At 45.1% G+C, this 144179-nt stretch overlaps 1 protein-coding gene across 2 annotated transcripts; it reads right to left on the bottom strand.

Moving 5' to 3' along the window:
- Positions 1–42366: 42366 nt before the first annotated feature.
- Positions 42367–93617, bottom strand: PKM (pyruvate kinase M1/2). 2 transcript variants are annotated; one of them, XM_069222275.1, is made up of 11 exons: positions 93233–93617; positions 79366–79541; positions 79150–79241; positions 75955–76086; positions 75691–75877; positions 73682–73952; positions 71751–71901; positions 71150–71302; positions 64545–64711; positions 44731–44912; positions 42367–43452 (listed from the first exon to the last, which is right to left on the bottom strand). In XM_069222275.1, exons 2-11 carry the CDS (start codon positions 79520–79522, stop codon positions 43346–43348), a joined length of 1599 nt encoding a protein of 532 aa, XP_069078376.1. In that variant the 5' UTR covers positions 79523–79541; positions 93233–93617; the 3' UTR covers positions 42367–43345. The 2 variants fall into 2 exon arrangements, with proteins under 2 accessions (XP_069078376.1, XP_069078377.1); XM_069222276.1 differs by lacking the exon at positions 64545–64711 and adding an exon at positions 65185–65351 and having other exon boundaries at positions 93233–93437.
- Between the last annotated feature and the right edge of the window lie 50562 nt (positions 93618–144179).

Here is a 144179-nt window from a genome sequence, read left to right as displayed (position 1 = left end):
GTTAGCACCTGCGCTGGCCCTAAATGTAGCTGCCAATGCATTGAGGGGTGTGATTGTTTATATGTGGAAAGGTGTCCCTTCCTGCACATAAACAATCACTAATAGAGGTTTGGCACTAAGTGCCAAAGTGTCATTTTGAAATTAATTGTTTTGTTCAGGAATGAATACCTTTCTGCACATAAACAATCATTTCTGGCATTTTGATCTTTCTATGCGTGCTGCAGAATGCAACACGCATAGAAAAAGCAAAAAAAGAAGAGGAATAAAAGTATTCCTCCTTGTTGCCTGTGATTTTGGTGCTGCCTCAAATTTACAAAATCTTGTAAATCTGAGGCAGCGTCAAAATGCAATGAGTGTTGCTGTGGCACACCCACAGCAACACCCATTGCTTGCCCCTCTAACGCAGAAAACTGAGTCTGAGGATCCCATATTTACAAGGAGGCATAACTCCATAAAAAGTGGCATTACACGGATATATATGGATATCTACCGACAGACAGGTATAGATGGTGCACAGATATGATTAGGCTAGATCGATGTACACTTAGAAAACGAGAGAGATCAATACATGGAATAAGTGGAAAGTTCACATGCACACTGGAAAGCCTCTGCATCATTATGCCTTTTTCGAAAACATATTTTTGTGTGGAGTTTACAATCTGGGGGCTCCCAAGACTGATTGAGAACTTTCCTGCTCTCTTGCCTTCCCACTTTATGCCCTGCTTAAAGTAAACACTCACATATACATATCTAGGGGTAAACTCAGGTGACCCCAATACGTCTGGGCATAATACAAACTCTATATAAAGAGGACGTGGTGGGAACAAATTGTGTGTAACAATTCTCCAAAGTGAACACACAAATTGATCATTTAATAGACCAAAAATTGTCATAAAATTCAGAAATTTTATTTTACAATATTCCGGGTAAGGGTCGTTGTCTCTGTTTGCTTACATATCCTGGGCTTATAAACTGTTACCATAACATACATCAAAATATATGACTAACAATAATGTTTACAGCACAATCAGTACTATTTCCTAAGCCACGAGAAGAGAACACACCCATGACTTGTGGTATCACCTTTAACCCTAAAGCAAATAGGGTCAGAAACATTAATGAAAAAAACTGGAAAATTCTGGCAGATTTAAATATTCGAAAACCATTGTTTTCATTCAAGAAGGGGCCGAATTTGCGTGACAAGTTAGTGCGAGCAGCTTGGCCAGTTGAAAAAAACAGAACGACCCTCAGGAAATGCTACAACTGCCACCAGTGACAAGGCATTTCAAGTGCAATAACTGTACAACATGCCAGTTCACTAGAGATACTAAAACCCTCTCATTGAATGGTAAGGTCCATCAACAGACATGTTTCTCAAATTGCAACACAAGGAATGTAATTTACTGTATATAATGTCCAAGTGAGTTGGTCTATGTAGGACACACCGCAGAACCAGTAAACGTAAGAGTCCTCCAACAAAGATCAAGAATAAAATGCGGAATGACACGGGCCCCCAGTGGACCATTATAAATCTTTAAATCACTCAATAGGTGAGATGTTCTGATTGGTCCTCTTAGTGGCACAAAGACATGAAAGAGGTGGCTCACTACAAACATTTTTTAACAGGGCAGACGATAGGCTGACAGAACGATTTGGCAAAGCATCAAAAGTGTTGAATGACTTGGACGAGGTATGGTCACAACTTTAAAGAGATTAGGGTATGTGGAATACTGTAGCATACTGAATCAATAGTATTGGTGGTGACTGAATACCAATGACATTTTCCTTTATAATGGAATTAATGTTTTTGTAATGGATGGTGGGTGATATCTGTGAATGTAATGCACGGTTGGTGGCGTTCGTATGTCTATTGTGATACTAATGCAGCTTGGCTGACTGACATAGATATTTTATTTTATACATTTGGTGTTTAATTTTTATTTAAACATTTTTGCTCTTGGGTTGGTTTGAGAACTTTGTTAGTTTAAAAGTGTCAATAGATGTGAAAAGAATGGATAATCCCAATAAGGTTGAGAACATTTCTAAATTTGTTTTGATGTAATGAGGTTTCTGACGCATCACAGATGATTGTTAGTAGACATGCACTCTGTGATGATGACTGTGCTGATGTACTGTGACATCCAGTGTGTACCCGTGATTAGCTTTTGAACAGTGTTAGGCCCACCTGAGGTCCTCTTTGTAGAATGCATTCATATGGCCTGGGAGGAGTTTTTTTTATATATTTCTTGGCAAGGTGGGTGTCTGTATCATTCTTAGGCTTGCACTCCCCATTTGAGATTTAGGACCTGTTTATTAACGGTTACAGACACATGCAAGTTCTTTAAATAAGTGAGTTTTCCCTTTAAAGATGGCCACCAATTTTGCCCTTTTCCTACATAAGACAAGTGGAGCATTGTTAGTCCCTTTTTGAGGACTAATGCCACACGTTAGTGTAGGCGTTTTCCTGTACAAAGGCAGCAGGACTGAAAAGAGACGCGCAAGCCACCACAACAGACTCTGGTAGACAAGCGCAAGGCACCTCCCGCCTACATAGTGGGAATTAGAGTGTCCCTGCTAGAGTGCTTCAGCAGCTCGCTCCTGCAGGCAGGACTAAAGAAGAAGCTGATATTCTTTGGCAGGGCCGGAGGTTTCGGATTATGCGTCTCCTTCTTTGCTAATAAAAGTAGCCTTTAATGAAAAACTACATCGCCCAACAATCTCTGATGACATCATGTCCCATGCACCAATGACAGTCTCTGCCACATATATTTCCTCCAGCACCATCTTCGTCCTCTTTCTCTGCTGCTGCAAGATAAATGTTTTTTCTATTTAATTAGTGCCATTACAAAAACTGTTTATTTTCTTGGTTATGGGAGTTCAAACGCGCTTATTTGCTTTACCCTCACCCGACGGAGGTGCCTGGAGGCAAGGAGACCTCAGCACACCTACACACACCACTATAAAACACACACCCACATTACCTACAACCCTTTATGACTCAGGAAAATTGACAACTGAGGGAGAGACACACCAAGAGCACCCACAGAACCAGAGCCACAGAACACCATCACCCATACACCATCCACGCACTTCACAGCACACACCCCAACACGTCACCCCACACACACCACTCACACTACACCCATGGCACCACAAAGACACCCCAGATTCTCTGAGGAGGAGCTAAGGGTCATGGTGGAGGAAATCATCTGGGTAGAGCCACAGCTATTCGGATTACAGGTGCAGCAGACATCCATTGCCAGGATTGGACGATCGTGCACAGGGTCAACGGCATGGGACAGCATCCAAGAACAAGGGATGACATCAGGAAGCGGTGGAATGACCTACGGGGGAATGTGTTCCGTGGTAGCAAGACACCAGATAGCAGTACAGAGGACTGGTGGTGGACCCCCACCTACTCCCCCACAACTAACAACATGGGAGGAGCAAGTCTTGGCAATACTACATCCTGAGGGCCTGGCAGGAGTAGCAGGAGAACTGGACTCTGGTGAGTCAACTCTCCATTAATACCACCCCCCTACCTGCATGACATCACAAACCCCCCCTCAACCCCACCCTCACTCCCATCACTCTACCACCTCCCACACACCCCACCATCACAACCCACCCCTCCCACAACCAAGCCCTGCATGCAACACCAATGCATGGACACCCATCACCAAAGCATGCACACTTGAGACAATCACCTAGCCCACCAAATCACCACTCACACAAGCCTGAGCTGCCAGGGCAATAACAACGATACAGGGCAACACACCCATGCACAAGATGTCACACGCAGAAACAATAACATTGCATTTACATCCCCACAGGTCCCCCACACAACATCACCGGAGAGGCGGTGCCAGCAACATCCAGATCCCCCCCCCCCCCCCAGAAGAGGCCCACAGTGATGACAGCAGCTCTGCATGCCTGGATCAGGATGACCAACGTGGCCCATCAGGGTCCTCCAGACAGTCGGTTACCCAGGCACAGTCCCATACCACCACAGAGCCTCCCCCCTCAGGAAATACCACCAAAGCACGCACCCAGTGGGCCCATCCCTCTCTCCCCAGGACAAGTCAATCAGCAGTGTGTCCACCACTACAGGGACCCCAGGCAACCCCACAAACACAGGGCGATCAGGGACCTGGGGTCAGTGGCAGTGGGCACAAGGTTCAGGGGACAGAGGCACAGGACAACAGGGAAACTGGGAGGACTGCTGTGCGACACGGGGAGGACAGGCCCAGGGAACCGACTCTCCACAAGGCACTCACCTGGGAGCATACCACCATTCCCAGGAGATGATGGGCCAGATACCGGACAAGTTGCAGGAGACCCAGCAGCTGCAGGAGGGACAGTGCCTGGGGATCAGGGAGGACCTGAGGGACATCCACACCACCCTGGTCACTATTGCAGGGGTGCTGGCAGACATGGCCATCACCATGAGGGAGGCAGTGGAATACCACAGCGCCCCTGACACTAGGCACACCGATGAACAGCCTTCCACCTCCACTGACTCTAGTGGATGGCAGGGCATTTGCAACAAACAAATGCATTCCTGGAGGGCATTCACTCTGGCATTGCAGCCCAACAGAGATCAATCCAGGCTCTGGCCTCCTACCTGATGGCAGCCATTGTTCCTGTCTCTAGCCTCCCCCCTCCAACTTCCTCTGCCCAGTACCAGTCCCATTCCCCTCAACCCCAGCCTATCCCAAGCACACATTCAGACCAGCATGCACCCAAGACAACACACAGGATTGGCTGAGGCAAACAAGCACCACACATCATCCCACAGGCACTCACACAAATACCATCCAGATGCAGACACACCAACATCCACTGCCTCCACTGTGTCCCCCTCCTCCTCGTCCACCTCCCTCCCAGTAGCGTCTCCACTCACACCTGCATGCACTACATCCTCATCCACTACCTCCATCACCAGCACGCCTATCACTACACACCCCTCACTGGCAGTCACCACTCCCACATCCACGTACACGTCCCCTGTGTCCTCTCCCATTGTGTCTGTGCCCCCCTCCTCCCAAAGTACACAAACACAAGCACTCAGACACCCAACAGCCATCCACCTCACAACAGCATCCAGCCTATGCACCTGCACCCAAACACAGCAGACACCTCCAAAAACCACTCCCTCTTCCTCCACTCCCAAACCTTCACCCTCTTCCCGCCCCAGTGTCCCTAAGAAGCTTTTCCTCTCCGCTGTTGGCCTCTTCCCTCCCCCTCCCCCCAGTCCTTTATGTCGGGCCAGGGTGGTCAGAACCCAGGCTAGCACCTCAGCCACCCAGTCAATGGCCACAGTAGTGTCGGCAGCTACCGCAGGTGTGAGAGGCTCCAAGGAACAACCCATCAGCACTGGCAGTGTGCCTGCACCAGCTGCCAAGGGGAAGGGCAAGGATGCACCACCAGCTGCCAAGGGGAAGGGCAAGGAGGTACCACCAGCTGCCAGGGGAAAGGGCAAAGAGGCACCACCAGCTGCCAAGGGGAAGGGCAAGGAGCCACCACCAGTTGCCAAGGGGAAGGGCAAAGGGCCTGCACCTGCAGGCAGGAAGGACAGGAGACCTGGTGTTGGGACTGATTCTGAGTCCCCACCACCAACCATGGCAGTTCAGCCGTCCGAGAATGCAGGGGAAGGGCTGGAGCCTCCCCTCACCACTGGCATCCCCAACATCAGCACCACCACCAGCATCACTGCCTGCAGCAGTAGCAGCCCCAGTGGGCAGCAGTCCAAGGCTGCAGGGGATGGGCTGGAGCTTCCCCCCACCACTGCTAGCACCGCCGTTGCCACCACTGAGCAGCCGTCACCGCCGGCGGGCAGTGTGTACCCTCCTCCATGGACTGTAATGCATCCTGACCCCTTCAAATCCTGTGGGTCTGACACCCAGGTGAGAGACTGTGACCTTGCACTCCCAAAGATCTGTATCGCAGGGAACAAAGGCCCCTCCAGGACCAGTGGAAGAAGGCATCCACTCACCCCATCCTTGCCAGGATGAAGCACAATGGGCACAAAGCCCCCTCCAGAACCAGTGGAAGAAGGCATCCACTCACCCCATCCTTGCCAGGATGAAGCACACTGGGCACAAAGCCCCATCCAGAACAAGTGGGCAGACCACCCACTAGAGAGACTGTAGCTGTGCACTCCCCAGGACCAAACAGTGGGCAAACCACCCACTTGAGTGACTGTGGCTTTGCACTCCCCAGGACCAAGCAGTGGGCAAACCACCCACTTGAGAGACTGTGGCTTTGCACTCCCCAGGACAAAGTAATGGGCATGTTGGCCCCTCCAGGACTAGTGGTGTTGTACCATCTTCCGGCTGAGGTGCCCCCCCCCATTCCCGTCCCCCTGAGGTGCCTGTGTATTTTTGACCTGATGCCCCTGCAGTGTTCTCTCCATGTTGATGCAGGAGTCAAGTGGGGCCTTGGCCTATGTGATGTGGCCCTGTGGTCCACTCTTTTTCCTCCCCCCTCCCTTGTGTGCTAGGCGGCAGTACTCACTGTGGTCATCTTCGCCGGCGTTAGTATTTATGGTGAAGAAGGAGGTAGACCAGCATGGGAACACCTGCAACTCGGGCTCCATGGCGGCATGGTCGTTCCCTGAGTGTCCAGAGGAAAGTCGTTTCCCTTCTGTGTTCTTTTTCTGCTGTGCTTTTGATGTCATTGGTACCGCCCGCAAAAGGTGGCGGATAGGTATGTCATATTACTGTGGGCGGTACATTGTCTTCCGCCTTGCTGTTGGTGGTTACCGCTGTGGTGCTTATTGCTACTGCCGTGGCAGTCGGTGTGTCAAAGTGTCTGTCTGTGTGAGCGGTATCCGCCGTGGTCATAATTCCATATTTTTACTGCCGGCCTGTTGGCGGTGTTACCGCCACTTTATCACCGACCGCCAGGGTTGTAATGAGGTCCTTAAAGTTTCCTTTTCTTTATCCGACTTCAAAGTGAGAGGATTTATGCAACAATCTTGCTGGATACTGGGGTTAGGAAAGAGTTTTTCTATCACATGACAGCATTTAAATAAACTTCAGAATATATCAGAATTAGGGGTACAAATGAAGCACATTTTTGTTAATTATGAACTGTGCTGGAAACAAATACCTTTATATGATTAAAACAAATTATTGCATTAGGTGATGCAACTTCCACATCATCGTCTGTGCACAGTATAGTTTGAATTGAAAAACTGTATGTTGGTGCAAACATAATGGTCATTTCAATCAAAAAATGTATTGTCTGTAATGGCAGTGTGTTACCACACCATGCATACTCCACTCTGAACCATTCCACCCCACTGCACCCCACTCTTACACTACTCCATGCCACTGCACTGTACTCTTCTCCATTCTGAACCACTCCACATTTTGCCACCGCACTCTATGCTACTTCACACGTACCTCTCTACTCACCTCTGTTCCACTCTACTCTATGCCAATGCACTTTACGCCTCTCTACACCACTGTGCTCTGCGCCTCTGCATGCTATACCACTCCAGTCTAGGCAACACCAATCTAGTCCGCACAACTCAACTCTGTACTACTATACCACTGCACTATGCACCACTATACTCTATGCCCCTGCTCTCTGTGCCACTCTACTCCACTCTGCAACACTACGATGTACTCCACTGCACTCTAAGCTAATACACTCTATGCTAGTGCACTTTACTGTGTAACACTCAACTCTATGCCCCTGCACTCTACATCAGTACACTGTACGCCACTCTAATTTACTCTGTGACACGGCACTCTAAAGCACTTTACTCTATGCCATCACAATATAGGCCACTCTACGCAACTCCACTCTACCCTGCAACTTTCCACTCTAAGCCACTTCAGTCTACTGTCAAACAATCTACTTTACGCCACTGCACTCTGTGCCATTGCATTCTATGCCACTGCATTCTACCCTGGACCTCTCCACTCTATGCAACTGCACTCTATTCCGAAACTATCTATTCCACACCATTGTACTCTATGCCACTCTGACCACTGCAGTCCAGTTCAATGTACTCTACACCACTGCACGCTGACACTCCACTCTACCCTGCACCTCTCCACTCTAAGCCACTTCAGTCTACTGTGAAACAATCTACTTTACGCCACTGCACACTGTACCATTGCATTCTATGCCACTGCACTCTACCCTGCACCTCACCACTCTATGCAACTGCACTCTACTCTGAAACAATCTATTCCACGCCACTGTACTCAATGCCACTTGACCACTGCACTCCAATTCACTGTACTATACACCACTGCATGCTGACACTCTGCTCTGCAACACTGCATTGGCCGCCACTATACTCTACACCACTCTACTCTACACCACTCTACTCTGTACTACTACATTCTGCACCCATACACTCTATTCGACTGCACTCTATGCCACTCTACTCTGACCCATGCCACTCTATGCCAGTGCACTCTAAACAACTGCACTGTATGCCACTGCCCTTTACTCTGCACCACTGTTCTCTGTACCACTCTACACCTCTGCATTGACTCTAATCTGCAACACTGCACGCCACACCACTCTACTCTGTACTACTATGCCACTGCACTATGCATCACTTCACTCCGCGCCACTGCACTCTACTCTACACTGCACCACTCTACAATACTCCACTCTGCACCATTCTACGCCACTGCACTCTATGCCACAAATCTACTCAGCACTCTGACACTGCACCACTCTGCATTACTGCACTCTCTGCCACTCTACCCCACTGCACTCTATGCTACTCTACCCCATGCCACTGCACCCTACTCTGCACCACTGTACTCTACGCCACTGCTCTGTGCCACTCTACATCACTGCACTGACACTCTAATCTGCAGCACTGCACTCTCCACCACTGTACTGTACACCAATCTACTCTGTACTACTGCATTCTATGCCACTGCACTCTATGCCACTCTACTCTGCATTACTCCACTCAAATGCACTCTACAGCACTATACTCCACAAAGCACCACTCGACGCCACTGCACTCTGCCATGCGAGTACCCTGCACTCTCTGCCACTGCACCACTCTATGCCACTGCACTCTCTGACACTCTATTGTATGAACTCTACTCTGTCCCACGCCACTCCATGCCACTGCACTATAGGCCAATGCACTCTAAACAACTGCTCTGCACCACTGGGCTCTACACCACTGCTCCTGTGCCCCTCTGCTCCACACCACTATGCCACTAACTTTTAGCCATGCTGAACAGCAGCCACGCTGGTGTAGAACATGGCTAAAACACATTGGCAAAGCCAATAACTCTTGCGTAGACAAGATCTATTGGCTTTGCCAATGTTTGTTAGTACTGTGAGGTACTGAGGTCCCTAAAAAGAACTGTGAATGTGTAAGTCCTTATTTTAAGCATGCATTTGATGCCTCATCAGGGGTAGTAAGTGCTATATAAATACAATTACATCATAATATAGGCTGCTACATAATAGGTAAATACATTTTTTATAACACTCCATTAAAACCACACATTCCACAGCTCATCTTGTAACACCAATAAAGTACGTCACTAAAAGATAATATCTTTGCCATCAGAAAGATTCAAGTGACTCATTTGAATAAAGTCAATGCAGGTTCTCAAGCCCCTTTGCATTTGCAGATTTCCCCAGGTGCCCACATTTGCATTTCTTTACGGAAGAAGATACCCTGGCAAGAAGGCCTTTTCTTATCTGTCTGCCCCTCCCTCCCTCCCTCAGAGCACAGGAGACACCCTGCCTTCCAATCCAGCTGGGGAAACTGATCTGCCCGTAATTTCGCCCTGCCGTCAGTTGTCCTTTAGGTGAAAGGCTAAAATTACGGACAAATGCGGTCCATTAAGCCTTTCATCACGGACAACAGACGGCAGGGCGAAATTACGGGCAGTCCATGAAAATTACAGACAGGTGGCCACCCTATTTGTCCTATGGGGCTCTTCTTCCTGTCATCCTACAGTGACTCTGTAGATGGGAACATGTTTTGCCTCCTTTAAGCGGCCTATTTCTCATATTGGTTGCCCTCCCCAAACCCTACTGCCTGTCAGTTTATCAGACAGTGAGTTGGTGCCATTCTCAAACAACAGCATGGCAGAATGTGACCTACCTAAAAACCTTCCTCTGCCCCAAGACGATGAGGATCTTCTTCTGGCTGGTGACATCGTCCACAGGATGCATCAGTCACCCAGTCAGTGAATAGAGCGTTAGTAGTTACATTACAGTCCATTGCCCACTAATTAAAGAGGTATGCCCTATCTGTAGCCACATACAGCCCCGAACCCAATGTCACGCAACCTCCCCGATAGGCCAAGGAATACCCACAATCCTCTTGTTGGCCTCACACATCAGCCATGTTCCGTATATCCCAGTCCTTGACATCAGACCAGGCCTATTTGGTGCCCAAAGCATCCACTAGCACCTTCCCAAAGACTTCTTTGCCCCCAGACAATGACACAGGGGCATCTTGCACCAGCAATTCAGACTCAGATGACAATTCATACTGAGCCCCTAAACAAAGTCGAAACAATAAACGCAACTTGTCCTCCTCCCTTTCAGGCACCCTATCAGCTCAAGACTCCACACTGGACTTTGATCCTGACATCTACAGCCACACTCCTCTGAATGGTCACCCCTTTCGTCAGTCTCAGACTATGCAAATGACAGACTGCACAAGGCATTCAATAAAGAGGTCAGTAATAGACTCCGCTCTGAGTGCCCACACCCAGACATTCCACACAAGGTTGCAGAACCTCAGGAGCTTGACGCAAATCTGGCCACCTTCCTCAGACAGTCCTCCAAGGACCCCAAGAAAAGGATCAACAGGTCCTGGAAGGCCTGTCAAGACAAACTCCTTGACTTATGCAAAATCCTCAACATGGCTGTCATGGCAAAACAATCGAACACCCCTGTCAACCCAGACACTTAGGCAGAGAGGGACCGATACACTCTATGCCTACTATGCAATGCTAATTGCACGTGATCAGTGCTCATGCACATAGACCCTAAACTGACCAACGCAGAGCCCGGTCCCTTGGCATTTGATATTTGACGATGAATTCGTCATAGACCTTGGAAAAAGTTGTCCACACATTTATGGCCTAGAGTTCCATCCCAAAAGCACTAAATCAACACCCTATTACCAAGGCTGGCCATTATAGAGGGCGACCGTCTGGCCATTTTAACTCTTGCAGCCCCAATCCTTCCACCTCAACCAGAGGTTGTGGGTATACGACCCAGAACAGAGACATCTTCTCCCCTTTGCCAGAGCACGAGGTGGCTAAATTCGTTACAACAGAGGCTCCTTCCAAACTCAGTCCGGTTGCAAACATTCAGGGTAAGATTGGTTTCACCAAAGTCTGTGGGTTCTGAAAACAATAATGGAGTTCAGACTAGAATTCTTTGGGCTTCCCCTCCAAAACTTTCCTCCATCTCATCTCCATTTTTCCTAAACAGATCAGTCCTTTATTCAACAAGAGATAGACCAGCTCCTATCAAAAGAGGCAATCTGCCTTTGTCTACCAGACACCTCGGGTTTCTAAAGCAATATCGTTGTAGTAACAAAGAATGGAGGAGGTTCGCGTCTAGGTATAAACTTGAAAGAATTCAATGGTTGGATTCTCTACCACTACTTCAGAATGGAGGGTACCCACCTGAGGGATATCCTTCGAGAAAGGGACTGGATGGTCCATTTAGACCTGAAGAATACTGATCTCTCAATCCAGATTAGGAAACCACACCAGAAACTTCTCCAGTTCAGATGAGAGGGCTAGTGGTTCCACTTCAAGGTCCTTCTCTTCAGACTCTCTTCAGCCCCATGGTGTTTTACCAAGGTCATGTGCCCGGACTGTTTGTCTGATTATTTACTTAGACAACATTCTAATCATGGCCCAAGAGATACAACTCCTCCTGATCCACCTGGATTGGACTATCCAGCTTTTACAGGATATATCTTTCATCATCAATGGAAAACAAATCATCCCTTTCTCCCTCCTGCTGCACAGAATTTCTGGCATTCCAAATCAACTCCTTTTCCTCCCTTCTATCTCTTCCCTCTCAGACTATCAGAAGCTAAAAGCATTCCAGAAAGAGATCAAATCCGTCCTTCACAAGGAACAATTCTCTCTGAGAACATTGGCCAGGATAGTGGGCCTCCTCGATCCAAGCGATTTTCCTGGCCCCGCTACACCACAGGGTCCTACAATGCTTGACGATACAACACCTCCAAAGGGGCATGAGATACTGAGATCTCTTCTCGCTCAACCCAGATACCAAAGCTGAACTCCAGTGGTGGTTAGACCACGTCAGCTAGGAATGGCAGAGCCATTTTCGGCTCTCAGTCGGACATTGTTCTGGAATTAGACCCCAGTCGGTGGTGTTAGGGCGCCAGGTCCGGTGAAGTTTCTACCAGGGCAAATGACCTCAAGAGGAATCCCATTGGCCCATCAATTGCTTTGAACTCTTAGCTGTTTTTTTCGCAGTTAAAACTCTGGCTCCCCTCTCCGAGAGTTGTGTTCTGCTAAAGATGGACAACATCTTGGTGGTCCACTATATAAACAAATTAGGGGGGTAACTAATTCTCAAATCCTGACTGAGATTGCCAAAGATTTCTGTCACTATTACATTTAACACCGCATCTCGGTGACAGCGGAAAGTTTTCCGGGCCAATGCAACGTGTTTGCGAATTGGAACTTGAGATAGCTCAGGGATTCCAGCGAGTGGAAGATCAACTACTCTGTTTTTTCTAAGCACTTCAAGATCGATGGGGTCAATGCCACACAAACCTGTTTGCATCACGCCTGTCCCACCATTTGACTCAGTTTTTCTCCTTGAGACTGGATCTGCTGGCCATTGCCACAAACACCTTCCTTCAACATTGGAAATGCCATCACCATTATGCTTTCCCTCCATTTCTTTTGATCCCGAAGGTCACAGCGCAAACCTTCTGTCAAAAAGCAGAACTGATCTTGGTCACACCACTGTGGAAAGCTCAGCCTTGGTCCCCTATTCTACTGGAGGTAACACAGGATTTTCTAGTCTTAATCCCCTCATTTCCGGATCTTCTGACAAATCCGATGGGTCGCAATCATCCCCTTCTCCAACAGGGTAACATTCAACTCATGGCTTGGCGCATTTCTGGACACAAAACATTTCAGAACAGGTTGTTACATTCATCACCGTATCCTGGTCCATATCTGCTCAAATGATTTGCCTCAGCTTGGTGAAAATGGTTGGGTTGGTGCGACTCAGGTATGGATCCCCTAAGGGCACCCATTACAAAAATGGCCTTCAGTGGCCTTGGATATTGTTCAGTCAACAATTACCACACTGCTATTTCTGCAGGTCATAATTTTCTTGAAGGTAAGCCGGTTGCTGAATACCCACTAGCAAGTAGGGTCATGAAAGTTATGTCTCTATCCAATCCCCCTCTTCCAAAGTATTCAGCTCTGTAGGATGTTAACACTGATCACGATGGTCATGTAAATCTGACTTAGCTAGGAAACCGCTTTCTGCCAAATGGACCCTTTTACTGAGCCCAGTGTTGTGCGGGAGGGTGTCAGACATCAAATCCCTTCTGTATTTTCTCCCCAGAAGGGGTGACCTTTTCCATATCTAAACTCATGAAAACCTTTGCCAAACAAACCACTTACCCTAGATTTCCTGAAAACCCGAAGCTTTGGATTTTTCATTGCCTGAAGGAATATGAAGATCATACTAGAAACTTTCATCACTCCCACATGGGTCAACTCTTAATTGACCTCCAGAAACCTTTCCACCCATACCCTTCCACTACATTGTCTGGTGAAATGGATTTTTCAGAGGCAAGTATAGACACTTCTAACTTCAGTGCATATTCAGTGAGAGGAGCTATGGCATCCGAGTTGTTCAATCTGGGTTCCCATCTTCAAGACAATGAGGGCAGCAGATTGGTCTGCCGATTCTACATTTAAAACGTTTTACTACAAACTGATTCTAGATGTATCTTCCTTAGTCCTACAACAGCTTTGAACAAGCATAATTTGAAGCCTCCAGTCCTGCCATAGAATAAAAGAAAAGAAAATTCTAGCTATCACATCAAGACTTTTCAAATATATTAAGGACACGGAGGGGAGTATTATCCCACCCGACATCCATCAATATAATTCATTATATATTTATATGCTATAACAAATGCGACTTGTATTGCTGATGTTTTTCCCTCCTAGCTATGTAGGCGATAGCTATAATGATCTATGTTATAGAGTTCTGGGTGTTATGAGGACTTACACTCGTAAAGGGGAGTTGAGAGGAAACAGGAGAGCCTAGACTCATCCTCCCCCAAGATCCGATGCACAAAACAAAAAAAAACAAAAAAACTAACAGGAACCAGGCCCAAATCAAAGCAAAGCTAACTCTCCAAAAAGGAAATTGTTATAATTTGACTATGTTGATATTTGCAAATAAGAGTTAAGGGGGTGGTGGGGGGGGGGGGGTTATAAAAGACTAGAAATACCTGCCTACTGGGAGAATCTATGTTTTAATACTTACTCCAATGGAAGTATGATTAAAAGTGGAGTAAGTTGAATGGATATGGTTTAGCTATGAACCTGCCTTTCAAAAGGAGGTCTACATGTTTCAACCCTACCCCTAGGCTTTTCATCAGGACCTGTAGCAGCTCCCTAGTGCCACTCCATAAGCAAAAAAACAATAGTGCCAATACACATCTAATGTGCACAAAAAGATAATACTACACCCATTTGTATCATTGAATCAGTAAATTTACATTACACATAATGATTATAGGTATCATGGATCCGGGGTTGGGGAGGGGCTTTTAATCTCATGTACTCCAAAGCTCCACTCGCACCTCTAAACCTGCTCTTGTTCCAGCCCAGACTCCAAATGTTACCTATTTGGAAAGTTACCGTTACCTTTGATTTGGGGCAGATTCCCATTAGGTTTTTTGTTATGAGGACTTGTCTATCTTATTGCAGAATATGATCAGAAGAATGGACGACAGAAGTTGGATCTTTCTTCTCGCTCTCCAGTTCTTTACATGGTTGACCCTTGAATGAGTGTTGTTATGTCCGGTCCGCTGAGTCAAGTGGCGATTGTCCAACAGATGAGACATAACCAGTTACGTGAGAAGATTCATGGAATACATCTTGACGTCAGGCACAGAAAGAAGATGAAGATGGCACTGCAGGATGGAGAAAGATATGTATATATGCGACAGGGACAGTCATTGGCGTAAGTTTAATTTTATTGGCAGCTGTGTGTTTTGACAATAAACAGCAAAGAAAAAGCATAATCCTCTCCTCCATGTCCTTAACAGATATGAACATTTTTGACACAATAGGTAGGATTTTTTTTTTTATAGTGTTATCTGGATGTTAGACACCCTCCCCTTTTCAACGTGAGAGGGAAGGCGATTCTCTGGGTGGATTTATGCACCAGTCTAATTTTTGCAATAGATTTGGTTATTTGGAGTCAATTACTTCTTATCTTTCTCTTGTAGAAAGAGCTTTATTGGATTTTTAATACACATGAGTCAGTTTAATCTTGACCTTTTGCCAGTAATTTCCATGAGTCCTTTCCAACTTCCTTTGGTTTCAATATGGTCCCTCAATCTCCTTCTTTAGGCATTGAGTTAGGAGAGGCCAGGTGTCCCACAAAAAGGGTTTTCTACACAAGAGTAAAGGTACCTGTAGCTTACTGCTGCATGGGAGATGACCCATCAGTCATTCTTTTCAGTTAAGGCAGGCACAAGGTGATTGGGCACTGTGGAAGACACTGCACACACGGTGGTCTTTTGTGATATTGGTTTGCACCAGTTTTGGGGCACTGACGCCTTGTTTGGCTACACACTGGGAATAACGGTAACACCTAGGTGCATACAAGATATATGTAATACCAAACATATACTGAAATTAATATTTTTAATTGTTAGGTCCACTTCACCTTTCCCAAAGTCCTGAGGAGGCCCAGAAGCAATAGTAGCCGAAATGTGTCAACAATATATGTTTGGAGGAGTCAGCCAAGTTATAAATCACATGATTTATTACATGGACATATATAAATAGAGCGATGCACTTCATTATGTGAAGCTTTCCTATGACTACCTTCTGAGTGAACTGTACAAGGAATAAGGATTACAGCAACATCACTAAATGGGGAAAGGGGATTTAAAATAATGATGATTTTGATGAAAATATTACTGTTAGTTCTATGTTTTGGTGTATGTTATGGTGAACTGTTGCTAAGCCCGGGATCTGTGAGCAAACAGAGACCAAACATTTAGAAATTTGTGACAATTTTTGGTCTATAAAGTGATCAATTAAAGTTTTCACTTTGGAACATTTTTATACACAATTTGTCCCTAACACGTCCTCTTAATATAGAGTTTAAAGTAAACACTGAAGCGTAAATATAAAAAAAAAAAAGTGATGGATGAATTAATTTCAGCCACTGTTATCTACTCTGGGCCACACCACATTCCATTATTTTGCAAACCATGCCACCTTAGTTTGGATTCAGCCATATAAAAGTTAGTGTCGACCCTGCTCCAAAAGGAGCACTCCAGCCCAAACTGCCAGACCAAGTCCTCCCTGAACCAGAACACAAGCAACCCAAGATCAGTTTCACCCCGAATGGGCCTCACCATTCAGGTGCAGCTGGTTTCAGTGTCATCTCTGCTTTTCTGCTGTTAGTTTCAAATGAAATATTAGCTATTTTGCAGCACACAACTAGCAACTGTCCGGTCTTTTTGTATCCTTGAAGACTGCACACCTTAATCTCACCAAAACTTGTCTGGCAATCGTTAAGTATTCAGGAGCCATGTTTCTAGGTAACTGTCCTGGCTCTGGATGCGATAGCTCCTCAACCCATCTTGATTATTAAAACATTTACCAGTCTGGTAAACTTTTGACAAGTCATTATGTGGGAGATCCATGTCTGTATGCCTATATTGGGAAGAGGAAGAGAGAGATATATATATATATATATATATATATATATATATATATATACACACACACATAGACACAAAATGTCACTTACCCAGTGTACATCTGTTCACATGCTATGCATAGCTCTTCCGCCATCTAGTGTTGGGCTCGGAATGTTACAAGTTGCTTTTCTTCAAAGAAGTCTTTTCGGAGTCACAGGATGTCGTAAGAGCTACGCATAGCATGTGTATCTGCAGCTACACATGCCATCGAACATATATATATATATATATATATATATATATATATATGGAAAATGTCACTTACCCAGTGTACATCTGTTCGTGGCATGTTCCACTGCAGATTCACATGCCATGCATATACTTCTGCCATCTAGTGTTGGCCTCAGAGTGTTACAAGTTGTTTTTCTTCGAAGAAGTGTTTGAGTCACGGAATCGAGTGACTCCTCCTCTTTGGTTCCACTGCGTATGGGTATCGACTCCATGTTAGATTGTTTTCCCGCAGAGGGTACGGTAGGAGTGATAGAGTATAGAGGAAAAAGATGTCCATGCTAATGGAATGTTAAATATAAATATATATCTCTACATATGTACAAATGTTGTTAACTTAAACGACTACAGGCTGCCGGGGAGGTGGGAGGGTGCATGTGAATCTGCAGCAGAACATGCCATGAACAGTCGAACACTGGGTAAGTGACATTTTCCGTTCGATGGCATGTGTAGCTACAGATACACATGCTGTGCATAGACTACAAAGCAGTTAGACCTCCCATAAAAGCGGTGGTTAGCCTGTAGGAGTTGAAGTTGTTTGAAATAATTTTCTGAGTACAGCTTGACCTACTGTGCCTTGCTGTGTTGCTAAAAACATCTACACAATAGTGTTTAGTAAATGTATGTGGTGTTGACCAAGTAGCTGCTTTACATATTTCAGCCATTGGTATGTTTCCCAAAAAAATAAAAAAGCCATTGTAACACCTTTCTTTCTTGTGGAATGTGCTTTAGGAGTAACTAATAATTGTCTTTTTAACGTAGCAGGTTTGGATGCATCTTACTAATCCTGGTTTTGAAATGGGGTTACCTCTATGAGGTTTTTGAAAGGCTACAAACAGCTGTTTAGTTTTTCCGAATTGTTTTGTTCTATCTATATAGTACATTAGTGTTCTTTTGATGTCCAATGTATGTAGAGCTCTTTCTGCCATAGAATCTGGCTGTGGGAAGAAGGCTGGCAGTTCCACCGTTTGATTGGTATGAAAAGGTGATACTACTTTTGGAAGAAATTTGGGGTTAGTTCATAGTACAACTTTATGTATGTGTACTTGTATGAACGGTTCTTCAATAGTGAAAGCTTGAATTTCACGGACTCTTCGCAATGATGTAATTGCGACTAGGAAGGCAACCTTCCATGTTAAGAATTGCATTTGACATGAGTGCATAGGTTCAAATAGTGGGCCCATAAGTCGTGTAAGCACTATGTTTAAAATCCAAGAAGGAACTGGAGGTGTCCTGGGTGGAATCATGCATTTTAAGCCTTCCATGAAGGCTTAAATTACAGGAACTCTAAAGAAAGAGCTGTGCTGTATATTTTGTAAATATGCTGAAATTGCAATAAGATGTATTTTTATGGAAGAATGCTAAATTTGATTTTTGTAAATGAAGTAAATAGCATACAATATCTTGTATTGCTGCTGTAAGAGGGGCAATCTGTTTAGATTGACAGTAATATACAAATATTTTCCATTTGCTAGAATAGCACTGTCTAGTAGTGAGTTTTCTTGCTTGCTTAATAATGTCCATACATTCTGATGGTAGTTGTAAACAGCCAAACTCTATGACCTCAGGAGCCAAATCGCCAGATTGAGTGTTTTGGGATTTGGGTGTGTTGGGATTTGTTTTGTGTCAACAGGTCTGGTCTGTTTGGGAGTTTGGAGTGTGGCAGTACTAATAGGTCTAATAATGTTGTGTACCACGGTTGACGGGCCCACGTTGGTGCTATGAGTCTCATATTGAGTGTGTTTTGACGCAATTGGTTGACTACAAATGGAATGAGTGGGAGAGGGGGGGAAAAGCATAAGCAAAAATCCCTGACCAATTGATCCATAGAGCATTGCCCTTGGATGGGGGATGGGGGTGTCTGGATGCAAAGTTTCGGCATTTTGCATTTTCGCTTGTGGCAAACAGATCTAGGTTTGGTGTTCCCCATTGTTGAAAGTATCTTTGAAGTACTTGAGGGTGAATCTCCCAATCGTGTGTTTGTTGATGATTTCTGCTGAGAACATCTGCGAGTTGGTTGTGTATCCATGGAATGTATTGTGCTACCAGGTGAATTTGGTTGTGTATTGCCCATTTCCAAATTGTTTGAGCTAGGAGGGAGAGTTAGGACAAATGTGTCCCTCCTTGCTTGTTTAGGTAATACATGGTGGTCTGTTTTTATCAGGACATTCTTCTGAGTGAGAAAAGGCTGAAAAGCTTTGAGTGCTAGGAAGACAGCTAACAACTCTAAGTGATTTATGTGTAGCTGTTTGTGTTGGGCATCCCATTGTCCTTGGATGTTGTGATTGTTGAGGTGAGCTCCCCAGCCAATCATTGATGCATCTGTTGTAATTATGGTCTGAGGCACAGGGTGTTGAAACGGATACCCTTTGTTTAGATTCGTGGAATTCCACCACTGAAGGGACATGTATTTTTGGCGGTCTATCAACACTAGATCTTGAAGTTGACTGTGTGCCTGTGACCAGTGTCGTGCAAGGCACTGTTGTAAGGGCTGCATGTTTTGTCTTGCATGTGGAACTATTGCAATACATGATGCCATCATTCCTAACATTTTCATGACAAATCTGACAGTGTACTGTTGACCTGTCTGTATCTGTGTGATTATATTTTGGAATGCTTGTATTCTTTGCGTATTTGGATTTGATATCGCTTTTTGAGTACTAAGTGTTGCACCTAAATACTGATGTATTTGCACAGGTTGTAGTTGTGACTTTTGCAAATTTGAGAACCCTAGCGTGTGCAGGGGTTTGTATTACATAATGTGCATGGTTTTGACACTGCATATAACTGTTTGATTTTATTAGCCAATCGTCGAGATATGGAAAAACATGTATATGTTGTCTTCTTAGATAGGCTCAACTACTGCTAGGCACTTTGTGAATACCCTTGGAACTGTTGTTATTCCGAAGGGTAACACTTTGCATTGATAGTGCTTTCCTTGAATGACAAACCTGATATATTTTCTGTGCGCTGGATGGATTGGTATGGAAAATGTCACTTACCTAGTGTACATCTGTTCGTGGCATTAGTCGCTGCAGATTCACATGCTGTGCACATCCCGCCATCTAGTGTTGGGCACGGAGTGTTACAAGTTGTTTTTCTTAGAAGAAGTCTTTTCGAGTCACGAGATCGAGGGACTCCTCCCATTTCGGCTCCATTGAGCATGGGCGTCGACTCCATCTTAGATTGTTTTCCCCGCAAAGGGTGAGGTAGGAGTTGTGTATTATAATAATAGTGCCCATGCAATGGAGTGAATACGTATGTACATAATGTAGTTTAAAGTTATATATTTTCAAATTTACAAATGTTGAAGATCAACTTCTAAACGGCTACAGGCTCCCGGGGAGGCGGGTGGGCGCATGTGAATCTGCAGCGACTAATGCCACGAACAGATGTACACTGGGTAAGTGACATTTTCCGTTCGATGGCATGTGTAGCTGCAGATACACATGCTGTGCATAGACTAGTAAGCAGTTATCTCCCCAAAAGCGGTGGTTCAGCCTGAAGGAGTTGAAGTTGTTTGAAACAATGTTCGTAGTACTGCTTGACCTACTGTGGCTTGTTGTGCTGTTAACACAGCCACACAGTAGTGTTTGGTAAATGTATGAGGTGTAGACCATATAGCTGCCTTACATATTTCGGTCATTGGAATATTTCCTAGAAAGGCCATGGTAGCACCTTTCTTTCTAGTTGAGTGTGCCTTTGGTGTAATAGGCAGTTCTCTTTTTGCTTTAAGATAACAGGTTTGAATGCACTTAACTATCCATCTAGCAATGCCTTGTTTAAAAATTGGATTTCCTGTATGAGGTTTTTGGAAAGCAATAAATAATTGTTTTGTTTTTCTAATTAGTTTTGTTCTGTCAATGTAGTACATTAACGCTCTTTTGATGTCTAATGTATGTAGTGCTCTTTCAGCTACAGAATCTGACTGTGGAAAGAACACTGGTAGTTCTACTGTTTGGTTCAAGTGGAACGGTGATATGACTTTTGGTAAGAATTTAGGATTTGTTCGTAAGACTACTTTATGCCTGTGTATCTGAATAAATGGTTCTTGTATGGTAAATGCTTGTATCTCACTTACTCTTCTTAGAGATGTGATACCAATTAGGAATGCAACCTTCCATGTTAAGTATTGCATTTCACATGAGTGCATAGGTTCGAAGGGTGGACCCATGAGGCGAGTTAAGACAATGTTGAGGTTCCACGAAGGAACTGGTGGTGTTCTTGGTGGTATAATTCTCTTTAGGCCTTCCATAAATGCTTTAATGACTGGTATCCTAAATAATGAAGCTGAGTGTGTAATTTGCAGATAAGCTGAAATTGCGGTAAAATGTATTTTAATGGATGAAAAAGCTAGCTTTGACTTTTGCAAATGTAGTAAGTAGCTTACAATGTCTTTAGCAGATGCGTGTAATGGCTGGATTTGATTATTGTGGCAATAATAAACAAATCTTTTCCACTTATTTGCATAGCAATGTCTAGTGGTTGGTTTCCGAGCTTGTTTTATGACCTCCATACATTCCTGTGTAAGGTCTAAGTGTCCGAATTCTAAGATTTCAGGAGCCAAATTGCTAGATTCAGCGATGCTGGATTTGGGTGTCTGATCTGTTGTTTGTGTTGAGTTAACAGATCTGGTTTGTTTGGTAGTTTGACATGAGGCACTACCGAGAGGTCTAGTAGTGTTGTGTACCAAGGTTGTCTTGCCCAAGTTGGTGCTATTAGTATGAGTTTGAGTTTGTTTTGACTCAATTTGTTTACTAGATATGGAAGGAGTGGGAGAGGGGGAAAAGCGTATGCAAATATCCCTGACCAACTCATCCATAACACATTGACCTGAGACTGATCTTGTGGGTATCTGGATGCGAAGTTTTGGCATTTTGCGTTTTCTTTTGTTGCAAATAGGTCTATTTGTGGTGTTCCCCATCTTTGGAAGTAAGTGTTTAGTATTTCAGGGGGAATCTCCCATTCGTGGATCTGTTGATGATCCCGAGAAAGATTGTCTGCTAACCGATTCTGAATCCCTGGAATAAACTGTGCTATTAGGCGAATGTGGTTGTGAATCGCACAATACCATATTTTTTGTGCTAGAAGACACAACTGAGTTGAGTGTGTTCCTCCTTGTTTGTTGAGATAATACATCGTTGTCATGTTGTCTGTTTTGACAAGGATGTGTTTTTGGCTTATTATGGGGTGAAATGCTTTTAGCGCTAGAAATACTGCCAGTAGTTCTAAGTGATTTATGTGAAGTTGTCTTTGCTGAGTGTCCCATTGACCCTGGATGCTGTGTTGATTGAGATGAGCTCCCCATCCTATCATGGAGGCATCCGTAGTTATTACGTATTGAGGCACTGGGTCTTGGAAAGGCCGCCCTTGGTTTAAGTTTATGTTGCTCCACCATAGAAGCGAGTTGTATGTTTGGCGGTCTATCAACACTAGATCTAGAAGTTGACCCTGTGCCTGTGACCATTGTGATGCTAGGCACTGTTGTAAGGGCTGCATGTACAATCTGGCGTTTTGGACAATGGCTATGCATGAGGACATCATGCCTAGTAGTTTCATTACCATCTTGACCTGTATTCTTTGTTCTGGATACATGACCTGTATTACCTTGTGAAAAGCTTGTACCCTTTGTGGACTTGGAGTGGCAACCCCTTTTGTTGTGTCGATTATCGCCCCTAAATATTGCTGTGTTTGGCACGGTGAATGTGCGACTTTGTGTAGTTGATTGAGAAACCTAGTTTGTGGAGTGTCTCGATAACATACTTTGCGTGTTGGTTTTGATTAGCCAATCGTCTAGGTATGGGAACACGTGTATTTGCTGTCTTCTGATATGCACAGCTACCACTGCCAGGCATTTTGTAAAAACTCTTGGCGCAGTTGTTATCCCAAATGGCAACACCTTGAATTGGTAATGTACCCCTTGGAATACAAACCTTAGGTACTTTCTGTGTGAAGGATGTATCGGTATATGGAAGTATGCATCCTTTAGGTCTAGTGTTGTCATGTAGTCTTGCTGTTTGAGCAATGGGATTACATCCTGTAATGTCACCATGTGAAAGTGATCTGATTTGATGTAGGTGTTTAACGTTGTGAGATCTAATATAGGTCTTAGGGTTTTGTCCTTTTTGGGTATGAGAAAGTACAGAGAGTAAACTCCTGTTCCTTTCTGATGAACTGGTACTGATTCTATTGCTTCTTTTTGTAACAACGCTTGTACTTCCCAGTTGTAGAAGGTCTATGTGTTGTTTTGACATATTGTGGGTTTTCGGTGGGACATTTGGAGGGAAATTGAGAAATTCTATGCAATAATCATGCTGAATAATTGCTAATACCCAAGTATCTGTTGTTATTTCCTCCCATTGTTTGTAGAACTTGGTTAGTCTCCCCCCCACAGGTGTTACGTGTTGGGGATTTGTGACGTGTAAGTCACTGTTTGTTTTGTGGAGTTTTGGGACTTTGGAACTTTCCTCTACTTTTTTTGGAACTGTCCCCCTCTATATTGTCCCCGAAAACTTCCCCGCTGATATTGGCTCTGATAAATGGGCCTTGTTTGTGAGGTTGTGGGTTCTGTGCTTTGCCCTCGAAACCCCCCTCTAAACTGTGTTTTTCGAAATGTGCCTCTGCTCTGTGGGGAGTAGAGTGCACCCATGGCTTTGGCCGTATCAGTGTCTTTCTTAAGTTTTTCGATAGCAGTGTCCACCTCCGGCCCAAACAACTGCTGTCCGTTAAATGGCATATTCAGCACAGCTTGCTGTATTTCTGGTTTAAATCCTGATGTACGCAGCCATGCATGTCTTCTTATTGTCACTGCTGTGTTGACAGTTCTAGCAGCTGTGTCTGCTGCATCCATTGCTGACCGTATCGGATTGTTGGAGATACTCTGTCCTTCTTCTACTACTTGCTGTCCTCTCTTCTGGAACTCCTTGGGCAAATGTTCTATAAAGTGTTGCATTTCGTCCCAATGAGCCCTATCGTATCTGGCCAACAAAGCTTGTGAGTTTGCAATACGCCACTGGTTTGCTGCTTGTGCCGCCACCCTTTTCCCTGCTGCGTCGAATTTTCGACTTTCTTTATCTGGAGGTGGTGCATCTCCTGAAGTATGTGAGTTCGCTCTCTTGCGAGCTGCCCCTACTACAACTGAGTCCGGTGTTAGCTGTTGTGTGAAGTACACGGGGTCTGTTGGTGGCGGTTTATATTTTTTCTCCACTCATGGAGTAATGGCCCTTCCTGTTACAGGCTCCTCAAACACTTGTTTGGAGTGTTTTAGCATTCCAGGTAGCATGGGGAGACTCTGGTACTGGCTGTGTGTGGACGACAGTGTATTAAATAGAAAGTCGTCTTCAATGGGCTCTGCATGCAGGCTGACATTATGAAATGCCGCTGCCCTCGACACCACCTGTGCGTAGGCTGTACTATCTTCTGGTGGCGACGGCCTAGCTGGATAACAGTCAGGACTATTATCTGACACTGGCGCATCATGAAGATCCCACCCGTCTGGGTCATCTTGACTCATCCCTGTATGAGTCGGGGATTGCATCATAGGTGGAGTGGCTACTGGTGATGGTTGTGGCGAGCGTTGTGGAGACTGTGGTGGGCTTACTTGTTTAGCCACCTTTGCCTATGGCTGCTTGTCTTTCTCCTGGAAGGCAAGTTTGCGTTTCATTCTAATAGGAGGGAGAGTGCTGATCTTCCCCATTTCTTTTTGGATGTGGAGCCTTCTTTGGGTGTAGTCTGGCTCCATTGTCTCCAAATCCTGTCCAAATCTATGTATTTTCATTTGTGAGGACAGTCCTTGTTCCTCTGTGTAGGAACCTGATTTCAGTTCCGAGGCCGGATGTTTCGGTATCGAAACTTTTTCGGCTACTTTTTTCGGTTCCGACGAAACCTTTTTTATTTTCGGCGTCGTTGTCTCTCGGTGCCGACTCATTCCGGTGCCGCTGTCTCGGTGCCGAACTTGTTCGGAGCCGCTATCTCGGGCCCGAGATTGCTGTGTGGCGGTATCTCGACCGGAGTCGGATGACTTCGACACCAGCGTGCCCTTTTTAGGTGCTGATGTTCGGTCATCTATTTTTCGGGTTAAGCCATGGCCTGTTGGCGGTGGCGTCCCCTGGGCTTTTGTGGCCTTCTCGTGAGTTTTATGTTTCGACGTCTTACTCACGGTTTTCGGCGTTTCTTCAGGATCGAGCTCGTCCGAGTCCGATTCCTGTATGGAGAAGGTTTCTTCTTCTTCCTCGAAACGCCCTCGTCCTGTCGGCGCCGACGCCATCTGCAGTCTTCTTGCTCTTCGGTCTCTTAGTGTCTTCCTGGACCGAAACGCTCGACAGGCTTCACAAGTATCTTCCTTGTGTTCTGGTGACAAAAACAAGTTACAGACCAGATGCTGATCTGTATATGGATACTTGTTATGGCATTTTGGGCAGAAGCGGAATGGGGTCCGTTCCATCAGCCTTGAAGAGACACGTGGCCGGGCCGACCAGGCCCCGACGGGGGAATCGAAAAAAAAACCCCGAAGGGCCTCCGGAGCTCTTCAAAAGTCGGTGTCGATCTGTTATAGCTAACCCGATACCGAACGCAAACAATACCGAAAATTTTTCCGAGATTCTAACTAACTTTCCGACCCGAAACCCGGAGCGAAAAGGAACACGTCCGAACCCGATGTCGGAAAAAAAACAATCTAAGATGGAGTCGACGCCCATGCGCAATGGAGCCGAAATGGGAGGAGTCCCTCGATCTCATGACTCGAAAAGACTTCTTCTAAGAAAAACAACTTGTAACACTCCAAGCCCAACACTAGATGGCGGGATGTGCACAGCATGTGTATCTGCAGCTACACATGCCATCGAACATGAAAATACGCATCCTTGAGGTCTAATGTTGCCATGAAATTGTGTTTTTGAAGTAGTGGGATAACATTCTGGAGAGTTACCATGTGAAAGTGTTCTGACAGGATGTAAATATGGAGGGTCCTGAGATCTAATATTGGTCTTAGGGTGCCATCCTATTTGGGAATCAGAAAGTATAGTGAGTAAACTCCTGTCCCTATTTGATTTTGTGGCACGGGCTCTATTGCTTGTTTGAGTAATAGAGATTTGACTTCTTCCTGTGTTCTGTGGATAACTTGTGTGGGTTTGGTAGAATGATTGGGGGAGTTTGCATCAATTCTAGACAATAACCATTGCGGATAATTGATAGTACCCAATTGTCTGTGGTAATGTTTTGCCAATTGGTGTGGAACTTTTGTAGTCTTCCTCCCACAGGGGAGGTGTTGAGTGGAAGGGGATGAAACAAGTCACTGTTTAGTGTGCTGTGAGGTTAGTTTAGATGTTTGATATTTCCCTCTAGTTCTGGGGTACGGTCCTCGATATGTGCCCTTAAAACCATCTTGTTGGTAGGCTGGTTTTGCCAGCGATGTGGATGGTTCTGCTGCTTGAGCTCTAAATTGAGGTTTCCGAAAGGATCCCCTGTATGGTATGGTGTATAGTGCCCCCATAGCTTTTGCGGTGTCTAAATCCTTACGCAATTTTTCAATTGCAATGTCCACTCCTGGGCCAAAAAGTTGTTTTTTATTAAACGGCATATTCAACACAGCTTGTTGGATTTCAGGTTTGGAACCCGAGGACCTGACCCATGCATGCCTCATTGTTACAGCAGTGTTGACACTTCTGGCCGCTGTGTCTAGGGAAGACCGAATATGACTATTTGTGATGGCTTGCCCTTCCTCCACTATATGCTGTGCCCTTTTTTGATGTTCCTTGGGGCGATGTTGAATTATGCCTTGCATCTCATCCCAATGGGCCCCGTCTTATCTAGCCAACAACGCCTGTGAGTTGGCTATCCTCCATTGATTGGCTGCCTGGGATGCCACTCTCTTCCTTGCAGCATCAAATTTCCTACTCTCTTTGTCTGGTGGGGGTGCATCACCTGATGACTGAGTTTGCCCCTTTTTCTGGCAGCGCTTACTACCGAGTCTGGAGGGAGCTGTTGAGTTATGTAGACAGGATCAGAGGGAGGTGGGTTGTATTTCTCTATCCTGGGAGTAATTATCCTTGCTTTAACTGGCTTGCTAAATATTTGATCAGAGTGTTTTAGCACGCTGGGGAGCATAGGGACAGACTGGTATGTTGAGTGTGTGGAATGAGTGTATTAAACAAAAAAATCATTCAACGGTTCAGTGTGCATGGTGACACTATGGTATGCTGCAGCCCTAGCTAAAAAAAAACTTGATTGTATCCTGTACTATCCTCAGGTGGTGAAGGCTTAGCGGGTTAGCAGTCTGGGTCGTTGTCGGGAATGGGAATCTGGATCATAAAGATCCCATGGGTCTACATTGTCTTGTTGCAAGTCAAACTAATGTGATGCTGACTGCATTGATGTAGGACTGGTAGGAGGAGAGTTGCAGGTTTGGCGAGTGAGGAGGAGAAAATTGAGGAGGTGGTGTTGATCCCTCCTTTGGCTTTGGATCTTTAGCTGGAGGCTGTGAAGTGTCCAATTCCTGCTGAAAGGCTAATTTCTTCTTCGTTTTGAGAGGAGGTGCTGTGAGGATTCTGCCAATTTTCTTTGTGGATATGAATACTGGCTCGCCTTTCGTCCATTACTTCAAGTATGGACTGTGCTTGAGGGTCCTCTTCAGAGGTTTTGTGGCTTTCTTTGAGCGTCTTAGAAAGTCCATGCTCCTCAGTGTAATCTGCTCTTTTCGGCTCCAAAGCCGCCTTTTTTGGTATAGAAAAAGATGGTGAAGTGGATGCTCTCGGCTCCAAAAGGGATTTCCTAATTTTTCGACTCCGAAAAACAGTGTTTGCTCAAGTCGGATACAGAGCTTTTTTGTTGACTCTGATGGCTTCAGAGGAGTGGCCTTTTTCAGTGCCCAACTGGCAGTTTGGTCACCAGGTGTCTTCTTTCAGGTCACGCCATGGCCTTCCGGCAGTGGCGTACCCAAGGCCTTATATTTCGGCCTTTGTGATGGTACAGGGGCAGGCGTACTCACGTGTTGTCCTGCTGTGACCGGTCTGTCTTCCTCAGATTCCTGGTCGGAGTCGGAACCTCGAACGGAGACTGCCGTCTGCATGATCTCTTCCTCTTCGACATAGAGCTGTTTGTAGCTTTTGGACTCCATCTTGAGCCTTCGTGCTCTTCTGTCTTGAAGTGTCTTTTTAGATCGGAAGGACTTGCAATGTTCTTCCTGAGGATCTGGGGAAAGGCAAATATTACAGACGAGGTGTTGGTCTGTATCAGGGAATTTGGCATGCCACCGAAGACCGAATCGGAATGGAGTCCGATCCATGAGGCTTCCACACGGTCGGCCCGACCAGGCAGAAGTGCCCAAAAGGGCTAGTAGAGATGTCTTTTCCGACAGTACCGATGTGTCGATAGAAGATGTAAACCTGATCGATACAATACCAATGAAAATAAAGCGTTTTCAAAGTTTTCCGAATTGAACTATCGGAGCGAAAGGAAACACGTCCGAACCCGACAGCGGAAAGAAAAACAATCTAACATTCGAGTCACAAGATCGAGGGAGTCCTCCCCTTTCGGCTCCATTGTGCATGGGCGTCGACTCCATGTTAGATTGTTTTCCCCGCAGAGGGTGAGGCAGGAGTTGCGTATATAGTAATAGTGCCCATGCAATGGAGGGAGTATGTATGTACATAATGTGTCTAAAAGTGATATATATATATATATATACATATATATATATATTTACAAATGTACAAGTTTATTGTTATCAACTTATAACGGCTACAGGCTCCCGGGGAGGTGGGAGGGCTCATGTGAATCTGCAGCGTCTCATGCCACGAACAGATGTACACTGGGTAAGTGACAGTTTCCGTTCAATGGCATGTGTAGCTGCAGATACACATGCTGTGCATAGACTAGTAAGCAGTTATCTCCCCAAAAGCGGTGGTCTAGCCTGTAGGAGTTGAAGTTGTTTGAAATAATGTTCGTAATACTGCCTGTCCTACTGTGGCTTGTTGTGTTGTTAACACATCCACACAGTAATGTTTAGTTAATGTATGAGGCGTAGACCATGTGGCTGCCTTACAGATTTCGGTCATTGGTATATTTCCTAGAAAGGCCATGGTGGCGCCTTTCTTTCTAGTGGAGTGTGCCTTTGGTGTAATAGGCAGTTCTCTCTTTGCTTTAACATAACAGGTTTGAATACACTTAACTATCCATCTGGCAATGCCTTGTTTGGATATTGGATTTCCTGCGTGAGGTTTTTGAAAAGCTACAAACAATTGTTTTGCTAAATTGTTTGGTTCTATCAATGTAATACATTAGTGCTCTTTTTATGTCTAATGTATGTAATGCTCTTTCAGCTACAGAGTCTGGTTCTGGAAAAAAATACTGGGAGTTCCACTGTTTGATTCAAGTGGAACAGTGATATAACTTTTGGTAAAAATTTGGGATTTGTGCGTAGAACCACTTTATGTTTGTGTATTTGTATAAAGGGTTCCTGTATGGTAAAGGCTTGTATTTCACTTACTCTTCTAAAAGATGTGATAGCTATTAGGAAGGCTACTTTCCATGTTAAGTATTGCATCTCACAAGAGTGCATGGGTTCAAATGGTGGACCCATGAGTCGTGTTAATACAATATTGAGGTTCCACGAAGGAACTGGTGGTGTTCTTAGGGGAATGATCCTTTTTAGACCCTCCATAAATGCTTTTATGACTGGGATTCTAAATAGTGATGTTGAATGTGTAATTTGCAGATAGGCAGAAATTGCTGTGAGATGTATTTTAATGGATGAAAAAGCTAACAGACTTTTGTAAGTGTAGTAAGTAGCTTACAATGTTTTTCGTGGACGCGTGTAATGGTTGAATTTGATTATTATGACAGTAATAAACAAATTGTTTCTATTTATCTGCATAGCAATGTCTTGTAGTAGGTTTCCTAGCCTGTTTGATGACCTCCATACATTCTTGTGTAAGGTCTAGATGTCCAAATTCTAAGACTTCAGGAGCCAGATTGCTAGATTGAGCGATGCTGGATTCGGGTGTCTGATCTGTTGTTTGTGTTAACAGATCTGGTCTGTTTGGTAGCTTGATATGAGGCACTACTGACAGGTCTAGTAGTGTTGTGTACCATGGTTGGCATGCCCAAGTTGGTGCTACTAGGATTAGTTTGAGTTTGTTTTGACTCAATTTGTTTACTAGATACGGAAGGAGTGGGAGAGGGGGGAAAAGCGTAAGCAAATATCCCTGACCAACTCATCCATAACGCATTGCCCTTGGAGTGAGGGTGTGGGTACCTGGATGCGAAGTTTTGGCATTTTGCGTTTTTTGTTGGGAATAGGTCTATTTGCGGTGTTCCCCAGTTTTGGAAGTAGGTTTGTAGTATCTGGGGATGAATTTCCCATTCGTGGATCTGTTGGTGATCTCGACTGAGATTGTCGGCTAACTGGTTTTGAATTCCTGGGGTGTATTGCGCTATTATGCGAATGTGATTGTGAATCACCCAATGCCAAATCTTTTGTGCTAAGAGACACAGCTGTGATGAGTGTGTCCCTCCTTGTTTGTTTAGGTAATACATTGTTGTCATGTTGTCTGTTTTGACAAGAATGTGTTTGTGGGCTATTAGTGGTTGAAATGCTTTCAATGCTAGAAACACTGCTAGTAGTTCTAGTTGATTTATATGAAGTTGTTTTTGCTGAGTGTCCCATTGTCCCTGGATGCTGTGTTGGTTGAGGTGTGCTCCACACCCTACCATGGAAGCATCTGTTGTGACCACGTATTGAGGCACGGTCTTGGAAAGGCCGCCCTTGGTTTAAATTTATAGGATTCCACCATTGAAGCGAGGTGTATGTTTGGCGGTCTATCAACACTAGATCTTGAAGTTGACCCTGTGCTTGTGTTCATTGTGTCGCTAGGCACTGCTGTAAGGGCCGCATGTGTAATCTTGCGTTTGGGACAATGGCTATGCATGAAGACATCATGCCTAGAAGTTTCATCACTAATTTTATTTGGTATTGTTGGTTTGGGTGCATGCTTTGTATTACATTTTGGAATGCTTGTACCCTTTGTGGACTTGGAGTGGCAATCCCTTTTTTTTGTGTTGATTGACGCTCCTAAGTATTGTTGTATTTGACACGGTTGTAAGTGTGATTTTAGGTAGTTTATTGAGAACCCTAGTTTGTGAAGTGTTTCTATGACGTATTTTGTGTGTTATTAACCAATCGTCTAGATACGGGAATACGTGTATGTGCTGTCTTCTGACATGTGCGGCTACTACTGCAAGGCATTTTGTAAATACCCTTCGTGCGGTTATCGCAAATGGTAACACTTTGAATTGGTAGTGTACTCCTTGGATTACAAACCTTAAGTATTTCCTGTGTGAAGGATGTATGGGTATATGGAAGTAAGCATCCTTGAGATCTAATGTTGACATGTAGTCTTGTTGTTTGAGCAAGGGGATCATGTCTTGAAGTGTTACCATGTGAAAGTGATCTGATGTAAAGATTTAGTGATCTGAGATGGGTCTCAGAGTTTTGTCCTTTTTTGGTATTAGAAAATACAGGGAGTAGACACCTGTTCCTTTCTGATGTTTGGGTACCAGTTCTATTGCCTCTTTCTGTAACAATGCTTGGACTTCTAGTTGTAATAGATCCAAATGCTGTTTGGACATGTGTGTTCTTGGAGGCACATTTAGTGGTAATTGTAGGAATTCTATGCAATAACCATGTTGGATAATGGCTATGACCCACGAGTCTGTAGTTATTTTTTCCCAATTTTTGTAATAATCTGTGAGTCTTTCTCTCCCCCCACCCCCCGGGTTTTATGTGTTGGGGATTTGTGACATTGAAGTCACTGTTTAGTTTGTGGGGTCTTTGGGATTTCCCTCTGGTTTTAGGGAACTGTCCACCTCTATATTGTCCCCGAAAGCCTCCTCTTTGATACTGGCCCTGGTATGTGGGTCTGGCCTGTGAGGTTGAGGGTTCTGTGCTTTGGACTCAAAACCCCCCCTCTAAAGTGTGGCTTCCTAAAGGTGCCTCTGCTCTGTGGGGAGTAGAGCACGCCCATAGCTTTGGCAGTGTCAGTGTCCTTCTTTACCTTCTCTATAGCTGTATCCACCTCTGGCCCAAACAACTGTTGTCCATTAAAAGGCATATTAAGCACAGCCAGCTGGTTCTCTGGCTTAAATCCGGAGGTGCGTAGCCATGCATGTCTCCGAATAGTGACCGCTGTGTTTACAGTTCTGGCAGCTGTGTCCGGTGCGTCCATCGCCAATCGTATCGAGTTGTTGGAGACACTTTGGCCCTCCTCCACCACTTGCTGTGCCTGCTTTTGAAACTCCTTGGGAAGATGTTCAATAAAATGCTGCATTTCATCCCAATGAGCCCTGTCATATCTTGCCAATAAAGCCTGTGAATTGGCAATGCGCCATTGATTAGCTGCCTGTGCTGCAACCCCTTTCCCCGCTGCAGCAAACTTTCGACTTTCGTTGTCGGGTGGTGATGAATACCCAGAAGTCTCTGAGTTTGCCCTTTTGCAGGCTGAGTCTACTACCACTGAGTCAGGTGTTAGTTGTTGCGTGATGTACACAGGGTCCGTAGGGGGAGGCTTCTACTTTTTTTTTCCACCCTAGGTGTAATGGCTCTGCATTCAACGGGGTCTTGAAACACTTGTTTTGCATGTTTTAACAACCCTGGTAACATCAGCAGACTGGTACTAGCTGTGTGTTGATGACAAAGTATTGCATAAAAGGTAATCATCAATAGGTTCAGCATGCAGTGCTACATTGTGAAAAGTAGCTGCTCTGGACACCACCTGCATGTAAGCAGTACTGTCTTCTGGTGGTGAGGGTCTTGCCGGGTAGCAATCTGGACTATTGTCAGATACTGGTGCATCGTATAAATCCCATGCATCTGGGTCATCCTGGCTCATCCCTGTGTGCATTGCAGATTGCATCATTGGGGGTGTTGCAATTGGTGACAGTCAATGGTTGTGGCGAAAAATGTGGTGGAGTCCTCTTTAGCCACTTTTGCTTTTGGCTGTTTATCTGTTTCTTGGAAAGCAAGTTTCCTTTTCATTTTAGCAGGGGGAAAAGTTTTTATTTTCCGTGTCTTTCTGAATATGGAGCCTTCTTTGTGTATAGTCTGGCTCTCCCAGCTCTAATTCTTGTCCAAATTTATGGCCTTGAAGTTATGATTAAAGGCCTTGTTCTTCAGAATAGGAGCTCTGTTTCAGCTCCGATGCTGGGTGTTTCGGCACCGAAACTTTTTCCGCAGTCTTTTTTGGCTCCGAAGCCACCTTTTTCGGTTTCAGGGTGCCGACTTTTTGCCGGAACCAGTATCTCGGTGTCGAGTATACTTTGTGCCGGTATCTCAACCGGAGTCGGATGTCTTCAACACGTGTGTGCCCTTTTTCGGTGCCGATGGTTGGTCACCGTGCTTACAGGTTAAGCCGTGGCCTAACGGCGGTGGCGTTCCCTGGGCTTTCATTATTTTGGTGTGAGTTTTGGCCGGGGCAGTTTTACTCACGGTTTTCGCCGGCTGTTCACTTTCGGCCTCGTCTGAATCCGGAATGGAGAAAGTCTCCTCTTCTTCGACGTCGTGGTGTCCTGACGGCGTTGACGCCATTTGAAGCCTTCGAGCTCTCCGGTCCCGTAGCGTCTTTTTCGACCGAAATGCCCAACAGGCCTCGCAGGTATCCTCTTTGTGTTCGGGGGAACAAACACAAATTACAGACCAAATGCTGGTCTGTGTAAGGATACTTATTGTGGCATTTGGGGCAGAAGTGGAATGAGGGCCGTTCCATGAGCCTTGAAGACTCACACGGTCAGGCCGACCAGGCCCCGCCGGGGAATTGAAGCCTCGAAGGGCTACCGGAGCTCTTCTTTTATTCGGTGTTGATCTGTTATAACTAACCCGATACCGAATGCAAACAATACCGTCGAGTTTTCTGAGATTTAACTAACTTTCCGAACCGAAACACGGAGCGAAGAGGAACAGGTCCAAACCAGATGGCGGAAAGAAAACAATCTAACATGGAGTCGACGCCCATGCGCAATGGAGCCGAAAGGGGAGGAATCCCTCGATCTCGTGACGTGAAGACTTCTTCGAAGAACAAATTGTAACACTCCGAGCCCAACACTAGATGGCAGGATATGCACAGCATGTGTATCTGCAGCTATACATGCCATCGAATATGAATATATGGAAAATGTCACTTACCCAGTGTACATCTGTTCGTGGCATTAGTCGCTGCAGGTTCACATGCTGTGCACATCCCGCCATCTGGTGTTGGGCTTGGAGTGTTACAAGTTGTTTTTCTTTGAAGAAGTCTTTTCGAGTCACGAGACCGAGGGACTCCTCCCATTTCGACTCCATTGCGCATGGGCGTCGACTCCATCTTAGATTGTTTTCCCCACAGAGGGTGAGGTAGGAGTTGTGTATGCTAGTAATAGTGCCCATGCAATGGAGTGAATGCGTATGTACATAATGAAGTTTAAAGTAATATATTTACAAATGTACAAATGTTTAAGATCTACTTCTAAACGGCTACAGGCTCCCGGTGAGGCGGGTGGGCGCATGTGAATCTGCAGCGACTAATGCCACGAACAGATGTACACTGGGTAAGTGACATTTTCAGTTCGATGGCATGTGTAGCTGCAGATACACATGCTGTGCATAGACTAGTAAGCAGTTATCTCCCCAAAAGCGGTGGTTCAGCCTGTAGTAGTTGAAGTAGTTTGAAATAATGTTTTTAGTACAGCTTGACCTACTGTTGCGCAGTTAACACATCTACACAGTAGTGCTTGGTAAATGTAGGAGGCGTAGACCATGTTGCTGCCTTACATATTTCGTTCATTGGAATATTTCCTAGAAAGGCCATGGTAGCACCTTTCTTTCTGGTTGAGTGTGCCTTTGGTGTAATAGGCAGTTCTCTTTTAGCTTTAAGATAGCAGGTTTGAATGCACTTAACTATCCATCTGGCAATGCCTGGTTTTGAAATTGGATTTCCTGTATGAGGTTTTTGAAAGGCAATAAATAGTTGTTTTGTCTTTCGAATTAGTTTTGTTCTGTCAATGTAGTACATTAGTGCTCTTTTGATATCTAATGTATGTAGTGCTCTTTCAGCTACAGAATCTGGCTGTGGGAAGAACACTGGTAATTCTACTGTTTGATTCAAGTGGAACGGTGAGATTACTTTTGGTAAAAATTTAGGATTTGTCCGTAGAACAACTTTATTTTTGTGTATTTGAATAAATGGTTCTTGAATGGTAAATGCTTGAATTTCACTCACTCTTCTTAGAGATGTGATGGCAATTAAAAATGCAACTTTCCACGTTAAGTATTGCATTTCACAAGAGTGCATGGGCTCAAAAGGTGGACCCATGAGTCGTGTTAAGACAATGTTGAGGTTCCATGAAGGAACTGGTGGTGTTCTTGGTGGTATAATTCTCTTTAGGCCTTCCATAAACGCTTTTATGACTGGTATCCTAAATAATGAAGTTGAGTGCGTAATTTGCAGGTAAGCTGAAATTGCAGTAAGATGTATTTTAATGGAAGAGAAAGCTAGTTTTGATTTTTGCAAATGTAGTAAGTATCCTACTATATCTTTTGCAGATGCATGTAAAGGTTGAATTTGATTATTATGGCAGTAATAAACAAATCTTTTCCACTTATTTGCATAGCAGTGTCTAGTGGTAGGTTTTCTAGCTTGTTTTATGACCTCCATACATTCCTGTGTGAGGTCTAAGTGCCCGAATTCTAGGATTTCAGGAGCCAAATTGCTAGATTCAGCGATGCTGGATTTGGATGTCGGATCTGTTGTTTGTGTTGTGTTAACAGATCTGGTCTGTTTGGTAGTTTGACATGAGGTACTACTGAAAGGTCTAGTAGGGTTGTGTACCAAGGTTGCCTTGCCCATGTTGGTGCTATTAGTATGAATGAGTTTGTTTTGACTCAACTTGTTTACTAGATATGGAAGAAGTGGGAGAGAGGGAAAAGCGTACGCAAATATCCCTGACCAGTTCATCCATAGTGCATTGCCCTGAGACTGATGTTGTGGGTACCTGGATGCGAAGTTTTGGCATTTTGAGTTTTCTTTTGTTGCAAATAGATCTATTTGTGGCGTTCCCCAAATTCGGAAGTAAGTGTTCAGTATTTGGGGGTGAATTTCCCATTTGTGGATCTGTTGGTGATCCCGAGAGAGATTGTCTGCTAACTGATTCTGAATCCCTGGAATAAATTGTGCTATTAGGCGAATGTGGTTGTGAATCGCCCAATGCCATATTTTTTGTGTCAGGAGACACAACTGTGTCGAGTGTGTTCCTCCCTGTTTGTTTAGGTAATACATTGTTGTCATGTTGTCTGTCTTGACAAGAGTGTATTTGTGGGCTATTATGGGTTGAAATGCTTTCAGCGCTAGAAACACCGCTAACAGTTCTAAGTGATTTATATGAAACTGCATTTGCTGAATGTCCCATTGTCCTTGGATGCTGTGCTGATTGAGGTGTGCTCCCCACCCTGTCATGGATGCATCTGTCATTATTACATATTGTGGCACTGGGTCTTGAAAAGGCCACCCTTGGTTTAAATTTATACTGTTCCACCATTGAAGCGAGATGTATGTTTGGCGGTCTATCAACACCAGATCTAGAAGTTGACCCTGTGCTTGTGACCATTGTGATGCTAGGCACTGTTGTAAGGGCCGCATGTGAAGCCTTGCGTTTGGGACAATGGCTATGCATGAAGACATCATGCCTAGCAGTTTCATTACCAATTTGACCTTTATCTTTTGGTTTGGATACATGGCTTGTATTACATTGTGAAATGTTTGGACTCTTTGTGGACTTGGAGTGGCAATTCCTTTTACTGTGTTGATTGTTGCCCCTAGGTATCGCTGTGTTTGACACGGCAGAAGGTGAGACTGAGTAATTGATTGAGAAACCTAGTTTGTGTAGGGTTTCTATGACATGTGTGTTGTGAACACTGTATTTGCGTGTCGGGTTTGATTAACCAATCGCCTAGGTATGGGAACACATGCATTTGCTGCCTTCTGATATGTGCAGCTACTACTGCTAGACATTTTGTAAAAACTCTTGGCGCAGTTGTTATTCCGAATGGCAACACTTTGAATTGGTAATGTATCCCTTGGAATACAAACCTTAGGTACTTTGTGTGAAGGATGTATTGGTATATGGAAATATGCATCCTTTAGATCGTGTTGTCATGTAGTCTTGTTGTTTGAGCAGTGGGATTACTTCTTGTAATGGAACCATGTGACAGTGGTCTGATTTGATGTATGTATTTAATATTCTGAGATCTAGTATAGGTCTTAGAGTTTTGTCTTTTTTGGGTATCAGAAAGTACAGTGAGTAAACTCCTGTGTTTAGTTCTTGTTTTGGTACTAATTCTATTGCCTCTTTTTGGAGCAATGCTTGAACTTCTAATCCTAGAAGATTTATATGTTGTTTTGACATACTGTGTGTTTTCGGTGGGACTGTTGGAGGGAATTCGAGAAATTCTATGCAATAACCATGCTGGATAATTGCTAGTACCCAAGTATCTGTTATCTCCTCCCAATGTTTGTAGAATTGGCTTAGTCTTCCCCCCACAGGTGTTATGTGATGGGGATATGTGACTTGTAAGTCACTGCTTATTTTGAGGAGTTTTGGGGCTTTGGAATTTCTCTATTTTTTTGGAATTGTCCCCCTCTATATTGCCCCCGAAAACTTCCCCGCTGATATTGGCTTTGGTAAATGGGCCTTGTTTGTGATGTTGCGGTTTCTGTAGGTTGTCCTCGAAACCCTCCCCTAAAAGGTGTTTTGCGAAATGTGCCTCTGCTCTGCGGGGAGTAGAGTGCGCCCATGGCTTTTGCTGTATCAGTGTCTTTCTTGAGTTTATCAATAGCAGTGTCGACTTCCGGCCCAAACAACTGCTGTTCATTAAATGGCATATTTTGCACGGCTTGTTGAATTTCCGGCTTGAACCCTGACGTGCGCAGCCATGCATGCCTTCTTATTGCAGTATTTACTCTCCTTGCAGCCGTATCTGCTGCATCCATTGAAGACCGTATCTGATTATTAGAGATACTTTGTCCTTCTTCCACCACTTGTTGTGGTGATTTTTGGAACTCCTTGGGTAAGTGTTCTATCAAATGTTGCATCTCATCCCAGTGAGCTCTATCATATCTTGCCAAAAGTGCTTGTGAATTGGCAATGCGCCATTGGTTTGCTGCAACCCTTTTGCCCGCAGCATCAAATTTGCAACTCTTTTTGTCTGGAGGTGGTGCGTCCCCCGAGGTATGAGAGTTTGCTCTCTTACGAGCTGCCGACAACTACTGAGTCTGGTGTTAACTGCGTTGTAATATAAACTGGATCTGTTGGCGGTGGCTTGTACTTTTTCTCCACCCTTGGAGTTATGGCTCGGCCTTTAACAGGATCCTGAAAGATTTGTTTTGAATGTTTTAGCATTCCTGGGAGCATAGGTAGTCTTTGGTATTGGCTATGAGTGGAGGATAGCGTGTTAAACAAAAAGTCATCCTCAATTGGTTCGGAATGCAAGGTGATGTTATGGAAAGCAGCTGCCCTTGCGATCACCTGTGTGTAAGATGTACTGTCCTCAGGTGGGGACGGCCTGGCAGGGTACGAGTCTGGGCTGTTGTCTGATACTGGAGCATCGTAAAGGTCCCATGCATCGCGATCATCTTGACTCATGGTAGTATGAGTCGGGGAGTGCATCAGTGGAGGAGTTGCTACTGGAGATGTGTGCACTGATGGTGGTGGAGTTGTTCTCCTTGACACCTTTGCCTGTGGCTCCTTGTCCATTTGTTGAAAGGCAAGTTTTCTTTTTATTTTAATTGGGGGGGGAAGAGTGGTTATCTTCCCTGTGTCTTGGTGAATGTGGAGCCTCCTTTGAGTATAGTCTGGCTCTACTGCTTGAAGTGCCTCTCCGAATCTATGTTTTTGCATTTGGGAGGACAATCCTTGTTCCTCTGTATAGGAACCTGTTTTAGGCTCCGAGGCTGGATGTTTCGGAACCGAAACTTTTTCGGATGTCTTTTTAGGCTCAGAAGAAACCTTTGTAATTTTCGGCGTGGTGGTGTCTCAGTGCCGAATTTGTTTGGTGCTGCTGTCACGGTGCCGAAATTTCTCTGAGCCGATGTCTCGGGTCCGAGATTGCTGTGTGGCAGTATCTCGACTGGAGTCGGATGACTTCCACACCAGCGTGCCCTTTTTTGGTGCCTTGGATCGGTCACCTACTTTTTGGGTTAAGCCGATGGCACCATCAACGGTGCTGAACTAGGCTTCTTAAACTTGTGTAGAACTTTAGGAGGTGGAGTAGCCGGTTCAGAAGCAGTCTTTTTTGAGGGGTTCTGAACCTGCTCTCTCTGTGGAGAGCCATGACTTCTAGCAGAAGCCCCTGCTGTCCTTTGTGCCATTTTTCTAGGCGGCTCTTGAATCTGAGGTTTCCTGTTTTCTCTTCGCAGGTGTTTTAGGGGCAGAAATGGAAGAGGCACTGTCCTCAGAGGCATAGTGTCCAGTCTTACCTCTGAAGCCACAACAGCAGGAACCCCTCCTGTCCTTCAGGATCTTTGTAGAAAATGTTCTGCAGATTTTGCAGTCCTTAGTCTTGTGGCTGGGGTATAGGCAATAAATACATTCTTCATGTGGATCCTCCACAGTTTTTTTTTTTTTTTTTAAATGAGGCACAGGATCGGAAAAGGCCTTTCTTTGGTGTCTGACATGGCAGCCAGTTTGAAGTACCAGCGAAGAAATGAAATGTCCAAAAGCTGTAGTAACAGATCTTCTGAGAGAAAATGTTGAGCAGAGCTCAAAGGAGACTCCTCAGCACAACATGCGGTGGAAAATCTGAGGGAAGGCAGCTCCTCACAGGAGGCTCTTAAGGGGAAAGGCAATCTGACTGGTTCAAGTTTGAGTCTGGGTCTATTTTACAAAACAACTATGACTGGTTATTCTATTGAGACCTAGTCCATGTATTGTGTGCATACATTTTTGAGCCTAGTTATAGTATTCCACCGGGGACTCCCATCTCGACGACGGGGAAGTATTCAAGCATGTGAATCTATGAAAGTTCCAGTACTGGAGTAATACATATATCATATAGCCAGTGGTCCACATATACATAAGGGTGTACAGCTGGCCTTCTGCCACATACTGCAAGACATTGATTGAACACTTCTGGAGCAGATTTATCCCAAAGGGTAGCACCTGAATTGGTATGGATTTTTCCCTCCCACCCCAGAAGTGAGGTGTTTGCAATGCTGCTGGTTTTGCCGTACATGAAAGTAGAAGCCTTATTATGGTTAGGTAATCTCCTTTCTCCAACATGGAAATTAATTCTTGTAGTGTTGTCTTCTTGAATGGGTCTCTTGGTTAATCTGGACAGAGGTACTGGTTTGCAAGTCCTTGTATCGGTAGGAGTAGGGGATATGCCTATTCTTCACGACTGTTGCCCTGCTTAATTTGCCTTCTTTTCTAAAAATATCTTGCACTTCTTTTGTCAGTGCTTCTTTGTTTGATCTAGTCTTGTTTATGTGCTCTCGTTTGCTTTTTACTTCTATGCAATATCCATGGTACATAGTAATCAACATTCATTGGTCTACTGTGATTTGGCATCATTCTTGAGCCATCCTGACTTCTACCCATTACGGTTACTAGATGCTCTGTGGGAGTAATCTGGTTGGTCTATTTCCTGTGGTGGACCAACTGTTGGATAACTTTCTTCCTCTCATTGTAACCCAAAAGGAGAAGCATTCGGGCAAACATTGTTGCCACAGTGAAGTTGAATGGGATGTTGTAATAAATTTTGTTAGGGGGGGGGGGGGGGGGGGGGGCAGGGGTAAATAGTACCCACCTCAAGTAATCACAATCCAGGTGAGGGAGAACCACTCAAGCAGCTAAATAAACCCAAGCTTACCTCCCTAGTAGCTATGGCACAGAGAAGACAGGCTTAATGAAGAGGCAATGTGTAAGTATGTATGCAGTACTAAAACAGTAATCTAGTTGAAATACAAGACAATAGAAATCCCCAAAAGAATTAGAGAAAAAAAAAAAAAAAAAAAAAAAAAAAAAATGTAAAACTAAATAAATAAACATGCCACCAAAAGGACACAAATCCAATAGGGGAACCAAAGATATGTTTAAGTTTAAACTAGAACTAGTGCCAATATGGAACCTACGCACAATTTAAGGTGAACCTTGATGAAGCACAGGTCGGATACCTGAACCAAGATCATCCTGGCCAAAGATCTTTAACTTCCGACTTTAGTACTAAAGTCCCACAGGAACACACTTCTTTAATAATTATTTTTAAAAAAAATAATTACACCTCATGGGAGACACTTAATCTGGACTGGACTCTGTCTGACATGCTGGGAAGCTTTAAGTTGGCAACGATCAGCTGTGCAGTTGGCAGACAGACCTCTTGTAGATAGTTGTATCCCTATATCGTGAACAGATCAGTTTTATGACCTTTGGAGTCCACTTCTTTACCCTGGACACCAACAAGAGCAGGTCCAATCCTCCAGGATCTTCTCCGGTCCCAGAATCCCTACTTCAGATGGCTTATTTGCCTCATTTTCCATTTCTACCTTTTTGACCTTAACCTTTTATTGCACTTGTATATCTTTCAGTCTGCTGGGACTCCTCCGTTCAGTTGCAGTCCTTTGTTGATGCTTAGCCAATTGGTTTAGATTTTTCACAATAGAATTTGTTATCTCTTTTCTAATTAGGCTTAGTTTTCAACTTCACTAGAGTCCAATGTTTTCAGCAGCTGAGCCTTGGGTAGCAGAGACTTTCAGCATTGAAAGAATGTATTTTGGTACTGTATCCGTTACAGCCAGTGGTGTACGTTATATATAAATCCTGGATATGTTTCATGTAAGCAAGGCTGTTGGACACCCCAATCAGAAAAACTGTATTCAAACAATGTGTCCATTTGCCTGCCCTAGTATGCCCACCTTCACTTCTTTCCAATATCTGAAACATTCATTTTAAAATGGCTGCCAGCATCAACTTATGAAACTTCAAGATAGACAGTAAGAGCTATTTAGTGTAAAGTCCCAGAATGATGAACACTATTTCTTTGCCACCAACGATTTTTCCTTAATGACCTTTACTCATTACCACAATATGATTTAATTTATCATCTTCAGATTGAGAAACCACAAAAAGGTAGGTGGAGAGTGCTTAAGATCTTTAATGGAGTACAACATTGCGCTCTACAAGTGGGAAATCCCACAACAGTAAACATAACGTTTGTCAGGAGTGATCACCCGGGCACACGTGGACTAAACCTATCACACAAACCCTACACTGCTAGGAGTGCATGTAGCTCCTAGGCTGCAAAATGCTGGGAGTGCAAGTAGCACAGAGGCTGCAGAAGACAGAGCCCCAAGACTACAAGATCAGGAACTCGGCAAGAGGTACCAGGCAAGTAAGTTACTAAACTGGCACATGGACACCTACACTGGGGAGATATATGCAGGTTTGAGACTGTCGGCAACACCAATGCTGGCATGCATGAGTGGAGAGATCAGACTAATTAATTCTCTGAAGTTATTCACCACTGCTGCCTTGAATCCTCTTTGCAAATGTTACAGTACTGGAGAGGACCACAAAGCAGCAGACCACTGTACACGTCTAGAACAGAATAGTGAGTCAGCAGCATTGGTAGACGTTAGGGGTGTACAGGGATTAAATGCGTGTGCATTAACCTCCAACACATTCACTCTACAAGTGCTAAAATGCACCTGTCATTCATCACCATAAATACAATTATAAACAGAGTAGGCTTGAAATCTTTGGAACAATAGATCACAGATTACCTTCTGTTCAATGGCTTAGGGTCAGAATACAGGTACCAAGATAATAATGCTCTCCCAACAGCACCAAAGATTATTTTTTTTAGATCAAACCATGGCGCTGTAACCATCAGCAGTAGTCAATGCTTGGGGGCAGAAAGTGCAAACTAATTTTCTCACAGAGGTAAACATGTGGGTGAGCCCCTCCCCCGACCCAAAGCAGATTTCCTTTGCATTTGTTCCCAAGATACCTATTATTCAACATCCACTCTACAAATGTGACGGAAGAACACAGCAAGCAGTTCTAGGCTAATGAAAGCAAGGGTACAGGTGGAGTTCAGCAGCTTGTTGATTTTTAAGGGACCGGTACCACACGCATGGTGTTTGTGTAACCAGAACCTGGACGCCAGCCTGTCAACACAATGACCACATCTCCAGACTTGAAGAAACCTCGAGCCTTGCCTGTAAAGAAGAATAAAAACAGAACAGTTTAATCTTAAGCCAAAGAGAAGAGACCAGCCCTACCCAAATGGTGGTAGTCAGCAAAAACGAAGTCCGGAAGGACTTGAACACCAAATTATTAATGCCTCTCAACAGGGAGGGTTTTCTACTGGTTGCTTAAGGAAGACAGTCAACATAAAACATCTTAATGAAGAGTTCATTTCTAATACACAATAAGCCATTTATAAAATATGGGTACATAACAATTCCCTGCTTTCTAAGTCTTCTAACTCCCACTTTAAATTATCACCACTTACCCTCCCACTCCTTCAAACATCTTAATGGTCCAGTGATCCATTAGTTATAAGCCACATCCAGAAAGCTTCTCTTTATTGCAATGTTTGCTCCCTGTGCCCACAGGATACAATCACACCCAATATCTGAACATCCCAAGTGCTCTCCACTTTCAGTGAATATAAGCGCCACATGAAGATGTCACCCTTTCATCGGAATCAAAGTTCCGTGGCAGCTGGTGGGGTTAAAATATGCTTTTCACAGCCCTAACGTTACACTAACACAGATCAGCTATCACCCACCTCATCCTTCACCTTACTAGGTAATATTAATCTCATCATCATCATCAATAATATCATCATCATCATCAATAATATCATCATCATCATCATCAATAATATCATCATCATCATCATCAATAATATCATCATCATCATCATCAATAATATCATCATCATCATCAATAATATCATCATCATCAATAATATCATCATCATCATAACTCTAGCTTTCCACCATGAGCATATCAGAGCATTAGAAGAAGCCACATAAACCACCCTTGCTACATACTGACAGAACTATCCAACAAACTGTTTCCCTTTCAAAGGGCTGCTAAAGGAGATGCATACCAGCATTACATTTCCAGTTGTCTTAGAACACAACTCTTTCTGCCACCTTGAATTCTATGTCGAGATGTCAGATTCATGTGGTTCCGCTACAGCCCAAAGTTATTAATTACAATTGCATATCATGCACTATGCAGTTTATGAACCTTAACTGATTTACACCAATACTGTAACCTAAATGAACATAACACATGCAACATTTGCTTAAGTGCCAGCAACCGTTTTTTTTATTTTTTATTTAACTCTTGCTGCATCAGTGTCTGGACTTGGACATCAGGCTGCGTGTAAAGTAGTGCACAAGGTAGGACAGTGACTATCTTGATCACAACACTTTAGTTAGGTACAGTAAAAACACAATCACCAAGAATGCACAACCTACCAATATCCATGGCAAAGTTCACCCGGCGATCTACATCCTCTGCCCAGGACTCATCAACAGGCTCCTTGTATAGGACAGGGAAGATTCCACGGTACAGATGTGCCTGTCGCGCTGTCTGCCCATTACGAGTTACTGCAATAATAGGAGCACGTGGCCGATATCTGGACAACAAGTGAGCAGACCTGAAGGAGAAGAGATGGGTAGAAGGAACAACAAACTGGATCAAAACCAGTGTGGAGCATTTAAAATAGCAAACTGATGACGAATCACGCCAGAAATGAATATACAAATACATTTGCACTATAACTCTCCCATTCAAGCTTCCCCTGGTCACTTTGTAGAGAGTTTGCAGGAAGGTTCTCCTTAGTTTGAAGGCTTTGGCCATTGTTAAGGGTTTAGTTTAGTACTCGAGTAACAGGCTGGTACTTCCGCTAGAACAGGTCACTTTATATGATGAGTTGGTGCCAGGGAGAAAGGGGTTAGAGTTAGATTTAAGTGCAATATTTTATTATTCACAAAGCCGATGTAGGTTGTTTATAGGACTGGAATTGTACCCAACTTTTTGGGGTCGGGAAAAGGAAATTAATCTGAAATCGTTTGTGATAGAACATCTTAATGTTTATAGAAAATGTACACTGCTCAACAGGGGGAGAGGGAGGAGGGGGAAAGGAAAAAAAAAAAAAAAAAAAAAAAAAAAAAAAAAACACCACACAGCCTAGACCAGGAAACAATTCCAGAATAAAGCTTAAGGGAGGGGGTGGGGTGGGGTGGGGCAGGTCTGTTTGCGAGCATGTACCAAGCCACACCTTCATTTGTAGTTCAAAACTGAAAAGAGATGATCTGATTTTCGCCTTTCCACATGGATATCCGTACAATAAAAATGTGAATGACATGTATTGGCTGCTTACTTCGGGCAGCACATCAGGAGTCCTCTAGATTATATAAGCTATTGCAAATCCATGGAAATGACACCCTTTGCATAATACAAGGTAGTTCAGTTGCCCTTTATGTTGAGCACCTTCCACACAGGCTGTAAACAGAGGATACAGCAGAAAAAAAAGAAGAAAAAAAAAAGAAAAAAAAAAAGAAAGAGCAAAAAACAAACAAAGACCACAACACAACTAGTGAGTACGCTCGCTTGCCACCAACTATTAATGGTTAAGGAGCCTGTATGAATGATTTTTATAACTATACATGTGGTAACCACAGCAACCTCTTACTCCCCCAAACCACCCACCTTTTAGGTTTCGCAAGCACAACACATGTGAGATATTTTAGGTTTAAAAAAACAAAAACAAATAAACTTCTTAAAGGTGGGTGAGCCCACCGATTACTTACCTTGACTTACCATTGGCTGGCTCCCACGTGGTTGTCACATCCCTCTACTTACCAATAGCTGGCTCCCTTGAGGCTCTTTGGTGGTCAACTCCTCCTCCTTGCCTCAGTCATCTTACCATGGAGACTGGCCTCAGGCCCAGGTACTGCTTCTGGTACCGTCTCTTTCTGCTAGCAGCTTCTGATGGTAGTTTGTGATTTAAAAATGTGTGCACAAGCTGCCATTGGCAGCCCCACACTAATAGGGGATCTTTTGTGATAATGTGCAATTCACGCAGTACCTTAATATCAACTACCATGTGTATGATATGATGGACGAACGCATACACACATACCTACTTGTACAAACCAGTATACATTGACATTCGTTATTACAGCATATTGCAGTTTTCCCAAAACTAACAATGGTACAGATTTTAAGCTGACATAGGGCAAAGAAACACAGGTTAACTGAAAGTCTAAAATATTGCAGAACACACGCATCTGGCTGTGCAGTTGCTTATGGGAAGCAGGTTCTACACCTACAAGCAGTGCCATTTTGAAACTGGGTCTTTTATTATGCACGAGTGCTGCAACTGCAGAGCTAGAGGCAGGATTCTGAGCTAGAAGTTCAATTCTACAATCTGTCTGGAGGAGCCAAGAAGCAGCCCGAACTGCCATCATCAAGCCCTGGAACCGTACGAGTTGTGCTTCCGAGGGGCATAATTTGAGACTCATCCGCTGTGGAAAAGGTAAACATACCCCTTACAAGATGGCAACAGCTGAAGGATGCCCCACATTTGGTCAAAGTGACGTCAAATACATGCCATAGCTTTCTGTATATTGGCATAGCTCTGATGTATGTAATGTACAACTATTGACGGTTTATCAATTTTAAAACAAACATTTTTAAAGTATTTATAATCCAGTTGGTAAAATAGAATAAAAAAAAATAAAGTAAAAAAATAAAAGCGAAGCCTATTGGCTTTGTTCTTTAGGCAGACGTGTAGTCCATAGTGTATTCACTTTATACAGATTAAAACCATTGGTCTTTGCATAAACACTGATGTTCTTGAAATGTGCCTTTAAAGAGAATGGCTTTGTGTTCAGCTCAATGTTTATAGGATTTTTATATTTTTGACGTCGGTCATTGAAATCATTGCATTTTTTTTCTTTTTCCTAAAGCATTGGATGCAGGTCGTGTGGCTTTAAGAATCTTAAAATTGACAGTCAGCAATGCATTAACTAGACGTATGTTGGTTAATTCAGACCTGTGAGTAAACCGCCCCCCCCCCCCCACCTCTGCCCCCCCCGTTTAGACGTGGGTTGGAATTACGAGGTAATTAATGTATCTAATGGTTATCGGATGTGTTAAAATACCTCAAGCTTTGTTAAACTGGGAAGCTATGTATGTTATTTACTGTACTCTTTGCCCCTTTCAATGATGGGATGAATAGTCCTTGCCAAAATGATAATGCTTCCCAGACATCCCAACTCTTCTCTGGGCAGGTCACGTTTGTATTGTGCCAGTTGAAGAGCTGGTCTCAGCGAAAAGTTTAGAGCTATTGGCATATTCCATTTGGACCACTATGGAGCACTTTAGTCCATTGATTTAATTAGTTGCTTGGAAGTTCTTCATCTTCCTAGACGTTGCTCCTGTGCAAATGAATTTGGTAACAAATTATCTGGTAGAGACTAACTACAGATTCCTTACCTTAGAATTCCCTGGCATCAGCTTCGAATCTGGAATTTTTCTGCTGAGCAGTACCCTGCGCGTGCCGTCGGGTGGCGGCGTCTGAGGTCACAGTCTTCTATATAGGTACCCCCTGGTGCACGTACGTCAGTTCTTTTCCACAACTGCCCACGCCAGAAGCGCAGAGTCATGGAAGAACCAACAAACATTTAGTTTTCCGCTTGATTATTTGAAGAAAAAGACATACCCTTAAGAAAGGCAAAAAAAATACAAAAACACATATATATATATATATATCTCTGAGCCCAACACCAGATGGCGGGATGTGCACAGCATGTGTATCTACAGCTACACGATATAGATAAAACTGCAGAGCGAGGAGGCCTGGGTGGGTGTAAAAAATCTGCAGCTAGATAGAATCTTTATCAGATGGACAAGTTAGTTACCGTTGGTAACAAATTTGGTAGAGACTTCTAGCTGCAGATTCCTTACCTTAGAATAGACACCCAAGCTATAACTACTGGTGGTGGGTCACGCGGATATATTTCAAACCAGGAAGTCGTGCAGGACAGAGCAGTCAAAATGCCCCTCTCCAGGCTATCCAGACAGTAGTGTCTTACAACAGATGCAAGGAAGCCCACGTTGACGCTTGGCATACGTCAAGTACTGGCATACCAGGAGCCAACGCAGTGGTAGCAGCTTTACCTCAGTTAGAGTGAGCCCTCAAGCCCTCTGGAGGCTGCTTCTTAGCCAAAGCGTAGCAAATCTTTAGACAGAGAATGACCCAGGGCGAAATGGATAGTTTCTGTACTGCCCGACCCTTCCTTGCACCAACGTACCCCCACAAAGAGTTGGTCGGCCACGCATAACTCTTGTGCGGTCAAGGTAGAACGATAACGCTCTTTTTTGGGTCTAGCCGATGGAGACGCTCCTCTTTAGAGGGATGAGGTGGCGCAAAGAAGGTGGGCAGGGTGATATTGTGACCCAGATGGAAAGGGGTCACCACCATGGGAAGGAAAGAGGCACAAGTTCTGAGGACTAGTTTATCAGGATATATTGTGAGATACGGTGGTTTCGATGATAAAGCCTGCAGCTCACTCACTCTCCTGGCAGATGTAATTGCCACCAAAAAGGCTGTTTTACTAGTGAGCAGAAGGAGGACAGTTACGTAAAGGCTCAAAAAGGAGCACACATTAGAAAAGTACGTACAAGATTAAGATTCCACTGGGGTATGACAAAAGGAACAGGTGGAAACATAAGCACGAGCCCTTTTATGAATCTCTGTACAATAGGAGACTTGAACAAAGATGGCTGGTCGGGGAAGTGTAGAAAAACAGATAAGGCAGCAAGATAGCCCTTAAGAGCCCCCAAGGAGGAACCCTGTTGGGCGATAAAAAATAAAATAAAAATAAAAACACAACATTATATAGAGAAGAAAGAGGATCAATAGACCTCTCTGTACGATATGAAACAAAAGGTTTCCACCGGCAGGTGTAAAGCGACTTAGTAGAGGGACACCTGGCTGCCAAAATGGCATCACAGACTTCGGAAGGGAGGTCATAAATCAACTGTTGCTGCTCAACCTCCACGCATGAAGCTGTAAAGTCAACAGGCTTGGGTGGAGAACCTTTCCCTGCTGCTGCGACAGAAGATCCTCCTGAAGAGGCAACCTGATTGGAGGACTGCTGCTCATTTTGAGAAGCTCTGGATACCAGTCTCTCCATGCCCAATCTGGAGCCACTAGGATTACTTAGGCCCAGTCGTTCTTGATTTTCTTGAGAACTCTGGGCAGAAGTGGTATGGAATGGAAAGGCGTACAGAAGGCCTGAACTCCACTCGCGACGAAAAGCATCACCTAGCGATAGCCCCTTAAAGTCCAGGGCGCAATACTGCTGACATTGCGCATTCTCTGTGGAGGCGAACAGATCTAACCAAGGCTCTCCCTACTGCTGAAAGAGTCCTTGTGCCACCTCCGGATGGAGATAACACGTGATCCACTAAGCATCGCCAGCTGAGTTAATCCGCTCTGGAGTTCAGAGAACCTGCCAGGTGTTGAACCACAAGGTGTTCCAGGCCATGATGTTCCAGCCATGTCCATGGACGTAGAGCCTCTTGACAAAGGATCCATGACCCCCACACCGCCCTGCTTGTTGCAGTACCACATTGGGGTAGTGTTGTCCGTGAACACCTGCACTATCTTCCCTTTCACAACAGGAAGAAATGCCTTTAATGCTAGCCAGATCACCTGAAGCGCCACCTCTCCTAGATGGCCGCCCCATATCAGAAGGTATGCATCTGTCACTACTGTGAGACCTGGTTGGTGAAGGGAGGAGTCTGCCTTTCACCAAATCGCAGTTCACTAACCACCACTGCAGATCCTTTGCAGTTTCTTCTGAGATCTGAACATGTTGGTAAGATTCCCCTGATGCTGTGCCCATTGGAACTTCAGGCCCCACTGCAGAGCCCTCATATGCCATCCTGCATGCTTGACCAATAGGATGCAGGAAGCCATGAGTCCCAACAGCCTCAGAGTGTCTCACCGAAATCCAGGATAGAGACTGAACCATTGGTATCATAACCTGGACTCGCTTCTGGGGAGGATAGGCACGATACTGCACTGTGTCCAGAACAGCTCTGATGAAAGTGAGCTTCTGAGAGGGAGTCCGGTGCTACTTCGGCACATTTATAGTGAACCCCAGCGAATGCAGGAGGTTCACAGTCGTCTGGAGATGGGCCAACGAGAGCAGAGCCTGGGGCGTTGGAGCCTTCAGCCAATTGTCTAGGTAGGGGGGGGGGGGGGGGGGGAGACTAAAATCCCTAACCTGCGCAGATGAGATGAGCTGCCACCACTGCGGTGAACACCCGAGGAGCACGGGTGAGACCGAAGGGGAACATGGTCAACTGAAAGTGCTTGTGGCCCACCTTGAACCGCAAGTAACGCTGGTAGGCAGGATGGGGATGTGAAAATACGGATCCTGCAAGTCCAACGCTACCATCCAGTCTCCTTGGTCTACGGCAGACGAAATCTGAGCATCTTGATTTTCTCCTACTTGAGGAAGAGATAAACGTCCCTTAAATCCAGGATAGGGCAAAGGCCCTTGTTCTTTTTGGGAATCAAAAAGTAGCAGGAACAACCACCACTGCCTACTTCTAACATCGGCACCCTTTTTATAGCTCCCTTGGCCAAGACAGCCGTAACCAAATGGTCCTCCATCAGCCGTTCATTTGTCAGAGGGATAGAAGGAGGGAAAAAGAGAAAGGGGAGGGAATAGCCCTTCTGAATTATCTGCAAGACCCTTTTGTCCTTTGTGATGGAAGGCCAGTGAGGGAGATTAATTGAATCCTCCCTCCAACTGGATGGACTTGGTCCTGCCGAACCACACTAGGAATGCTTGGGTGCAGTGACGGGGGGGCTGTGTGGTGGCCGACCGCTGGCCAGACCCTCTGGGTCTGACAGTACCACAACCTCTCCAGGGATGGTCGGAAGCCTGAGGACGGTGGCCGAGTTGTGGCTGGCGTGGTACTGCGCCCCTTCCGAAGCCTCGAAAGGGACGGAAGACAGACTGCTGTCGAGCTGGCACTGAGAGGCCCAAGGATCTGGCCGTAGCTCCAGAATCCTTGAACTCTCAAGCACGGAGTCTGCCTTCTCACCAAAAAGGCGAGAGCCATCAAATGGCATGTCCATCAAACTTGACTGGACATCCCCTGAAAAACCAGTTGAACCTAACCAGGCGTGGCAATGTAGGGCCACTGTCAATGCAATCGGTCTAACCAGCGAGTCGGTCGTGTCCAATCCACACCAGATTGTAAACTTGGCTGCATCTCTCCCATCCTTGACAGCCGGGGTGAGTGTCCTGTACACCCTCCGGGACCTGGCGCAGCACCGGTGCCACCGTATCCCATAAAGTATGGGAAAAACAGCCCAACAGGCAAGAGGTGTTTACTGACCTCAATGCCAGGCTGGAGGAAGAAAACATTTTCTTTCCAAGCTGATCCAGCCTCTTGGATACCCTATCCGGGGGAGCAGAAGGGAAGGCACCACGGAAGTGGAGGCTTGGACCACCAAGCTCTCCAGTGTGGGGTGTTGGGTAAGGAAACTAGGGTCATTTGGAGCAGGTCTAAGGTGGCTGCAGACTTTTCTATACACAGGAGCCCCCGTGCTGGGTTTGGGCCATGTTCCCAGAAGGACGTCCATTAGGGCCTCATTGACGGGCAACATTGGCTCGGATGTAGTCACCCCCGGTTGAAGCAACACCGTCTAGGTCCAAGACCTCAGCTGCCCCACCATAGCAAGCTCCTTCCTCCATAGCCACATTAGGAGGAGAGAGCATGCCAGTATCTGGAGACATGTCCAGTCCACTGGCTTCCCCTAGATCCTCATACCAGTCCTGCTTTTGCTCCAATTCACACTCCAAAGGGTCCTCAGATCCCTCACTCCTCTCCTGTACCTGGCTGTTCAAAATAAGGCTCACGCAATGATCTGGGGCTAATCGGTGCCATTGAAGTCTGAGTCTGCGTCGTAGGACGTCGCTCCATCTCAGGATCATCTGGAAGGAGGATGGGGCTACCATCAGTGGGCGCCGGTGGTGGAGAAAGTGTCTACGTCGGACCTGGCTCCAGAGGAGGTAGACTGTGTGGGACTGGTACGGATCTGCTATTGGATCCTGGGGTCCCCCAATGGCACCGAGGCCAAAGCTACAGACTTAGAACCCAATGGGGCCCCTGCTGACCCCACGGGGCCCAAAGCCCCACACGAGGGTGCAGCCCACTCAAAAACAAGGCGCATGTCTTGTAAAATTCCTTTAATTGAGCGGGGGTTGCTCCGGTCCCCGGAAAAGGGGGAAGACGCGGAGTCGCCCCTGGAAACTGCTCCACAGAACCACACTCTGAACGCCAATGTTCCCTAGATGCCTCGGACAACAGGCGTGGCGAAGTCCAAGTTTGCTTGGATTTCTTCTTCTTGTGCCTCTTACCTGAATGATCAGATGACCTTGAATGTGAAGAGGACTTGGGGCTCCGGGAGTGGTGGCGCGACCTACTGCGGGACCATGACCCCCTCAGAGTCGTGCTGACCGAAGACTGCTGTTGGGCCGCTAGAAGACCTTCGGAGCCATGGCCAGAACACAAAGTCAAGTCACGATCCTTCTCCAAACACCAGAGGCACTGTCTGGATCCGTGACAGACATGGAAAGATGACATGCACCACACGATTTGAATCCAGTCTTTTCTAGAGACATGTTCAAACAATCAGGCTGAAAAACCTAGATGACCGTTGGAAGAAAAAGGGTAGCTCTTTCCAGATCCACGCTTAACCAGTGTGGAAGGAAAAGAACTGACGTACGTGCCTATATAGAAGACCGTGATGTCAGACTGCTCCAACGACACCACGAGGAGCCAACAGATGCCACGCGGAGGGTACTGCTCAGCAGAAAAATTCCAGATTTGTAGCGGACACAAGGGAATTCTAAGATAAGGAATCTGCAGCTAGAAGTCTATCAGATGAAACTTTCACCAGACTATTTTAAGCACATCATGATCTATTTTTCACTATGAGCAGCCAAACTGATAGCAAAATCAAATAATTCCCCAACTATCTCCCTGTATTGTGACCAGTCACATCATGGATACCTTGAAAGCAATATTTTGTGTTTCCTACATTATGAAGGTTAAGAATCGGGGTGGCATTGCCCTACTTTTCTGAACTCTGCAGGCTTCGACACGTATCCCCAGTTTTAACTTGCCTTTTAGGGATTTGTTCGCCCAAGTGCCAAACAAGTGCTCTTTCTTTCTAACAGAGCATATCAAAACAGTTTCCAGAGTTGTCTTCACTGGCTGACATGGTCTTTAATATATTTATAGTGTCTGTTGCAGCCCTCATTACATCCTTGGACCTCTTTCAAATCTTACTCTAATAAGCCTAAGGCTGCTCAACCACACTACTCCATAAAAAGAGCTGCTAGAGCAAGCCCCTGGACTCTTTGCACGATATATCCAAGAGCTGTCTTCCTACAGGATACATTCAATTCTCACCACTCGTTAAAAATAATAAAGGTGCCATTGGGGTTCTCAAGTATCTTGATACAACTACTAGACAGATTGAGAGCGACCCATACTATGCCTAATCCAAGAGAAGAAGCAGTACTTCCTGTGGATACATGGACACCAGATTTAGGTGTTGCTGTGCAGCCCAACAGATTTTTTTTTTACCTAAAGTAGTAGGTGTATCGTGGAAGTGGATCTTATCGTTTGAAGTACTTTCCTGCTGGTGGGATACTCAATGATCCAAACTCGATCTGCAGCAGCCAAGCAGTCCAGTGGCGCTGGGTCATGGTGCAAGATCTGGCCTGGGGTTTTGGACAGCAGGAACGATCTGCTTTGAAGTAGCGGAGTCTGGACTTAGAGATTCGTAGTAAGGAGAGTTGGCTTCTGACTTGGCCCTTGTTGGTGGAAGGGTACGTCAGCACTTGTTGTGGTCTTGCTCCAGATTGTCTATCGCAAGGTGTTATCTGTCTCTGCGAGTAATCTTGTCTGCAGAAACAAAAAACTGGAGTCCCGGACTGAAAAGTGCTGGCTATGCTGTTGCCTCAGGTAAGGAGTAAGGAAGCCTTACCTGCAGGTTTGCTAATGATTTAGCTGTATCACAGCTGGTTTTTATTGGCTATAAGCCTTCATCCATACATTTGCAAAATACATCTTGCCAGTTATAGGGCATATCATCAACACTTGATTGTATCAAAGATTGGATAGAGGTGGTGCGACTGGGACTACTAATGGCACTGCTAGGTTCTGCAATCTTTAACAGGTCAAGATTCACTGTCCTTTCTGCAGGAGTGTAGAGTAGAGTAAACATGCAGGAGCTGTGTCTGGAACCTTATATATTTCTTCTCTTGGTATAAGTTTTTACTGATTGAAATGCCTCCCCTAAATGCGTACCAAAAATGGCTGTGTCAAAAGGAAGATCCAGAATTCTAGTTTGCACTTCAGGTTTAAAGAAGTGGCTTTAAGCCAGCCCCTTCTCTTGAGGACAGCAGATCCTGCTAGTTATCTAAAGGCAGTAGTGGCAGAGAATTTGCTGCTCGAATAATGACACTGAGGAAAAACGCTTCCCAATATTATCCCAGCACCTTCCTTCTTTGTCCTGAGGCATAGAGATCAGGGTGAATGTGTTCTTCGATCTTCTTTGGGCTGCCTGCGTGATTACAGAGTCGGGCTTTGGGTAACCAGTCAGGCAAGCCAGTGCATCCTCCAGCTCTTTGTATTTTTTTTTTTTTCTTATTTTTTTTTTTTTTTTTTTTTAATAATCAAGACGTGGAAGAACAGCAGTCACAGAAGTCAGACTGGTCATAACTTTTAGGCCTTCTTCCCAGATATAACCGACAATAGGCATGGAACTTACACTCTTCTGGAGGTTCCTTAAAATCATAAGCAACAGCCCATCTGTTTGGTAGGCATGGGGAGTGTAAACCTCTTAGCAGTTCTTTCCAGTAAGTTGTGAAAACCCCCAATGTCTTCAGGTGGGGAGTCCACTAGGGTAGGTGATGAAGATGGTATGGGGATGAGGGATTCATCACATTCAGTATGTGCTTCACTTAGCTCTCCCTCTGCTCTTCCGAATCTGGATCATGGATTGGGAGGGTTGGGGTGGAGGCAGGGGAGGGGGGGGGGGGGGGGGGGGGGGGGGGGGGGGGGGGGGGGGGGGGGGGGGGAAGGCAGAAGGTTGTATATGGCTGAATCGGTAAGCAATGACAGGTCTCTGTGCTGGCATAGATGGTGGGGGAACTGGAGATGGACTTGCCGTTTAGGAGTTGCCTCTGATAGAAAGCTCTTTGTATAATCTAACAGCATTAGTTTTAAGTCAGTAAAGAGATGGCTGTTGATGGAGCCATCAGTGTCCATGAGGAGATGGACGCAAGTTTCACAGTTGAGTCTAGTCGCGGACATCAGATGAGAAAGGTGGTAGACAATGTAGTAACTGGTTGTCTGATGCCACCGTATAGGTAGACGGTGGAATACTAGTCTACGGTCTGTCAGCAGGAGGACCCTTGGAAGGTTTCTTAAAAGAAGGACTGACCTTTGTTTGGTGGCGGCGGTTCAGAAGAGGACATGGAAGCCTTTTTTTAAAATGTAGTCATTTCTTTTTTCCTCTTTTTTAAGAGGAGGTTTTACCTTACTGAGGAGATGCCAAAGGGATGTGACCTTTGACACAACAAAAATCAAAGTTGCAACATGGTGGATACCTGGACCTCTGGCCATATACTTTTTTGGCATGCTAGCTGTACAGACATAACCCTATTTGGAGTCTGCATGTATGATCTGGCCAAACTACATACATGTTTGTAGTGTCCCTGTCCCTTGCTGAGCCAGCTATGGAGAAAGTTAGGATGTCAGATATCAGGCCTGAAGAGGCTCAGAGTTATGAACACCATTTTATAAATCTACTCTATCTACCCAAGTACACCATTTTGGTGGAATGCCTGCAGCTACATAACATGACATCCACCAGTTCAGGAGGAAAGTATTTAAGTTACCCTTGCTCAATCTTCAGGTATGTAGGTGGAGGCTTTGAAGGGCAAGGTGCAGAAACTTCCCTTGCAATTGGGAGAGGAGGTCTGCAGTGCAAGGGAGCAGGAGCAGAGACACAGGAAAGTTGCATTATGTCTGCATACCACACCCTTAATACGGTTAAGTCCGGACCCATCAGAATGACTTGGGCCTGCAAGGGCATGGGACATGTGTAGTGAAGAAAGTTCCATTTCAAACAAAACACATTCCCCAAACTGCCCTGCAGCAGAGTCTGGATGACATAAAATCTCAGGTAGTGAGCATTCTTGTGCTTGGCAAAGAGATCCACCAGAGGAGTTAAAGATATGCAGAAGATGTGTTGGACTACCTCCAAATGAAGGCACCACCCTTGATTGGCAAGACAACACACACACACACACACACACACACACACACACACACACTGCTACTAGCCCGAGGTGATGGTTGCGAGTCCACCACGACCAGAGACAGTCTTGAGACCAAGAGGAGAAAGAATAAGAAGGGGCGGACGAGAGAAGAGAGGAGAAAGAATATTATTATAATATTACTCACCCAGTAGACATATGTTTGTGGCATCTAGTGTTGGGCTCGGAGTGTTACAAGCTGTTTTTTTCCAAAGACGGTTTGAGTCACAAGATAGAGTGACTTCTCCCCTCGGTGATAGTGTGCATGGGCAGAGTCCTTTGTTAGATTGTTTTCCCGCAGGAGGAAAAAGTAGAGTGTAGAAACTTATTGGTACACACACATAAAAATACATATACAGACACACAAAGATGTCCATGCAATGTGTATACATATATACAGAAATGAAGCACCACAATGGCTACAGACTTCCGGGGAGGGCGCATGTGAATCTGCAGCACTACATGCCACGAACAGATGTCTACCTGGTAAGTAACATTTTCCGTTCAATGGCATTTGTAGCTGCAGATACACATGCTTTCCATAGACTAAAGCTCTCCCCTACCCCCCCCAAAAAAAAAAAAAAGTAGTGGCTAGCCCGGAGGAGTTGGAGTAGTTTGAAATAGTGCTTTAAGCACTGCTTGTCCAACATTTGCTTGTTGGCGAGAAAACATCCACACAGTAGTGTTTAGTAAAAGTTTGTGGTGTGGACCATGTGGCTGGTTTACATATTTGTACCTTTGGTATATTTCCTAGGAACGCCATTAAAGCTCCTTTCTTTCTAGCAGAATGTCCTTTAGGAGTTACTAATAACTGTCTTTTAGCTTTAAGATAGCAAGTTTGAATACACTTTACTATCCATCTCGCTAATCCTGGTTTTGAAATAGGGTTACCTTTGTGAGGTGCTGAAAAGCCACAAAGCGTTGTTTAGACTTTCAGATTTGTATTTTCTATCTATATAATAATACGTGAGAGCCCTTTTACATCAAGGGTATGAAGAGCTCTTTCAGCAACTGAATCTGGCTGTGGAAAGAAGATTGATAATTCCACTGATTGATGTGAAACTACTTTTGGGTTTGTCCTACGGACTATTTTATTTTTGTGAATTTAAAAGAAAAGTTCTTCTAAAGTGAATGCTTGAATTTCACCAACTCTTTTTAAGAAGTCATTCCTACTAAGAAAGCAACCATCCATGACAAACTGGAAAGTGCAAGAATGCATGGGTTCAAATGGTGGACCCATCGGTCTTCAGAGCATGATGTTAAGATTCCAGGCAGGAGCTGCTGGAGCGGAATAATTCTTTTAAGGCCTTCTATAAAAGCTTTTATAACAGGACTCTTAAGCAGAGAAGTATGCTGTCTGTTTTGGAGGTAAGCAGCTTTTGCTGTTAAATGGATTTTAATAGATGAATATGCAAGATTTGCTTTTTGTAAATTAATCAAATAACAGACAATATCTTGTACCAATGCTTTCAGTGGGTTAATGTTTTTGGGTTGGAAGTAATATACAAAAGGTTTCCATTTAGCTGCACAACACTGTCTAGTTGTAGGCTTGCGCGCTTCCTTTCGAATATCCATACAATCATATGGAAGCTGTATATAGCCAAATTCTATGACCTCAGGAGCCAAATCGCCAGGTTGAGCATACTGGGACTGGGATGCCTGATTGGACCTTTGTTTGGAGTTAATAGGTCTGGTCTGTTTGGAAGTTTGTGATGATGTACTACAGACAGATCCAATAGTGTTGTGTACCAATGTTGAAATGCCCACGTGGGAGCTAGGAGTATCATAGTGAGGGAGGGGTGCCGGATCTTGTTGACTAGAAATGGAATTAGTGGGAGAGGCGGAAAAACCTAAGCAAATATCCCTGAGCAATTGATCCAAAGAGCATTGCCCTTTGAATTGAGGGTGTGGGTACCTGGATGCGAAGTTTGGGCATTTTGTGTTTTCACTTGTGGCAAAGAGGTCTATGTCCGGGGTTCCCCACATTTGGAAGTATTGTTGAATCACTTGTGGGTGAATCTCCCATTTGTGTCCTTTTTGCTGCGTCCTGCTTAAGATGGCCACTAGCTGATGGTGTATCCCTGGGATATAATCGGCTTATAGTTGAAGGAGATTGTGAATTGCCCATTTCCAAATTGTCTGTGCTAAAAGGGACGATTGAGATGAATGTGCTACCCCCCCCACCCCACTGTTTTTGCAGATATTAAGGGCAGACAACATGACCACCATGTATTATCACTGTTGTGTGTGATTTGTATTTGGAATTAGTAGCAGTGTTCCTAGCACCCAAAGATCTCCAAATGGTTTATGTGATACGTTTGTTGAATTGAGTTCCATTCCCCTTGTATGGTGAGGTTGCTGAGATGGGCTCCCCAACCTATCATTGATGCATCAGTTGTGATTATGGTCTGTGGCACAGGGTCCTGAAAGGGCTGCCCTTTTAAATAAGTTGATGCGATTTCACCATTGCAGACAGTGATAAGTCTGGCAGTCCCACAACACTTGATCCTGAATGTGACCCTGTGCCCAAGACCATTGTTGCGAGAGACACTGCTGTAGTAGTGGTCTCATGTTTAGGCATGCATTGGGTACTATTGCTATGCATGACGCCATCACTCCCAATAGTTTCATGATTAAACTTCACTGTGTAAGTGTGGTTATATTGCAGTTCAGATGAGATTGTGAAAAGCTTGAATTCTCACTGGGTTTGGGTATGCCAATTCTGACTGAGTGTTCAGAATTGCTCCTAGATACGGTTGTATTTGTGCTGGCTGCAGGTGAGATTTGTTAATGGATTGAGAATCCTAGGCTGTGTAGGGTGACCACTGTATACTGTGTTTGCTAACAGGTTTGAATTGTACTGTCTTTTATGAGCCAGTCGTTCAGATATGCAAAGACATGTGTGTGGTCTTCTGAAGAATGCTTCAACTACTGCCAGGCATTTGGTGAATACCCTTGGGTGCTGTTACTCTGAAGGGTAGTACTTTGAATAGTTAGTGCTTCCCTGCTAGAACAAAATCTTCAAAATTTCCGATGTGCTGATGTATGGGAATGTGGAAATAAGCATCTCTTAAATCCAATGCAGTCATGTGATATTCTTTTTGTAGCAGGGGCATGGTGTCCTGTAGCGTGACCATGTGAAAGTGTTATGACAGAATGTACGGATTGAAGGGTCCGAGATATAAGATTGGTCTGACAGTACCAACTTACTTTGGTATGAGGAAGTGTAGCGAATACACTCCCGACCATTGTTGGGATGTAGTACCATCTCTATGGCACCTTTGAATAGTAATGATTGTACCTCCTGTTTTAATAAGCAGGAGTTAGAGTGTAAGTTTGAGCAAGGGGGAATGTTTGGTGGATTAGAGATAAGTTCTAGGCAATCACCATGTTGGATAATTGATAGAACCCATTGATCTGTAGCAATTTGTGCCATTGAGGGCAAATATTTTCCAGTCTTCCTCCCACAGGAGATGTTTGCTGTGTGGGATCTGTAAAAAGTCACTGTTTGGTTGAGGTGGAGGAACCTCTGGGGGTGATTGATTTACCTTTCCCTCTATAATTATTTCCTCTTTAAGAACCTCTGAAGGAGCCTCTGTTGTAAAAGTGTGGCCCTCATTTCGGTTGGGATGTGGATGGTTCGAAACCACCCATCAACTGCGGCCTGCAAAAGTTCCCTGAGTAGGTGTAGTGTAAAGGGCACCCACCACTTTAGCTGTATCAATCTTTTTTCAGCTTTTCTATGGTGGTATCAACTTCTGGCCCAAATAGGTGTTGCTGATCAAAAGGCATATTCAACACTGCCGGTTGTATTTCTGGTTTAAACCCTGAAATCCTTAACAATGCATACCTTTTAATGAGGACACTAGCATTGATACCCCTTGCTGCTGTACCTGCTACAGCAATTGCTAATCTAATTTGATTATTATAAGTTGCCTGCTCCTCTGCTTTTATCTGTTGTGCCCCTTTCTAGTGTTCTTGTGGATGGCACTGTAGCAAATCTTCCATTTCATCCCAATGAGCTCTATCATATCTTGCCAACAGAGCTTGAGAGTTGGCAATCCTCCAATGGTTAGCAGCTTGACTTGCTACTCTTTCCAGCTGCTTCAAATTTATGACTTTCCTTGCCTGGAGCATCCCCTGTAGATTGGCTATTTGCTCTTTTTCTTGCTGCACTAACTATAGAGTGAGGTGGCAGTTGAACTCTAATAAAAACCAGAGCAGAGGGTGCAGGTTTACACTTTTTAATCTATCCTTGGAGTAATAATTCTAGATCAGTGGTTCCCAACCTGTGGTCCCGGAACCCCTGGGGGTCCTCAACTGCTTGGAAAATTAAATATTAACAGATTATGTCCCCAGCATTCAGTAATGACTCTGTGGGGGTCCCCGGATTCTAATAATGATTCAGTGGTGGCCCATAGAAGTCAGAAGGTTGGGAACCGCTGTTCTAGATTTTACCCGTTCTTTGAAAACATCCTCTGCATGTTTAAGCATGCCTGGGAGCATAGGAAAGCACAGATACTCCTTATGAAGTGTTAGTGTATCAAATAAAAGTCCATCCTCAATGGGATCTGTGTGTAACTGTACCTTATGATATGCATCTGCCCTAGCTACAACTAGATTGTAAGCAGTGGTATCTTCAGGTGGAGATGGTCTTGCAGGGTATAGGTCAGGATCATTAGAAGGGATGGGATCTGAATTATAAGTCCCATGGATCTACATCCTGTTGAGTGTCATATAAATCATCCCCAAAGTCTGAGATAGGGGATTGTGGAAAAAATTCTGTAGGTGGAGAAGCAGGGAATAAAAGGAGAATGTGGTGGTGAAGGCTATTGTGGTGACTTTGGTTTCTCCTGGTGTTTAAATATTTTTAGCAGGTGGAGGCCCAGTTTCTAAAGTTTCTTGGAAAGTCAATTTTCTTTTGATTGTTGGAGGAGCAGATATGATTCTTCCTGTAGCCTTATGTATATGTATTATTCGCTGTTTAGCATCCATTACTTCCATTATAGGCCTTCTTTCAGAAGACTCCTCAGTAACAGGAGCATATCTTCCACCCACAGGTTTCAGCTCTGATCCCGAAACCAGTATAGCAAGCTGTTTGGTTGGCGCCAAATTCACTTTGGTCCTGCATTTCGGTGCCGAACCCGAGGATTGGTAAAGTCTTTTTGGCTGTTTGTTGGTGGGAAGGTGTTGATTTACTCACATACTGCGCCGGTGGGATGGACTGGCTGTCGCCATCAGAATCTCGATCCGAATCAAAGCCTGTGATGGAAACTGTTGTGTGATGAGCCAATTCTTGTGCATGTTCTTCCAAGAATGTCGGGCGTTTGTTCCGACGACTTGGACGACATCTCCAACCGATGTGCTCTTTGATCCCTAAGAGTCTAACAAAAGGATCGACAAGCTTCACAGCTTTCTTCTGTGATCCAGAGAAAGACCGATTGCACACCAAGTGCTGACTGGTGTATGGAAACTTGGCGTGACCCCAAGGGAAAAAGCGAAACTGAATCAGTTCCATCAGCCTGACATATTTGAGTACCACGTGTCGAAGTAGGCCCAAGAAGGGCAAGGTCACTCACCCATAAAGGGCGTCTAATCTACTGACAACTACAATCAGATCGAATATAAGTTTATAAAACGCGATCAAGAACTAAACCGCCATTCATAGAAAATAAGAGCTCAGATAGTACGGAATCGAGATCTACTGGAGCGAGAGGAAACAAGTCTGAACCAGACAGTGGAAAGAAAACAATCTACCAAAGGACTCCATGCCCACACACACCATCACCGAGAGGAGTTACTTGATCTTGAGATTCGAAAACCAACCTGTAACGCTCCGACCCAAACACTAGATGGTGGACACATGCAAAGCATGTGTATCTGCAGCTACACTAGCCATTGAATTCACAAAATGTACTCAAAAGGAAAAAATGAAATGAAGGACAGAATTAGTCAATACCACCACAAAGCTTTCTGTTAACTGATGAGACTAGTCCGCAAGATCTTGCTATCATTCTGAACTGTGGTGGAGGATGTAGATTTCTCCAAAACCAAAAGGATGGGCTCTGTAGGAGCCTCATTCAAGGCAAGCAGGAGCTTCATTGCATGCAATGTCACATTGCTACAAATGTTGGCCTGGGGTCCAGCAGAAGGGAGAAGGATGTTCAACATTGCCAATGCTATGTTTAAGACAGTGTGATAGGTTGGCAGGCAGAGGCAACCAAGTGAGGGAGTATAATTCTCATTCAGGTGAAGTATCCAAGTCACTGACTACTTATAGCCTTGACAAATCTGTGTCCTGGCTGGGATCGTCATGGCAGTCGAGCAACCCCTCCAACCCCCCAATAAAAACCCACTTCTAGGACACGAACTGCCTTGACGTAAATCGTGTCATTGTGGAAACTCCAGCACAGTTAAGTATTGCAACTGAGCCTGTTGCAGCACCGGTTATTATGGTAGCGGTACTGGTACCGTACTGTCATGCTAGTAGTCTCTTGCACTGCTGGAGAGGTGCAAGGATTTGATGTAAAAAAAAAATATCCAGAAAGAATGATTAGCAGAGACTGTTGGACGTGGTACTGCGTTTACCGGCAGGACCAGCATCATGGCCTAATAGTTGCCCAGGTCAGAGACAGCTGTGAAGAAAAGGAGCAAAGGGAACCGAATGAGACAGCATCAGAAGGGCTACAGAAGTATCACATTGAACCCCCACAGTGTTGGCTGGGGCTCCAGAGGGGACCCTGGATTGAAACAAATTGAACATGGAATTTAGAAAACCGTCTGAATCTGTCCCTGGACTGGGGAAATTAGGGTAAGGCTGACCGGACTAGGGCCCTCAGGGATTGACAGTGTAGAAAGTAACATTCGAGGTTGGTACCAGATGCTCCGTGGGTGGGGTTGCAAAGTCTTACTCTTAGAAGAGAAATGTTGCTCAGGTTCATGTAGTCTCTCTTGTGCTTTCACATCCACAATGTTAATGACTTGTGTCTTCAACCTGGTCTAGTTTAGTCTTACAACATTCATCCTGTCCGTGAAAATCTTGGCCTCTTATGGACATGGAGTGAGTACTGCAGCAGGAGGAGGAGCAGGCCTTAAAAGGGGATGAATTGGCACGTATAAATATTCAACAGAAACATGGCATATCGTGGCACTGAATAGAAGGAGGAAGCATGGACCTCCGGAAGGAGCATAATCCCGATTAGCATTAGGAGCAGAAGCTTCTTCAAATGCACCCTTCTCTACTAAGAAAAATAAGGCACCTGGGAAACACCGCTTCTGAATGAATAGTAATAGAAGATTTGAGGAAGGGGAGGAACACATTTTAGGTGAGTGTTTACACCAATGATCAGGGAAAAGGCTTAAATATGGCCATTAGTCTACCCACCTCCTTAAATATAGTGATTGTAAAAAGAAACATTTCGATATGGCACCAAAACATTCTGCACAAAAAAAAAAAAAAAAAAAAAAAAAAGGAGGAGGCATGCCAGAAGTACCATAAGTATAAGGAAAAAAGTTCAGCGCAGATAACCAAGACCATGTCAAGAACTTGCAGACGTGGGAAAGAAGCCAGCAAGACTAGGCTAAGAATACCCTCTTAAAATATCAAAGGTCGGACCCAGCAATGCTGGAAAGGTTAGGAGTCAAGGCAAGAGCACGCACTTGGGTCTCAGAACCATATCCCTCACAGGAAGGGAGAAAGAAAAAAAATAAACACATGCAGAAAAGCTTTCCTGTGCTCCACGATTAAAAAGTAGCTGACCTTTGCATTCACATAATCCCACAAGGGGTCCTTCCATCCCACACCCTCCGATGTGTGACCTTCAACAGCTCAACCACAATAATGATCTTCGCTCTCCTACCTTCCAGACTTGGTGAGGATGATAATGGCTCCGCTAGAGCACTTGAAAGAGGCCTCCACAGCTCCAACAGCAGTTGCTTCAGTGGGGTCACAAGTTAGGGGTGATACTCGGCGAAGTTCCTCAAACAGCTGACGGTGAAAGATGGCAGCTTCTGCCTCTCTGGCAATCTACAAAGTAATATGCGTGCAGGGGAGGGGGGGGGCGGAGACAATCAAATCAGTCAGCACACAGTGGGCACAGGACAGAGGCAGCCTGAGAGGAGGCTACAGCAGAATTAACAAACAGGCCATGCCTTGTAGAAACCATTACGAAGGATAATTCGATAGGCACTGCAAATCATACATATCACAAAAATGAATCAAATCAAATTCCTAGGGAATGGTTTCACATGGTCATGCTAAACTTTTCTGCTGAGTCATCCAAAGACCTTCCTCCTTCCAGTGTCCTCCCTGACACTCCTGTCGAACTGCCAAGCACTCTGCTCCCCTTACCTACCTTGCACCAATCATCTGCTGAATCAGACTGATTTGAAAACTTTAGGGTGAACTGCAACGGACAACTATGCTTTATGCACCTGTGGAAGGAAAAACTCACATATGTAGTGCTATCACTCTAATAAACTGCTCACATGAAGCCCTACCTGCCAGACTCTGTTAGAACTACCATAGCTGCAGCTAAGCTCTTAAAGGAGGCCTCCACAGCGCCTATCGCTACCGCCTCAGCTGGGTCTCTGGAGCTAGCGGTGACACGGGACAGTTCTTCGAACAGCTGACGGTGAAAAATGGCAGCCTCAGCCTCACGAGAGATCTGCAGGCCGAAGTTGAGGGAGAAGGTGGTAAAGGAAGATGAGGGTAGGCAAAAACATTTGAAAAGAATAGGGTAGGCATGGAAAAGAAGTGAACAGACAGGGGATACACCAAAGAAATAAAAGAACAGTTGTGATCATAAGTTATGAGGCTAGACTTTACAGCAAGCCATGCACACCACACGGGGAGGATTATTTAATTTGTGCTGCTCACAGGCTATTCAGGCAGGGTGCTAAAGTTGTGAGGCCTGGCCATAACAGAGCAGGTGTAAGACAATCAGGTGGTTCCACTCAACCAAGTCCTCTACCACCAAGGCATGCAACTCCATCAGTAGAGTGCACCATTATCTGAACATGCAAGCTTAGAGGTGAGTAGGAAGCTTTTCAAATATATTTGAGTCACTCTCCAAAATGTCAGAGGATTATTAATTTAGGAAGTTATAGACCTGTGCCATACCCAAACAAGTTTCTAGAGGCCAGAGCTTCAGTTGCTCAGGGTTACCACCATGAAATGCAAACTTTCTGAATGAAAAGTTACTGACTTTAAGGATAGGCTTCTAACCCTTTGGTGAATAAATTATGTAGTCATTTTGTTAGTTCAATCTGCTCCCCGACTGTTCATACTACTGTATTCATCAGTAGAGATATACAGTGTTTTTGTATTTGTTTTTAAATTAAAAATTGTAAGGAATCGGAGGAAGAATATAAAATGAAGTCATTTTGGAGACTGACCCTAGATTCCAGCCACTCAATAGCACCAATTTAGTCTAAAGCAATAACTTTTTAAATAATTTTCAGCCACTGACATATGGTATACAGAGATTTTTCTCGAGAGTAACAAACATAACCATGGGACACGGAGGCTGATACTCCAGCCACAGTTATGAAGGCACTCTACACATTTAAGGGAAGGGTATCAATTACAAGATTTCCATCAATGACAAAAACGACAACTGGGGATAGTTATAAGCGGTATAGAAACAAACTAGCTATTAAGACAATAACAGGCAACCTTTCTGCTAAAAGGAATGGCTGCCTTGCATGGTGAGCAATGCACAAACATGTGGTACGGTAATCTACTTTGGACTCAGTTCGTGTTGCAAGCTTCATTGCTTTAATGAAGAGAAAGGAGTCCAAGCTAAAATGGTATCACCACATCACAAACGAGAACTTGGGCAACTCAAAATGCACCACACGAGATGGGAAATCATGGAGTACACAAGAAGAATGGGTCTCGAAAGAAACGTATGGTCTTGGGCAAAGGAAAAATGAGCAACAACACTTACTAGCTGGCACAGAGGATGGCAAAAACATACACCACCTGTCATGAACCAATCAGAGCTAGCAAGCAAGGGGTACAATATAAAAGCATACACAGATGCTGTAGTAAACTTACCACAACTGGCACCTTGAATATTCTAAACGGTATTGGAGGTAAAACAATCAGTCCGTCCCGAGAAGGACCCTAAGTGAATTGGGAAAACTTTTTGCTGAAGCCCTCAGTGAGCTTTGCTCCATACTCCACCTCCAGCAAGCGCCCTCTCTGAATCCATAGACCGAAGTAGCCCATAACAAATCAATGTTTTAAGGGGGTCAGTGTACCAAATACGCACATAGGACCTTATAACTCATTAGACGACATCTACTGCATCTCAACATCCACAGGTGTTCTTCCCTTTCAAGTTATTCAATCCATATTTAGGCCTCAGAGGAACTACAAAAGTATTGAATTCGCTCACATAATAACTTTTCCTGATTCTTATGTCAAAATAACCCACTATCTAACCAACTACGTGATTTGCAATTAGCATTGTCAGAGGAACAGAAACCCCAAGATGAAGTAACAAATCCACATTCATGCTTTCAACTGCCCATTGAATTGTAACTTAGCTATAGCATGCTTGGGAATAAAAACTAAATATAATAAGAAAGCCACTGCAATCTGTTTGAATTATCTAAAGATCAACTAGAAAAGGAAAGGCGAAAGAAAAAAAAAGAAGAAAAAAAAAAGTGTTACTGCGCAGGAGTACATTAGTCAGAAAAGCAAGTCATTAGCTACCGGCCTTCAGCACTAATGCTCCAATATGGCCACCACTAATACAGCAGTCTTTCAATGATTTATGGTCAGATTGTGCAGTCGTAAGGGCTGGGTGGATTGTCACATACAAGACTGATTTAAAAAAAAAAAAAAAGCTACATTCTTCAGCTTAAATTTTGGAGCCCCAAAATGTTAGAACAAGAACCTATTTTGAAGCACAATGTCACAACTAGCAAGCACAAGACTGTTATTTAAACAATAGCAGCCAACGGCTTTGCACTGGTATCCAGTTTCCCCTCAGAGTAAGACTAAGCATTCCTGGCAGCGGTTCTAGATATCCTTTCTGGCAGTGGGCAGACTGTTACAGGCAAGGAATCTGAATGAGATCGCAACCGGTTCTTGAACAGATTACTATGAAACACATAATTAACAGTTGGTGTTAGGGACAGGGTCACAAGAATAGATGAGATCACAGCCTACTAGATGTTCACAAGATCTGGAACTATTGGACAAAGAAACAATTTTTGCTCAAGATGCTGACAGATGTACACTTCGCTCTCACTGCAAGGATAGAGTAGAAATGCAGTTGCAGAAAAGGCAAACCCCCCTGCAACCAGAGATTTGACCACGTGCCAGTTGGAAGCAGAAGCAAAACCAAACACACAGTAAGTCAATAAGGTTTGAGAGCTATGTTCACATCAGACCAAACGCCTCAAGAGTGGCTTCATCCGAGGAATCTACATCTCATCCAACTTTCTCTCAATACCGACCCATTACCAAATTTCAGAGCTGCCTTCACCTTCTGCCAATGAAGACATGAGAAAGTGGGATGATGGGCTGATCTTTCTCTCTCCCCCCCAATAACCAAGATGGTAGGCACAAATTCATATGGGGAAAAGGATGGCGAGAGAAGTGTTAGGTAACGACTGTATAACAGGACAGTAATTTTCATGCCGCACTGTCTCCTTGTTGCATCATTGCGATTAGCATCGACCCCCTGCAGTTGTTAAGTGTCAAATTCTCCCTAAAAAGGGGTGATGAGCAGTAGTTAAAATGGAGGCACAGACTTTGAAAGGCATTTTTTCAGTTATCAAAAAGCAGCCAGCTCATTCATAAACTGGAAGTGGTCAAACGCCAATTCGGTGGGGATGGTGAAAAGGAGGCAAGAGCTAAAACTTCAGCCAGTCTTTGTGCATCACACATTCCTATTTTGTTATAGTGCAGGGTGTGTGGTTTTCTGGATAGCAGCTAGGTAACTCTGCATCTGAAGAACCTACTTCCTTCCTAATGAAGGAAAAGAGGGTGAGGAGACATATACAAAGAAGAATACATTCCCCTTTCCTTGAAGGTCTTTGCCCACCTGGCTACTTCCTCATGCTGGCCTACTCCTCATCCAGTTTGACATGCTTATTAAGCAAGTAGGAGCCCGTGCAGAGCGGACACGCCTTGTGGCTCAATACAGAGCCAAGCGGCATTACTTGTAACATTTAAACACAGTGCTCTACCGCACTAACTATATATGATCAATATAGTCTCTCGTGGCGGCCAGATATTGTAAGCCCTCTGTACTCTGCAAACCTTACTCTGAGGTTCAGCGACTATGGTCCGAGGTGATTACACTATGGTCCATCAGCACCAAGCCTTTGGCAGGATTAAACACTTCATCCTGTTCACCAGCTAAGATGGTGGGGATGGCAGTTTATATGTAGCATAATACACCATTTCAGGTGTGTACCACCCATCGATCTAAAGAACTGATTAGACAGATTTAGCATACTAAGCAGCATGATCAGGCAGAGCCCAGAGGTAGAGAAGATTATGAAATCTCTTTACATACCTTCAAGTTCCAATTTAATTTTGAAACTGGCAGAACTTGTGTGCCTGACGGGTAGAATGCCTCCTCCTGTCCATGCAACGGAGTCCAATATTAAACAGGAAAATATGTGACTGAACCACACTACCGGTGTCAATTGTAACACAATGGGGCAAGGTCTGGAATCTGGTTCCAGTCCAGCACTATCTGGGTTGTCCCATTACATAGTCTGGAAAGTGAACACTATACTGTGTGTTGAACAACAGGGCACAACCTACTCCCATAACACCAAGCATTTGGTCCTATTTGCACCATGGTGAAATTACCCAATATAGGTTTATGAATCCCCCCCCTTTCTTTGTTTAGGACTGCTAAAAGTCATGGGTTTGGGCCTAGTATGTCCTAACAGGAAGGGCACTTTTTGCTTTCATCAGGTGTTATAACAGTTCTATGTTTGTCTCACTTCCAGGCACCAAATGGACTTTAAATCACTTTAATGGTTCTAGACGTTTTTTCGACTGCACAGAACGCAATGTAAGATTTCTGTAGCCGCAACCTCATGAATTCTCACACAGGACCACTGGCATTAAAGTCTTGTATAGAACAACGTAAGAGCCCACTACAGATGATTATTCCATGTGACTCCTATAGCATACTGTATAAACACCAAGCTCAAAGGACCGACTCCTTCAGCGCCTTGACATCCTTACATGAGTAGCTGCACTCCATAAATATGATTGAACAGGTAACTACCAACTGGTTCCTTATGTCCACAATCCCTCAGGCTTCGCAATTTAGTAATTAAGCTCAAGTGAGTGTCATGTAGTACATCACCATGAAGAAGTGAGGAAAATGTGAATTGATTGGGCAGTGAATATCAACCAGCAAAGCCCTCAAAATCAGGACAAGTCAATTTATTAATTCCAAGTGACGAGTGATCACTACAACGTCATGACAAAACACAAACAAAAACCATCCGCTGTCTAAAATAGTTCCGGTTATTTATTTACAAAAAAAACACAACAAAAAAAAAAGTTGCCCTCGAGGAACAATCTGCAGTAAGGAGGAAAAGTGTATGCTAATTTCAGGGTAATGCAGACGCCACAGTTAAATGAACAGAGGGACAGCGGCCAGAGTGTGCATAGTAGTCACAGAAGAGCAGAGAAACCTGGCAGTTCAAACAGAACACTAACACTTCCTGTCTGGCTCAAGTTATAATACAGAGAACACAATAATACGACAATGTATAGCAGCAGAACTTCAGAGCCACACGTGGAATTCAATAAGGACAACATCCGTGCACTTCTACAGACTTACATGTAAGCGTTTCATAACATACGAGCTGCAGGCAAAAATCTGAGTACTTGCTCATTTCTGCCATTGGCAAAAGGGGAGGAGACTCAACTGCCTAATTATGTTGTCCAAGACTACATCGGTAAGTCCAAACTAGCAGAAAGGGGGTAGCCAATTTGAAAGGAAAAGACTGCCACTGGGGCAACTTGCCAGAAAGTGTACTTTACAGGCTTGCATTGGGGAGAGGGTGCAGGGCCATACATAGTGGGAAATACAGGTGCACGCTTAAGCAGAGAGGAAAAAAAAAAAAATTTGAAGATGGGATTTATGTTCATCTCGAAAGTACCTGCTCTGCAGCAAAGTCAAACGCAGTGGCATGGCCTGCTCTTCACAAAAGGCTATTGTAACATTAGTGCAAGATAGGGAGAGTTTACACTGCACGGCAAGAATCCCCATAGGCTGCGATACACAGAAGCCCAAGGTTTCCAACTGGCATGCTCCTGCAGCATGCCAGTCCAGAGCACAGATGCAGTTAAACGCTCTTGCTGTAACAAGCAAGAATGCAGCCAGCCACATACACACTAATACACAGCAAGTAGGCGCAACCAGCATCACACAAGTTACTAGCTCTACTGTAGGTAATGTGCGCTACTCACAGCATGTTGCATTCTGACAGCCTCCAGTGGGTAATCGCCTTTGGCAGTCTCTCCTGACAGCATGATGCAGTCTGCTCCATCCAAGACAGCATTGGCAACATCACTTCCTTCTGCACGGGTTGGACGGGGCTTCTTAATCATACTTTCCAGCATCTAAAGGAGGAAAACAGGTGGGTTTAGCGATCAAATGGAGATCACACGGTTAAGACTGGATCTCTGGATGCGAGACAATGGTTTACACATTAGCAGAAACCACTAAGGCACAATCTGGTGTCAAACATGTAAAACTGATATGGCGCAGTAAGTCGGGAGAAATAAAATAAAAACAGCCAGTGTAAGACAGACCACTAGCCCATGATGTACCGGATTCATAGAGAGGAGGGAAAACACTGGGGTGAAGTGGATTCACTGGAAACTGGAGTATAAACCAGTAAGGAGGGGAGAGAGGTCTGGGTATCTGCTTAGTCCTACATCTGCCGTTTGACAAACTACACTGACTGACCAATGCGTAGCAATTACAAGTGGATGGCTTGCATTTATACACATCATTTACATACTCCGACACAAAAATGTATAGTTTGTTACACTAGAAGTAAAATACCTGTGTGGCACATATGACTGGCTTTCCCGCTCGGTTGCAACGCCCAATCATCATCTTTTGGGCAAGAAAGACTTTCTCTGCAGGAATCTCAATTCCAAGATCTCCTCGGGCCACCATTATTCCATCACTGGCCTCCAGGATTTCATCAAACCTAGGGATTGCCAGAGCACACCAAATAAAATTAACAAAAAAAAAAAAACACACACCACAACACATTAGGGTCGAGAGTAGATTCAACACATGCACACTAGGCAAAGTGTAAGCCACTCAAGTATACTGATCTACACTTTCCTGCACAAGTCAGACACAGCCTGGGCATTTTTTTAAAATTTAGAATCTGATCGCAAAAAGAGCCAGAGTTCATTAGTACCAATAACGGTTTACAAAAATGCGTCACAAAATCTCGATATTTACAATGGTTTCAAAAGCAGAACTATGAATTGAAAAAAATAGATTCTGAACACAAAATCTATGCCCTTCAATACCTGGCTTGCAGATTTAACTGCTGTTCGGGAAACTACAGTGAAAAAAGGATTACATTACAGTAACAAAAAGGAGATCCTACTAATACATAGAACACAAATTACAACTTGTCAGCGAGAGACCAAAAACGCCGCACTGGCTAAAGAGATTTCCATGGACTTGAAGTAGTTTTTGGCAGGCAAGACCATACTCGTGCAAAAACTCCAAATAAGGCACCACGCAGAAGAGTGCCAATCCACATGTATCGCCTTGTAAGCAGTCTACCTTGTAGAGAGAATTGTGAAGGAAAGAGTATGTACCCAAAAGTGAATGTCGAGTGGTGATTAATATCGACAAATTAACAGCCATGAAACAACTACTTTTGGATTCAAATAGTTACTTGCCTCAAACAATGATCTACCAAAATGTTTTTACTGCAAGAGGGCAGTTAGGAAGAAAGCTCGACTGCACATAGATTTTTTCCATATAGCAAACGCATTCTGATGGGAATGGATAGACAAAACTGGATACGCCATGCGCACATGCATCTTAAATTTTGTCAGTTTGGGAATTATCCCTCAAAGCCCCTGTACAAAGGCAGATTGACAACCGTTGAAATCCTGAATTAGTAGAAGCCACACCACTGGCCAACATCCAAGACTTCAAGATTAAGGTATTACAGTAAAAATTTAAGTAACTCTGCGCTTGCAGCCAAGCACAGAAGAAAGGAGTGAAACTAGACAAATTCCACTCTCCAGCATTTTTACTTCATTAACCCGATAGATTTCTGGCTAAGACTTTTGGCTAACGGGAATCACATTTCTGAAACGTATGTCAACCTTGGGTTTAAACAAAAGCTGGAGACAACCCTGTAAAAAGTGAAGGCAAGGGGAGAACCTGATGGAGAATGTTTTCTTGTCCAGCTCCATACTTCACCATCAAGTCTTCAACCTTTCCCCTTCCATGCCACCTCCGCCTGCCCCAGAGACTTCAGACCTACAACAGTTAATTACTGATTAGTTCCAAAATTCAGTGGCACCACAGTTGCCCAGGTCACAGGCATCGTATAGGCTGCAGTTATTTTAGGACTACACCATCTCTAACTCCCCTGAAAGTGTCACGTTTTGAGTGGGCAGAATACTCACCCAGTACAACTCCAAATACAAAGTCCTCTATGCCAACACCTACAGCACTATTAAACAAATGAGATAGTTCAATGTATTTAAATCCAAGTAGCTTTGTGAAACAAAATCTAGAGCACAAAAGATAGAAGTGTGAGTACTGCCAGCCCAGAAATGGCCTATTCAAACTGGCTCCTCCCAGGTCAACTTTGTGGGGATCTGTTCTTCTAACTGCATACACCTCAGCGTATCATCATCTCTGGAATCACATGCGCCAATTAGGGTGACTCAGAAGCAGCTGCACATAATGTCTATAACTCTCATACATACACACATTAGCAGGATTACCTGCGCACTCCTTCGTGGTTCTCAATTTTACTGATGATTTTGATATTCTTTCCTTTCTCCCCAAGTACTTTCCTGACGGCATTGACATCTGCAGCTTTGCGAATAAAGGATGCAAACACCATGTCCACACCCTGTTCAACACCAAATTGCAAGTCCTGAATGTCCTTCTCTGAAACAGCAGGAAGGTCAACAGCTGCACCAGGTAGGTTCACCCCCTTCTTGCTACCCAAGGATCCCCCATTCTCCACCTCAGTGAGGACATAATCAGCACCTAAAAATAAAGGTTAAATGTCAAACTTTTCACCAACAGCTGAGCTGTGGCTAAAGGCATTCACTTGCTGGCTAACCAGCATACAAAACTACCTCTTGGCCTCCTCCCCACAATCAGTTAAATACCCCTGAAGGACACTTTCCTCATGCTCGTTTGTAGCTTAATCAGCACATCTAAAACAATGCGATTGTTCACATTTGTATTAGTTAGACCAGTGCTGGCATTGTTACCTTGCACCCCGGAATGCATCTCCTCCCTCTGGCACAGGGAACCCATGAGCATGCGGGAAGGGCACCTGGTACTAGAGTACACAACCCCTCCCACCACCACCACCCATATATATATATAAATAATAAATCAAAAAATACTAGTTTAAATTAAGGTTTCTCCTATCAATAGTCCATTGATTTTTTTTTATGTCATAGCAGCATAGTTGAACAGAAAGGACAAACACTGGCAGGATGCTTCGATTAACTAAATAAATGTTACTTTAAACCCCGCCGCCCCCCCCCAAAAAAAGTGCTTCCGTAGCCCTAGCCCACATCCTACAAAAACAAACTAGCCATGCCTCAAGATCCAGCGAATAGAATGGATTCCCAAAATGGCAGAAGCAAGAAGTCAAAAGCTGGTATTCAATTTAAAATCAAACACTAACCTCTGAAAGTTTGCTTTTTGTCAGTCATCTCCTTCTGCCCAATCAATACAGTTACACTAAGTAGACAGATTTATTTCAAACATAGGATATGTGGTTTGCACCACGCCCCATTTGTAAATTATATTCGGACTCAGTTGTGGGCCAAAATCCAAACAGTTGCTGTGATGGAGCCCCTCACAGGCGATGTGCAAAGATGTAGGGCAACCTCCTTGCTCTACTGGAGGAGACTTCCTGTAGCGCTTTCCAAGGACGGGTCCTACCTTTTCTACATTGCTTTTCAATTCAATCACCACCAAGACATTTTATTATTGTGACTCATTCCTGTGCTCCAGCAGGCTAGACACTCTAAATGGGTGAACTGAAACTTATATGCCACTTCCCATGCTACTCTAACGTACTGCAAACATTGTACCTCAATTCGTTTACCAAACCAAAAAATGTAAATGGGGGGGGGGGGGGCGACGTTTAACAAACAGCAAATAGTTGAGACAGCACTATAAACGCTCTGTAGCATTTGAAAATCACTTCAATTAATAAAAGGCTGGATCCTTGCAATACCGCTTTCTAGAAACATGGCCTTTTAACTATCCTTTGCGTTACTTTTACTCTATTTTCACTTATTAAAACACAGTGAATTAGTGGCTTCATTGTGTCACGGTACACAATGCTCCTGGCAAAGATTGAACATTTTAACCTGGCATCATGAATGCTACTCGAATAAAGCGGCATCCTAGAGCACGACACTTGGGTGACTCGACGCGTTGGGTAACAAACCGTGAAAGGGCACAACACGTGATTTACAATACCCTGACCTGCGCATAGAAAACAAACTGAAATGATACTCTGCATTAGTACAAAGTAATACTATGAAAGAAGGCGAAGCAACATAAAATAACTACAGCAGTTATTTGAAAGCAAAAGTTACAAATGTGACAAGTTTACTCCATGTATCGCTGCATCACATAGGCAGATTCCTACACCAAGTCTGCGATCCTTATGAAGCAACCACATTATCAAACAGGAATCTCACGGACAAGCAGTTCCCAAAATATGACAAAGAGAAAAATGAATAGTCTCACATACCAACTTCCTTCACCAGCAGGGAAATAAGGCCATCATCTACGTAGATTTTGCTACCAGGCTCCACAACCTTGGGTAGATTCTTGTAGTCCAACCAAAGAACGTGGTCGTCACATTTTTCCTTGTAGCCATCATCTAGAGTTATTTTTAAAGGAGCTCCCTTCTTCAACTCAACCTCTGCTGTGCCACTCTGAGGAAGACACGATAGGTGATGTTTCTGATCCACTGACAAAAACGCTCACAAGATAGATTTGAATAGATACTTACTCCCTTTATGAGCCCAGTGCGTATCTCTGGGCCTTTGGTGTCCAGTGCAACGGCCACTGGACGGTAGAGAATAGGGTTTGAAGCAAAGCTTTCTGTAGCCTCCCGTACGTTCTTAATTGTGCCTGCATGGTACTGTTAAGAAATAAGGTAGGGGACAAGAATGAAAACATTAGAAATTCAGCAAAGAACATGGAACACTGCAAATGAACATGTCAACACTCCGCACATAAGGCATCGGCAAGGAATTCACAGATGAGACTACCAGATTGTTAGCACCCAGGAATTTCGTGGAAGCCTACAGATCATGCAGAAAGCCCAGATATTTGTTTGGGAGGCAGGTTTGAAAAAAGAAGGGAGATTGAGCCAATGAAGAGTAATGAAAATAAAAACAGAACCTAAAAACATTCGAGAAAAAAAAAAAAAACGCAAGAAAAGTGAGCAGCCTTCCCTGGCTAAAACAAATTAGGCTTGGTAAGCAGGTTCACTTCATACCAACTTCGCACGTGAACTGAGCCATCTGTGAATCAGACCTAAAACTTGATCAGAGCCTCATTTCAAACGAATATGTTGAAATGCTACCCTGAGTAGAGTTATCAGTTGCAGAGGAGAAACAATCATACTTCCAGATTACGGACTGTAGCGCTGCCTGCAATGCCATGTAAACAAAGTGTCGAAGCCTCACAAGAAGCGGCAGGTGGTCGCTATCAGACTAGCTACACTGCTGGTACTAACTACTCAGCTAACCTGTGAGAAGCTGCACAGTACATCTTTGCTTGGATGTCACCCAGTTACCTTGAAACACTCCCCTAGATCAACAGAACACCCTCCACTGCATGCAGTTCGTTTCCCTGAAAACAGGTCTTTTACTACATACCACGGCTTGGATGCGAACCGCCTTGGGACACAAGGGCTATTACTGCAGTGAAACACTTTCCACTGAAAGCACTGAAGTTAGCTGTAGTAGGCACCTGACTTAAGGCTCAAATGACAAACCTATGTAAACTTGATTTTGCTTTTCTTGACTCTCCAAAACATATTTGCTGACAAACCTTAAGGAAAGATTCTTCAGACTCGCACGAGTGTATTAAGACTGGGAAAACCAGGAATACAGTGGTGCAATGTTAAACAACTCCAGCACTTTACGCTGTAGAAAAACCCAAGCAAAGCATTTGAAGGCACTCTAGCATACCCCTTGGCTGTTATACAGTTACTCCATAGTTTTTGCAACACGTTCGTGGGGAATAACCCTCAGATGTATGGCATATAAAGTCAAAAGACCCGAGTCAGGCGGGAGACTCCCGATTTCGAACGACCCAAATAGCTTAATTTTAGGAGCCTTCCGTCTAAAAATCACCTCAACTTGAATGCAACTCAATGGGGAAAATGAATTCCCCCGATTATATTTTCAAAACCTCCCCCTCATCTTGTCCAAAATGTTGGCATGTATGAAAACAAGATGGGGCATTACAGTCCACCCACTCCTTATACCACTTGCCAACATGTAGCACGAGCCTTTTATTCCTGCACACAGCAGCGGCAGCAGCCTTCCCCTGGAGGCCAGCGCGCAAGGACACCTCCCCCAGCAGGCTTTCTATTAATAGTCCAGAGCCACTATGGATTGAGTTCCCCGTGACCTTTTGCTGAAGGTCGAGAGAAAAAACAAAAAAAAAACAAATGTTAAGCACCAGCAAGATATTCGGTTATGATCTAATAGGAGGAAACAAAATACTAATGTATGGGGGCCAAGACGCAGGATATCCAGCAGTGGGCAGGACTGGATGACAGACTCACAGCATGGACGCAAGTAGTGCTGCAAAGGCTAGATTAAATGCAAGCGTCAAAGAAACACTGGCCCAGTCCTCACAAATGCCTTACTCCGAGATAGTCTTAGCTCCTCTCTTGCTTCGGTGCCATCATTCCCGCACAAACGAATTCACTTACTCATTTCACTTCTCCAGTCAGAACACAGACTCGCTGAAAGCATTTAACTCGCCAGTTTATGCATCTGCCCATGGCCACTTGACTTACTTTCCCGTGGGCACACCAGCCACTCCCTTAGAGTATTAGAAGGGCCTTCGCTCCCCTCCTACTACCGGCCCTAGAATGGAACAGCAACATGCAACTACAGCCAAGACAGCCACTGCAATGACTGGAAATTACAGCAGTCACCCTCTCCGCCTGCCTGTCATTAGGAGAAAGCAGGGTTACTAGTCCACCGCCAGTCCTAGCAAGCTGTACAACAGAAGCACGTTGAAGTAATGGCAGTGTTGGACAGAATGGTCTTGTATAAATAACATTGCCTGGAAGTGTACTGAACTACCAAACAAGCACTTTAAAGTACTGCTCTTCCTCCCACTAGTTACTGTGCACAGAAACTTTGTGACTTGGTCACGTCTGGAGGGGCCCTTCTCCAACGCCACTATATAAAGCTCCTCCCCTCCCCCCCCCCCCCCACACACACACACACACTTTCCCTCCCATAATACTCTAAAACTCCTACAGTACTGCCACTACACCACATCTCCTAGATGATGACCACTGACTACTTGCCATATCAACTCTACAAATCTGCCATTACAACATGCTCCCCTCCCCCCCCGCTCCCCTCCTCAAACTATCCTTATAGTACGGCACAGCCTAGTCTCCTCCAGAGTACTGTAACTACCACCAGCCCTGAATACCAAAAACAGAGAAATCAGGCAAGTCCCTACCACACTACGTTCTCTATGAAACCCTAGGAGCACCACTACCGCCACTTCCAGGTCTTCTTCCCACTCCCGGCACCTTAGGTGTCAAACGTCTGCCATGTCCTTATCTGGTAGTCTGCTTCATACTAACTGTCCAAATGCATACAAGAATGTTATGAACTCATAGCTCTGGTTTAAGACATCTCGTCTCCCAAACCAGTTCTCACAACAATCACTATATGCTTCCTTTAGCAGTTTGATGACTCCACAACAGTCAGCGCCGCAAAAGCCTCACCTCCCTCAGCTCCTTACTCCCGGTGCTTCGAATTCTAAAGCACTTACACTACCTTCTCTTCTAGGTGCTCCACCTTCTAAACGTGGCCCAAACCTGAACACCTGCTTTCCACTCATTGCCTAAATAATGCCAGAGCACTGACGTTATCTCAAACCTACCACAACTCCTACATTCTTCTTTTTACCCCTAGAACCATCAAGCTCCAGCTTTTACCTCATGAGTTCCATGAGAGAAGTTGAGACGAGCGACGTTCATGCCAGATTTTATCATCTCCTTCAGGGTCTCTACAGCGCAGGATGCAGGACCTGCAGGAAAAGAAAAAAAGAATCAACTTACAAAAAAAAAAAAAACATACCAAAGGGCATTGCCCACAGTTAACTCCGATTTCCCTTAAGCGGGCATTAGCACGATATCCCAAATGCTACACACCAATAGTACAGATAATTCCAGTATTCCTTGCCACAATTGGCTCGGAGTCGATGTCTAGGCGGCACATGTGTTCTAGGAAGGTGTCGGCCATGGCAGCATGGAGTTGCTGGGTCTGGATGAAGGCACTTCCAGCCTCCAAGGTGTGGTGCTTAGACATGGTTGCTTCAGAGATTCACCTAGCAAGAAAAAGATCAGAATTAAAATTAAGACAAAAATAAATAAATAGATTGGGGGAGGAATAGTGAGGCAAACTAAAGGAAAAAGAGAACTAGCAAAACCACCAGGCAACCAACGATCTGCAGTGAAACTTGGAAATAGAGGTTTCACTATCCTTCATTTCCACATAAACATCAGTTCTCTGAACAGATGTACTTAGTAGAGCAGCTAACCCTCAAAAGTGTACTAAAACGTGATCATGTAGGAAGGCAAATGTCATTCTCCATGACTAGAAGCGAAGTGTTTTCCCCTCACTTACTGACGTTAAGCAGCAGTACTGGGCATAACACAGAACTGCCTTGTGTGGGGGTAATCCTCCGCCCCGGAGAACCTGTCCTACCTCTGACTAGGACAAGGTTTCCAGGATCGATATTTCACTGTCTTTTTACTGCACCCACCATGCATGTTCGCTCAAAGGGCCTTTCTATAACCCAACATACTAAGTATATAATAAATTTCAACACACTAAAGATGCACATGGCAAGCTTGACAATTTCCATGAAGTTCACATCATATTAAAACATATTACTGAAGATTTCTGTTCCAATGTAGAGGAGTGCCCATTATAAACGTAACATTAATACAAAAGTTTGCAGTATCAATCAACTACTAAGTACATTCTTGAAAAGAAAGGAACAAGAAAAAACCTCCCTGCTCAGCACTGTCACAATGTGCATTGTCTGCTGTCCAGACAGTGAATACTGCAAGAGTGCTGGGGCACCCTACGGGCTACAGCTCAATTATGAGCCGGAGACAATGCCGCAGCCGGTTTCCTGCTATGATGGAGGGCCGGAATTGAGGTTTCCACCTGCCAGCCTAGCGGCAAACTGCTAACAGGTCCGGCGAGGTGGTCGCCACTACAGCAGTGGCCACCCTGTCACAGGCTTTCCTGTCCACCAAACTCAAAATGAGGGCTTAGTGCGACACTTTCTCATGAGTAAAACCAAGGAGTGAAATGCATGGAAAGAGATAAACATTAGAAGTTACACCCTTTGAGCATCGAGAATGTCTAAAATAGCTTGAAACCGTCTAGAAATCCATGAAATGGAAGGTTAAGATACAGATACCAATGAAACCTCAGCACACAATCACACTTTAACAGTCAGAAACGTCATAGCAGGAAAAAGACCAGTTGTGCTGTTTAGAAACTACAGTTGGACTGATCAAATAAATCTAAAATAAGAAATTCACTTTAGCACAAGAAATCAACTTCACTGATCTGAAGGCTGGGTGTACGGAACATTTTTTTTGTAATTCAGAAGTGTGATGCAAACAAAGATTTCAATAGAAGAAAAACAATTAGAACACTTCACTTTGTGATTTGCAAGTGAAAAATATTTGCAGAAACTCGATTTCCAAACATTGTACACTACAGTTGTAAAACCACGTCAGAAGGAAATGTTGTGGCCATTACATTGGGAAAATCTGCTGACTGCAAATAAGTGCTAACACTTCATGCATTTAATAAAAGTGATAGATTTTCAACATGATTTGATAAACATTCCTGCCACCGCCCTGAAGGCAATGTGGTTAATGAACTAAGAGGCGAGTCAGTAATCACGTGTATTCTGTGTGGCTAGATTTGTATTATATAGGGAGTAGAGGTTTAGTCTATTAAATCAAACAAAAGTGTTTTGTGCAGCAGACATGCTGAACTTACTATAGGTGCTCTCATTATGGGATGAAGAAAATGCAGCTCAGTGAATTAAAATATTTGCCCTGGATCACAGTTTGAAACCAGTGTATGGGTCAAGTGCATTTTAATTAGGTCGAGTAGGTTATTTAAGTCACTAAACCTGCAGGTCAAGTAACATTTTTACAAATATTTGAGGCCTGTATGGTGCATGAAGATTACTTTTCTGTTGTCTGGCAGACCCTACCAGCTGGTCTGCCCAACAGGCATCATCTGGACAGGTTACTCCTTCTGTAGTAATAGAAGGCTCTTCACCATTCTCAGCAGGCTGGCTAGGATGTGGATAAGTGCACAGAAGAGGAATTTTGCTCAAATGGACAAGTAGTCCCAAATTTAAGTCACACAGATAACAAAAAGGTCTGGTCACAGTTAAGGTTTCACAAAACATGGTGCACTACCAACACCTCATGTACCAAACCCAAGACAAAGGATGTAGGCTACTAGTAGTGCAATGAAAGCACACATGAACCACCCTCCAGGACACAAGACAGGTCCAGGGCATCACACCCATGCCCAAGGACAAGCGTAGGGCTCAGCACACACCCTAGATCAGTGCGAAGGAAAAAGGAAAAAAAAAATAAAATAAAAAATAAATTAAAAAAAAGATACCAAACACACGCAATTGGGGAATCCGTGCAGGGGGAACACAACAGCCATACAAGGGACATTCCCATCCCAGCAATCTGTTAAGCTGGTTGTGGGAGACTCTTATGCCTAGACTAAATTGAACTTGTAAAGAGAGCAAATACCCAAAAGTATGCTAGTGCTAGAAACAAATTAGTGTAGTGGAATCAGTTTTGGAAAAGCCAGGTCTTGATTTTATGTTTCCTAATTTTGGTTTGGTCTGACAGCAACCCAACGGAACCAGACGAAGATTCCAATATGTAGTTCACTGGTAGGAAAATGATCTACCTCCCTGTCTGCTGGGAGATTTAGAAAGCCAACACCAAGTGAAGAGAGGAAAGCTATAGATGACAAAGGTGTGTAGCTACTGAATTTGTCAGCTGTAAGAGGGACCAATAATGTTGAGAGCTTGATGAGTAATGCATAGTGACTTGAAAATTATGTGGTTTTGTATGGGCATGTCTAGAATCCAAAGATGATTGATGAGAAAGCATGGGATGCCACTTGGAAGGTAGTTGGCATAGTCCAAATGAGGGGATACTAAAGACTGCTTCCCCTTTGCACCAAGAAAACTGTAGTGGAAATATAAAACCTTTCTCAAGAGAAGAAAAATCTTGAAACTTATGTCAGCTCTCTTAGCGATGTGTGGGAAAGGAGAGTATGCTGTCGAAAAACAGCACTTCGATTCCCGGTAGAATGTACTGGGTTGGGTAAAGGGCACTGTTCCCTTGGTGGACAACGAGAAGACCAATAGGAGTACTGATTACCAAAGATCAAGACCTCATTTTTCAGTTTAAGGCAGCTTAGAGGCATCCAGTATGCAACCCAGAGTCTACAATTGCAGAAATTGTTTTGAGTGGCATCTCTCTGTCTTGAGAGATGGGAACAGTTTATGTTATCTGCATAAGGAATAATACTGAATCCATAAGATCTGACCAGATCAGCTAGTAGGGCAACAACGTTGAATACTACAGGGCTTAATGAGGAGCCTTGTGGGATCCTGCCTTTGAAAAAGTTCTTGTAACTGGAAAGGTAAACAGATAATTAACTGCTTTCACCAGGATTTTAACTGGTTGAGAGAGATGAAGGGAGAAAAAAAAAAAAAAAAAAAAAAAAAAATGTGGAAGAGCGGGTCAGCAATATGTTTCCTAGTAAAACAGTGTTTCTGTAAGCTAGGAGCAGTGGCCAAATATTTGCTGCAAAGTTCAGTAAAAGCAGACCCAACCTGATGTGAGACAAGCTGAAGAAAGCTGTGGGGCAAGGATCTAGTGGGAAGACAGATTTAGTGGTTTAAGCAGCTGAATGGTAAGTTTCTCTAACAAAAAGGAGGAAAGTTTGACAAAGGAGGCACGCAATTTGGAAAAGGTTGGGAGATCAGCTAATGTTTCACTGAAGCTAATCACAGTAGGGAAAATATTGTAAAACAGTCATGTTGATGTCCCCGAAGAAAAATGTAAATTACTAAATAGTGATTGGGAAGGCAAAATGGTGGAGCTCATAGCCACTGGATGTGATAAAATATTTACTATTGAGAATAGTTCATGTGTACGATTAGGTAAAGTATCAATTTGGCTTAACCGACCTGTGCTTTGGCCTTTTTTTTTTTTTTTTTAGTAGAATCATAGAGCAATGAGCTGAACTAAAGCCAACTATAAGTACTGGTAATGAACACAATAGGTCTTCTGAGTTTTAGGTTTCAAATACAGATTTTTAGATCAGTTAAAGCAATGCCAGTATTACAGGGAGATTCACAACCACAATTGTATGGTGTGTGTCAACTGCTGGCGTTTATGGCTGCCATAGGTAGAGTGGCTAAAGACTAGCAGAAAACTCTGTAGAGCATGGGCAAGGCAAATAAACGTTTTGGGGAAGACACAGCAATGCAAAACTTGCTGGTCGTTTGAAAAACTGCATGGAAACATGGATGCTAGTTTAACTAAATGAGTGTACAGTGACAAAGCACAACAGCTTGTATATCCAGTAAGAACATTAACTAGAATAGTGACAGGCTTCACATATCACTGAAACCTTCAGGCTAAAAATCTGAAGACCTCGTCTACAAATTTATGATGCATTTGACCTTCTCTGGTTGAAGCAGTAATCCAAAGAGGAAAGTCATGTTGGACTTTCAACGTCTGTGCTTTAGTACTCTAAGTATAGGCCATCAAGAACTCATTGGTGCCACCTAAGAGTAACAGCTTCCCTGAAACTGGCTTCTGTACAATAAAATGCAGGGTCTCCCCTACCGAGGTGACCGTTCTCATTAAAATTATGCACCAAATAAATGGTTAGAAAATGAGGGACATTTGTAATGTAACCCCTAATAAAGAAACTCTGATGTCATTTCATACAGCAAAGGTTTTGCTATCCGTTACCCATGCATGGTTTGACAACATGACATATGCATCTCTCATGCTTGCCAGTTCTATTATTCAGGAAGAAGGGCCTTTGGCCATGCCCAGCGGGAGTTAGCCACAGAGCTGGTCTCTCTTGGTGTGAGGGTGTCTCTGGCTGTGAGAGTGGCTGTGTCGGAGTGTGAGTGGGTGGGAGAGGGTCTATGTGGGTGTCCGAGTGTCAGATTGTGCTCCAATAGATGAATTCACCTCCACAAAAGGATTTCAGATTGTTATTCAATATAGAAACACAAGGTAAACACACTTGCTTTGCCTTCGTCAAGCCCAGGAGTTAGGCACATTTGTTCTTTCCAGAAGTGGAGCTTCAACTGGGGCACTTGCAACATTTATATTTGTAAGTGCTTCCTGTTGGGACTTAATTTCTATAAAGTGAGCATCATGGCCAGAACAGAATCTCACCTGCTCGTTTATCCACAGTTTTGCACAAAATGACTACCCAACTAGAGCGCTTTCTACTGGTTAGGGAGTAAGCGATACCTCATTGGTTTAATGAGGATTGTTTGTTTGGCGTGGTCATGGTCCCCCTCACTGGCCCATCCCCCCCCCCCCCAAAAAAAAACAAAGAGGTCACATTCTGGACCAAGAGCTACCTTATCCAATCCTTCCAGTGGTTTGGCCGCTATTCCTGTTCAAAATCCCTATAGAAAAAAATAATGCATGGGGAAAAACTGTTTTGCTCCCCCCTCTTATTTTTTCTACCCCTGCTCGACGATCACCCTGAAGCTTTCCAGACAGTAGCTGATGTGAGCATCATTTTTTGGGAACATTTTGTCAAGATTCATCAAACAGCACCAGAGTTATTAGCAAATGAAAAACGCTTTGTTTATAGAAACCAGGTCCCAACTATAGCTACCTGATGGCAACGGCCACTAGACAATTTTTTTTTTTTTTTTTTTTTTTTTTAATAATTATACATACACACGTCAGTGTTTCCAAAGCAAAAGTAATTCCTATGTTTATCTTGAGTAAAAAAAAAAAATACTTAAGTGTATACCTCAACCCAACGGGGGAACAGTTTGACCTCCTTAGGGCTTGAATGCAGCAATAAATGGATAAACAGTCTGCAGTTACCTGTCTAGACAGTTGACAACTATAGGGGCACCACACTCCCATGCTGGGGGACGACATGGATGCTGCTAGCGGAGTCTAAGATGCGTCATGCTGTGGGACCCCTGTGGAAGTGCACGATAATGCATACCATCATTACACTTGCTTAAATAATACGTACTAGTTTTCCACTGCTTAGTTCACAATAAACGGCACTCTGGGGGTGTTGGTCTTAGACTCCTGAAATTGTATTTAACCTGTTAACAATGAATGAAAAGCCCGCTTGCATCTTAATGCATTTTGGGCATTATAAAAAATAAAAAAAAGTGCACAGTGCCACTCTTCTAGGTAAATGAGACTAGTCATCCTGCTAGTTATAGTAGGGGAGATGTAGTCCAATAACCACTTGTGGCCTGCATTAGCTGCTGTACAGCACAGCCCACCGCTCCAGTCAACCCACAAAGGTGTTTCTATAACAATCCCTCTGCCGAGCTTAAACTAGTTTTGATTCTGGATTAGCAATGACCCTAATTAGTAGAGAGCTGAAGATGTCACCGTACTTTACATTAGTGGGTTGGGCACAGCCATACTCCAGGAGTTACGAGCCATTGGCTAGCCCAGCACAAGACTAATAGCTCCTGATAGCTGGATATGAAAAAGCTGTATCACAGCCTTTGCCACGCAGAACAAGTTCAACCGTTTGAAACGGTTCATCCACAGTATGGTACAACCAACAAGCAGTTTATAAAGGGCATGCCCAGGCCTGAAGCTACTGCAGGGCATGCATGAGTTCATGGTTTACATTTGGCACAACTTCTGCTTGGGAACAAATGCTTAACGAGTCAACTCCCATCACACTGAAGCGCAGAACTGTTCTCTGCTTCCTGAAACAGCGCACGTCCAAGTGGAAAGAATGGATGCACGAGTACAGGCAGGTGTGGCAAGTAGTATGTGCACACGGTGGTGCAGATACATTTATTCACGGAGCTGGTCTAGCCAGCTTCGCATGAGCTTCAGAGCAAGCACTTGCATTCGGAGAAGGTTATTTCAACAAGAAGCCAGAGGAGAGGAAGATCTATTTCACATAAACCAGAATGTTCAGGGGTGCTGCTAACCTCGAGGTGCGATAGGTTATTTTAGCCAAGCACTGATCTACGTGAGTATGGGCATGGCAGCAGTAACTAATGTGGAATCCTAGACGTTAACATATATTAGAAGTCGGTCTGCCCTTAATGCTCAGGTAACAAGTGTTAAAAAATACTAATGACATGTTTGTGGCTACATTTTAACTTGGTCTGGGAAAACAATATCCTAAATAGTTCCTTAAGGAGGCGAACGTTTTTTAATTTGAATGAAGCACAATTGGTAGAAGGCTCTGGAGTCTATTCCCAGAACTGCAGATGGCACTCAATTTTTGCAAGTGCAGTTTCTTATCCTTCATTTTTCTGTCTCACCTGGAATTTCTTTATTAAGAAAAAGAAAAAGAAAAAAAAAAAAAAGAGAAAAAAAAAGTGGGGTGTTTAGCCTGCTCACAGCTTACCACTGGTTGGCTGTGTCAGCCATAATTTCTTCCCTTTCACTGGTGAGCTCTGTGGGCCAGGGCCAGCTTTAGGGCCGTGTGGCTGCTGACCTGGATTGGGGGGGAGGAGGGGTGGCACTGTGTTTAACAATATGTTAGAAATCTGCAATATTAAAGCACCTGCTTTAAGGTTCATTGTGCATCCAGCCTTCGGGAAGCAATTAAAATGTCAAGATACCTCTTGTGATTAACCAGCTTGGGAGAGAGTTTTGTCTAGCAGCAGCTTTGACTCACCATAAAGTAGCGTAGAAGGTTAATATGCCTGCTGTAAATACCACAATTATATTTTATGTGGATAGCTGAGTGGATTCGTAAAGACAGCCTTTACAAGCAGCGCTTTAAAACAAATAAAAGTATCTGTTTGGGGTGGGGAGGGTGGCTATGGAGAGATGAGGGGCACATGTTCCAGCTGGTAGTTATGATATTCAAGGAGGTGGTCTTGGGGAGGGTGGGGGGGGGGTGCCAAAATACACTATCAAACAAGGCGCCACCAGCGCTAAAGCTAGCCCTACTGTGGGCCTTACTTTGTGTGTTTTCTTTCCTGTAGCATGGGGGATTTACTGATTGATTTCTTGATTAGTGTTCTTCTGCGCTGTGGCATCACATTTGCTTATTTGTTAGTTACCTCCTTTATAAATTATAGGATGTTTTATTCTTCAAACAGGCTGTTTTCAAAAGGCTTATGTTTCACCATTACCACCCACCATGAACCCTAAAAATCTCTTACTTCCTTTTACCACCCCTAAACATCCTTTTTTTTTTTTTTTTTTAAATAGTAGAAAAAGTAAGTTATTTAAAAACAATAACTATGTGGTAAAGTACTGCATGGCAAATGTACAAATACCTGTGTGGTACTTAATACCAAGAAAAAGCAGCACTGCTGTACAACATGGCTACATGACGTTGACAAAGCCAATAGCTCTTGTATAGAGAGACCTACTGGCATTGCTAATGCTCGTTTGCCACTGTACGTGATCTATAGCATACCAAGTAGGTAAATCGTGGTGTGCCTACTTTAGACCTTTCATTATTGTCTAGCTGCAATGGCCAACAGTTGAAGACCATCAGGCTTCTTCCTAAAATATAAATGGAATTTATTAGCAAGTAACAAGCTAAACATGAACTTATGAGCGAGTTCTGCACGAATTTAAGCAGTCACAAGGGAACTGGTAAGGCTTTTTATGTAAAAAAATTAAGACCTATGATGCTGGTCCCTTCCTAGGTAACAAATACATAATGGAGCTCACAAAAACAACATAAAAGGCTCACTCTATGTTTAGGTTCAAAATTGGCTCAATAAAGAATTCTCGTTTACCAACATACCAAGTTTAAGGGAAGATGTGTACCCTTCCCACTATACTGCATACGTTTTATCTGTAACCCAAGTCTGGGATACCGCAACTGAATGCAGCCATGGTTTCTCCACAAGCAGTACTTTGAGGGGAGTAGCATTGTGCCATAGTCTTAACTAATGCTCATTAGAACTGCACAATTGATTAGATTTGTTCTAATCTGGGCAAATAGGTTGACTCCTGCTATCAATATCATCTTACGTTTATCTTTTCCTTCCAGAGTGTTATCAGGGAAGCATTTCTTGAATAAAGACAATTTACGAAATGAGTTGCATTCCATAAATTATCACTGGCACAGGAATCTTCCAGAGGAAAATATTTCAAGCCAAAGAAAACGCTCAACCCTTCACAAATGGTTTCAAAACCAGAGCCCTCAAATTCATCTCCTACTTGGAAGAAAAGAAAAAAGAAAAAAAAAAAAAAGAAGATTAAAATGATGCGAAGATTTGATAACTAGCTATACAGCATGCAATATCTGTTCAATCGCTCGATTTAAGCCACATACTAAATTGCCCTCATCCATAAGAGGCCCATAACTAACAGTGAAATTCATAAGATAGCCTAGTGGAAGACAGATGCACTGTTCAGAGAAGCTACAAGCCATACGGCCATTAGCACGAACTGAAGACGACATGAAAGTGTTACTGCAGATCTCATAATGAAGTACTTCAAGGCAAACAGAAGTTGGGCATATGTCTCCAGCTCCAACAATCAATGATTGCTACAGTCAGTGCGAGACAATGAGAAAGATGGCACAGGTAGTTTGCTCAAGCACACAAAAAGTAATGGGAGAAGGACTGCATGAAGTCCAAACACTGGCCATTGCTCAGGGTAGCATTTCAACAAATTGTTCTTTTGCACACCAGAGTGGGCTCTGTACTACTGGAGCCAAGCTACACCTAAGTGATGTGCTTCAATCAGGGCGAAATAGGGCTGGTTGCTTGTGTTCTGATTCAGGGAGGACCTGGTTGTGCAGTTCAGGCAGTTTGTGCGAGACTGTTACTATTAGAGCAGGATCAAGACTAGTTTGCATATGGCTGGGTCTAAACTGAGGTAGCATGGTGAAAGAAGGATGGATTGGAATGCTTCCCCGGGTGATTGCCAGTGGTTAGACTATCACCCTATATATCACTGAACCTTCCAGCTCCCCTCGGATGCTGGAAGGGCATATCAAATGCCCAACATCCGATACACCCTTTAAAATTCAAGGGTGTATATGATACTCTGTCGGGATAACGTCGGATCCCGAGTCACTTCTGCTGCTCCTCGAGCTCCCCCGCCCAGACACGCATTGACTAAGGGCAGCCCCTGTGTGTGATGCTGAGACCACTAATCCCCACAGCATCCCTGGGCTCCTCCTCTGCAGGCCCGCATGACGCTCCGTACGTGCAGCAGCTCTCGTACAGCAGAGCTGAGTCACCGGTACACAAGCAACAGGAGACGGGCGGGGGGTGCTCGTGTGACATTGAATATGCCAGAATGGGGAAGAAAGGCGAAGCACGACAAAGCGGGAAGAGAATAGAAAACGCAAAGCGCGGGCAACGTTTCACAGAGAAGGGACCAGCTCACTGTGAAAGCAAGGTCCGACAGAGCATCAGTGTGAGCATCAGTGTGAAGGTCACTGCAGCGCGGCTTCTCCTCGGAACCCCAGCAATGGCGCATCACAGAAATAACAAGTCCGAGGCTGGGCCGAATCTGCTGACAGAACAAAGGATCGACAGCCGCTCCGTTAACACTTCACACATTAAAAGGCATTGTTTGGGGGGGGGGGGGGGGTACATTTTTTGCCGTGGCAGGCACGTACCAGCCATGCTCACCCATGTGTGGTGCGCTGGCATTACTGAGGCTCACTGGTAAAGGAGTTTGAAAGCCACGCTAGAGCTTGGAGATCGTTCTGTAAGGGCAGTACTGAGGTGCACTAACGTCGCCCAATGAAGCTATAGTGGTGCCTAGGAAGGGGTGCTCGCGGGCAGCACTGGGCGGCACCGTGGCGCATGGATGGGGCACGTGAGCCCTGAATGAAGACTTCAGAGGGTTTAGGACTTGCTTAGCAGGAGCGTGTTAGAAGAATAACAGGTACAGTACCGGAAATGCAGTTGTAATTGTGTACGCATGCCAGTAAAAAGTTAACAGGGTGTATGGTGAAAAAGCATCACCAACTTGTATTACGCAACCGTACATACTGGCAGCAGGCAATACACCACACGTAGAGTTGTGCCAAGTCCAATACGCACTGGTGGCGCGCTGCGGCTCACTGTGCGCCTAGTAGGCTGACGTACGTGCAATCACCTACTAAGCTCAGGGGTATGTCTCGAAAGTGGGCGCAGGCCTGTCAACTTTTCAAGACCTAATATGTATTGTAGTTTAAAAGCCAACATCCAGGTAACTCTGCAGAAGGCTGGGAGCTTCTACACTTCAGATAACCGACCAAGGGACCCGCACAGATACGCTATCAGAGCCACTCGTTGTCGTAGCTACCAAAGCACAGAACGAGTTACGATCTCAGGCGTTACGTTACAATACATCCTGCATGATTCAGCCGCAGCCTAATAAATCATGCACCTTTCCAGGGCAGTGCAAGATATCGCGCTGCTTTGAGGCACCCACTGCTGCCGAGGACCGTGACTCAGTTCAGCGGGGCGATTGGTCACTTGTTCAGTAACGTGCACTTTTTTGCAGCAGATGTCCGTCTTTTTTTATGCGGATACAAAAAGTCGCTCTGCTGCGCTCGGCTAAAAGTTAGCTTATCAAAGCAGTTGGGAGCCAACGAGAATAGGTGTGATGCAGCCGATGCGCCAAGCCCGCCCCCTCACATGTCATTTAACGACCAAGAGAAGCTGCGACAGGCCTGGGCGAACATGGGGAACATTTTGCCAGCTAACACACCGCCAACAGGCCTCGTAAACACAGAACCCAACCTGTACCAGGGCAGAAATTGCCCCGTGGAAGGAAGCCACGAAAGCCAGAGTTTTGAGGGATCAATCTTAGGCCAAAGTGTTAAGCAGGACCACTTACAAACCATCCGGGTGCACGAACGACGGGCCAGACCTCACAGCGCACTTCAGCTGACAGAAGCATCACAGCTCCTTATCCTTAACTGTCAGGATTGAACCCCCAGAGCACAAACTCACAGGACAAGCTTCATCTCGCTGCAGTCTGAAGCTCAATAGGCTAGCCCCATCATAGCACAATGAGGAGCCATGAAATAACCTTAGCACATCTAAACGCAGCCGAGCACTCTGACATCATAGGAAAGTATAACCCGCCGTGAAGGCCTATACTCAGGCTAATGCTGGCCATTCAAGGCATGCACAGGTTCCTGTGAGTAACCCCCCACCCCCCACACAAAGCAAGGCGACGTGCACATCCTATCATACAGAAGATTGAGAAAGACCAGTGGAATCAGTGAAATAAATTGTAGTGGACACTAAACGAAAAATGCGCTCAGGTTGGTTAGAAAATCTTAACATGAAGGCTGGACACTATACCACTTAACGTGGGATTGTTCAGTCCCTCACCTTTCCCCTGGTAGAAGCAGTGGGCCACACGAAATCAGACCCTGCCCCCCACACATATGAAGGGGGTGCGGTTATTATTTACAACTCATTAATTAAAATTGGCTCAGCGCCCGACGCTGTCTAGCTAATGTGATCACACCATCCAAATTTTAGTCTCTTTACGATGAATAAGCTATCCCACACCATCAATTTATTTTGGAGAAGATAGAGCAGCAACAATCCCTCTGTTCTTAACCGTAAGAGGTCTATTTCCAGCCCCCTGCCCCCACTCTTACAACATAAGGATTATCACCCAACCCCTCTGCCACCTATGTGGAGAGAAATCAATCACCTTTCCCATTCTGTGGAATAATAAAGCATCTCTTTAGATAAGACATGGGGCAGCGTCGCCATCTACTCCAATGTTCCCAAATGCCCCCTCTCTCTTCGCCCTAATTGGGTTAGATAATGCATTCCTACTCAACTCAGAAAGGCTGAGCAAGCCTCAGTTATGTTCACGATAGGCCAGCACTTCCCTATTCTTCTTACGATACAGCACTCAACTTTTGATAGGATGAGTCAGCAGCACCCTAACATCTTTGTAGAGGGTCCAAAGCATCCAATTATCGTAGGATGGATTAGATCTAGCCCACAAACGTCAACACGTGTACTTCATCCTGTATCCATAGGCTGAGCAGAACTCCTTCCCGTCTCAGGTTGGCCTACATCCATCCTTGCTATATGTTCCCGCCCCTCATCCTCTCTCTACTCTTAAATTGGTCGGCTCCCGCTCTACTGTCCCTAAAGAGGACGACTTCGATCATCACTATTCTCCATAAAATGGGTGACACGGCCCCAGTTCGTCACCCGTAGAATGAGTCAGCACGCCCCTGGAACCACTAATGGTAGGCACCCGATAGACCAGTTTGCTTAAGGGTGGGTCTGTACCACTGCCTCCATTAGTCGTAAGTCCAGACACTACCTTCTTTCTTCGAATGGGCCAGCACTCTCGTATTCTACCTAAAGCAGTCAGTAGTTCCTCGTGCTCTTTCCCCATGCTACCTAAGCTGTATTTTCCTTCATAGTCTCTTACAAAGCGCCACCGCACCCCTTACGAATTTCCTCCATGTCGTTATGCGGCTTCTTGGTATTCGGTCGAGCGCTGTATCATCCTCATGGAGGACCAAATCCTCCCGACGTCCCCATCAAATACTCCGGTCCACATACTAACCTAACGCCATCCAGTTCCTCACCTAGAGCGCACTAGCACCTCTACTGTTCCCTTATTTAAATTTGGATGGATGTGCCGAATCCTCCTACTGCAATCCTTAGTCCCGACCAACAGTCTCTTGTCTTGATCAATATTCTCCCTGATGCAGCCTCCGCAGGTTGCAAGAGGGAGCCATGGGTTGCTATCCAACACGCCCAAATGCTGGCAATCTCACCTGCGTCCTACTCTGCGCTCTCTGTCCGCTCGTCTGCCGGCTTCTCACTTCTCCTCTCCAAGGTGACTACTGACGGAGCACTCTTCGAACGAATCCCTCCGCCACATTAGTCCCCGCTCGCCGAGGACCCGCCCACCAGCGCATGAAGGTCCGCACTCCTGGAAGTGCTTTTACCTCTTTCTCGTTTTCCGTCCCTTTAGGAAGGCGTGACTACGCGCGTCAGATGAAAAGAAACCCCAGCGCACGGCGGACTACATTTCCTAGCGGATGGATCACAGATTTAACATGACGCTATATCACATTGGCCAATGAGTAGGCAGGCATTAGGAGCCCACGACAGAATCATGCAGCTCCAGCCCGTTAAGGCTAGCGGTCCTGCGTGTCTGCCGAGCTGTTTTGCGCATGCCCCCGGTGTGACATTGCACGGTTCACGCTTGCGCGAGTCTGCATTGCGGACTATGGATTTTTGCGCACCTCTTCATGACGGCTCACCTGAAGTAGACGGAGAGATAGAATCTAGCTCGATGCAGAGGTAGTAGAGTATTAGCAGTTGGTCCCCTAGACAGCCACAATTCCAAAATCTGATGGTGGAGGCCATATTGGAATGCTGTCTCTCTCGTCTCTCAAAGTTAGCTTTCAATCGCAAATCGAAATCAAGGCACCGCTATGTCCCTAAGTACCGACGCCAATTTTATTAACGTCGTCTACGAAGTATGTGTGTTGTTGTGTGCTGGCAGTTGGGGGAACAGGGCGCAGGTAGGATGATGAGGTTTCCAAACGGAAAATAAAAAAAGTCAGACGATTGCAAAATTCTTTAATACACAGCAGTCTAAAGAGAGCGTATCAGCAGCAATACCATAATGCCGTTCAACTGTCAACCATAGAACCTCGTTACTACAACATTCCAAGGAGCAAATCATAGGGAACAAGCATTGGCAAAGCCAATAGGTGTGGCAATAGCAGTGCTTAATTTGTAAATAAAAACGTGCCGGTGCCCAAAGCCCTCCTTTTAAACACGCGGCTGCTGCAAATAAATGTGCGCGCATGGAATACTGAGGCAGCGTAATCCTGAAGCCATCTCGGGCCTCTTCAATCCCTATAAAGCCACCACCTGCCTCTTCAGCTCACTCTTGCAGCTTTCTGCTTTCTCCCTTTGTGACGCTTTTTCGTTTTCCCTTCCTCTGTCTTTCCCATGTGTGTCTTTTGCTCGCAACAAATGCTTGAGGCAGAAGAATAAGCTGCAGCCCTCAAAAATAAGTGCCTGTGCTCAGCACCGGAAACAAGCACAAATTAAGCACTGGGCAATAGCCTCCAGCCTTTTGGCTTTGGCAATTCTTGTTTTGTTTTGAAATCGTTTTTGTAAAATCTTATTGTTGGGGGATCAGCCAGGCAACCAATCTAAAAAAAACTTTAGCTACAGCCAAATTTTTTATTTTTGTTGGTTAAAACACCCTTTATTGTAGGAGTGAGAAGAGGACTACTTTGTGTACGGATATGCTTCTTGTGAAAGCTATGTCTGGCTGATGTGCCCTAATCAGGGCAAAACCAGTCCTTGGTTGCTTGTGTACCGTTTCATGGAGGACCTTGCAGTTAGGGCTGCATTCTGTGTCAGGACTGGAGGCTCCTATTATGCTTCTCAATCTTTACTACTCATAAACAACAGCCAATGAAAAAATAGTAAAAATAGAAAACACAATATAAACACTGAGGCTTTTTCCACACCTCTATCGTAACCCACCAACGGTAGTCCAGTAAAGCCTAAAAAATAGGCACCATTGTGACTTCCTCTTTCTTTGCTGCTCTGCAGTCAAGATAAGTGCCTCTCTATTTGTTTTTGAACACTATTATAGAATCATTATTATAAGCATTGTATATATTTGCACTTGCCTTTTAGGTTATCCATATTCGGCGATTTGCCACAATTAAGTCGTAGCCTTTTGGTCAGCTTTTGTGCTCTCTCTCAGGTGCATGTTGCGCCTTCCTAAATTGCTGTTTATTTATTTTTATTTTTTGTTTTTCCCTCTATTCCCTCTGGTATTTAATCAGGCTCCCCTGCCAATTTTCTCTCTCCGATCTGCGTTGCTCCTCAGGGACTGAACGCGGCCCTGGTGGAGCCTTACCTGTCGATGTCCCGCCCCTAGTAGCGTGAGACTACGTAACATAGCCCAATTGGGCTACACATGCTGGTTCTGGGAGGGGCAGCCGGGCCACTCTATCGCACTCAGCGGCTCAATCCCTGTGTCCACCCTGAATGACACCTTGCCACAGGGCGCAAGAACGGGGTTTCCCTCCATCAATCTGCCGATTGACTGGATTAGCATAATGACATTTAATGGGGCAATATATTTGTTGAGCTGAACTTTGATCTGATAGATCTGATACATTTTTAGAACTTTTAAATTCTGCCTGTTTCCGACGCCCCAAGCCCAAGGAAGGCTGGGGCTGTAAAATTGCAGCTGGGTCTCTGTGAAATTAACCCTTTCCTTTCTGCTTTTTCTATTCAATTTCACAGACCCTTGATTCGCTTTGGGACTTTTATTTGTAGTAGAGTGCCAGTATCATGTCTGATTATGAGGCATATGAGCAAGGCCTGGAGCTTTATGGCCACTATGAGGATGAAGATTATTATTTTGATCGATGTATGGAACAAGTAATTGACTCTTCTGTCCAAAAGTCTGTCCACAAAGCTCTTTCATTAGCTCTCCAACCCCTTTCCAAACGTTTAGATGAACTGTCCCGTCCTCTAGACCCCAGTCCACTCTGGGGATTTTGCCCCCGACTCCTGACCAACCTTGGCCCCGTTCTAGTACTCTGGTCAAACTGTCTCAATCGAGCCTTCCCAAACACACTTACACAGCAGGTGCTGCTGCTCCCAAGCCATCTAGTTCTCTTTCACCCCCTCATCTCTCTGATTCAGATTCTGAATCTTATTCCTCTTCCAAAGAATCCCAGAAAGCCAGTAAAGGTACTAAGAAACGCAAGCGCTCCTCTTTCCCTTCCACTACTTCCCCTTTCACTTTTGAACCTTCTGAAATTGTGCATCCCAGGTTCTCTGATTGGTCCCCTGCCCGACAATTGTTGAGTACATGCAAGCCCACCTCAGAAAGGACTTTGAAAAAGAAGTGAGATCCAGATTGAAATCTGAATGCCCTCGTCCTAATCTTCAGCATAAAACTGCTGTCACCCCTGAGATTGATGCCATTATGGTGACTTTTCTAAAGAAATATAATAAAGATCCTAAGAAAGGCATCGATGGAGCACTTTGGGCATGTCAAGAAAAGCTTCTGGATGTGGCAGGTCCTTTGGCAAATATTTTGGAATGAGCTCTTCAGGCTAAGGAAACAGGGGCCACCATTCACCCAGATGTGCTTGCCGGATGGACCCAAAGAGCCATTTGTTTCTTGGGCAATGCAAACTGCCCTAGCTTCTGAACGTCGCAAATTGGTTTTATTACGCATTGACTCAACTCGTGGACCTAGTGTCCGCTGAGGCAGGCTTTCTTGTTGAGGGGCAGTTGTTTGGAGATCGCTTTGTAAAAGACATTGCGAAGTTTGTGAATACTTTCACCTCTCTGGATGAATCGTAAACTTCCCTTAAACATATGTTCAACCCCCTTTTTGGAAGGGCTGGTCATTTTTCCAGGACGACCGACCAGCCGGGGGTTATCAACATGGTCCTACAAGAGGAGCCGGCCCCAGATGCAGAGATTTTACTCAAGACCCAGCTCAAGCAGACTTCTACCCTTCCAAAGCAAGAGGTGCACGTGGCTGTGGTTCAGTGGCTCCAACAGAGGTCATAAAGCCATTGACTACGCCCTCGCAGGTAACAAACTTTCATGGTCTCTCTCTCCCTTCTCGTCTGTTGGGGGTGGAGGGAGAATAAAACATTTCGTTCACAATTGGGTGAAAACTTCCTCAGATGCCTGGGTGTTAAATACAGTTCAGGGTTATTCCATAGAGCTAACTGCTATTCCCTTTCAACCAAAATTCCCTCCTCCTCTTCCTTTTTCCCAACAAGACAAGTCTTTTATCAACTCCAAAATTCAATAACTTTTAACAAAGCAGGCTCTCGCCCTCACTTATCACCATCCAAAAGGTTTCTGCAGCAATGTTTTCCTAGTACGAAAAAAAGGAGGCAGCCAGAGATTGATCCTCAACCTCAGGGTTTTCAAACCTTTTGTGGTTTACCGCCATTTCAAGATGGAAGGTATCCACCTTTTATGAGATCTCCTGCAAGAGAGGGATTGGATGGTCCGTCTAGATCTCAAGGATGCTGATTTAACAGTTCCCATTTCTCCCTCTCACAGAAGATTTCTTCAATTCCACTGGAGGGATAAATGGTTTGAGTACTTGATGCTCCCGTTTGACCTGTCATCAGCCCGTGGGTATTCACCAAACTTCTAAAACCCGTGGTGGAACACCTTCGCGGGAGGGGAATTCGCTTGATCATTTACCTAGACAATATGATTATATTAGCCGAGGATCAAGCTCTCCTACTAACTCACCTGTCGTGGACAACTTCCTTGTTGCAAAACCTGGGGTTTGTGATTAACTTCAAAAAATCTATCTTGACCCGCTTTCAACATCTGGAGTTTCTGGGGTTTCAAGAGGATTCTGTCAAGGCTCAACTTCTTCTCCCAATGCAGAAAATGAATTAGATCAAGAGAGAGTTGAGAACGGCTTTGTTGAAACAGATTGCTTCTTTGAAGTCCCTGGCCCAGATTGTGGGGTTACTTGCTTCCTCGATACAAGCAGTCTTTTCAGGTCCCTTGCATTACAGAGCCCTTCAGAGACTAAAGATGCAGTATCTGCAACAGGGCCTTTTGTACGGTCATCTGATTCCTTTATCAGTCGAAGCCCAGGAGGAAATCTACTGGTGGCTCATTCACATGGAGGCCTGGAATGGCAGAGCCATGTTCGGTGCCCCTCCGGAGGTAGTGATAGAATTTCGATGCCAGCCGTTGGGGCTGGGAAGCGAGGTGCCGACCCTTTTCGACAAGAGGGTGGTGGGCTTCCAAGGCGTTAGATCTCACATGAATTGCCTGGAACTTCTAGTGGGTTCCTTCACCATCAGGCCTGTCTCACCAGCCAGAAGCAACTGTTGCATCCTCTTGAGAATGGACAAAGTATCAGCAGTCCGGTACATCAACCAGTTGGGAGAGACCATATCATGCCTATTGGCCAACATTGCCAGGGAATTCTGGCACTTTTGCCTGTCACAGAAGATCATGGTAGTGGCAGAATTCCTTCCAGGGAAAGACAATCTGGTAGCAGACTGGACCTCCTGTTTTCGGAGGGATTCCAGTGATTGGGAACCTCACCCATCGATCTTCCAGAAGGTCCCATCATCCCTTCTTGTTATCGGGTCATTTGATCCTCATGGCTCAGAAGATATCGGTAAACATGGACAAGTGCAAAGAATTTCATCTGCAGCTGCCACCTTTACACAAGCTTGGGCTCCATCCGCCTGCAAGAGATATTCTTTGGGATGGAGGAAATGGGTGGGTTGGTGCCTTCGAGGAGAGATGGATCCCCTGGAATCCGAACTCAAAGATATTCTACATTTTTTGTCTGAGTGTGCTGAATCTGGTCTGTGTTACAGGTCTGTAAATAATTTCAGGTCAGCTATCTCTGCAGGACATGGCTTGATTGATGGTAAATCGATTGATCAACATCCGTTGGTATGTAAACTGCTTAAAGGCATCAGGGTGACCAATCTTCCTAAACCATGCTATTCGCAATTGTGGGATGTGACTGTAGTATTATCCTTTTTGAATTCCTGGTCGGACAACTATTCATTATCTATGAAACAATTGTCAGTGAGATTGACCATGTTATTATGTCTTAATTTCATGTCGCAGAGTCTCGGATGTGAGAACATTAGATCTAGCAGGTAGGTTGTTTTCTCCTACAGGAGTATCTTTTCTCATTTCCAGAAGGACTAAATGCACGTCTACATCAGTAAATTATCCTGCTTTTCCACACAATGATAAGCTTTGTGTGGTCAAATGTTTGAAAGTGTATAAAGATCGTACCGCTGGTCATAGGACTGACCCTTTGGGTCCTCTTCTGATTGCGATTCAGAAACCTTTTCGTCCTGTATCAGCTGCTACTTTAGCCCATTGGGTTTGTTGGGAGATGTCTGAAGCATGTATTGATATTTTTCTATATGGTGCACATTCTACCAGAGGAGCCATGGCTTCAAAAGCTTTTTCTTTGGGTTCTAGGTTGGAAGATATTCTTTGTGCAGCTGATTAGTCGAATGATTCCATGTTTAAAATGTTTTATTATAAACCAATTGTACATGTTTCGTCTTTAGTTGTGGATCAGCTTTGAACCAGCATAATCGGAGCCTCCGGTCCTGACATAGAATACAACATTTTCTAGCTTTGCAACAAAAACTTTAGATTCTGTTAAGGACACGGAGGCAAGGATTATCCAACCTGGAACGATTCTGGATCTGTCAGAGTTTGACTGTTTGATTATATGAATCTGTAGTTGTATTTCACCCTCCCTTGATTTAGTCTGTTGAGGCTGTATCAGGATTCTTATTTTATTTTATTATAGGTTCGGATTCCAACCAGATGTGAACTTCTTGGACTTGCTGCTTCGCTGTGGAAGGAACAGTTTTTACTCAGACGTGAAGTATTCTGAGTCTGTTGTCGAAGGAGCTTGAAACCAGAATTCTATTGGTTTGTATGGTTTAAATTGGTTAAGAGAGTTTTTTATGGACCACCTTACAAAGAAAGGGGAAGTCAAGAAGGTGCCTGTCTAGTTTGTAGGCTTTACTGGACTACCATTGGTGGGTTACAAAAAAGGTGTGGTTCAAAGCCTCAGTGTTTATAGTGTGTTTTCTGTTTTTAATGTTTTTTCATTGGCTGCTGTTTATGAGTAGTAAAGATTGAGAAGCATAATCCTCGCCTCAGTGTCCTTAATAGAATCTAAAATTCTTGTCACAAAGCTAGACAATTTTGTATTGTTCTCAAAAGAGCAGGGTTAAGACTGATTTGCATATGGTTGGGCCCAAACTGAAGTGGCACGTTGTGCAGAATAATGGAAACTCGAAGCAAAATAAGTCAGTGATTGAAGTGTGCTAACCCAAGCCCCTTGATGCATGCTGCAATGGCAGATAAAAAAGTAGTGAATGACACAACAGCAGACAGTCAGATAAATAGGGTTGCAAAGGTAGATGGACAGAGAGAGTTGCAAAGGTAGATGGTTAAAGAGATAGAACAAGAAAAGGGCTAAGTGGCAGAGTTAAAATTAGTAATATAAAAGTTAAATGTCTATATAAGCTGAATATACAGGAGCACTGACCGCACATTAGGGAATCATAAAACAGCACATATGAAGTAAATTGATTTACAAATATAACTAGATCTCAATTAAAATGCATACCAGGATAACATACAGGGGTGCAGTTACAAATGCACTTCATTGCGTGCTTACTAAAATAAATGAAAAGTTCATGAAAACAGTTTGAAATGGAATTTGGTATGTTGAAATATAGGAGCAGTCAGAAAACGAAAACAAAGATCACTCCAAAAGGAATTTTCAATGCCATTAGCAGAAGATAGGCACTGATAAAGCTGGCTTATGCCCAGTGCACCACATGGAAGAGCTGGTAGAAAGCGCTCTGCTGTTATATCAGCCTCTGAACACAAAGGCAACATCAGAGCAGTAAAGTAGAAACCAAAACACTGGCACTGAAGAGAACTACTTTATGTGCAGATGTGCAAATTTTGAAACAGCAAAATGCAGTCACTCAAAGTGACGCTATCCAGTGGATGAAGTGGGCTGAGCCCCTCCCCATGCTGTATGATGTAGTGGGCAGAAGCAAAATGTGAATGACACACCAACAGCCCATTAGAAGAAAACAGTTGACTGAAAGCACCTTTAAATGTTTATATTATGTATTTATTTAAAAATCAAATGATCTTGGCTAACACCAGACTTAATAGGGACGGGGATGAGAGGCGGTGAATACAACGCATCTTTCCCTTGATGAACTCTAAAAAATGTAATTCAATCTTTAAGAATCCTCCAGGAAGGAATTCTTTTAGTTGAATCCATCAGCTATGGTTGTTAGGTTATGTTATGTAGATTTGTATGGCGCAACTAATCACCTGTGAGGGTATTGAGGCGCTGGAGCAGGCATGAAGCTGTAAGACGAAGGATGTTGGTCATCAGATCCTGCCTGCAGATTTATTCCAAGAGCCAGGTCTTCAACTTCTTATGAATTCAAGAAGTGATGAGGAGGCCGTGATGTTTTATGGAAGGTCATTCCAGGTCTTCTGTGTGATGAAGGAGAATGCTTGACCTTCCATTTTGCTTTCATAGATCTGGGGTGAGGGGTGGGCATGCGGTACGAGTGTAAGTGTGCCTGAGCGTAGGTGTCTGAAGGGTTGGTTAAAGTGTAGGCGGTTATTCAGGTATGTTGGTCTGTTGTTGTGCAGTACCTTGTAAGCGTCTATGAGGAGTTTGAAATGGCTGCATTTGTGGCTGGGGAACCAGTGGAAATCTATGCAGTGTGGTGAAAAGTGGGTGCCTCGTGAGATATTGAGGATGTCTTTTTGCGGTGGTCTGGATGGTCTGAGTTGGTATAGGAGATGGCTGGAGATCCCGGCATTGAGTGCACTGCTGTACTCTAGTCTGCTTGTGATGATGGCTTGTGTGACGGTGGGTCTGGTGTTCAGGGGCAGCCTTTTGAATATCTTGCTGAGCATGTGAAGAATGTGGAAGCAGGAAGAGCTGACCACTTCGACCTGCGCTGCCATGTTGGGTTTGTCGTCCTGGATGACTCCTAGGTTTCTGGTGTGGTCGGTTGGTGTGGGTGTAAGTTAAAGCTCTGATGGCCACCAGGTGGAGTCCCATAGAGTTTTTGCTTTCGAAAATCAGCATTTCTGTCATGTCGGAGTTGAGTTTCCGACAGCTTGATCTCATCCATTTTGCTACATTGATCATGCAGTTGGAGAAGTTGGTTCTAGTGGTGGTGGACTTGTCGGACAGAAAAAGGATGAGCTGAGTGTTATAAGCATAGGATATGATGGTGATGCTTTGGGCTCTGATGATGTTGGCTAGTGCAGTCATGTAGATGTTGAAGAGGATGAGACTGATAGATGAACCTTAAGGGAAGCTGCAGATTAGATTCTTGGATTCAAATATGTAGGGTGATAGTCTGACTTGCTGGGGTCTTCCTGTGAGGAAGGATCCTATCCAGTTGAGGGCTGGTTCTTGAATGCCTTTATCATGCAGTCTTCTGACAAGGGTGTAGTTGGAGACTGCATCGAAGGCTGCAGAGAGGTCGAATAGGATGAGGGCTTCGGTGTCTCCGCGGCCCAGTATGGTGTGGATGTCATCTGTGGCCGCAAAGAGTGCTGTTTCAGTGCTGTGGTTGCTCTGAACTATTGATTGAGCGTGGTCCATGAGGTTGTGGAGTTCGAGGTGGTTGGTGAATTGTTTGTTGATGGGCTTCTCCATCCCTTTGGCTTGGTGTGGAAGAAGAGAGACGGGTCGGAAGTTGCTGAGCTCACTTGGTTAAGCCAATGGGTTTCTGAGAAAAGCATTGACTGCTGCATGCGTCCAGTCTTCTGGTAAGGAGGCAGATTTGATGGTGGTGTTGATTGGTGATCCTCCCGTGTTGTAAATGTGGTGGGGGCCTGGGCCCATAGGGGGCCCCAGAGTGTACCATTTGTATGATTGTTTCAGTGCTTTCTTCAATGTATGTTTTCAATTCAGTCAGTTGTTCATCTCGGTTGATGGTGGTCAGTTTGGTTATGAGACCTTTGGGTCTAGTTGTTCAAAATTGCTATAGATCCTTGCTATTCTGCTGTGGAAGAAGTTCGATAAGTTGTCACAGAGTTCCTGTGTTGGGGTGATGTTGTTGACTGCAGACTCAGAGATGGTGAATTCTTTATAATGGAGAAGATCTCCTAACAGTGGTTGGAGTGGTAGGTCTATGTGAGCAGTGAGGCAGAGTTGTACATGATTCTGTCACTGGTTGCGAAGATTAGATTCAGAGTATTTCCTGCGATGTGTGTAGGGTCTGTGATGAACTGGTTGAGTTCAATGTTGTTCAGGCTTTCAAGGAGGGCTGTGGAGCAAGAGTCCTCGAAGTGAAAGTTGAAGTTGCTGAGTAGCATGAAGTCTTTAGAGTTGATGGTGAAGGGAGAGATGAAATCTATGATGAGGTTGCTGAAGTTGGTTTGTGCTCCTGTTGGCGATATGCAAGAGTGCCTTTCAGGGTGAAGCTGTAATCCGTTTGTAGCCTGAAGTGCATGTGTTCCATAAGGGGGGTGTTGATGTCTGTGGATGTGGAGCATCCTTGTGGATGATTGTGAGTCCTCCTCCTGGCTTGTGAATTCAACCTTGTCATGCAATTTTCTAGCCCTTTGGGATAGCCACAGCGATGTTGGGTGCGGATACAGGGTTGAACCAGGTTTCCAAAAGGAAGAGGAGGTCTCAGTGACTTGTTTCCTGAGAGAACAGGTGTTGAGAAGCATACATGCAAGAGGTTCTTGTGGTGCTGGTTTGGTGTGTTGTGTGGCGTTAATTCAAGTGGGAGGTGAAGTTATTGGTGCATGGGGGACATGTGTGGGTGGCCTGCACCAGGTGAAGTGGCTGTATGTGCATACTACCGTGGTGTGTGGAGCGGCAGCAGCGGGTTGAGCGAGCTGAGGATCACTGTGGTGTAGCGGTGGGGGATGATCAGACTAGGATTTGTGGCACTGGACATGGTCCAGTTGTGACAAGCTCAGGCGGGCTTGCCTTTGGTGTAAGCTGCATATGCCTACTGCACAGTCATGTTGTGTCCACCATTATGTAGGTCCTGGGAGGGGGAAGAAGCATAGGGTGTTGTCAGGATTAGCTGGCATGGAAAGAAGAGGGCCAAAAGGAGATGTGGCAGAAGAGCAGATAAGAAGAGGGGGGAGGTGGGAAGAGGCACAATAGGAGGGTGCAATGAGTGCAATGCAGGCACAAGGGGAGTATGGCGTGAAAGCTGAAAATGGGTGTGGCAGTGGGAGTGGCAAAAAAGGCTGAAAATAGCGGGTGAGGAGACGAAAGGAAAGCGGCACAAGTAGGCCAAGAATAAATGAGAAAAGGCACAAAAAGTGAGACAGGAGTATAAAAGTGTCACAAAGGCAGAAACGAGGGAGAAAAAGCACGCAAAGCAAGACAGAGGAGTATGAAAGTGCACAAAGAGGCTAAAAATGGGTGAGAAAAGGCACAAAAGGTGAGACAGGACTATGAAAGTGGCACAAAGCGGATGAAAACATAGGCAGTACGTCTCAAAAGGGAGATGGGAGCGATTAAGAGAGTAAGAGGAGGGCAGAGGCCCAGGAGTGAAAGTAGACAGAGAAAGAGAAAGCAGAGAGGCGGTGAGAGTCAAGCAAAGATCTGGGTCCAAAAAGGCCCTGACTGGTTGGAGAACCGGTACAGGTAAATATGGTGCTGGGCCTATGCACCTGCTCAAAAGCTGCTAATAAGTAGGTCCTGGGAGGGGGAGGATCGCGGGGGCAAGGCTAGTTGGCACTGGACGAAGAGGTGGGATGGAGATGTAGCAGCAGAGCTGGTAAAGAGCCGAGGAAAGCAGGAAGAGGCACAGGGTGTTCTCGGAGCGTGAGACTGCACAAGGGGAGAAAGAGCATGAAAGCAGAAAACAGGCATGGTGGTGGAAGCGGCAAAAAAGCCTGAAAGAGCAGGTGAGGAGAAGAAAGGAAAGCAGCACAAAGAGGCTAAGAACAGATGAGAAAAGGCACAAAAAGTGAGACATAGGAATATGAAAGTGGCACAAATAGCTTAAAAAACGGATGAGAAAAGGTCCAAAAAGTGAGACAGGGGAGTATGAAAGTGGCACAAAGAGACTAATAACTGGGGATAAAAGGCCCAGAAAGTGAGACAGAGGAGTATGAAAATGGCACAAAGAGACTAAAAACTGGGGATAAAAGGTCCAGAAAGTGAGACAGAGGAGTATCAAAGAGGCACAAAGATGCTAAAAACAGGGAAGAAAAGGCACAAAAAGTGAGACAAAGCAATATGAAAGAGGCACAAAGAAGGTGTAAATGGAGGCGGTAAGGCTCAAAAGGAAGAAGTCAGAGATTATGAGATTAAGGGGAGAGCATAGGCCCAGGAGAGAAAGAAGACTGAGAAGGAGAGAGAGAGCAGCAGCAGAAAGCTGGGGAGCCTCAGATGGCAGAACCAGGTCCAAAATGGCCTTGACTGGTCCAGGTAAGTATAGGGCTAGGCCTATATACCTGCCCTCAACAAGATGAGCTTCAATCGGAACAAAATTAGGATTGGAAATGAAGTATTGTGAATGTTGATTGTTCAGCTCAGGGCTAATCCTGCCTCCAGTTAAGGGCGCTTTGGTTGAAGGGAGTGTAGATGGAGGGTCAGGAGAAGGAAACCTCCAGTCTTCATATTACACTCACTGCCAGCCTGATCTCTCTTAGCAACACATTTGGCAATGTTGTGTTTTCACTTAGGCCTCTAGGATGACGCAGTTTACCAAAAACACACAGCCAGAAGGTTAAGTCATATTACATATCATTTATTGACACTGCCTCTCTCCCTACCTTTATGTCACCTCCAGCATATCACTGGACCCTACCAATAAGGCCACAACCCACAGAGCCAAAACAGAACACCCCTTCAGTCATCACAAACAGTGGGACAACTCTGCTTTGCTCCCAAAACACATTAAACAGAACATAACACTCATGAGCCCACTATGTTGGGTCTTGAACAGTTCAGGCTGGACTGTTCCGATGAGGAACAGGGTCAAGACTGATTTGCATATGGCTGGGTCCAAACTGGGGTGGCATGGTGAGCAAAAGAACAATGGATTAAACCCAGATCTGTGACTGGGGGTGAGTGTTTGCATTGTTCAGCACTCCATCCATCATCCTTTTGTGCAGCTCTTGAACACAGTCCTGATGCTTTGTGATAGGCTTGGGATAACACCATAGGTAATAACTGGAATGCACCCTCCCAGGGGAAAACCCACTGTTTTTTTTGAGGAGCTGTGTTCGGTGGCACAGCAGTTTAAACGTGGCTCCGACTGGGGCAGAGTCAGCACAGTGGATCGGTTACTGGACAGGCACTGTTGCATGGTTTGTGTGTAGGCTCCATTTTCGATTGAGCTCTTTAAGTTGATATCTCTTTTTCAAGGTAGCCTTTCCATATTTTATTGTTAACACATGAATGTGCTGTATGTGCATTTCAAATAGGCACTGACACTCTGTAGTCTGTACTGTTAGTTCCAGGTTTGAACATGATGCCAGTTTTGCTTTTTTTCTGTGTTCGTCAGGAGACATTTCATTTTAGCTAGACAAAACCAAATGAGCTGTTCTATGCCTCTGTCACAGTATGATAAGAACAGTACTTCGTTATATAAACAACTTCTGTATTAAAGCTCGGTGAGAGAAACACTTCTATGCTGGGATTATCATGGAACCACTGCAAACTGTGATTGAGATGCAGCCCTGCTGACTCTGACCTACATCCTGCCGAGGAGGATAACCAACTGGCTTCCTATCATATTAGCTACAGATAAGAGTAAGCAAACATTAGCAAAAATTACCATGGCTGATTTGTTCATATTGTTTACCATTCTAATAATGATGATTACAGTAGTATGTCTCACCTTTCTAATAATTGCAGCACATGTTTTTCATGCAAGAATATGGTCATTTCAATAAATGTTTGAAAATGCATGTCATATCTTTCTTGTGTTTACCTTGGGCATGCGAAAGTGATCAGATGAAGGGGTTAGATTTGTTTCCATGGATTCCTTGGGTTCAGAGTGTCATGTTTGAGCTTGCCAACAGTATCTTACCCTGGTTAGTTTAGGGGCTGGGTGTGGTACTGTGAACTAGTCGAGACACACCAAAACTTACTGATGATATATGTGGATGTACAAAAGGATTTAGCATTTCTCAATGGACCACATAACAATTTCGGTCTGTTAAGAAATGCTAAATGTCCCTTCCATATGTGCAAAGGCATTTAGCAAATTGCAAATTAGGAAATACAATAACATTCCTACCAATGGGCATTTAGGCCTATTGGAACAAATGGTTTATCATTAATTAAAGAGCGATTTTCTAATAGCGAATCCTCCTCTGTAGCACATTCCATTTCCTAATTAGTGATTTCGAAGGAGTCTCTGTTTAGGAAATGCAAAGTAAGAATTTCGTACATGTGGCCCAAAGTCTCTATATTGTGACGTTTGTGTTGGTCTAATACACAGTCCTAATATATTTGTAGGAACCGTATAACAGCACCTGGGGTCAGACCCCGAGACGCCTCACCTCAGGCATCACTCTCATCCTCCCTCAATTCACTAGAAGAGTCATCCCTGTTTGGGATCTTTGCAAATGACTTGAACAACAAGGTGTTGTGAGTACCCACCTCATTTGCTCGCTAAGTATCCACTTGGTACTCTTTATGACTTGTAATCATCAGGGTGTGGGTTGAAACTGAAGGCAGAACTTGCTTCTCGGGTGTTTGTCTTGAATCAACACTGCATCTCCTATTTGCATCCGGCTGGCCCTCTCCTTGCAGCATCAGTTCTCTCTTGTCGCCTCGCTTGCACAGATTCTGTGCTTGGAATGGTATCTGATCAATGTGATGTGGCACTCTATCTGTAATGGACCTACCTATACAGATTTGACTGGGATATTGGCCAGTGGTAGCATGAGGCGTTTGTCGATACTTGGGCTGTAGCATTCATGATTTCTGGTAGTGTAATGAGAAGTGGTCAGGAATGTTCCACTACCAGTCTCAAATATGTTTCCTGAGCATTCCTCTCCTCTTCAATGGTGACAGTACCAGGATGACATGACAAGTAGTCTGCAGGGTTCAGTCCTCCAGGTTTATATAGAATATCAAATGAGTACTCCTGCAAATTCAGCACCCATTTTATGATGTATAGGGGGCATTTTGAGACTCAGCCTTTAAACAAGGGAATGAGGGGCTTATAATTGGTGGGGACAATAAAATGATGCCCATACATATACAGATGAAAGTGTATATACTCCAGTGAATTGCAATGAATAGTGCAGTTCTATTGCTGTAAGTGTACAACTGATATAGGCTACTGGAATCCACTCCCCAACACATCACCGAGCTCAGTCGGACTAACATCCTCAACAACAGAGTCCCTTTAGCGAGGTCAAAGTGCTAAACATAGTCCCTACAGAGCAGACATAGCTTCCTTGATTTGCTGGAATTCTGCTTCTAGGGCGGCTTCCCAGACCCACACTACAGATTTGGTCAGTCCTGAATGGGAATGAATTGCCCACAATAATTTACCATCCCTAGAAAATGCCTCAGCTCATTGATGGAGATTGGGGGGCTGGTGGCTGTAATGTCTTTTCCTTTGTCAAGGTCTGGTGCTACCACTTCGGTGGAAAACATAAAACCCCTCCAAAAAAGCGAATGACTAGAGTAATTCACATTTATTTCAGTGACGATGAGGCATTGTCAAGTTTTCTTGTCATTTTGCACAGCCTCACCTAGGGCCATATGTACGAACACTTTTCCCATTGACACAGAATGGGAAAAACCCTTTGCTACATCTGGCCCCTAGTGCTCTCCTAGTGAAGAGGCACATCCAAGTACGTCATTACACACGGTCAACACAATGTTCAAACTTGAGAGTACCTCTCTGGCCACAATTTTTGGAACACTTTAGTGGCACTTGAGGTTTCAAAACTCAGCCATTTGTATTGACACAGACCCAAATGAGTAGAGAATGTAGTGATTTAGCATGATTCAGGAGCTAGAAGGAGTTGATTTTACTCCAACTGTAAGTTCATCTTTGAGAACCAAGAAGCCCCTCTCAGTTCCCCTACAATGTTGATGGCAGGAGTGATGTATAACTCTTTTGTTATTGCTACATTTGGCAGCTGACTATCAACACACAGCTGTTCTTTTTTTGGCTTGCTTTTCACAACTATGGAATAGACCCAGAGGGTGGGTCCCTTCTTTTTTTTCAATTATGTCATCTTCCAGCTTCTTGATTTCTTCTTTTACCTTAGGACAGAGATGAAAAGAGAGCTGCCTATGTCATAGAATCTATGTGCAGCCATGCTTGCTTCCTTCAACGGCATCCGATTCCTTGGCAAACGTTGTGGAACTCACCCACCTATCCATCTAATTCTGTCGCATGTACCAGGAATCCATAGGTGATGAGCTGCTGTTCCTTGGCTGCCTGACAACTTATTAGCATTCCCTTGCTTCCTTTAATGATGTATACCTTAGTCCGTGTGGCTATACCTTCATGCTCAGTGTTGTTGACGAGCATGCTAGTCAGCAGCAATGATTTCAGGAAACCATAGGCACATACTTGTATTCCTGTGGGCTGTGTTCCCAATTGTCCTTCCAAACTGTGAAATAGCTGCAAACCTATCACAAGTTAAACAGATGCCCTTGAGCACACCACACAGACATCAGTCCAGGGATAGAAGTTCCAATCATAATTGACTCTCTGGTTCTTTATTCTCTTATTCCATTCTAGCCATTCAGTTGTTTTGGTTTAGCCAACATGTGTTTTATCAGGGCTAGAAATCATACAATACAACAGAATTACTCTCTATATTTCTGGCAGACCAGAACCCACAGTACTTCATGATTAATGGCAAAGTATCATATGAGAGATCATTGTGAATGAGACTTATTGCTGAAACAGTTTCCACAAATTTGTGACTGACAGTACCACACCCAAGTCCCTATATTAAAAATGTTAAAGTATACAAACAAAGTGACTGAATGGAATGCTGAATTAATCAGAGCTTCTGGTAATTACTCCGGGCTGCATCCCAGTCCACTGTTATTCTGCACACCATACCACCTCATTTTGGACACAGCCATATGCAAATTAGTCTTGACCGTGCTTCAGTGGGAAAAGTCCTGTCCAAACTGCCAGGCCATGTCCAACTGAACCAGAACACAAGCTACCCAGGACCGGTTTCATCCTTGTTAGGGCTTATTAGCCACTGATAATTACTTGGAAGCGCATCCTAGTCCATTGTTATTCTGCACACTATGCCACCTTAGTTTCAATCCAGCCATACGTAAATCACTCTTGACTCTGCTCTAATGAGAACAGTCCAGCCCAAACTGCTAGGCCAGCTCCTCCCTGAACCGTAACACAACCAAGCTAAGACAAGTTTCACACTAGTTAGGGCTTGTCGGCCAGTTATAGAATTGTTCCAGAGACACAGTGTGCATTGGACCCACATATGGGCATACTCGTCCCACTTAAGAAATTTAGCATATTTAAAAGGGGGCATCCAAGCCTTAAAGCCTTATTCTAGCACAAGATCCCAAATGTGACAATAGAGCCAGTGATTTCTATTAAAACTAAATGTAACACAGGGGTGTCAACAGAGGCCACCTCAGGCCTGGCCGTGTGCGGGTGGGGGAGGGGGCACACAGGCTGATCCATACTGGAGGGGGGAGCCTCAGCTCCTACTGATGTGAGTGTGCGGGGCCCCTCCAGCATATCTTGCAGGGGGGCTTCCTCACGCTTTATTACGCCACTGATGTAACACCCAGTGTAAATGTGCCCTTATACCAACATTCCAGGTAGGACCAGCTATATAATGTTATGTGGTAATAAACTGCCAAATAGATGGTGAGCTCATCTATCCAGTTCTAAGCGCAAGTTCTCTAATCTTCTCAGACTGTTCATCTTTCTGCAATATTATGACATTTCATCAGTTCCCTGTTCCTAAAATAATCACATCACCATGAAATTTACACCAGGAACGCCATTACTCATCATTAATCCCAAACTGATATTCACTTACCAATTGTAGTAGTCGTTTTTAGGTCAAGCATAAGCGTTCGACCTCATGTATACTTTTAGTGTACTTCTTATGGCTTAAAGCAATTTCATTTGTTGGTTGCAGCGTCCTTTAAAAATTCTTGCTGGCTAGTGGTCAGTTCTGCTTTTTTCTCCCTCCTTTTTCTGTTTCAGAGCAGTGACCAACTACTCTATTATTCCACTCTGGTTTCTTTATCCGTTGCTGTGACTGACTTTTCTTTTGTTATTTCTTTGTTGCTGCCTTTTCACTGTGGGTGTTTTAGGCTGGTAGCTGCCTGTGTTATTGCAACACTTCATTCCTCACACCTCCTCCCATGTCGCTGACATATGTTTTGTCTTTATTCCAGTGCTGGCCTTGTTTACCAATGGCTCCTAAAATAAGCTTTTTTTTTTTTACAAAAGAAACACCCAGTCATTTAGCTCACTGCCCACGAAAGCCCCAGTATGCCCTTTCTGGTAAAATTTAGCGAAACCTAGAAGCAATTATGTGAAACCTGATTTGTCTTGCAGAGTCTCTCTCTCTTCAGGGCCTCTCCCTGCAAGCAAACAGGACATCGCACACAGGGCATTGCTTGTTTTCTTTTTTTGGGGCCATTAATTTTCTCTGGCTGCTCTGCTATTGCTAACTTCATTAGAGCTTTGTTGAAATGCGAGGCAAGAACTCTTGCAAGATTTTCCATTCTTTTAAAATAAAAATAAAATATTTTTCCAGCTTTATATTCCAATTTCTGTTCAGATGCTTCTGATGTCAGTAGACGCCAGTGACCACCAAAACATGGCAAGAAAAGACGAAATTATGAGACAGGGTTGACCCATTTATGTGGCAAGAAAAGTTCCAGTTCTGAATTTACAATGCCATTAGCTCTAACTCAAGAAAATGTGAGACCTTTTGCATTGCAAATGCTTGTTTAAAATGCCTTGTCGAAAGAGTGTGCTCGTATTTACTCTCACAATCTCTAACTCTTCTGAATGCTACAAATCACAATTAATGCAAGCATTATTATAATACTCTATTCTCTACTCACTCCCAATATCAGTCACAGAGGTCCAACCCTTCCGTGGAGCCGCATGTATGTGACAAGCTATGCAGGCACAATACTAGGTGTATTTTAAATAACCAATCCCCACATGCAAACTAGACCCAGTTGCCGTCCTCTATGCCCCATCTTTGGGTGGCAATTTTATTCCACCGGACACATGAGCCCTCATTTCGGGATCCAAAATTCCCCTTAATTTGCGGCACCTTAAGGTCAAAATGCAACTATTATTGTTCCCTCAAACGACACATTAAGTTGAAGTTCATATCGATAGCGTAGTCTTAACACCAACTTCTATGGTACCTTTTAATAGTTGCATATTGCCTTTAGAAACCACAGTTAAACTGGTACAAACAATGATACCTTCAAAGAGACTAGTACAGCCTTCTCATATGTTAAATCTTCACTTAATAGCAAGACAGCACTTTAATTGTAGCATCCTCCACTAATAAAAGCAACCTCATTTCTAACATCAGCTAAGTAACCTACCATGTGTTAAAGTAGTCATATGTAATGTAGTCTGATCCCCATTTAAGAGGCCACATTTCACTTGCTGTCTAAGGTCAACATCAAGAGTGTGACAGCCTGTTAGAGATGATATATATTATCCGCTTTTACCCGTTAAAATGTATTTGTTAGGCAGCTCCCTATATGGACTATAAACCCTTACCTGTCCCACATTTCTACATATCTAGCCACAGGAAACTCTCCGGCTCCCTTGTTGTATGTAATTTAATTCGAAGACATACTTACCCCACCATACTCCTTACAGATCTGGTTGTTACGTCACTTACAATTATGCAACATTTCCTATTCTCCTAAGAAGTACTGTAATTCGAGATCTATAAGAGAGAATAATTTTATTGCATGATTAATTAAAATCCTTACAAAAATCTCTAAAATCACAACAAGGGTTTGTTAAAAAAATCATTATATAAACTCATTCAACAACATTCAAGGGTTAACTCTAACAAAGATGTAGTGATTATCAAAACAAATCAAATGAAAAATTCTTATTCTGGTCATAGAGTGCCAGAGGATCTGCCAAATGTCCATGAAAGTAGCCATGCAATAAAAAGTTCTATAAGAGTGTCCGTACAAATAAAGTGCAAGCCTGCTCATAATGTTCCATTCCTTAGGCAGTAATCATTTCTAAAACATGGAAGAATATCTGCATAAAAGAATTAAGATACATCTTGTTACTGTATATAGTATATAAAAACGTAAATATTACCAGAGAAATGGCGACTCTCAACTTTTCATCTCTTAGGACTTAGACATAGACATAAAAATAGACATAAATCTTACTAGTTTAGTATTCAGTGCAGTATTGTGCGAGTTTAGAGCCGCAATGATAGCCTGCCTACATGTACTAATTTGCATGTTGTTAAACTCTGACCGCAGTAATTGCCCGCCTACTGCTTGTGTTGTGGGGCACAGCATGTTCCATGGACTTCTGTTTCCTCAGCTTTCCTGCGTAACCTAGACAGGGCATCAGGTGGTCAGCTTTGTCCCTTCGGGTAATAATCCTATGTTGGTAAGACCCGCAGGCAGAAAGCCAGTAGACAACTCTCAATTTGCAGTAAGTAATTCAGTTCCACATATTCTTGCCTTTTTGAAGATTTGTAGAAACCCCCACCACCATCCAGGCATGGGACCGGTGAGCCAATCTTTCCTTCTCAAGAAGTCTACTGATGAGCCAGGTGTTGATATTGACCATTTTGTAAAATTCATTTTGGCTGATTCCCAATGACCATGCATAGGTCGTCTAAACAATTCTTCAAATATCTTGCATGGGTGATCTCATCTCTGCCTTTCTTTAAATCGTTACATAATATTTCCGTCAAGTGAGATGGGACTTGTCACTCTAAACCTGTGGCACAACTTGGCCTATGCAGATATTTTGGTAACGGTTTGTTTAAGGAGGCCCAGCTTAAGCTCCACCTGGGCTGGTGAAGCAGAGTTTGGAAGTTGGAAAATACATTTGTAGATTCTTATCATCAAACCATCTACCACCTTTGCAGCAGTTGCCAGCCAATCTCACTCCTGAAGATGGAGTCGGGAGTAGTTTTGCCTGCATAACCTGCAGTACTGGGGCCATGCTAGTTCCCCACAGCCTGAAGGGCGTTAATATTGTTTTTAGTCACAGCCTTTTGTTTCCGGAAGGTCCCTCTAGAATCTAACCAGACCCCCAGGTATTTGTATTCTGCATCTCTCTCTATAAGAGTGCAACCCTTCTGCCATGAGCCCTGTTTTTTCACTCTTTTTCCAAAGACAATATTTTAGTTATTTCTAAATTTATCTCCAACCTATTCAGCACCATTTTTCAGAAAGAATGGTTAACAATCTCTGCAGATCCACTCTTGTTCAACTCAGCATCACCCGGCCATCTGCATAAAGGAGGTTGGATATTGGCTCATTCCCCAGTATCGGTGAGTGAGTTTACTTGGAGGTGTCGCATGAGCCAGTTTACAATTTTCTTAGAACACCTCACACCATACACTTCGTGTGTCAACCACTTTCTTGCCTGTGCCTTAGAGGCGACCCCTTGGGTGAGGAGTCTTCTAGGATATTTCATTGTGATGTACCTTATGAAATTCTACCAGCTGCTTACCGTGTTTTTATGTCTTTTCGGAGATAAAGTTTGCACAGCTGTTAACAAATTCTTCACCGATTTCTTCATCCTGTTTCAATGTTTTTTGATTCACTGTACATCCACCAGACAGAATAGTTTTTGATGCTCTTAAAACTTGTATATGTGCTGCCAAAGATATGACCTGTGGGAGGTAGTCAATGCTGAACTGTTGAATCGGACTAGATAAGGAGATATTTGCTATAGTGTAATCTAAATATGAGACATGGGGCCTGTAGATGGGTCTCCTCGACCGAGTCCTCTGCCTCCCAGAGCTGGCGCCGTACGCACGCCTCACTCAACCCACTTCCGCGTCCCCATGTTACCATGGGAACGCCGTCGGACGCCTCAGGAACGGATTTCCGGATTGAGGAACAAAAAGAGAAGACGGACTTCACAGGAGGCGCGCGTTACACGGAGCCGGAAAAGACGGAGGAGAGAAGACCGCTGGACGCCGAGGAAGAGTTCCCCGAGCCTGCACAGACGCCAGAGAATAGCGAGGCACTTTCCACTGGAGCACGAGAGACAACGGCCCACGGAGCCCGCCACGACCCAGGAGGGTCGTGGCTCTACAAGGTACGGTCCTTCCTAGGACAAAAAGGGCACAAGAAGACAATAGGGGCACAGGGGAAGGGAACCGGGGAGGTGGGCCAGGGGAGCACCGGTGAGCCACTGGGGAGCACTTTGGGGCATAGTTCTACCTAATCAAGAAAGGATAGAACGTGCCAAAAGTATCCAAACCCACACCCCACAGTTGGACACCCTTCACCAACCAAGCCCTGAGAAACCCCTCCCTGCATGTGGCCCTAAAAGAAACCCACAAAAGCGCCCCACAACAAACTTACCTGTGGTATCTCCTCTGTTTGTTTTTCGGTATTCACGGGAGACCCAAGAATCAGACGTCCGCCGAACCTAGAGGAAGAAAAAAAGACAAGACGGTTAAAAGTGACCAGAAGAATCCACAAGACTTACAAACAACCCAATTGTACTAGATTAAAACTAAATAAAATATCCTTTACCCTAACTAAGGCTCAGACCCCTCTGTACCACCCGAAGCCTACCACAGTGGTGTCAGAAGTGGGATTTATAACCCGAAAGGCTACTGGGCAGTACACAAAATGGGTGAAAAACCTACGCTAGAGGACATGATTAAACAGCTAGCGGAGGGCCAACGCCACCTACAACTAGTCTGGGAGGCACACCAACGGGAGGCAAAAGAAGACAGAGAGGCCCTACAAACAGCCCTAAAAAACCAAGCTACGATCATGGCTAACAACCAGCTCGTGCATGACACTGCACTGCAGAAACTAACGGACACCATAGCAGCCAGCAAGGTACACCCTAATGTCCCGAGCTCTGTCTTACAAAAGTTCCAAGAAGGAGAAGATCCAGACTCCTTCTTCACAAACTTCGAACGTGTAGCCTCTTCAGCTTAATGGCCTGAGGAACAGTGGGGACAGTATATCGCACCACTTCTCACGGGAATTTTACAGACAGCCTACCAGGCCGCTAACCCGGGGGGCACCACCCCATACAAGGATATCAAGAGGAGTATCCTAGAAAGAGTTGGTCATGACACGGAATACTACAGAATGAAGTTCAGAAAAGTGAAATGGGGACAGAATGAAGATCCTCGCACTTTTTACTTTAGGGTTAAAGATTTGGGATTAAAATGGTTGGGACCCCTAGGAACAACCAGAGAAGATGTGATAAAAACAATTATTTTGGAACAGTATTTAGACTCTCTTCCGAATAGCACCAGGAATTGGATAAGACAACATCCCAAGGTCGATACAGAACTTGCCATAGACCTGGCCTGTGCCTAACAGGCAAGGGAAATTCTAAATTTAAACAGGTCATCAAAATAAATGGAAACCCTATATACGCCTTAATTGATTCAGGTTGTAGTCAATCCGTAATACGAAGAGATTTATTGGACCCTACAGACCCAACCCCAAACCAGTGGGTCACTATTTGCTGCATTCATGGTAATAGGGAACAATATCCCCTAGCGTTGGTCAAGATAGAATGGGGCGAGTATCACAACTTCCTCCCAGTGGGGATTATGGACAGGTTAATTGAAGAATGTATTATCGGGACTGATTATATCCGGTTCTATAACCTCCCAGATCAAACTCGAGTACCAAAGCAGTTCCCAGACTGGTGGACAGAAGCACCGTTTTCTAACAGCTTTATTGAGTGTCCTCCGAGTCGCAGAAAACTAACCCGAAGGGAGAAAAGACAAGGGAAACTAAAATATCAGGAGTGCAGAGAGGAGTCAAATCCCGACAAACTGGTAGCGGAAATCCGTGACGCAACCGTTTCCTTTAGAACCAGTCAGAGACAAGACCCTACTCTCTGTCACGCCTGGAACATGGCCAAAACAGAATCCACAAACGAGGTGGGTCCTTATTTTTAATACAGAAGAACCTTCTGTATAGAATTACCACAACTACAACAGGAGAAAAAAAACAACAACTAGTTGTACCGGAACCTTATCGAAGCCAAATCCTGTTCTTAGCTCATAACCAGCCAGGGGGTGGTCACTACGGTAGAGAAAAGACTGAGGAGTATCTCTTACGGAGATTCTATTGGCTGGGGGTCTATGCTCACATCAGGAGATACTGTTTACAATGTCCTAGGTGTCAACTGACGGAACCAAGACTACCCAAGAAAGCTCTGTTACAACCCCTACCCATTATTGAGGTTCCTTTTAGCCGCGTAGGTATGGATTTAGTCGGTCCTCTACTTCCATCATCCAGAGGGCATACATACATTCTGGTCCTGGTAGACTATTCTACGAGATATCCAGAAGCAATTCCCTTATCCAGCATGACTACGAAAACGGTGGCTCAAGCCATGATAACTTTTTTTTCTAGAATAGGATTTCTCCAAGAGATCCTCACTGATCAAGGCACTCCTTTTATGTCAAATCTTATGAAACAGATTTGTAAACTATTAGGGATCACTCAGATAAAAACATCTGTATACCACCCCCAAACGGACGGTTTAGTGGAACGCTACAACCGTACCATAAAAACTCTATTGAGGAAAATAGTAGATGACTCCGGAAAGGATTGGGACCAGAAGTTACCCCTCATCCTTTATGCCATCCGGACTCATGAACAATCCTCTACAGGACATAGTCCTTTTGAATTAGTCTTTGGAAGACAACCACGTAGTCTCCTAGACATGGCCGCAGAAACATGGGAAGAGGAAGGAGAGGAAGGGAAACCCTTACTAGAATATGTCCATAACTTGAAAACACATTTACAAACTATATGGGAGGATGTGCGTAAACATCTTGAGAAAGCACAATCCAATCAAAAGACCTATTACGACCAGGGAACTAAATTGCGATCTTTCCTCCCTGACGACCAAGTTCTCATAATGCGACCAACATCTGAGCATAAATTATTAGCTAAATGGCAAGGTCCCTATAGAGTAATAAGAGCAGTTTCTCCCATCACCTACCTCATCGAACTGAGTTCACGTCCAAAAAGAACCCAAATATACCATGTAAACTTACTAAAAAAAATGGGAACAACCAGAAGATGTCACTAGCAGATCGGCTGATGGATTTTTTATCACGCCATCCACAGGTCTAGGGTTAGAGCTCTATCCCATGGGGAACCAGAAACCGGAGGAAACTCCGTGCATAAACAGTTCTCTTACTGAAACTGAGAAGGTACAACTGTCCGCCCTCTTACAACATCACTCACATTTCTTTTCTGAGACACCAGGGAGAACCTCATTAATCCACCACAAAATAAAAACACCTGAGGGTCAAACTGTTCGTCTTCGCCCCTACTGCATACCCGAAGCCCGGAAACATATAATTGAGGAAGAAATAGATAAAATGCTAGCCCTAAGGGTAATTGAACCCTCTGTGAGCCCATGGTGTTCACTGGTGGTTCTCGTTCCAAAACCCGATGGGTCTGTTCGGTTTTGCATCGACTTTCGTAAGCTCAATGACATATCACTCTTTGACACATATCCTATTCCTCGTGTCGATGACGTCTTAGAGAAGTTAGGAAGAGCCAAATACCTGTCCACACTCGATCTAACAAAGGGGTACTGGCAAATTCCCCTCGCACCAGAAGACAAAGAGTAAACAGCTTTTGTGACACAATCAGGCCTATATCACTTTATAGTCTTGCCCTTTGGTCTCCACGGGGCCCCTGCTACCTTTCAACGCTTGATGGACCGCCTTTTAAAACCATTCCAGGGCTTTACAGCAGCGTACTTGGATGACATTGTAATTTTTAGCGACACTTGGCTCAATCATTTACGCCATCTCAGTGAGGTGTTCACTGCCTTGGCGGAAGCCGGGTTGACGGCCAATCCAAAAAAATGTACCCTGGGGAACACTGAGATATCCTATCTAGGTTATATGATAGGCAACGGGACTCTCCAACCCCAGAAAAATAAAATTGAGGCCATAATGCAAGTGCCAAGGCCAAAGACCAAGAAAGACCTATGTTCCTTTTTAGGGTTAGTGGGCTATTACCGCAGGTTCATACCCCGGTACTCCACAATTGCCGCCCCTCTTACTGATCTCCTGACAAAACGGTGCCCCTCCACGTTGGCCCCGTTAACAGAGTCACAAATTACTAGCTTTGAACTGTTAAAACAATCCCTTACAACCGATCCCGTCCTGAAGTGCCCTGACTTTTCCAAGCCATTTCACCTGTATACTGACGCTTCTAACGTCGGCCTCGGTGCAGTCCTCACACAACCTGACAAGGAGGGTCTTGATCATCCCGTTGTCTTTATCAGTAGAAAACTCCTTCCCAGAGAATGTCATTACCCCACTATTGAAAAGGAGTGTCTGGCCATTAAGTGGGCTGTGGAAAACTTGCAATATTACCTCTTGGGCAGACCTTTCGTTCTTTACACCGACCATGCCCCTCTCACTTGGCTGGCCTCCCATAAAGACTCCAATTCTAGAGTGTTAAGATGGTTTCTTGAGCTCCAACCTTTTATTTTCCAGGTCCGCCACGTACCGGGTTCTCAGCAGGGCCCTGCCGATTACCTGTCCCGATTCCCCTCCTCTTCGGTCCTCTACCAGTCCCGATCATGGGATGGGGAGTGTGGACGGGTCTCCTCGACCGCGTCCTCTGCCTCTCAGAACTGGCGCCATACGCACGCCTCGCTCAACCCACTTCCGTGTCCCCATGTTACCATGGGAACGCCGTCGGACGCCTCAGGAACGGATTTCCGGATTGAGAAACAAAAAGAGAAGATGGACTTAACGGGAGGCGCGCGTTACACGGAGCCGGAAAAGACGGAGGAGAGAAGACCGCTGGACGCCGAGGAAGAGTTCCCCGAGCCTGCACAGACGCCAGAGAATAGCGAGGCACTTTCCACTGGAGCACGAGAGACAACGGCCCACGGAGCCCGCCACGACCCAGGAGGGTCGTGGCTCTACAAGGTACGGTCCTTCCTAGGACAAAAAGGGCACATGAAGACAATAGGGGCACAGGGGAAGGGAACCGGGGAGGTGGGCCAGGGGAGCACCGGTGAGCCACTGGGGAGCACTTTGGGGCATAGTTCTGCCTAATCAAGAAAGGCTAGAACGTGCCAAAAGTATCCAAACCCACACCCCACAGTTGGACACCCTTCACCACCCAAGCCCTGAGAAACCCCTCCCTGCATGTGGCCCTAAAAGAAACTCACAACAAACTTACCTGTGGTATCTCCTCTGTTTGTTTTTCAGTATTCACGGGAGACCCAAGGATCAGACGTCCGCCGAACTTAGAGGAAGAAAAAAAGACAAGACAGTTAAAAGTGACCAGAAGAATCCACAAGACTTACAAACAACCCAATTGTTCTAGATAAAAACTAAATAAAATATCCTTTACCCTAACTAAGGCTCAGACCCTTCTGTACCACCCGAAGCCTACCACAGGGCCATATGTATGAAAACTGGAGCTTGCGACTCGCAAATTGCGATTTTTAAGAAATCACTATTTCCGAATCGCAATTAGCCATGTAACAAATTTGCAAATCAGAAATAGCGATTTCTTAAAAATCGCTATTTGTGGTTTGCGAGGCCCATTTACCGAATCGCAATTTGCATTATCGCAAATTGCAATTTTTTTGCGATTCAGTAAAAAATCGCAAAATGCATGAACGTTTGAGAATGCACACCTGGAGGAGCCTGATGACATCACCAGCAGGAAATGAGTCATCCCAGGCAGTTTCAGGTGCCACACCCAAACCAGCATCCTGAGAGAGAGCAGCCCAGCCACACAGAGCAGCACTCAGAAGGAGCAAGAACACCTGAGCCAGGATGGAGACCCCAGGCCAAGCACAGGAGAAGGCTGAAAGGAAGCGCAAGCTGAAATTCAGTGAACAGGAGCTTGAGGTTCTAACTGAGGAGGTGGTGAGGAGCCATGACCGCCTGTTTGGAAAAAGCTCACTCCAGGTGCCTGAGAGTGAAAAGAGGAGATTATGGCTGGGCATACAGTCCAAAATCTGCGCCATTGGAGTGGCACAGCGCTCCATCGAAGAAATAAAAAAAGGTGGTACGACCTGCACTCCCATGCAAAGGAGAGGGTGGCAAGGAGACTTGCGGAGGCCAGGGATACAGGTGGCGGACCACCAACAGAAGCACCAGCAACACCATTGGAGGACCTGGTGGAGTCCACACTCCTCCCTGAAGCTGTGACTGAGGTCACAGACATCGACACCTCCGGCACACTGAGTACCAGCCAAGGTAGGTGCTATGTTGTATATGTATATGCACAAAAGCCCCTTAGGAATTAGCATGTAATGTGAAGCAGTGTGTGAAGTAGTCCAGTCCACATCTTAGAAGCAGCACAACAATGCATTATGGGAGTGGCAGTCCACAAACTAGTACTGAAAGTAGCACAACAATGTAATTAAGTATAGTGACACCCAAAGTAACGCAACACACACAACACCGTGTAGAGCAGTACCTGTACCTTTATTGCCATTGTCTGACAGATAATGTAACATACAGAACTGACATGCTGCATATTGTTGTTGCAGGTGGGCCAGGCCCGGCAGCCACACCATCTACATGTGTAGGAGAGACGGACACCCATCAGCCCTCAGATACAAACACTAGTGGGTCCCTCCACATGTCGACTGTCCGATGCAGGCTCAGGGCACTGCCACTGCCAGAGCTCATCGACTGATGAACAGCAAGAAGGGCCAAGCACACCCTCAGCACCAGACAGGCTCAGCCAGATTCTGGAGGGCAGGGGTCAGCCAACCACGCAGGATTGCGACAGAGTCCCGGGCACAACATCATGAGGCAGGTGAGGGTCCCTCCTTATTCGGGGGCCTTGAAGCTGCTATGTTGCAGCAGCAGCGTCTGCAAAATAAGCGGATCCTTAGTTTAGACCGAAACCTGCGCAAACACAACCGCAACATGATGGGCCTGCATCGCCAACTGGACGCACTCAATGGCAATATTGTACAGCTGCGTGAGGGACAAGTGCAGGCTTCAGAGGACACCAGGGACCTTACAAGTGCTGTCCGTGACCTCTGCCAGGAGCTGTGCCATGAGAGGGTTAGCCGGCGCAGACAGGAGCACAGATTCTGGACAATGTTTGGCAGCTACTGCAGGTCCTCTAACAGGATGGCAAATTCCACTGTATTGATCGCCTGTCGCGCAGTGGCGGCGCAAGTGGAGGCTGCACATAGCAGCAGGGACGTTGTCCAGGGACTTGTTCAGATCACGAATGTGATAGAACACATATTGGGACAAAGATCAGCCACTCCAAGTGAGGTAGCACTGGGGGACACTGAGGACAGTTCCAGCCTCAGCAGTGTTGCCGTACCAGCAGCAGACACCAGACGGCGCAGTGCCAGGCACAGCACTGCCACTGAAGGTGACAATAGAGGTGCCAGTGACATAACTGGGCACCCGAGTGGTGTGCGTGGGAGAAAAAAATTACTCTTGCCGCCATTAGACTGCTGTTGCCACTATGAGGAAATAGTGCATGACTCTGGTCATTAGATTTTTTGCGTTTGTCACATCACCTGTTTCGTTTATTACTCACTCATACATTACCTGACGTAAGGTAATAAATTTATATCACTACAGGTACAGTTGTCAGTGGATTTGTGTCATTCATACTCACGTCTGAAATGGTTGTGTGTGATGTCGGCACGCCTCTGCCTTCCCTCTGCTGCACTGGTCCTGTCTGCTGGCTGTAGAGGTGGTATGGGATCGTCATCCTCTTCTGATTCAGTGTCACTGATTTCTACAGGTATGCCCCTGGTTGTAGCTATATTGTGCAAGATTTCACAAGTAGCCACTATTCTACATGTAGTCTCTGGACTGTACTGTAGGGCCCCTCCACTTTTGTGGAGGCACCGGAAGCGACTCTTCAGCAGTCCAAATGTGCGATCCACCACGTTGCGGGTTGCCCTGTGTGCTGCCAGGCACCGTTCTGCTGGTGTTGTAGGATTGAGGTAGGGCGTCCTCATGTATGTGCGCACTGCGTAGACACTGTTTCCTGGAAGGAACAGAGGGTATAATGAGTAAGTGAGCCATCTGACGTCACAACTGCATAAATGTGCCAGTGTACAGAGGGACAACACCTAGTAGATATCCTTCACCAAACTCCCCAGCTAGCAGTCTTGTGTGAATGCCGCTGTGGCGAAAGATGTACGAATCATGTGTGCTCCCTGGGTACCTGGCCACGAGATCTGTTATGATATACGAGGCATTACATATCGCCTGAATATTCATGGAATGTTGGTATTTACGGTTTCGGTACACATACTCTGTGGCTGATGGTGGACATATTGCCACATGTGTGCCATCTATGGCACCTAGGACGTGGGGGAACTGTGCTATCTGGTAAAACTCTATTTTTGTCGCTGTATTTCCTGTGGGGTGTGGGGGAATCTGATGTACTGTTGTAGTTTGCTCAGCATGGCGTTGATGAAAGAATTAAAACATCTGGAGAGGGTACTCTGTGAGACCCCTCCAGCTGCTGCTATGACCCCTTGACAGCTCCCTGAGGTGAGTAGGTGTAGGGAGCATAATACTTGCACATGGGTGGGTATGCTATGAGTCCTTAGTGTTCTGCGCTGCAGTATGGGTTGTAGCTCAGCTATCAGGTCAAGTATCATGGCTGAGTTCAACCTATACCTCTCATATATTTCCTCCTCTGTCAGGTCAAAAAGTGTAATGCGCACTCTTAAAATGCGCTCCTGTCTCCTCCTCCCTCTCCTCAAACCTGCCAAGATCCTCATTCTCCTGGCCATGACGTAGAGTGCAGCCATTGTGGAAAAGAGGCTGAGGCATTCTGGGCCTCTTTATATAGGTTGCACCTGGTTACCACCTGGTTTCAGTTCATGGTATTTTGCATGTGCAAAATGCCATTCTGCGAAAAATCGCAATTTGCGATTTTTTGATGCATTGAATTGCGACTTGGATTTTGCGAATCGCATTTTGTGCCTCGCAATTTCCTACTGGAAATACCGAATCGCAAAATGCGACTCGCAAAACCACCTTGCAACCCAAAAAATCGCAAAAATTGCAATTTCTTATTTTTGGTCTGTGAATGCCTTTCGTGCACCGCAGACCACGTTTTTGCACTCGCAAAAGGCTGATTTTTGCGATTCGCACCGTTTGCGAATGCAAAAACTTTTCATACATCTGGCCCATGGTCCTTCATTATTCTCGTTCATGTTTGCGGGTTATCACCGGAACACAGACCACTGAGAATCCTCAGGCCTGCTGATGAGCAGAACTCAACTAGTATTTTCCTTAGGTCAGGGCGCTTTATTGGTGGGGCATGCTTTAAAATAGCCACCTGAAGGCCCGTCCCATATAGATCTATCTTCTCATCTTAGGTGCAGAACAGATTAAGGTTGAAGTCACCTGTTAGCACAAGCCAGCATTAGTGTATGCCACTTTCAGAGCCATAATAACTTCACAGAACTTTTTGACTTTCATTATTTTTTGTTTTAAGAGTCTAATTAAGTAAACATATACGATATTCAGGGGGAAATTCCTTCCCCCCTTTCAGCCTTCGAAGAGAACTGCCAGGAAACCCTGCTCTATATAGGCAAGGGCGGAGGCCTGTACCTTCAGGCTAGTGCTGATGTAAATCGAAAGGCTCCCTCTGGAGCGACCAACCCATATTAGTTTTGTAGCAGGGCAGGTGTATTCAATATACCCTATAAGCCGTGTTGAGGTTTGTAACCAGGTTTCATGGAAGGTGAGGGCGTGAAGCTGTTGCATGTATGTGATACATTCTTCAACATTGATTTTACTACTCAGGCCTCTCCCAGGTTCCACAAACAGATCTACAAGACATTTAGGGCCTGATTCTAACTTTGGAGGACGGTGTTAAACCGTCCCAAAAGTGGCGGATATACCACCTACCGTATTACGAGTCCATTATATCCTATGGAACTCGTAATACGGTAGGTGGTATATCCGCCACTTTTGGGACGGTTTAACACCGTCCTCCAAAGTTAGAATCAGGCCCTTAATTCTGGTGGCTGTGGGGGCAGACGACCTGATTCAGTCACTATGGGAGTTAGTGGAAATCAGTCCCAGTCAGAAATTTGTTGACTCGATTTTACAGCCTTTTTCCTTTTGCAGACCTGTAATGCCTTTATGTTTGAAGGGTACGAAAGTTGGTGCAGATGACCCCACATCACTTCTTAGAATGGAGGGTGGGTTTGGGACTCCCTGCCACAGGGTTTGTATTTTTCAAATGATAGCGGCTATGCATTCCCAACATATCAGCTGATCTTTATACTGCAATTCCTGAGGACAGGTTTGTGTTGATAGACCAGCTTTGCATGATTCTGTAAGAGGGAAGTTACCAAAGTGGGCTCGGTTTGTTGCATTCCACAGGGTGAAATGAACTCTATGCTTGCTATGTCTTCAGACTTAATATTTGCTAGCTCAGGAATAATTTAATATACCCAGATTACCCTTTATTTTGTATTCTGGATACCATAATAATTTGGTTTGTCCATGGGTGTATGTCTGTTCGTGATGTGGCTCGAAGGGGCCAGTTAAGTCTACATCTTCTAGAGACAGAGAACCTTCTGGGGTATTGGGAGATAGCATTGGACACCCATCTTATTGGATTGACAGAATCGCCTATAATTGATCTATCAAGCACTCGCTTGGCAACCAAGATTTGAACATCAGCCAGCAGATGTGTTAGATCAAAACTCTCTCTGGGGGGTACATTTGTGGATATCAGGGAAACACTGGAAATTGTCCAACCAGTTTGGGATTCAGTGGCTGCAGTTCCGGTGACCGTCTCTGATGCTTGCTCACTAGAGCCCATTTATTGGGTTGATTTGACCGCAGTGGTTGTTTGGAGCCTACTTCTTGTTGTATGTGAGGCTGGCCATTATTCCTTGTAAGTTCCACCTTGGAATCTTTCATGTGCACCATCTTTTCCTCATTTCCGCAGGTCAGGTCCTTTGTGTTCTCCTTAATAAAGATTGGATATAGCTTTCCTGCATTCAATACTGGCACTGAAGTCACGAGTCTATTTCTGCCCTTGTGCTGTCTCTCTCTCTCTCCTGCTTGGTTTCCAGGGATAGACTTGGGGATGGGCTTGCTGGAATCATACTGGTGGGCCCCTTGGGAAAGTTTCTCAGCCTGGTAGTCTTTGGTCGCAGGAGAGCGCAACCTCTTATTCTCTTCTTCCTGTGGGAGTTCTTGCTGTGCAGAAAGTGTGAAATATCTATGCGCTATCTGTTTATACCATGCAGTAACCCATTGGTTCACTTACGTGGCGAGCGCATCTGTTTGATTTTGTACCAAGATAGTCTTATTGGTGTTCCTATAATTATGTAGATTTGCCCGAGCACTCTGATAGATGGTCGTTTATTAGTTCTGTTCGATCGCCCTATAACACTTAATACCTTTATGTAGACACCAGAATGTTTTTTTATAAGATTTGATATACTCCAATGCTTTTGATGTTCTTATTAGGCACACCATTACCCTTTGCACACCTAGTTATTAGGTTTTGTTCTCTTTTACATTTCTCCCAGATTTGACATTGTTGACCCATACTAGTTCGATTTTTTTCAATATCTTAGGCTCCAAGTAAGTCCCTGAATTAGATTTTCTTGAGGTGTTTGTTCACTCTTTCGGTATAAAATTTTGCTGGTGGCTCGCATGTGTTAACTATGACTGCACATGGATGGATTGTACTTCACGCTCCGGTGCCTATTTGATTGAGATAAAGTGATATCATAGCTTCCAACGTTTATTCCCCACTTGCTCTTCTGTGGTAATGGCCCTTTTCTTTTTTTATCCCTTTTCTCTTTTACCTATATGCAGATGTATATCATATTTATGATCCCCGAGGAGGAGCATTTTTATTCACACAATTTTCCAGTCCTGAGGATGGTCCTATCAACATCTGCAACAAGAACTGAAACGTCGATGCACAATCCGACTCCTTCTTAATCCTTTATGAACAGTGGAATACTCCCTTATGGACAAATTCTCTATCAACAAGTTTCTGAGTGGGTTATTGCTACATGGACTTGTGGGTGATGATACCATAAGTGCATTATAAAAATGTTGCCTTGTCTATGTATCACTGAAGATTTCTGTTTCTGATTCTGGCCCCTGTTTATATGCTCACACTTGTTGAATACAGTAATTAATTTTCTGGTGCCTAAATTTATTTGAGTGATTTACATACTTATTGATACTTGTTACAATTTGTTTTGATGTTATGTTCTTAACATCCCATAACTAATAAAAAAAAATTAAATACTCGTTTCCAAATAAGTCCCTGGTTGGCACCTGTTAGAAATGGGTTTTTTGGTTGGCAGTCAGGTTGCCCTCTGTCCAAGCAAGAACCCTCACTCTAGTCAAGGTAAGTCACACACAATCCAAAATCAGCCTGTGCCCACCCTCTGGTAGCTTGGCACGAGCAGTCAGGCTTAACTTAGAAGGCAATGTGTAAAGCATTTGTGCAATAAATCATACAATACCATAATATAACACCACAAAAATACACCACACAGTGTTTAGAAAAATATATAATATTTATCTGGGTATTTGCAGGTCAAAACGATCAAAGTTGCAATATGAATTTGTAAAGATATCACTGAAAAAGTGATATAAAGTGTCTTAAGTCTTTAAAAAGCAAACTAAGTCTCTTTCAAGCACAAAGTACCTGGTTTCTGGTGGAAAATCTCCACAGAGGGCCGCAGAAGAGGAGATGCGTGGAAAAATGGTGTGTGCGTCGGTTACGCCCCTTTACACACGGACTTGCATCGTTATTTTTCACGCGGGGAGATGTGCGTCGTTCTACAGGAGGAAAAATGGTGTGTGTACGTCGGTTGCGCCCCTTAACACACGGACTTGCGTCGTTATTTTTCACTCGGGGGAAGACGTGCGTCGTTTTCCGGCACGCGGACAGTCTCCTTCTATGGATCGCGGGGATTACCAGATGTCCCGGGTCTGTGCGTGGATTCTCCTGCTTGTTTTCCGGCTGCGCGTCGTTCCGCTGGGCTGTGCGTCGAAATTTCACTCTCACGGCAGGCATCGCGTCGATTTCTCCTTGGAAGTCGGGCGTCGTTGTCCTTGCGAGGCCCTGCGTCAAAGTTTTGGTCGTCCCAAAGGCGTCGCGTCGATCAGCGTCGGTGTGCGGCGTTTTTCTCGCCGCGGAACAAGCTGTGCGTCGAACATTTCGGCGCACGAAGCGTCCAAGTGAAAGAGAGAAGTCTTTTTGGTCCTGAGACTTCAGGGAACAGGAGGCAAGCTCTATCCAAGCCCTTGGAGAGCACTTTTACAGCCAGACAAGAGTTCAGCAAGGCAGCAGGCCAACAGCAAGGCAGCAGTCCTTTGTAGAAAAGCAGACAGGTGAGTTCTTTGAGCAGCCAGGCAGTTCTTCTTGACAGGATGTAGTTTCTGGTTCAGGTTTCTTCTCCAGCAAGTGTCTGATGAGGTAGGGCAGAGGCCCTGTTTTATACTAAGTTGTGCCTTTGAAGTGGGGGTGACTTCAAAGAGTGTCTAAGAAATGCACCAAGCCCCCTTTCAGTTCAATCCTGTCTGCCAGAGTCCCAGTAGGGGGTGTGGCAGTCCTTTGTGTGAGGGCAGGCCCTCCACCCTCCCAGCCCAGGAAGACCCATTCAAAATGCAGATGTATGCAAGTGAGGCTGAGTACCCTGTGTTTATGGTGTGTCTGAGTGAATGCACAAGGAGCTGTCAACTAAACCTAGCCAGACGTGGATTGAAGGGCACAGAAATATTTGAGTGCAAAGAAAGGCTCACTTTCTAAAAGTGGCATTTCTAGAATAGTAATATTAAATCCGACTTCACCAGTCAGCAGGATTTTGCATTACCATTCTGGCCATACTAAATATGATCTTCCTGCTCCTTTCAGATCAGCAGCTGCCACTTCAACAATGTATGAGGGCAGCCCCAATGTTAGCCTATGAAAGGAGCAGGCCTCACAGTAGTGTAAAAACGAATTTAGGAGTTTTACACTACCAGGACATATAACTACACAGGTACATGTCCTGCCTTTTACCCACACAGCACCCTGCTCTAGGGGTTACCTAGGGCACACATTAGGGGTGACTTATATGTAGAAAAAGGGGAGTTCTAGGCTTGGCAAGTACTTTTAAATGCCAAGTCGAAATGGCAGTGAAACTGCACACACAGGCCTTGCAATGGCAGGCCTGAGACAAGGTTAAGGGGCTACTGAAGTGGGTGGCACAACCAGTGCTGCAGGCCCACTAGTAGCATTTAATATACATGCCCTAGGCACATGTAGTGCACTCTACTAGGGACTTACAAGTAAATTAAATAGCAAATCATGGATAAACCAATCAATAGTACAATTTACACATATAGCATATGCACTTTAGCACTGGTTACAGTGGTAAAGTACCCAGAGGTCAAAAGCCAACAACAACAGGTCAGAAAAAATAAGAGGAAGGAGGCAAAAAATTTGGGGATGACCCCGTCAAAAAGCCAGGTACAACAGCACCCCTTTTACTTTTTATGTTAATACAAAGTCCTACAAGGGCATATGAGGTTGTCCTTTTGTATTTACCGGACAAATCAGAAAAACACTAGCAAGTGGGGGTGCTTCCGACTTGTGAACCTCAGTGGAGATGCATATTTTATTGCTGCTTTTCCCTTCCATACTTGCTTCTTTCTCGGTCGGTAGCGGATTTTGCAGTAGGTCATGTGCCTTTCTTGATGATAATTTAGGTTTCCTCAGTTTTACTTCCTCAAGAAGGATGCTTTAAACATTGGGTAATGTAGTTAGCTTGTCTAATATTGGGAAAGAGGGGATTGCTTCAATCATATTGCTCATGGCCTGAGCTCTTACTTTGAGCAAGTTTTTTCCGCTTGTCATCTATCCCCACAACAAAGACAGACAGGGTGTTGTTAAGCAGGTTAACTTGAATGTCCATGTTCTCTGAGTGATGGTTCATGGCTACTACCATTGCCTGCATCTTATTCAGGAAAGCTTGCCACGTAGAGTAATCGCCATTGGAGCTGTTTTAGGGTCTTTTTCCTAGTCTGGGAAGGGGTCTAATTGATCCAGGCAGGTTTCAGCAGAAGGCCCTGATTCACAAAAATACCCAGTCCATTCACCTGTATTATCCAGGCTTTCCTTGAAAGATGTACTCACAGAGGCCACCTTCATGTCAATGGAGTTACTTGTGCTTAGCCATGATGGTCTCTCTGAGAGGTGTCCTTCGTCTGCGTTTAGCGGGGGGGATTAGAGGGAACTGCTTCTCTTTGACTGATGGGGTAGGCGATTTCTCCCGCAAGACTCTCATGATGTCTGTAAACAGACTGGTTTTTGAGGTGGCAAAAGAGGTGCTGTAATTTGTGCTAGCTTTAGATAACAGTTGTTCAGTCTTGCCTGGCTCCACATCAACCTTACTCCACATCCACTGCTTTGAGCAACTCAGTCCTCGATCTGGAACCCTGGACTGAGTGCTCTTCTTGAGGGCCACAGTATTTACTTTTCTTCCCTCCTTAGATGTTTGAGGTGACAGTAATTGAAAGAAGGTGAGTATCTTGGATGGGCCTGGGGTTAGCATGTTTTCCTTTAGATGGTTTCCTTTTTATATATCCCTTGCAGACTATGCATGCTTTATGTGTTTTTGAGCTTGGCAGCATGAGGAGTCGCCTTCGCTTAACTCCTGTTGAAGGGTTAGCCCAAACTCTGCCAGATCACATGGATGCATTTTTTTTAATCAGGTGGCAATCCTATAATCCTCCTATAATCCTGTAGGCCTGGCTGAGCCACGAAGGTCTGCTGGCTGGCTGGCTGGCTGTCTGAGGCACAAAGGTCTGCTGTGAGGGAACAGGTGCCATCACCAGTAATTGTAATGTTACTTGTAGTGTTGCTTTACTTCCTTGACGATTAGTTTGGCTCTGCTTCGCGGTGCTCCACTCCCTTGGCAGCCTTTGGCAGCTGTTTGCAGCCAGTAGCAACTACCCTGCAGCTTCAACGGCCTCATCGGGCAAAAAACTGGTGGGAGCTCCCCCATCCGCTTACTTGCCAGCTAATGCAGTGTGCCCAGTTCTCTTGTATGTGGCCCATACTAGTCGCTGGCTGGTGAGTGGGACTCATGTGGGGGGTGGTGGGGCTCACCCCTATCTTCGTGGAGAGGTGTCCCAAAGGGATTAACTGGCGCAGAGCAGGAGGATCAGAGGGCGGACAGGGTGTCGACAGCAAGCAAGCAGTGACTCTTCCTTCCTATGTCCGCCTCAAAACTTGTGATCTACATTCAAGCCTCTTTCTATCGCTCTCAATTTTATAATCCAGTGGACTTCTAGGTGACACAAACTCAACTCTTCCTTACTTCCTCTCTGGTCCGCATGCATTTCTTCAATACCATGGAATCGAAATTCAACATACAGGCCCTCATTATGGCACTGGCGTGTGTGATAAAGTGGCGGTAATACCGCCAATAGGATGGTGGTAAGTTCCGCCAAATTATGACCATGGCGGTGATACCTCCCATAGACAGCCAATGTACCACACCAACCGCCAGGGCGGAAACAACACTCACCACGGCGGTAGCCGCCAACAGCCAGGCGGGAGACAAAGTACCGCCCACCATATTAACACACTGCAAACCGCCACCTTTTCCAGGGCGGTACCAACACCAACAAAAGCCTGGCGGAAACAGTGCTCAGAAGTGAAAGAACTCACCATTGGAGACACAGGGAAGAACTACGCTGCCACGGAACCCAAACTGCAAGTCTTCCCGATGATTTTCTACATTATGCTCCACCTGGAACACCAACGCCGACGAAGACGATGACGGTGAGCACAGCCAATGTAGAGATGTAGAGAGGAAAAAGACAGTGACACACGCAAAACACACACCCGACACACACACACCATACAGACAACCATCTGCACACGTAAACCAATGGCGCACGACACACGGCATAATAAAAAAAGGACCAGATTTCGGAAGTACTGACAATGTATTAGCATAGCAAAACCCACCATATGAACCAAATATATACAAATGTTCATAAAAGCCAATGCCCAGTCCAAAGTCATAAGAGCACACAAGGCCACAGTCCAAAGCCCAACCTGTATCCTGACACATCAGGAGAGAACAATGCAGGGGCATCATTTTGCAAGTGGGCAGGCACCTCAGGAGGATGGGGGGGGGGACCTCAGCCGAATACGGGAACTTCCCCACTGGTTCTGGAGGTGGCTCCATGCCCATTCCTCTTTCCTGGGGAGTGCAAGGCCACAGTCCCTGGATTGGGTGACTTTCCCACTGGTTCTAGATGGGGCTCCATGCCCATTTCTCAGTGCTGGGGAGTCCAAGGTTACAGTCTCTGAGATGGGGAACATGCCCACTGGTTCTGGAGGGGGCTCCATGCCCATTTCTCTGTGCTGGGGAGTGCAAGGTTACAGTCTCTGAGATGGGGAACATGTCCACTGGTTCTGGAGGGGGCTCCTTGCCCATTCCTCTTTGCTGGGGAGTGAAAGGTTACAGTCTCTGAGTTGGAGAACATGCCTACTGGTTCTGGAGGGTGCCCCATGCTCACTCCTTTTTGCTGGGGAGTGCACGGTAACAGTCTCTGAGCTGGGGAACATGCCCACTGCTTCTGGAGGGGGCCGGAAGGTTACAGGGGAGTGCAAGGTTACAGTCTCTGAGCTGGGGAACATGCCCACTGGTTCTGGAGGGGGTGCCATGCCCATTTCTCAGTGCTGGGAAGTGCAAGGTTACAGTTTCTGAGCTGAGGAACATGCCCACTGGCTCTGGATGGGGCTCCATGCCCATTCCCAGTGCCGGGGAGTGGAAGGTTACAGTCTCTGAGCTGGGGAACATGCCCACTGGTTCTGGAGGGGGCTCCATGCCCATTCCTCTTTGCTGGGTAGTGCAAGGTTACAGTCTCTCAGGTGGGGAACATGCCAACTGCTTCTTGAGGGGGCCCCTGGTGCGGTAGTCCCTGGCTGCTGGCATACATGTACTCTGCTGGCGGTGATAGCTGCACTGCCTCATCTGGTGTGGAGTGCTGCTCTGTGGGAACAGGTGACGGTGCCTCCTGGCCTGCCTCTGCTGAGGCTTCATGAGGGCTTTGTGACCACAGGTGGTGGCGGTGGTGTTGGTGGTTTCACCCTCTCAGCCTCTGATGAAGTGGAAGGCTTTATTCCCACCTGGGCAGGAGGTGTGGACTCTTTCCCCTTCCTGGCTGTAGTTGTTGTGGGCTCCTTCCCCTTCTTGGCTGTGGGTGTTGTGGGCTCCTTTCCCTTCCTGGCTGTGGGTGTTGTGGGCTTCTTTCCCTTTCTGGCTGTAGTTGTTGTGGGCTCCCTTCCCTTACTGGCTGTAGGTGTTGTGGGCTCCTTCACGTTTCTGGCTGCTGGAGTGGAATCCCTCACAGTCCTACCTCCACAACTAGGAGGTGCCTCCACTGTCCCCGTGGACTGTTTGGCTGAGGTGCTGGGCTGGTTGGTTGGCATCCTGTTTCTATGGGCAGGACGGGGGCGGGAAGAGGTCAAGTTGGACAAGGAAAAGCTTTTTAGGGATGGTAGGGCGGGAGGAAGGAGGAGGGAAGAGGGATGGGAGTGGATGTTAATGGAGTGGTTGTTGGAGGTGTACGTCTGCTGGACTTGGGTGCAGGTGCATGTGTGAGGTGGATGGCTTTTGGGTGTCTGAGTGCTGTATTTGCCATGCAATCATTACCCATCAGTTGACCCATGCTGCAATGTCTGGCCCGGACTTAGGGGAACCCACTAACACACATCCACCACCCGGATACCACCCCACCAGCCAAAATATGTAATGATACCCACTGTATTCACCCCCTTGCGGCAGCTGTGATTCCCTCAAGCGCCCATCCAACTCAGGGTAGGCCACCGCCAGTATGCGGGCCATCAGGGGGGTCAGCCCTTCCTTGTTGGGAGGCCATCCCCAGCTGGGCCTCCGCGGTCATCCATGACCAGCGTCTCAGGTCGTCCCACCATTTCTGACAGTGGATGCTCCGCCTGCCATAGACCCCTAGGGTCTGCACGTCCTTGGCGATGGCACGCGATAATCCCTTCTTTTGATCGTCGCTGACCAATAGAGGCAATACAGACAGGAGAACACCACTGAGCAAACAGTCCAGCCTGTTACACAAATGGCCCACCATACCCAATTCCATCACCACTGTCCAACAGACAATCCCCCCACCACCCACCCACCCTCACACGATGCTTTCACACACATCTCCATGCATCCTTGCCACTTGAATCCTGGCCAAAGAGTACTCACCGCTTGGTCTGGAGGCCCATACAGCTGTCTGTACTGGGTTAGGACCCTCCATTCACCAGTCGCTCCAACTCCTCTGAAGTGAAGGCTGGGGCCCTTTCACCGGTCACCCGGGCCATGGTAGGTTCCAGACACAGGTCAGAGCAGCACGCGCAGTGTAGGAGTTCTCCTGTTGAAGGTCAGTAAACAAGTGAGGAATCAGATAGAGAATGGCGGCCACATCCGTGGCGGTGTACACCGTCACTGTCGGCGTAGATCCCTATTGGCTACTGTACTCCATAGAGCCCCATACTATCCAATGAGGAATTGCACAGCGATGCAAGGCCGCCTTCCGCCACCACGCCCAACGTCGGCGGGATTACGTCACTTCCACCTGTCCCATCCACACAGGGCAGGCGGTCACCATTTCAGGGGTGGGGAAACAGGCCTATAGACAACTACTGCTACTACTACAGATAAGATTGGCACATATTTCGCCATTTACACTGTCCCAATACATAAGTGCACCATGTGGACTGCAGTTGTGGTTTTGTTGTTCCTATTGTGACAGCCTACTCACTCTTGTGTCCCTTATATACCTACTGCCGCGGATGAATAGGAGGTGGAGACATAACCCCGTGTACAGACCTCTGGTGGACCTGGATACACTGGAGGACAGGCACATAATACTGACCTATAGACTGGACAGGGCCACAATCACAGAGCTGTGTGCCCAGTTAGAGCCTGACCTGATATCAGCTATCCGTCATCCCACGGGGATCCCCCCCTCTTGTGCAAATGCTATCAGTGCTCTATTTCCTGGCAACTGGGTCTTTCCAAGTGACAGTGGGCTTGGCAGCAGGCATGTCACAGCCAATGTTTTCAATCGTGCCGACAAGAGTTTTGTCTGCCCTGGTGAAACACATGTGCAGCTACATTTCTTTACCCCCGGTGGAAGATTTGGTCACAGTGAAGGCCGGATTCTATGCAATGGGACATATCCCCAATATTATTGGTGCTATTGACGGGACACATATTGCTTTTATCCCCCCGCCAGAATGAACGGATGTGTAGGAATCATAAGAGTTTACACTCAATGAATGTGCAAATGGTGTGCCTAGCGGACCAATACATCTCCCACATCAATGCTAAGTATCCTTGGACGGTGCATGATGCCTTTGTTCTGAGGAATAGCAGCATCCCAAATGTGATGGCCCAACTATAGAGGCATAGGGTGTGCCTAATAGGTGATCATTTGTCCCCACCCACTGTATGTTAGTGTATGCCTCTGGTGTCGACCCCATGGGATTGTGTGTGGCTAAATGTTGTCCCTCAATACTAGAAGGTGACACTGGCTACCCAAACCTATTGTGGCTGCTGACCCCTGTGAGGAATGCCAGGACAAAGGCTGAAGAACACTAAATGAGGCACATGGGCGAACCAGACGGATCATCAAGAGAACCTCCAACCTCCTGAAGGCCAAGGTTCAGGTGCCTCCATCTGACAGGTGGATCCCTGTGCTACTCACCTGAGAAGGTCTGCATGCTGTATGTTGCACAACCTGGCCCTCAGACACCATGTACCTTTTCTGCAGGAGGAGAAGACTGGAGATGCCCCTGTGGCATTAGTGGACCCTGAGGACAGTGAGGACAGTGATGATGAAGATGCTGAGGATGTGGATGAGGACAACAGAACATCAGTAATCCGTCAGTACTTCCAATGACACACAGGTGAGACAGTGTAGATTAACATTTCTATGACTGTTGGTGTATTCTGTGTGGCTGTGGTGAGATGTCATTCACTTCCTTTTACCTCTACTTACTCTCACCTATGGTTTGTCATATTGCAGATGTTGGTGATATAACAACTGTGTACTGATGTGCTGACTACAGCCAGCTACAGGTAATTATTTCTATGCTATCACAATGTACAGTATGTTTGCAATGAATGTAACTGTTTCCATGAATACTCATTTTCAACACATGACATACAAGTAGTCCAGTTGTGTCCAAGCGTGTTTATTGTAGTGCTAAAACTGAGGGGAAAGTGCAATGGAATGGGGTGATGATGGAGGAAAGTCCAGGATATTGTTCCAGTCTGTTTGTAGCACAGGTGCAGTGTCCAAGTGGCCATAGGAAGGGGAGCAAAGACAGTTCAAAGTAGACAAGGTGACAGTGTGGTACACAAGGGGGACAATCAGGAGAGTCTCATTTCCTGGTGGTGGTCCTGGCAAGTGTCTCTGGTTTCTGTCTGGGTCGCAGGGAACGTTTGCGGGTGGTTCACCATCTGCAGGGGGAGGGATGCTGGTGGCCTGTGGGTCCTGTCGTGGGGCCTCCTGCCCACTAGCTGCAGTGGAAGTGGAGGGCTGGTCAATGGACTGGCTAGTGGTAGGGGCCCGCAGGTGTGCTGTTGCCTCCCTCATGATGTTGGCCATGTCTGCCAGCATCCCTGCTATGGAGATCAGGGTGGTGTTGATGGCCTGCAAGTCCTCCCTGATCCCCTGATACTGTCCCTCCTGTAGCCGCCTGTTCTCTTGCATGTTGTCTAGGATCTGGCCCCTCGTGTCGTGGGAATGTCAGTAGGTTCCCAGGATCTTGGAGAGTGCCTCCTGGAGAGTCGGCTCCCTGCTCCTGTCCTCCACCTGGCTCACAGCAGTCCTCCCAGTGACCCTGTTGACCTGTGCCTCTGTCGCATGAACAGTGTGCCCACTGTCACTGACCCCAGGTCCCTGATTGCCTTGGGGGCGAGGTGTGGCCTGGGATCCCTGTCCAGGTGGGCACACTGCTGATTGACGTGTCTTGGAGGTGTGGGTACGTTGGGTGGGTGCTGTGGTGGTGGATCCTGATAGGGAAGGCTCTGAGGTGGTCTGTGAGTGGGCTTGGGTGACCAGCTGTCCAGTGGTCCCTGATTGGCCAGATAGGTCATCCAGATCCAGAAGTCCAGAGTTACTGTCATCACTGGGGGCATCTTCTGTTGGGGGACTGGATAGTTGTGGCACCTACTTTCTGCTGACATTGGCTGGGGTACCTGTGAGGATGTAAGTGATGTATTATGCTTCATGTGTATGACATATTGTACATCCCACCCTCCCCTCTATGGTTGCTGTTGCCCTTCCACCTTTTGTTTGTGTATGGTGATGTATTGTGGAATTGTTAGTTTCCCTATGCTTTGCATGCTTTAGCGATGAGTGTCCATGCAGGGCTGGGAGGGGTGTCCATGCATTGATATAGCATGCAGGATTTGGCATTGGGGTTAGTCATATGTGTAGGTGCAGTGTGTGGGTTGTACTGGAGTGATGGGAGTGAGGGTGTGAGATGGCATGCACGTATCAGGGGTGATAAGTGTTAAATGTTGAGTTACCAGTGTCCAGTCTTCCGGCTACTTCAGCAAGTCCCTCAGGATGCAGTAATGCCAGTACTTGCTCCTCCCATGTTGTGAGCTGTGGGGGACGATGTGGGTGTCCACCGCCAGTCCTCTGTATGGCGAGCTGGTGCCTTGCTGCTATGGAACGTACCTTCCCCCGTAGGTCGTTCACCTCTTCCTGATGTCGTCCCTTGTTCTTGGGTGCTGTCCCACAGCGTTCACCCTGTCCACAATTCTCCGCTATAGCTCCATCTTCCGGGCAATGGAAAGCTGCAGTACCTGTGCTCCAAACAGCTGTGGCACTTCCCTGACAATTTCCTCCACCTGGACCCCTAACTCCTCCTCAGGGAAAAGCGGTTGCCTTTGTGGTGCCATGGGTATTGTATGTTGGGTGTTGGTGAGAGTGTGTTGGGTGATGTGGTGGGCTGTGTGATGTGGGGTGCGTGAAGGATGTATGGGTGTCAGTGATGTGTTTGTAGTTGTCTCTGTGATGTCTGTGGCTGACTCTTGCAGTCTTTTGATGTTGGCAAAGGGTTGTGGGTACTGTGGGTGTGTGTTTTATAGTGGTGTGTGGGTATGGTGTGTGATGGGTGTCAGGTGTGTGTTTTTGGTATTGGCCAATGTGGTGTTGTTTTGTATGTGGGTGTCCATTCTGATCGCGGCGGTATGTACCGCCAACGGTTTACCACCGTTGAATGTCTGTCGAGGTGATTCGTGGGTCATAGTGTATTGGGCGTTGTTTTGTTGGTGTAACGGTATGGGTGTTGGTACCACCACATTAGCACTGATTTTTTGGCTGTCGGATTGGTGTGTGTCATAATATGGCAAACGGATATCCGCCACTGCAGCGGTATGTTGGTGCCCGTCAGCGTGGCGGTAAGCGGGATTTACCGCCAGTGTCATAGTGAGGGCCACAGTGTCTACTTTTCAAACGTCAAAACATGATGTGATGGGATATCTCAAGTCCCCAAACCTTTACTGCTCTTAGGTGTTCTAAGACTCTCTCATTGGTCTAATAGTGCTCCCCACATAGATTTTACCACAAGCACAAATCCGCACTTAAACCACATATTTAGTTTGACAGGTAATATTCTTATTGATTCTGTATTCCTAACTCTCATTATAGCTTAAAACACTTTTTCTTATCGCAAGATGGTGTTCTACTCTTGAACAACTTGAAAGGAATGATACGAGTAACTGAATAAGGACTTACACACTTAAACCGCATCTTTTTCCTGATTATTTGAAGGATTGACATCTTGTTTTGAAAGTCTAAATGAATACTATCTTTGAGGCAACGATTAAAATGCTCCACAAGACCTCTGCATTGGGGGGTCAACGTATTATGTTTGATAATGTGTGCATTGAGAAAGTTCACCATCTCTAGGGAAGTAAATTGCACCTCTTTATCACTGACAATGGTTTGTTGGAACCCCTCCTGGCTAAAGATTTCATGCAAGAAATTAAAGACTTCAGCCGTCATAATTCTCTCAACAAAGGTTACAACAAACCACTTTATGAAGTAGTGAACTAACATAATGGCATACTGCATGCAACTAGGCATTTCTTTTGAAGGACCTGCTATGTCGAAGGCACATTTTTGCCATGGATACTGAGGCCGGGATACTGGCTGCAGTGATGAGAAAAGTTCCTCAGATTTTTATCACAGTGGGCACACCATTCACAATCTCTTACAAACGGATATGCCTCCCTGCCTATGCCAAGCCAACAGAGTTGTTCTCTCTTACAATCTTTATAGTGAAATGCCTTCTACAAGTTCCCTGATACCTACATTTCAAGGTGTGAAGATGAATGTGCAAAATAAACATGTAGCCTGAGTTGATGTATTTTCGTCATGCTGGTTCATACTGGTTATGACTCAGATTAATGGAAAGACCTCCAATGTAGGGTTCAAGTCCATGAGCCACAAAAATTGGCCACCGAAGGAAAGAGCTATTCATTCCAGGTTGTCGCAAGAGTTCCTGACAGACTGCTTTAGCACCCATTCCTAAGCTGAGATTGGATACCGAGAGGAGAGGAGCTGAACCAAGCTGATGTGTTTTCCTTTGGAGGGAACACTCTTAACTGTCCGCAGTCTAATAATTACAGCTTCTCCACTGTGAAAAGGCATGCAGTGTACTGAATGCCACAAAACTTCAGAGGCAAGTTAGCTACTCCATGCAGTCACAGTGTACCGCATATAGGTAGTTTGTGGGGTGTTTGGCTGCTCGGAACATTCAAATCATAGTAGAATTGTTCATAATAATCTTGCTGCTAGTGACATGCATTAGTGCTGGCCTAATAATTCTGTGTGGTTATTACTCATATACTGAGCAATAGGATAAGCCTATTAAAATAAACACTTTTAAAAGTAGTATCTTTTCTTGGTGCACTATCCGTGTGTGTTATTCTAAAGAATGAAATTGGGGTTGAATTGCCACTGCTTCAAAGAACTCTTAATGGGACTGTTAGCAACCCAGAAAGCGCCGACACCACATTAGCATTATGTCAAGAGGAGCTGTGTGGGTACAATAACTTGGACTTTCACACTCAAGCATTGGTGCACTGAACTGAGTTCAAGCACCTATGAGCAGGAAAGCCAAACCTTGTAGGACTAAGCCAGAGCCCTAGTTTACACAACACAAGAGCAGTACTCACGACAAGGGTTGAGAACGCTGCAGCTTTATCAAGAAGGGAAATCAATCAGTTCTCTTTTGGTAAAAAATGCTTGTCATTGATAATGTTTGAATTCAAGCCTCTCAGGTCTATGCACAAGAAAAATCACTTTTTGGTCAGCACTGTTGGTGAAACCCGCTCTGTGGATTCAGCCTCTACAATAATTCCATTAGACAATAGATCCTGAAGAATATTTTGTAGGTCCTTGGCTATATGCAGTGGAATACCTCTTAGGCTTTGTTTGACTGGAACAGAACCTTGCTTCAGTTTGATACTGTGGGGGAACCTTGATAGTTTACCTAACACACCACTGAAAGCCTTGGAAAATATTAATTATTATGGAACTGAAATCTTGGTCACGAATGGCATGCCATGATAAGTTATGGGTGAGGCAACCTTTTAAGTATCATATTGTGACCCAGTATATTATTATTCTTGCATACAGGACAGCAATGTCTTGTTTTCCATACACTCAAGGTGTGATAAGTCGTTAATCAGGAGGACGTACTTGAGTTTTTTCCTTGTTGAGTGTTCCTTTAGGATTAGATGAGGACGACCAAAAATCAAAAAAGGAGAGAATATTGTAATTAAGACAACATTCTTTAATACAGAGCAGTCTGAAGAGAGACTATCAGCAATAATAATGCATAATGCCATTCAACTCTCAGCTTTAAACTCTGTCGCTCCAGCCTTCTAAGGAGCAAGCCATTGGGAAAAAGGATGGGAATGGAAGAAGGGAAAAGGAGGGCAAGAAGTGAGGGAGATGATGAGTACAACAATGACAGACCTAGACATAGGGCTACATGTTGGCAGTCACTGTGGGACCGCTCAACCCTGAAACCACTCTACGGTATATCTGTGTGAGTGAAATTGTCCACTTTAATGAGTTAGCCCTTGGCACTTGCCATACAGACTATGATTAATACCTCACTAAACAGTAAGCAAACCTGACCGGAACAGATCCTACTCCCCCCAAAGAAACCCTCAAACATTACCATGCACCAATGCTCCACTCTCCTCTCTCAAAACATGCATTCATCAGTAAATAACATATCCCCTGCTGATCAGTCTGAGCAGCAACATAGTCAGCCTTGTATAAACTAACAATCACCAAAACCTTCCATCCCACCTGCCACATCTGCTCATTAGCAACAACCTACAAACATGCACATAGATATCAGTCTACACACCTGTATCATTCCAACGTACTGAACAGAACAAACTAAATTGTTCTTTATCCCCCCTGTAAAAATGGGGTGGGACAGTGGAACAAAATGTACTCCTCTTTCCCTTGGTAACCGACATGCCACCCATCTATCAAAAAATAGATTTTGGACCTAACTACACTGTGCTTTAACACCTTTAGCACTGTGCCCAAAAGCATTTTGGTCAGTTGACCCACTGTGGTACACGGACCTCACCATCCAACCTAAAAATCCTGGATGGGTAGGGCTCCAAAGACCCCACTCCACCCAAATGGCACAACCCGGAAAACACACTAAGGCAGTGGTTCCCAACCTTTTGACTTCTGTGGACCCCCACTTTATCACTACTAGAACCCGGGGACCCCCACTGGATCATAATTGGAATCAGCACCCCCCATTCCCCCCCCCCCCCCCCCCCCCCCCCCCCACTGAGTCATTACTAAAAGCTGGGGACCTAATCTGTTGATATTTTTTTAATTTTCTAAGCAGTTGTGGTCGCTTCGCAGACCCCCAGGGGTCCCCGGACTACAGGTTGGGAACCACTGCACTAAGGCATAAATGTGTGTGTGAAAAAGATCACTTTCATGAGACTGGTGCTCATCACAAGTAATAGCACTTGCCATACAGACTACATAGTTAATACCTCACTAAACATCAATCAAACCAGACCAGAATGGATCCCCATCCCCTAAAATAAACTCTTAAACTTTACAATATACAAATAGTCTCTCCTCCCCTAAGCCCCCTGGAGCTGATCAGCCTGAACAGCAACATAGCCAACCTTAAATTCCTGAAACACCATTCAAAACTGCCACCAGAAAAACCCTGTAAATAGTGTTTTTCAGCCCCAGCAAATCATCATCACAATCTCTTACTCAGGAAACCTGACAGAGTATCTTTCACTTGCCTCAGGTACAGCTCAATGCCCATCACTGACAAATACACTCCATCATCTACTTTGTCTTGAAAACATATGTTTGGGTGTACATTTCCACGCCTTCGTCCGTGTTAACAATTTTCTCAAATCCTTATTCACATTCTTTTTTCACTTGATCAATTGCCACCCCCTCTTTACCCTGCCACCCTCTCCTAGGTATCAGTTCTGTCCCCAGCAATGGTGTCTGTGGCCAGTATCTTTGCATTCCCCCTTTTCCCAAAAATATTTCTTGCACTTTAGTTTTGTCAAAACATAGTTGTTTCCCAAAACGTCATCTCTCTGCTTACGCTGCTGCTAGTTTTTTATGCAAGTGACCATAGATCCTTATCTCATTCCCAGAGCAACTCTTCATCTCAGCTTCAGAGGGCACACCTATGAAAAATCAGTACATTCCAAATTATACAGCTGGCACACGAAATGTAGACCCTTGTATAAAACCATAAGCAAATGAACAGGTGAAATTATTGTTCTATCCACATGCATGAAAACCCATCCCCTAGAACTGTAAGTTCCCCATCAGGTCAACAAACTCGGAAGGCCCAGAGTCCCAGAACAGCAAACTTTCCAATCCTTCTCTGGTCTGTTTTTGACTTTGGTAATGTAACATCAACAGTATGATTTCATTTGGTTGGTGTAATAAATGCAAACCATTTCGGCCTTTATTCCCAATATTTCGGACACATCAAAATGCCTTAAAAAAACCAACCATTGCCAAAGAAAAAAGCAGTGCCTTTGTGCTGTCCGTGCACACGTCCAGATCCACAGACAAAGCTCTAGGCATAATCTCCGAACCCTGTTACTAACACCTTTTTCCCAAGCCCAACCCTCCAATGTTCTTCTCCCATATTTCCTGCTGATGACTCGTGATCCCATAAAAGTTTTCATAAGAAGCCACCCCAGCCAGCTTACCTGCCATAGCTACCAATGACAAACCCTTTCTGATCATTGGGGTAATGAACTTACCTACATAGGCCCTCATTACAACATTGGCGGTAATGACCGCCTACCGCCACGGCGACAGCCGCCAACATACTGCCGCGGCGGCTACCAGCCGGCAACACGTAATATGACTGCCGGCGGTATACCGCCAGAAATCCAGCAGAACACCGCCAACTGCCATGGAGGCGGTCGGCGGACAGGCGGCGCTGCTGACAGCAGCACCGCCACGCCAGCAAAACACTGCCAAGCGTATCATGAGCAATGATGCGGCCTGGCGGTGTTCTGCTGGCGGACGCTGCTGCTGCCAGCAGCGCCGCAAACCGTCTCCAGCCCGAGGACCCCCTGCAAGCAGGTAAGTCGGGATCTCCGACCGGAGAGGGGGGTGGGGAGTGTTGTGTGTATGTAGGGGGGGGGTATGTTTTTAGGATGCGTGCATGCAGGTGAGTCGCGGTGGATGCATGCGTGAATGGGTGAATGTGAGTGTTGTGTGTTGTCGATGCATGTGTGTGTCAAGGTCTGCTGGTGTGTGTTGTGTGTGGGTATGTATGTGTGCATGCATGGGTGGTGGTGGGTATGCATGTGTGCATGTGTGTATATGGGTGCG

This window comes from Pleurodeles waltl, chromosome 3_1, assembly GCF_031143425.1.
Source record: "Pleurodeles waltl isolate 20211129_DDA chromosome 3_1, aPleWal1.hap1.20221129, whole genome shotgun sequence".
Classification (NCBI taxonomy): Eukaryota; Metazoa; Chordata; class Amphibia; order Caudata; family Salamandridae; genus Pleurodeles; species Pleurodeles waltl.
The sequence above is the reverse complement of the archived record's forward strand: the minus strand, read 5'-3'. Positions and strand labels throughout refer to the sequence as shown.

Bases quoted from the DNA above. Each gene is read 5' to 3' on its own strand.
- PKM (XM_069222275.1), bottom strand. From the start codon at position 79,522: ATGTCTAAGCACCACACCTTGGAGGCTGGAAGTGCCTTCATCCAGACC. The intron at 76,087-79,149 runs GTAAAAGCTGGA...ATTTCTTAACAG, and splicing joins TCTCTCATGGAACTCATGAG to TACCATGCAGGCACAATTAA. The intron at 71,303-71,750 runs GTATTTTACTTC...TTCCTCCTTTAG, and splicing joins CAGTCATATGTGCCACACAG to ATGCTGGAAAGTATGATTAA.